General features: G+C 52.1%; 7 protein-coding genes and 1 long non-coding RNA gene across 13 annotated transcripts in view; 2 read left to right on the top strand and 6 right to left on the bottom strand.

Moving 5' to 3' along the window:
- The window catches only part of RPN2 (ribophorin II), a 19,066-nt gene extending 11,564 nt beyond the window's left edge, over positions 1-7,502 (bottom strand). For all 3 annotated transcript variants that reach the window (XR_010615292.1, XM_065691351.1, XM_065691350.1), the window contains exons 1-7: positions 7,373-7,502; positions 7,075-7,277; positions 5,274-5,369; positions 4,496-4,671; positions 3,457-3,532; positions 2,939-3,073; positions 296-472 (exon numbers count right to left, since the gene is read on the bottom strand). Coding sequence is in view for 2 of the 3 variants with exons in the window: in XM_065691351.1 (XP_065547423.1) it covers positions 296-472; positions 2,939-3,073; positions 3,457-3,532; positions 4,496-4,671; positions 5,274-5,369; positions 7,075-7,277; positions 7,373-7,487 (978 nt within the window). In the remaining variant the exon portion in view is untranslated. The remainder of the gene's footprint in view (positions 1-295; positions 473-2,938; positions 3,074-3,456; positions 3,533-4,495; positions 4,672-5,273; positions 5,370-7,074; positions 7,278-7,372) is intronic.
- A 1,605-nt stretch (positions 7,503-9,107) lies between these two features.
- Positions 9,108-12,382, bottom strand: LOC136020339 (uncharacterized). The gene is made up of 3 exons (XM_065691352.1): positions 11,894-12,382; positions 11,516-11,648; positions 9,108-9,981 (listed from the first exon to the last, which is right to left on the bottom strand). The coding sequence occupies exons 1-3, from the start codon at positions 12,079-12,081 to the stop codon at positions 9,262-9,264; spliced, it is 1,041 nt and encodes a 346-aa protein (XP_065547424.1). The 5' UTR covers positions 12,082-12,382; the 3' UTR covers positions 9,108-9,261.
- A 3,521-nt stretch (positions 12,383-15,903) lies between these two features.
- LOC136020348 (centrosome-associated protein CEP250-like) lies at positions 15,904-46,389 on the bottom strand. Its single transcript, XM_065691369.1, has 29 exons — positions 46,273-46,389; positions 45,570-45,626; positions 44,846-44,925; positions 44,112-44,277; positions 43,503-43,609; positions 42,338-42,565; positions 41,653-41,749; positions 41,073-41,171; positions 39,919-40,080; positions 39,425-39,603; positions 38,911-39,093; positions 37,845-37,989; positions 37,429-37,575; positions 37,015-37,245; positions 35,421-35,614; positions 34,433-34,560; positions 34,075-34,244; positions 33,411-33,554; positions 32,641-32,942; positions 31,871-32,030; positions 30,878-31,190; positions 30,520-30,647; positions 30,151-30,271; positions 28,556-28,710; positions 24,716-27,643; positions 19,612-19,764; positions 19,142-19,219; positions 18,940-18,990; positions 15,904-16,579 (listed from the first exon to the last, which is right to left on the bottom strand). The coding sequence occupies exons 1-29, from the start codon at positions 46,387-46,389 to the stop codon at positions 16,292-16,294; spliced, it is 7,311 nt and encodes a 2,436-aa protein (XP_065547441.1). The 3' UTR covers positions 15,904-16,291.
- A 2,650-nt stretch (positions 46,390-49,039) lies between these two features.
- On the bottom strand, positions 49,040-63,184 carry LOC136020660 (sacsin-like). The gene is made up of 7 exons (XM_065691946.1): positions 63,104-63,184; positions 62,682-62,769; positions 62,418-62,520; positions 62,005-62,151; positions 60,301-61,627; positions 59,999-60,087; positions 49,040-59,357 (listed from the first exon to the last, which is right to left on the bottom strand). Exons 1-7 carry the CDS (start codon positions 63,124-63,126, stop codon positions 49,249-49,251), a joined length of 11,886 nt encoding a protein of 3,961 aa, XP_065548018.1. The 5' UTR covers positions 63,127-63,184; the 3' UTR covers positions 49,040-49,248.
- LOC136020662 (immunoglobulin superfamily member 1-like) lies at positions 62,452-67,916 on the top strand. Its single transcript, XM_065691952.1, has 6 exons — positions 62,452-62,577; positions 65,315-65,735; positions 65,826-65,861; positions 66,023-66,292; positions 66,531-66,815; positions 67,344-67,916. The coding sequence occupies exons 2-6, from the start codon at positions 65,702-65,704 to the stop codon at positions 67,499-67,501; spliced, it is 783 nt and encodes a 260-aa protein (XP_065548024.1). The 5' UTR covers positions 62,452-62,577; positions 65,315-65,701; the 3' UTR covers positions 67,502-67,916.
- Positions 67,917-70,153: 2,237 nt separating this feature from the next.
- Positions 70,154-90,448, bottom strand: L3MBTL1 (L3MBTL histone methyl-lysine binding protein 1). Of its 4 annotated transcripts, XM_065691949.1 has the most exons (23): positions 89,483-90,054; positions 87,553-87,721; positions 87,183-87,345; positions 85,914-86,137; positions 85,061-85,205; positions 84,779-84,917; positions 83,997-84,120; positions 83,299-83,386; positions 80,827-80,918; positions 80,107-80,211; positions 79,612-79,747; positions 79,067-79,167; positions 77,939-78,090; positions 76,915-76,991; positions 76,435-76,520; positions 75,761-75,871; positions 75,360-75,474; positions 75,017-75,116; positions 73,936-74,133; positions 73,567-73,613; positions 73,130-73,287; positions 72,697-72,759; positions 70,154-71,853 (listed from the first exon to the last, which is right to left on the bottom strand). In XM_065691949.1, exons 3-23 carry the CDS (start codon positions 87,316-87,318, stop codon positions 71,719-71,721), a joined length of 2,532 nt encoding a protein of 843 aa, XP_065548021.1. In that variant the 5' UTR covers positions 87,319-87,345; positions 87,553-87,721; positions 89,483-90,054; the 3' UTR covers positions 70,154-71,718. The 4 variants fall into 4 exon arrangements, with proteins under 4 accessions (XP_065548021.1, XP_065548019.1, XP_065548023.1 ...); XM_065691947.1 differs by lacking the exon at positions 89,483-90,054 and adding an exon at positions 90,358-90,448 and having other exon boundaries at positions 87,183-87,721; XM_065691951.1 differs by lacking the exons at positions 87,553-87,721; positions 89,483-90,054 and adding an exon at positions 90,358-90,425.
- Positions 90,449-96,306: 5,858 nt separating this feature from the next.
- Positions 96,307-101,001, bottom strand: SRSF6 (serine and arginine rich splicing factor 6). The gene is made up of 6 exons (XM_065691480.1): positions 100,738-101,001; positions 100,374-100,522; positions 98,830-98,957; positions 98,393-98,601; positions 97,966-98,055; positions 96,307-97,847 (listed from the first exon to the last, which is right to left on the bottom strand). Exons 1-6 carry the CDS (start codon positions 100,842-100,844, stop codon positions 97,484-97,486), a joined length of 1,047 nt encoding a protein of 348 aa, XP_065547552.1. The 5' UTR covers positions 100,845-101,001; the 3' UTR covers positions 96,307-97,483.
- Positions 101,002-115,836: 14,835 nt separating this feature from the next.
- On the top strand, positions 115,837-125,046 carry LOC136020416 (uncharacterized). Its single transcript, XR_010615332.1, has 4 exons — positions 115,837-115,972; positions 120,313-120,386; positions 120,580-120,651; positions 124,099-125,046. It is a non-coding gene; the product is annotated as an uncharacterized LOC136020416 (long non-coding RNA).
- The last annotated feature ends 12,574 nt before the right edge of the window (positions 125,047-137,620 follow it).

Below are 137,620 nucleotides of genomic sequence, written 5' to 3'. Positions count from 1 at the left end.
CCCGCCCAGCATCCCAGATTCACCTAGTTCTTTCTAATATAATAGGAAAGCTGAAGTTTGAAATCAGCAGAGCTGACTTCCACACAGTGCCTTCTTCAGGTAGCGGCTGCTAAGCCCTGGGTAAGCAGAGGCTCCCAAGAATCACTTCATAAAAGCACTAAAGCCCCAGATCTACCGGAACCAGAGGCCTGGAGTTAAAAATGAAGGACATCACCTCACACACTCAGTCAGCTCAGACCTACAGTACTGAAGGCTCCTCCAAGAGAGGAGTTAAGATCTGAGGTTAAAGACTCACCCTGAGTACAGGCTGATGGTGAGACACAGCTGCAGGCCCATCAGGGATGACAATGACAGGCAAGTGGTAGCGGTTCCGGGATAAGGAACCTGCAGCACAAGCAACGCTGAAAGCCTCTGAGAGGGTCTCAAAGTTCTTCTTGCTAAAAATTGCATTCATCAGCTGAATGATTTGATCCTGAAAGAGAGAAAGCAAATTACACGGAAGCATCAGCACCTTACCACTTGTGCTGGTTTCGGCCAAGGTAATTTTCATCATAGCAGCCAGTATGGCTTTGTGTTTTGGATTTGTACTGGAAACAGTGTTAATCAAGTAGGGATATTGTTACTGCCGAGCAGTGCTAACACGGAGCCAAGGCCTTTTCTGCTCCCCACCAGCGAGAAGGCTGGGGGTGCACAAGGAGTTGGGAGGAGACACAACCAGGACAGCTGTCCTCAACTGACCCAAGGGATATTCCACATCATATGGAGTCATGGCCAGCATACAAAGCTGGGAGAAGTAGAAGGAAGGGGGAGACACTCAGAGTGACGGCATTTGTCTTCCCAAGTCACCATTACACATGATGGAGCCCTGCTCTCCTGGTGATGGCTGAACACCTGCCTGTGGTGAATGAATCCGCTGGTTTGCTTTGCTTATGTGTGGAGCTTTTGCTTTACCTTTTAAACTGCCTTTATCTCAACCCAGGAGTTCTCTCGTTTTTACTCTTCTGATTCTCTTCCCACTGCACGAGGGGGGCACAGTGAGTGTGTGGTTGTGTGGGGCTTAGCTGCCATCTGGGGTGAAACCATCACACCACAACATTGCAAACTGGCTCAATATAATGTTATTTATAAAAACATCACTCATAAAGACTGTTTAATTTCTTTGCTTTAAAAATAGCTCAAGTTATGAGGCAACCCCAAACTAACTTCCTTTTGAGTATCACATTGGTGGGGAGGTTCCAACCACAATCACTGTAATTGTGCTAAAAACTTACCACACCAGAATGTAGATCTATCTCTTCAAACTACATGTTTGAGAATGGAAGATATCACCAGCTCAACTATCCAGACCGTGTGCAGCTGCAAAAAGACAACTTGGCTCCAAGAGCTGTACAATTGCCTTTTTACAGTAGACAAGGTCCTTGCTAACTGCCAAGCTGGGAAGGCCAAGGAGCAGTGATGCAATGCATCCCAATGGCTCTGCAAAGAGCCAATCCAGGCCCATGCGGGCTTATCCACATAGGCTCAGCAGCATCCTCAAACTAAAAGGATTTGCTTTAAAGTGGTACCACCAAGAGCACAGAGCCAGCTCTGGCTCTGGGATGTGCCAAAGCTGATTTGCTCCCTCTGAAGCAGGAGTAGGACCACATCCCCCAGCTAGTTTTGCAGTGCAAGTTTGTAGGGCTAGTGCCACACTGCCCAGGGTATCCCATATTATTCAGATTCTTCCATCCCTCCTTGCTAGTCTAAAAAACAGAGGGATTGGTTACCTGTACTTTTATCCAAGCAAAGAACTGTGGGCTAAATTCTAATCAGAAATGAGAATAAAAAAGAAAACAAAGCAATAGGCATATACTTAGTAAATTAATGAGCACCAAGGTACATCACAACTAAAGAAAGCATCCAGACAGATGCTACAAACCTCCTGCATAGTACAAATCCTGCTCTTTTTCACTTATATGAGGGCATGGCATAGCTCCAGACCCTAAGCAGCATCTGACACTCATTTAAATTGGGGAGGGAAACTATTTTTTCCAGATAATACACATCAATCTTTAAAGAGAGTTTTGTGGCATTCTGGAGGCATTCTCACCATCCACAAGATAAAGCTTTAAGCCCTAACAATAGCATTTCTGACAGCACAACACTAAACAATTTTCCTTGATTGGTCTTTTTTTAAACATCCATTGGACACTCACAGCTTGAATTGTGTGTAACAGAATCGCTACCTCAAAAATGACACCAAAATGACTCTGCATTAGTCTGTTTGGCAGAAACATGGTAGAGAGCCAAGAATGAACTCAAATGTCTTATGCCGGGTTCTGTCTCAACGTTGTCACTTTGGCTTGTGCTTTAGGGAGCTGCCATTCTCCGCCACAAGTACAGCTAAACTCAGTTAACTTCTGGATAGCTTGCAATAGTAATTTTTGGCTTTATTAAGCTCAAAAGGAATTTCTGACAGACTTCCATTTTAGACAAGTTTTTTGCATCTGGTTTCCTGTTGGTGTATGGTACTAATGCTGTCTCCCCTTTGGGCGCCCCAAACTGGGGTGCCTGCATTTCCTCACAGGTAAATAACACTTACAAAGCACTTTACAATGCTGGAGAGTGCTAGATAAGTGCCAAATACAAGAACAAACTCTAAAACAAGAGGATTTTTTTAATAGCTTGTCTCAACAAACAGAAGCTAGACCTCACTTGCAATTTCCTTCTGTACATCTGAAAAACAAACCAAATTCAGGCAGTGATCTTGAAGGTGGAATTTCCTCCTAGATTCTGTTCCTTCACATTCCCTCTCACATGTCCCTTTTCACTGAGTGTGCTCATTATCTTTTCCCAGTAGAAATTCTACCCAACTATAGTGGCCTCTTTGCACGACAGAGACTAGGCAGATCCTCTTTGGGAGCTACAGTGTGCGAGCGAGGAAAAGGCAAATACAAACCTCCTTCATTGCTGGCTCTGTACCCACATGGTCCGACAGTTTATAGGCAGCAGCCACAAACAGTGCAGTAGTCTCAATTCCTTCTTCAAACTGCAGATAAACTCCACCCAAGTCATCCAGGCGAGCAACAAGATCCTGACAGAAAGAGTTATTAAGGTTTAAATTGCATTCTAGTAGATCCACAGAAGTTAACTCTACTGTTAGACCTGTAATCAAAAGTATCTGTATGGGATCACCGACTTATTTTGTACTAGTCATTTGGAAACAGGATTTAAAAAGAAACCGTCTGCCTTTAGTGGATTTACTTGCACTTAAAAGTCATGATTTTCTGTGTTTCAGTCTGCTGTGAAACACTCAGAAGTCCAAAAGAAATATCTGCTTGAAAGAGCCAAGTCAACCCACATGATACAGGCAAGGAATTAGCAAGGTTGGTTTTCATTTTGTATTTCACATTAATATCTCTTTTAGTACTACAGAGGTCTAAAATTCCTGAATTTTAGAAAGCAGTGTGTTCCTACCTCTATCTCCTCAACAATGCCACTTAGGTCTGCCTGTTGGGACAAGTATGATGCCGTCTCCAAAGCTTGGATGGTTCTTAAACAAGAACAAACAAAACAAAACGATTGTATGATTTTTCCTTCCTTAGAAGCCAAACATCATCTAAGTCAAAGTAACTACAGTTTCTATTCTGAATAAAGTGTAAAACAGCTCTTACTGCAGCCGACTCAAGACAATGAATCTGAAGAGATTCCTGCTTACTGTCATGTTTTTTCACCTCCCAGTACAGGCATCCAAATATACAAACAATAGAGCTGAGGAAGAGCATCAAATCTACAGCAACCATAAATGAGACAGAACCATGGTTGGGTTTAAGCCAAAAATCTGTTGTGAATCTTTTTAAAAGAGGAGGCTTCTTTAGGATATGTTGTCTTCAGTGAGCACTACTCTTGAATGCAGAAAATTGCCCCAAAAAGAATTTTTCATGCCCCCAGAGGGGCAAATATGAGCTGCACAAATCACAGAATCCCAGACTGGTTTTTGTTAAAAGAGGCCTTAAAGCTTATCCACTTCCAAACCTCTGCCACGGGCAGGGACACCTTCCACTAGAGCAGGTTGCTCCAAGCCCCATCCAACCTGGCCCTGAACACTACCAGGGATGGGGCAGCCACAGCTTCTCTGGGCAACTTGTGCCAGCGCCTCGGCACCGTCATAGTAAAGAATTTCTTCCTGATGTCTAATCTAAATCTCCCCTCTTCCAGCTTGAAACCTTGTCCTATCCCTCCATGCCCCTTGTAAAAAGTCCAGACTTCTTGCAGACCCCCTTTAGTTAGTGGAAGCCTGTTACAAGGTCTCCCTGGAGCCTTCTCCTCTCCAGGCTGAACAAGCCCAGCTCTCTCAGGCTGTCTTCACAGCAAAGGTGCATCAAGTGAAAGCACAGCACCTAATCTACTACAACCAGATTACAAAAATTAAGTGTTAAAATACCCTTTACTCTAAACCCCAACTGACTAAAGGATAAACATGCAACAGTGAATTATTTCCAACTGAAAGACTTACGCGAGCACATTTTCCTCTTTGCTAAGACGAGCAGTAAGAGCACTAAGTGCTTCCTGAGATGCCAAAGGAAGGCCAAAGCCACTCAGGGCCCCAACAGCATGGAAGATCTGGGTGACTGAGGAATCCTCACTGACAGCAGCAAGCAGCAGCTCCCTAGTCTCATTTGAAATGGTAACCTGAGGAAAAACACAGGGAACACATTGATTCACATGTGAAAAACCACAGCCTTCTAATTACCACTGATTGCTTCCAGGAACACCACACTTACTGGTGAACTCCTGGAAGCTTTTGGGATAAAGCCCTTAATCTTTTATTAATTAAATCCCAAAGTTTTCCTGTCAACAAGTCAGGATAATCTCAGATTCAGATTTATCCTGGTAATCTGCTACTGCTTTTCACCTGGCGTCATATCGTTGTGCAGCAGCAGTACTGCTGAAAAATGGGGCCTGGGTAGCCCACCCACAATGCAGCAAGGGTGGTCTGCATTTGTATCCTTGCTGTGGCTCAACACAGGGTTTACATCCAAACAGTTTCTCATCTACCTAGAAAGTTTTTAATTGATGCTGTAAACTCTATTAGAATGTGCTGGCTCCTTTTTTCTTAGCCACCAATATATATCAAGTAACATCCCCTCAGAATTATTATGAGCCTAAGACACAACTGAATAAAACTCATTAAAAGAAAGTAAAAGTTATGCATAAAACAAACCAAAGAAAAATATCAAGGCAAATATTTCACTGGTAACATCTGCCTCCAGAGCTCAGGGCTCCAAACCCACCTCGCAGCCAGCCAGGACCCGGATAGACTGCGCAGCATAGAAGAGGGAATCAACACTGCTGGAGTCCACATGAGACTTGATGAAATTGCATGCAGCCTGCAAAGAAACATAAGTTAACTGACAGCAATAGTCTCAAAGCCACCAAGGAGATGCAAAGAGTACTCTGAGTCGATTTCATACATGCTGCTGTGCATTTTAGACTGAACTAAAGGCAAATTAAATCCATCGGAATATTTGCAATCCTACACTGCACAGAAACAAAGGTGGTTCCTGGCAAAAGAGATGAACGATTTTCACACCAACCGTACTGCAACCAGAATTCCAATTTAAATTTGACTATAATTCTAAAACCCATCAAAATTGAAGTCCTGTGGGTGTATTTAGTCAGGAATATCTCCTAGGATAGACAGCAGATGGACAGGAATTCTGTGGGGGAGTTTCTTTCCCACCTATACAACACACACCATCATTAATGGAGGCAGAATAGAGTTTCAGAGCATAGCCAGGTAAGCAGCTACAGTGTGAAGGCAAGCAATGAGACTGCTCAGTAATCTGTAGCATATTATGTTTTATTAACTAGTTATTAACTGTGTTATTATGTAGGATATTAACTGAACACTAGATAGATGGGTCATTAAAACTGCATTTTAACCAGAAAATAACCAAGAATTTAACTGCTCATACATAAACGACAAGGTTTTGAGTATGTGGAACATAGGCCTTTACAAGCAGGACAGAATTTTCATGCTACTGTTACCCAGGAATACCAATAGATGTTCAAGTGTTTTGCCAGGCTATTATTTTTACTAATATTATTTTTACTACCTCTACCTTTTATATAGTCTCACCCCATGAAGAGGTACACTGTCCACAAAGAAAGCCTCATCACAAACCTTAAGCAACAAGTAAATAACTCCTCTTTTCCGGTAGAGGCAAAGGCTGTGCTATCCCTGCCAAAACCAGGATGTACTAAAAACCCAGCCACACTGACATAATCAAAAGCAGCAAGGCTCAGCCTTGCCTGCAGGAGACCAGTAGCCACCACAGCCAGGTGTGCAGTGTGGTGAACTGCAACACCTTCAGGAGTGTCACATTAAAGAGTCTGTGGTGCAAATGCACAACACTCAAAGAGAAACAAAGTCCAAGTGGTTCAGAACTACTTAACTAGCTGAATTCCTGAGGAAAGAACAACCTTCCATTCATAGCTTAGGTGCATACATAAGCACACATGTGCACATAAGCAGAGGTGCCTATGTAAGCAGGTTGTTACAAGGACAGCCTTTACTAGGTTTAAACTAGAAATGTTCCAAAGCATGGAAAGGCAGTAAGCATCACACTGATGCTGCAAACCTTTGCTTCTAGTCGGGCACACAGGAGCATATCTTATATGCAAAAATAATGAGATCATGGGACCTGGCTGAATTCAGTGTTAGACCCGAAATGAAGTAATGAGAACTCCATCTAACAGGACAGCAAAGCGAACACACTGCGGGCTGAAATCTTTTGCACAAACCAGGAACAAACCGACAGCTGTAGCAATGTCACAACAGGCTATGGAGACGCAAGCCCTGAGACCACCATCTAGAGGCACCAAGAGAGCACGTTAGTGCTCAAAGACGCCACTTACTCCAACAGCACACCTTAAAGGTTGCCAGTAACCGCCACCCCCTTGGCGTGATGCTTCCTAAGGACACAACGCGCACCCATCTGCCTGACTTCCCTCAGGGCCCGCAAGCAGAGCTCACTGCACTGGTCACCGTGTCTCGCCTTGTGCAGCTCCTCAGCACCGCCACCTGCTCACCTTTTCGTCTGCCACCCGCACACCCAGGCTGGCGAGGCCTACGATGGAGTAGAAGGCGGCCTGCACGTCGGCGAAGGGCCGCTCCAGCGCCGCCCGCAGCCGGGCCAGGTCCTGGGCGGTGAGGCGGTGGCTGGGGGCCAGAGCCTGGGCACCGGCGAGGAGGAGGAGGAAGCCGAGGGCCACCGCCAGACACAGACGCGGGCCTGCGGAGAGACAAGCGGGTTACCCCCGGCCCTCCCCCGCGGCGCCCAGGCCGCGCCGCCCTCCCGCCGCCCTCCCGCCGCTGCCCGCGCCTCACCCGGCGCCGCCATGATGCCGCCTGCGCCACGGCACCGCTTCCGCCCCGCGCCCCGCCTCGGCCTGGCCCGGACCATGGCGCCGGCGTCGAGGAGGGGGTGGCAGGGACAGCGCATTTCTCGAGGGTGTCTCTGCCCCACCGGAACCAGCTCCGAACGCCGCGGAACTGTGCGAGAGAGGCAGACGGCGGGGACGGAGGACAGGGGACGGGAGAGGACTGGGCAGCCACAGCGCAGCCAGAGAAGAGGCAGCAGCGGCTCCCCTGGGCGGTGGGAGTGGTACGGGCCTCCCGGCGGCCCTCGACAGCGGGCGGGGGGGGGCCCTGGCAGGATGTGGGCTGCGCTGATTGGCCGAGCCGCATGCGGCGCCCCGCTATGGAGGCGGTGAAGTCATGTGGCTGGTGGTGTGCCCCATGTCACCCTTCCCCTTCCCCTTCCCCTTCCCCTTCCCCTTCCCCTTCCCCTTCCCCTTCCCCTTCCCCTTCCCCTTCCCCTTCCCCTTCCCCTTCCCCTTCCCCTTCCCCTTCCCCTTCCCCTTCCCCGCTATTCTATGCCATCCCATCCCATGCTACCCCATTGCATCCCATGCCACACCATCCCATCCTGTCCCATACCATCTCATGCCATGCCATCCCATGCTATGCCATTCCATTCTGCCCCTTGCCATGCTGTAGCATCTCATTCTGCCGCATTCCATTCCATGCCATCGCATCTCGTATCACACCATGTACACGCCATGTCACATCGTGCCACGCAGTTTCATGCTGCACCACGACCTGCCATGCCTGTTGTGCCACAGCCGGCGTGCCAGGCAGTGCTATGTGGTGCCGTGCCGCACCCACAGCCAGACCTCAAATTTCACCTTAGCAAAGCCAAGCACATGTCAAATGGTGGGCTGTTATTTTAGGAGCTGATGGAGTCAGGTGCCTGAATCTTCTCTCTTCTACTTTAAAACCACCACCCCTGATCCTATTACAACAGGCACCGCTAGAAAGTCTCTCCCCATCTTTCTTACACGCCCCTTTTAAGTACTGAAATGCTGCAGTGTCTCCCCAGAGTCTTCTCCAGGCTGGACAAGCCCAGCTCCCTCAGCCATTCGTCACAAGAGAGGTGCTCCACCCTCTGATATGTGGCCCTTCTATGGACCCTCTCCAACAGGTCCTTGTCTTTTCCTGCACTGAGGACTGGACACAGACTCCAGATGAGGTCTCACCAGAGCAGAGGGTCAGAATCACCTCCCTCAACCTGCTGGCCATGCTCCTCTGGATGCAGCCCAAGATACAATTGGCCTCTTGGGATGCAAGCACACATTGCCAGTTCATGTCCCATCTCTCATCCACCAGTACCCCGAAGTCCTTCTACTACAGGATACTCTCAATCCCTCCATTCCCCAGCCTGTATTGATACTGGGGTTGCTCCAATTCAGGTGCAGGACCTTGCACTTGGCCTTGTCGAGCCTGATGAGTTTTAACGGACCCACCTCTTGAGCCTGTTCAAGTCGCTCTGGGCAGTATCCCATCCCTCGTGTCAGCTGCACCATTCAGCTTGGTATGAAATGGTGGGCAGGGAAAAGAAAAAAGGGAGAACAGGCTTTGGGATTATGCTATGCTGTTTTTCCTAATGGTCACTTGCAATGCTCTGTTTCATACTGCGTATTATTTGCATTTAAGTCAAGAGCCCAGTGGCTCAGCTGTCAGCAGTGTCAAGTCCCACTGCCTTTGCTACAGACAGCAGCAGGCTACCTACCTGGTGTGAATAAATAGGCACAAGCAAGCCTTTGGGAATAAACTTTTATTCTTGGAGCTGCCCAGGGCCTCTGTGGCCCTAGAGCCAGACACCTCTTTGGGTACCCAGCTACTTCCTTCTTTAATGAGTTGGGCTGCAGGGGCTCCTACAGCCTGTGTGGGGCTCCTGCCTGCACAGGGGGCTTTGGCGTGTGCTTACTTTTTTTCTTTAACTTCTCCTTCACAGTTTCCAGAACTTCAAGGACGATGGCTCTGACGTACTCAATCTCTGCATCCTGCTGCTCAGCTCTGGAAGCAGTAGCAAGGCTTTGCATGGACGTTGCCTTGCTTGCTCCTGGGATCTGCTGTTTCAGTGGTCTGGGTGATCCTGGCCTTGACACATCCTGACGATTCAGGAACTTAGAAAACGGACAGCATCCTGCAAAGGATGACAAGATGGAGCTAACACTTTCAACAGCCTCTACGGTCATTCCATCAATACAAGTCTGCAAAGATGCTCTGCTGGAAGCTGCTGGTTCTTCTCCAGATTTGCTCACTACGGAGGCTCTTCTGGCACCTGGCCCACTGGATGCCAAATGCTCCAACAAGATCTCCAACACCGCTGTCACAATCTCCTGAGCCACCAGTCTAGTTTTGTCCTGGAGATCCACATAAATCTGCAAAAGCTCTGCCTCACTGGTCCTGGCAAACAACCTTCCTTTGACCCCATGGGGAGCCTTTCCTGAGGCATGGTCGGACTGATCCTGCACCGTCACTATCTTGACCTTGTCCTTAGCCAACTCCTGAAGCTCCTCCTCTTCTTCAGGCAGTAAAACCTGCAGCTGGGATATGTTCTCAGGTGCTTCCTCTTTGGCACACTCAGAAGGCTAAAATGAGGAGCAGATCATGAGTGAAGGTGTTCCTCTGCCTTGGTTTGCTTTCCTCTTCCTCTTCACAAGACCCCTGCCCAGACAAAGTCTCAGCAATCAAGCTTGAAAAGCTCTGGTTTCTCCATAGGCCACCCAGCACACAGAGCTTTCTGGTCTCCTGTGGCCAGGAGACAAGTGTTATGAGCACTCTTCAGAACCAAGCAGTGCCATTTCGCTTAGAGCAAAGGGCACTGTAGCCCCACTGGACCTCAGCATGGTGAACTATGTGCCGTGGACCCTGAACTGCAAGCTAGTGGCTGTCTGGGTACTGCTGGTTGTGGCTGGAGGACAGGCCCCTGCGCACAGTGGGTACCCACAGGGGCTGGTACTTCCTGTGAGCTCACTGGCTTCAGAAGCAGGATGTATTGGGCAGAGTGGAATGGAGGTGGGAAAACCGTGGAAGATGCTTCAATAGGCTCTTTGCTCCAGTCTCTTCTGCCACGGGTCTCAGCCACTCTCAGTTGAGAGTGCTGCCCTGAACCAGAGCAGCCCATTTACCCCTTCTTGAGGCCAAATGCCAAGAATGGCTGTTTTCAGAGCAGAAAAGGGAATGATCCTTTTTCTTGTGGCACCTGGTTATTATCTGCCAGCCCAAGGAAATACATTGGCACTGATGAGACCACACCTGGAATCCTGTATTCAGTTCTGGGTCCCTCACTACAAGAGAGACATTGAGGTGCTGGAGCAGGGCCGGAGAAAGGGCAGTGGAGCTGGTGCAGGGCCTGGAGCCCAAGTGTGATGGGGAGCGGCTGAGGGACCTGGGGGGTTCAGATGGAGAAGAGAAGGCTCAGGGGGGACCTGATCGCTCCCTACAAGTGCCTGCCAGGAGGATGGAGCCAGGAGCGGCTGGGCTCTGCTCCCAAGGAACAAGGGATGGGATAAGAGGAACTGGCCTCAAGCCGCACCAGGGGAGGTTTAGGTTGGATATTAAGAACAATTTCTCCACCAAGAGTCAGGCATTGGAACAGGCTGCCCAGGGCAGTGGTGGAGTTACCAGCCCTGAAAGTGTTCACAAACAGTGCAGATGAGGCCCTCAGTGATATGGGTTAGTGGTGGACTTGGCAGTGCTGGGGAACGGCTGGACTTGATGATCTTAGAAGGTCTTTTCCAACCTGGCTGATTCTAGGATCCTTTAGACAGGAGGCAGCCTGCAAGCCTACTGTGGGCTGCCAGCCTCGTGCAAATCTGGGAAGAAGCTGCGAGTCACAAACAGCAGTGATCCGAAATTGTCCTCTGCCATCATTTGCCATTCTGCAGTTTGACAGCCTGACTGCCATGGCAGCAGGAGCTAAACCCTTCATCCTGGCACAGATACCACCCTGGGCAAAGTGTAATGTGTCCCCGCTTCTTGTCTCTGACTGCAACCCTCTAACAAGGACACATCACACACCAGCACAACCTCCTCAGCACCAAGCAGTGCTCCTGAGACCTGAGTACCAAAGCGCTGCTGCACAGCAGAGGTGGTCCCCAGCACCCAGCAGCTCCTACTCACCACACCCTGTAGTGTGCTGACTGTGTCTCTCCTCTTTCCCAGATGCATTTTGCAGCTAACCCGTTGCAGGAAGCGTTGCACTTTTTCCAGTGCCTCCAGTCTACCGATCCGTTTCTCGATGACAGCGAGAATCCTGCCAAGAGACAGGAAAGCAGCTGAGAAGGAGCTGCTCTATCTTGCCCATGCCCTTTCCTGCTCTGCCATTGCCATCATCCTGCTCCTGGTTGCTTTGCCCTGGCAAATCCCAGCTGCCTGCCCAAGGCTCCAAACACAGATTGCACCAATGTGTTCACAGCCTTCCACGAGTGAGGTTTGTTCACTTTTCCTCAGGGACCACGGGCCCCCTTCAAGAGCAAGTGTTACTTGGCCTTTTCTTACCTCTCTCTCCTTGCCCTCTCTCCACTTGGCAACCTCTTTCTTTGCTCGTGCACCAGCCACTCTCGCAGCTGAGAAACGTGCAGCTCATCTGGCAGGTCAGCGGCACCCTCTAATTTGTCCACTTCTTGCCAAAGCTTGTGCTGAAAGGTGACACGGTTGTGACTTACTGTTGCTGGACAAGTGTTCATGCCTCTGCGTGCTCAGGCATCCCATGGGCTCAGGACAGTGCTCTGCTTCAGCCACGCAACCAGGGCAGAAGAGAAATGCTTCCCTCGGGACCCTGCATGTTTGTATGGACCCTTCCTGCCCATGCCCAGCCCTGCACGAACTCAGGTAACAGCACAGCCCTCACCTCTCCTGCACTGGCTACTTCCCTAGGATCCCATAAGCCCTTGTCACCATGCCACTGACCTGTGTCCATGAGCACTGCACTTTGCCTACCTCCTCTCGCCTGAACATGTTCTCTGCATCCACCTTGAGCCTGACCAGGTGCTGCCTGTACTCATTGAACTGCTTCAAAGTGCAAACCACCTATGGAAAGATGAGGGCAGAAATCCCTCAGGAATTGTCAAGCCAGCTACTTGTGTTCTCAGGGACGTGAGCCCCACAGCCCTGTGCCATCCACCAGCAAGCAGTGGCTGCAGCAAGTGCTCTGGGAACCTCGCTTGACAGGGGCTGTTTTCATCAGCCTGAAGTCCAAACATACTCTGCCATCATAGGTGATGGAACCCTCTCTCTTCAGCATCTGCAGGTGGTCCTTGCGATGGTGGTAGGCCTGCAGATGTGGGTCATGCAGGCTGTTGTATTCCATGCTCAGCAGGCGGCAGTAGGGATCTTCCAGGTTGAAAAAACCTGAAGACTGGAAAAGCTGCAAGAGAGGTTTTCCAGAGCATGAAGGAGGGAGGAGAGAGCAGCAAAGAAATACCAACGGCTCCGCACCAGGGAGCCAGGAGCTTCCCTCTACCCCCAAGCACTGTCAGACTGAAGGGCTACAGTGCCCACTGCAGAGCAGGTGGCCACAAGGACTTCCGGGAATGACAGGGACCCCATAAAAAAGGAGAGCTTTCCAAACCCTTCCCATTCCCTTTACCTTTCCCCCTAGTACTGCCCTGCAGAAGACAGGCTTGGTGCCGGGGTACACAGGGATCTTGACCCCGAGCGGCAGATCCAGCAGCTGAGTATGTCCTTCTGCCAGTAACATTCTCCTGCTCCTGAGCTAAAAAGAGGGAGGCATCAGACATTACCTCCATAAACCTCCCACCCAGATGGCAGTTGCCAGAAAGGCTCTCAGAAGACTCCAACCAAGGGGAGTACCAAGAGCAGCCCAATCAAAAGCTGCTCTCTGCTTCCTCACAGCTCCCATCCCTTCCTCACCACCTCCCGCCTGCTTAGCCACAAGCTGGGCTGGGCAGAGAGGCAAGAATCCCTGAAAACCCTTCCCAACCATTCTTGGACCCCTCCCAGCTCCCCAGGCACATCAGAAAGCCTTAGAGCAGCCTCACATGTCCCAGGCTGCTGGGCCAAGTCCTCACCATCAGCTTGTCAGTCCTCTCTGCCCGCTTCCCCTCTGTGCTGGGCTGCATGTCTGTGCCTCCATGGCCAGCAACGGGAGGGTGCTCCATGGCTATTCCAAGTGTTTTCCTGAGGCTGTAACACTGCGCTGGCACATCCCACTCCAGAGGCACCCAGTGGCAGCCACCACAGATGCTGCTATGTAAAGCAGTTGCCCATTGTTTCGTTGGTGCGTTGCCATGTCACTGCCCGGCCGCACCAGGGCCTGCCTGACGCCCATCTGGATATGCATTTGGGACACCCATTCATGTGCATGAAATAGCACGAGAACAAAGAGTGGTCCTGCTCGGACAGGAGCCATTGGACCAACTGTAGACAGGGGCTGCTTTGGAAGCTGCAGGACTGCCTGCAGTGCCCCCTGGCCCGAGTATATGCAGTTTCCCATGCAGGCACTAAAGAGCTGCATTTGTAGAGAAACTCAATCAACACAGGTAGAGGCCTTACCATCAGCATGTGGGAATTAAGGCAATGCCCAAACCCAGGTCATAAATGAACTCCTGAGATTTTATTGGGAAGACCAGATGGAGTTCCAGGAACCTTTGTTATAGCACACACAGGCCTTTTGGCAGGGGACAAAGCAGATAACTGGGGAGTGAAGGATGCTATAGATAGCCAGCATGTCTGGCATCTACACAACAGCCTGGGGGGCTCAAGTCACTCTTGGACTCTCTCAGGAGGTAGCAGGCAGTGCCTGACATTCTGCATGGGTATAGGATGGTTCTTCTCCACCATGCTTTGCCTTCCCCCCCTTGCCCTTCTGCTGCCCCATCCCTCTCAGACGTTCCTTCTGCTCCGGCAGGACTCCTCCACAGGCCACAGGCTGTAGACCTCAGAGGTAACATTGCTGCTGCCATGGAGCACCACTGGCCCACAGTGTGTCCCCATCAGTGTCCCTTTCCATGGGTCATGCTCCCCAGACTACTGCTGGCTCTATCACTACTGGCAAGCCTGGGAATACAGTTGGAGTTGATGATCTTAGAGGTCTTTTCCAACCTAGTTGATTCTATGATTACCAGAGCTCACATGGACCACTGGAAGCAGGTAGTAGTCAGTGGGACTTACTAAACAAGGGCAGCCTCTTGGCAACACCTCTGATCCAAGCTCAGGGTAGGCATCACAGCCCCCTTGAGTGGGTCAGGCTGACAGATGGGTGCCTCTGTACCTTTCAAAGTAGAGTCACCCACTACTACCACCAACCACTACCTTTTCTTGGAAGCACTGGTAGCTCTATTGGTGGGGCAATTGGCTGTTGTTCTATTGTGGCAGGCAACACCCTGTTCAGCCCCCTTGCAGAGCTGTGAAGCAGTTCTGGGTGGGAATGTCAGGCTTTGGAGGAAGCCCTTTGCTTTTATTTGTCCTCTTCCTCCTCCTTTTGTTGTTTATTTCAGTTACAGGTTCCCAACCCTTGGATTAATGTGCTCCCTCTTTTCTGTGTGTACCACGGGGGTACGTTTGTAGGCTCTGCGCAGTGGTCCTCCCAAGTTTGGCCTTGGAGCCAGCAGTGCAGCCCCCTCCCAGCCTCCCTGACAGCCCTCAGCCTTTTGACTGCCTCCTGCAGCTCAGCCATGTCTTGCTGCATCACATGGCCTCTGTGCCCACCCAAACTGCAACGTTTGCCCCATTTGCCTGCTCAAACTGCAGTGTTTGTCCTGTTCACCCACTCAAACCCCTGCTTTTGTCCCATTTGCCCACTCAAATTGCCTTGCCATGCTTCCTGGGCAGCATTTTATCCTTTTGGAGGTGATGCTGCTCCTGCTCCTATGCAAGTCCCGACATAGACTTTAGCTCCCTTCGTGGCTCTTTCCATTCAGCAGAGACTCCTGGCCACTGTTTTCCCCATCAGCTCCAGTGCTGGAGGCAGGGGCTGCCTTGGAAACACTGAGAGACGAGGGTGCCCACGGTGCTCCCTGGCCTGGGTATATTCAGTTTCCCACACGTGCACTGAAGACCTTGCTGTGGCTCTGGAGGTACAATCCTGGGCCTGCTGAAGGCCTTCTGCTGCCCTCTGGGCACCTTGCTCAGTGCCTTGCAGGAGGGACGGGAGAAGGGTACCTGAGCTCCCCCGTTTCAATTGTCTCTGCTTCCTTTGAAGGTGTGACTGGCGCAGGGAGGCTGAGCAGTGGCAGGACCTTCCCTGGTTGAAGCTTCTCTTTGTTGCTTGGATTTCCTTTCTTCCTCTAGTACCTTCCTTCACTGTTTCCAGAACTTCAAGGACAATGGTTCTGGCATATTCCATCAGCTCTGCATCCACTGCTCAACTCTGGAAACAGCCTTTTGGGTGCTCCCCTTGGCAATCTCACACCTCACTTGTGAAACAGCAGTGTTTTGCAGTGGTTGCAATACAGGCAGCTTCACTCTCTTCCTTTGCTCTCCTGAAGAAAGCAGGGGAGCAGCAGGACATCATTGCAAGGAGATTTCTGCTAAGAGCCTGTGCAGTGTTTTGGAGAAATAAGTGTATTGAAAAAATAAAACCAGACACAAAATCATTGTATACAGTACAGAAACTGCAGACACAGGAACATCCTGATGGGGAAGGCTGTGTGGAGACTGACGAGGCAGGCTATCATGGAGTGCTTTGGAAAGAGGAGGAAATCTTACCTGCTCATAAGGTTCATCCTGCTTTTCCAGGCCTACAACTGACCCCATCCACATAAGCCAGCACCAGTTTTGTCCCACCACTGCTTCTGCTGGGCAATGTGCAGTGAACATTGACCTTTTCTCTTACTTTGGGACTCATGCCTTGAACAAAGCCCCCTGCCAGTTCACCTGCTACAGCAGGTCCCCGACTTGGCTGCTACCGAGGCCTTTTGCTGTATACTCGTCACATTAACTCAGGTCATCACTTGTGCCAGATCTGGCAGTTGAGTGCAACAGCTGTCTCTCAGGAGACTGATGGTCCAGAGGTATTAGTGCCAAGCTAAGGTTCAGAGACTGACCCAGCTTCCGAGTCTCTGCCTCCAGAACAGCAGCTTTGGGCTCCCTGAGCACCGCTGCTAAGGAGTAAGACAGCTCTTGGTGAAGGTCCGACAGCTCCTGGCTGGTCTTTGCACAACACTCAATATAGTCCTGCTTGTATTTTCGTTCTTGTGCCAGCTGTGTCTGTAGAAGGGAAACCTGAAAGAGGCAAAAGGCTGAGCTCAGACAAGCCCACACTCTCTGGACCATCCATAGCTGCTTAATACCGGCTGTCGGGAAGATGCACCCTCTAATTCCAGCCCTGACACTTTGTCGCTGTGGAAAGGGAAGTAACAGGTTCCCAGAGTCACCATGCACTGAACTGAGATTATCAACAACTCTTGAGTTTCTGTCTGGCATTCCATTCACATGTATGACACTGACACATTACAAGTGTATTAAAGAGGAAGGTTCCTACAGGATTTAGTAATCCAGCTCTCTTTTTTCAACAGAGAGATCTGGGCTACTGACACTTCAGTGCCACAAGCTGCTTCCTCAGTGGCAGTGCTACTGGTTACACAGGTACTGAAGATCTGTGCTGTTATGAACAAGTTTAAAACAAGGCTGTGTTATGAACAAGCTTAAAAGCCTGACAGCTAACACACAGAAGGGAAGCAAACCCATTTTCCCTAACTAAAGCATTTCACAAATGAGCAGAGCATAATGTGATGAACAAAGCCCAGGAGGAAAATTATCCTCAAAGGACCGCCAAGGCCTTGAAACTCCTCAAACTCCATTATTTCCTGGCAACACGGGGTTGTGCCTGCTGGGCCTTTTAGTGGGAGAGGGCCACAGCTCTCATGTGCTGTTAGGTTGGCACTGCAGTGCCAGCAGCTTTGGCATGTTGCCCTCTGACTGCTTGGGAGTGGAGGAGATGCACACAGAAAGTAAGACACCAAAGGGATGTCTTACAACAACCAATATGCATAGGTTAGGGAACACCTCCACTGAAGGGAGGGACAGATCTGAGCTTCCTTCTGAAACAGTAAGGGCACCTTTGGGAAACTGAGCTTGAAAAACCTTCCCATGGGAAGGTAACCCAGAGTACGAATGCGAGAAGCGGCCATCTGCTGCAAAGAGCATCTCCCAGGAAGCGGGAGATAAAGTTCCAGTTCTGCTGTTTCCCAGACCCAGAGGAGTGCCCTCAGTAGCCAGCTGAGGACTATTTTTGGAGCGGAGCACCTCACTTTTCCTGCTGAACTGCTGAAGCAGGTCCACAGTGCAGGCAGGCACAGCAGCCACAAGGGGAAGGAGCTTCAGATCATTTTCTGTAGCAACAGAGCATCAGACAGAGGGTTCCTGGTGCAAAGGAATATATCTTTATCTCATTAAGATATACCTCAATGGCTACAGCAGGGTTCTTGGCTCACTTGCCAGATCTAAGCATCACACACTCTACTCACACAAGTCTTACATACATTTTGCTCTGACCACCTGCAAAGGTTCACCTCCTCGGGGAGACCAGGGTGTAACTGCCCCGGAAAAGTACATGGAAGAGAAGTCTGGTGGCTGCTGCTACTGCCAGTACCACTGTCAAAGGATGCAATAGGGTTCAGTACCTGGAATGCACATTCTTACACAGATAAAACAAAAGTCCCTCCAACGCTTAGGTCTCTGACTCCGTCCAATACTGGGATAGTGATTAGCACAGAACAGCAATACAAGACTAATGACTGCCTGAAGGCTATAAGCTCTGGCACTGCCTCATTTCCTTGAAGCTCTGATAAGATGCAAGTTCCATTGTTAATTGAGCCAAGGGAAAACAGGAAGAGTCAGCAACACGAGTAAGATTCAGTGGGAAAGTCATAGAATGGCTATGGTTGGAAGAGACCTTAAAGACCTTCCAGTTCCAACCCCCTGCCCCGGGCAGGGACCCCTTCCACTAGAGCAGGTTGCTCCGAGCCCCTGTGTCCAACCTGGCCTTGAACACTACCAGGGATGCGGCATCTACAGCTTTTCTGGGCAGCCTGGGTCAGTGCCTCACCATGCTCACAGGGAAGAACTTCCTAATATCTAATCTAAATCTTCCCTCTGGCAGCTTAAAGCCACCACCCCTTGTCCTATCCTTATATGCCCTTGTAAAAAATCCCTCTCCAGATTTCTTGTAGGCCTCCTTTGGGTATTGGAAACTGTTACAGAGCCTCTTCAGAGCCCTCTCTTCTCCAGACTGAACACTCCAAACTCTCTCAGCCTGTCTTCACAGGAGATATGCTCCAGCCCTTGGAGCATCTTTGTGACCCTCCTTTACATCCTTGGAACATTCTCTATTTCCTGTCAAGTTCCAGTCTTATGAATCTCCTCTCATCCCTCTCCCACCCTGCCTGACCTTTAGGCAAGTCAGAGACTAGACCTAAGTGAATGATGCTGTCTGGCCATGGCCAGCAGATGTGTCTGACTGGGTATTTCCACTGCCCAGTGTAATCACTTCCTGCCAGCCAAACAAAACTCGGGCTGTAGCATCATGCAAAGTTGTGCCCATCAGTACAGCAGCTGCTGCTGAAAGCTTTCCTACTCCTCACCTGGCTCTGCAACTCAGTTAATTGACGACTGCAGTGTGCATGAGACTCCTCCTGTGAAGGGAACACAAGGATTTCATTTTAGTCTCCAGGCTGACCAGGGCCATTGTCTATATTCAACTCCTACCAGGTCTGCCACTGGGATTTGCGATCATTCCCCCGTACGGCCAGAGCCTCTTCCCATCAAGTGAGACTCTGTTCTCACCTGTTTCATCTTGTGCTTGTCAGATGGCAGTGACCCATCACGGTAAAACCTCTTCAGCCTCCTCCGTTCACACTCCACCTACACGTTGCATAGGAGAAAGGGTCAGAGAAACCTGCCACCAAACAAGGAGCAAAAGGGCCTCTGAACATCACGGCAAGGAGATTTCCACTCAGAGACTGTTAACTGCACCAGGGAACGTTAGGGGCAAAAAGCTACCTGAAGCAGATTATGGAAGAGAAAGCGCAAGAGGAAACAATTCTTGACACAAGAGAGTGTATGGGGATACTGGGCAAGAAGGGTGGCAATGGGGTGCCAGAAGAGAGAAAATACAAAAAATGTGTATAGGGAGAAGTGGGAGAAGGAAGGAAACAAGCAGGGGACTCCAGAGTGCTGTCTGTGGAATGTGTTGTGTTTCAGTGCTTATGAGTACTGAAATGAGGCTTAGCATAGGCAGAGAAAGCCTGTTTTACCTGCTCAAGAGTCTTCCTGAGCTCTGCGTTGAGTTGCTTCAGCTCAGCCTTCTCAACTTCCAGCCTTGCAACTTGTTGCTGCAGACGTTCCAGCCGCTGTGACAGGAGCCTCTTCTCTGAGAGCCATGATAGCTGCTCTCCTTCTGCAACAGCCTGGTGAGGAGATTCAGAGGAGATTATGTGAGCTGGTGCCACATGAAGGTCAGAAAGTTGTTAGAACCAGCAAGCTGGGGAGAGGGACAGGACTCAGAAATGGACAGTGCTAAATCCCTTCTCCTCCTCCTGGTCCACAGGCCAAAAAAGCACACACTCTTCCTAGGAACCTTCCTCCAGATCACCTCAGTGAAATGGAGTTGTTTGCTCTGCTGATACATATATAGTGCTATAGATAGTCTTGATATCAGCACTGTAATGATCTATATGGATGCCACTGAAATCTCCCATGGTTTTCATGTTTATTGCTCTTGTCACTTCTCTGCTTCAACAGACAAGAAGTTCACTTCTCTATCAACAGATCCCAATACCTGTCATCATTCTGATCGGGATCATAGTAATATTTACTAAGTACTGTATAAATGTATAATGCTTTTTATTAGTAGCATTTTTTATACGTTTGTATACTAACATAATGCTAAAAGTATTGGAAGTCCCAGGCAAGCGTGCAACACAGGCTGTTGCACCAGTTCCACTGGCAGTACCTAGGTCAGATCATGTTGGAGAAATGCACACTGATTTGCCTTCCTAGATTTGGACTGTGGCACAAGTACACCCTGAATGTGCAATGAAGCCTTTAACCTGACCAGCAATGGTACAAATTCCACTGGTTTCAATATATGGGAAAACCTGTACCTAAGACATAGACATCTCTGAAAGCATCCAAGAATCCTAGAAAGAATCATAGAATCACAGAATAGTTAGGGTTGGAAAGGACCTTACCATCATCCAGTTCCAACCCCCTGCCATGGGCAGGGACACCTCACACTAAACCCTGCCACCCAAGGCTCTGTCCAACCTGGCCTTGAACACTGCCAGGGATGGAGCATTCACAGCTTCCCTGGGCAACCCATTCCAGTGCCTCACCACCCTCACAGTAAAGAACTTCTTCCTTATATCCAATCTAAACTTCCCGTGTTAAACTCGTTACCCGTTCTCCTATCACTACAGTCCCTAATGAAGAGTCCCTCCCCAGCATCCCTATAGCCCCCCTTCAGACAATGGAAGGCTGCTCTGAGGTCTCCACGCAGCCTTCTCTTCTCCAGGCTGAACAGCCCCAGCTTTCTCAGCCTATCTTCATACGGGAGCAAGTTCAAGGTGCGGAGCTGCTGCGGACCCCTCCTGAAGGAGGCAGGCCTGGACACACGCTGCTGGCACCACGTCTTGTGCTGCCCTCGCAGCCTTCGCTGCGCGTGGGGCGCAGGTTCTCGCACGGGCTCACCCGTGATGGGCACGGCTGGAGGACGTCATGGGCAGGGCTGAATCCCAACCCCATGGACACATCCCAACTGCAGCACATGGGCACTGCTCAGGTCGCTCACTGAGTGCTTGTGGGACAGGGAAGGAGCACAGGAGACGACCCTGGCCCTGTGGAGCTGGCCAGGGCAGCCCTCACCCAGTTTATTGATTATTTAAGCACCAAAGCGTGTCTCTGTCGTCTCAGGGGGTCACGTAACGATTGCCCAGTGTCCCCCATGAAGCTGCAGCCCCTTCAGGGCTCGTCCCCATCCCCTGCTCGCAGCAGTTCTGGAACTCTGGGGTGATGTCACAGCCCGCGTTACAGGGGCAACTGCCCGTGCCCAGACACCAGCACAGAGCTTCACCCCTGAACCCGCTCTGTACCCCTGCTCCCACCTGCGTGCCCCGAGACCTTCTGCCCTGTTCCTGCCCTGCGCTTCTGCCCTGCTTCCATCCCCGTCTGCTTGTTCCCATTCCTGCTGCCCTGTTCCTTGCCCCTTGCACCCGAGTCTGGTACCGGACATGCAGCCCCAGAAGTGCACCCGTGTCCTGCTGGTGGCCGCGCTCAGCCCTTGCGGAGGCGAGGACACCAAGGGCTTCCTCCACAGAGTAAGGAGCCGGTGGGTGCCGAGGCAGGCGCGGGGCCGGGTCTGTGCCCTGGCCCCGCAGGCAGGGAGCACGGCCGCTCACCCCTGCCCTCTCTGCTCTGGCAGGTCCTGAAGCCGCTGCCGCCCCGCAAGGCGCTGAAGCGCAAGAAGCAAAGGCTCCTCCAGCTCCGGACTCCAGCCTGTCAGAGCTGGTGGGTGCCGCTGCACAAGGAGCCCCCGGCCTCCCGTCAGCTCCTGCTGGGGACGTGCCCGGGGCCCCAGCGCCCCACGGCTCTGCCCGGGCAGCGAGAGGGGACCGGGGTACCCAGAGCCCTGTCCCACAGCTGCGCTCCGCTGCTCTGGGCAGCGCCAATGCTCTCTTCTGCTTGGCTTTTGCCTTAGGCTGTTCCAACACATGCGGGAGCTGGAGGAAGAGGCCACCAGCAGGACCCGAGTGGGGCTGGGTGAAGAACCCATGGAGGTGGATGGGGAGGTGGAAGAACCCATGGAGGTGGACGGGGAGGTGGAAGAACAGATGGAGGTGGATGGGGAGGTGGAGGACGATGACGCAATGGACACCAACTGATGAGTGGTAAGGCAGCACGTGCTCCCCATCCACTGCTGGCAAACACAATGACCATCAGTAGCCTCACTGAAATGACCTTGTGCTGCTTGTTTCCAGGGCTGGTCGACGGGGAAGTTTGCAGTGTGTTTGAAGTTCTCATTAGAAGAGTTCCTGTTTTCCTTGAAGATTGTTGTTTTTTAAAGAAGATTGTTCATTTTTCGTTAGGAGTTGTAGGTTTAGGTAGAATAGGTGTAGTTTTAAGAATAAGCGTTGTACTTTTAGGTAGAATAGTTGTAGGTTTAGGTAGAGTAGGTGTAGTTTTAAGAATAAGCATTGTACTTTTAGATAGAATAGTTGTAGGTTTAGGTAGAAGAGTTGTATTTTTGAGAAGAACGGTTGTTCTTTGCTGTTTATTTTATTCATTTTTTGTTGTTTTGTAAATACATTTCTTGACGTTCTTCTGACCCAGTCTCTCTTTGTAGTCACTGCGATCCCACGTGGCTTTGGCAGACAAGTGGTTTCCACTTGCTCTGAGCTCCCAGGGCTGGAGGGGCCATGGGGGTGGCGCTGGGTGCTGGGGCACCCCAACTGTCCTCACGTGGGCTCCCTGCCCTGGCAGAGCGGCTCTTTCAGGCTCTCTGCAGCTGTGGGCAGGGGTGGGCACGGGCGAGGGACCAAAGCTCTGGGCGCTCAGCCCGACCCCTCGGTGGCTGCAGGGCCCCTGGTCTGGTGCTGCCGTCGGGCACAGCCTGCGCCGGCGGTGACGGAGGCTTCTCGGGCGGCTCCTCAAGCTGGAGGAAACACGGCCACGTACAAGGAATCCCTCATGGAATCACAGAATCACAGCGTGCCCGGGCTCGGGTCACTGCGGGGAGCAGCCTGCACCCGGCATCCTGGTGGATGCTGCTGCCCAAACCAAGCCTTTTAGCTCCTTCTGTCCCTTCCTCCCAGTGAGTCCCTTGGTCCCCATCCCGCAGGGTGGGAAGAGGGTCTGGGGCCGGAGCTGCTTTGGGATACCAGATGTTGGCGGCTGCAGCTGAAGCCGGTGCCCTCATGTGGGACCCTGCATGCGGGCAGAGAGGGGGAGCTGCCAGCAAGAGAATGGCAGCGGGGTGCAGGGGAGCCGCTGCGTGCATGAGGCGTGCGTGCAAATGCAGATGGGGACACGCGAGTTACAACCATAGAATAGAATCATAGAAGAGTTAGGGTTGGAAAGGACCTTACCATCATCCAGTTCCAACCCCCTGCCATGGGCAGGGACACCTCACACTAAACCCTGCCACCCAAGGCTCTGTCCAACCTGGCCTTGAACACCGCCAGGGAGGGAGCATTCACAGCTTCCCTGGGCAACCCATTCCAGTGCCTCAGCATCCTCACAGTAAAGAACTTCTTCCTTACACCCAATCTAAACTTCCCGTGTTAAACTCGTTACCCGTTCTCCTATCACTACAGTCCCTAATGAAGAGTCCCTCCCCAGCATCCCTATAGGCCCCCTTCAGATACCGGAAGGCTGCTCTGAGGTCCCCACGCAGCCTTCTCTTCTCCAGGCTCAACAGCCCCAACTTCCTCAGCCTATCTTCATACAGGAGGTGCTCCAGTCCCCTGATCATCCTCGTGGCCTTCTCTGGACTTGTTCCAACAGTTCCATGTAATTTTTATGTTGAGGACACCAGAACTGCACACGATGCTCCAGGTGAGGTCTCACAAGAGCAGAGTAGAGGGGCAGGATCACCTCCTTGGACCTGCTGCTCACGCTCCTTTTGATGCAGTCCAGGATACGGTTGGCTTTCTGGGCTGCAAGCGCATACTGCTGGCTCATGTTCATTTTCTCATCGAGCAGCACCCCCAAGTCCTTCTCCGCAGGGCTGCTCTGAATCTCTTCTCTGCCCAACCTGTAGCTGTGTTTGGGATTGCTCTGACCCAGGTGTAGGGCCTTGCACTTGGCATGCTTAAGCTGCATAAGGTTGGCATCAGCCCACCTGACAAGCGTGTCGAGGTCCCTCTGGATGGCATTCCTTCCCTCCAGCGTATCAACCGAACCACACAGCTCAGTGTCATCGGCAAACTTGCTGAGGGTGCACTCAATCCCACTGTCCATGCCAGCGACAAAGATGTTAAACAAGACCTGTCAAAAATACCGACCCCTAAGGGACACCACTCGTTACAGGGCTGCAGGTGAGAGATGGTCCTCTAAGCACCATCGACGTAGCTGCTGAGCAGCCATTAGCATCAGATTGTAAGTTTAGCACATCAGTCTGGTCAAATATGCCCTTCCCTTTCCATGCCAAATCCTAAACACGCTGCCTAAGCTTGCCTAATAAGAGAGAACCAAATACCCATCCCCAGCTTTTGCACTTGAGTTAATTTTAACAGCAAGCTCCCTTTTTGGCTAAGCAGATTGTATGTTCATGGGGATATATATTTTCATATATTTATGGGAAACATCATGAGAATCCTTTCTAGATGTTTTAGTTGACTGACAAACAATCATAGTGCCTACCTGGTGATGAAACCGGTCTGTGTCCCTCTCTGAAACCGCAGTCTGAAGGATGGCTATTTCTTTCCTCAAAGTCCCATTGGCCAATTCACATTTCCTAAGGGCAAGAGTCAGGGCTTGGGCCTTCTCCTTCCATTCAATTTCTCCACTTTCAGTCTGCTTCAAAATAGCAATCACACGCTCCATTTCTTCCCCCTTTGCCTTCCTTTCATCTTCCAGTTGCTGGGTTAGCTCCTTCAGCCTTTGCAAGGAATGGTCTCTCTCTTGGAGCACTCTCTTCTTCTCTGCTTCCACTTCCTCCCACTTTTGAAGTTTTTGGATTAGTTTCTTTAGGGTGTCCCCTTCATCTTTCCATTGCAAAACTGATGTGAATTGTTTTAGGAGTTCACTTTGCTTCTGAAGCTCTTGTTCTTTTCCTGTCAGAGTCTTCTCTAAATTCCTGATTCTGTCTTGCTGGGACTTTACCTCTTCATCCTTCTCTGTCAGAGTCTGCTGAACATGCTGGAGATCTTCCTGAAGAGCTCTTACTTCCTTTTCTAACTCTTTTTGCCCACCTTGAGCCTTGGTCTCTTGCTCCCTCTCAGACAAGACTTCTTCCAGGACCTTCTCTTGCTCTTGGCGATGTCTCACCGCCTCGTTGCTCTCAGTTAGCCTAATGTGGAGATTCTGCAAGGTCTTTAATTCCTCTTCTTGGTGCTGGAGTTTTTGCTTCAGAGCTTCATTGTCTTCATCCCTCTTCCTCACCACTTCCTCAAGCAGATTCACTTGCTTCTGGCATGACGTTAGTGCTATTTCCATGCTTTTGCCCTGAAGCTGTAACATGCTCATTTGCTCTGTCTGCTTGAGGAACTCCAAACGCTTCTCCTCCAACACCCTGCTCGTTTCTTCTAGATCCTGCTCTAGACGCTTGGCTTGCTTGCCTTCTAACTCCTGCTCTTGAAGGTCCTGCACACGCTCCTGCAAAGACATTATCTCTTGATCTTTAGCTTCTAGAGAAGATTCAGCATGTTCTAGTTTTTGCAGTATGGCTTTAGCCTGCATTGCTGCCTCCTCCTTTTGCCGCTGAAGCTCAGAGACAGCCTCCTCCAGAGCCCCTATCCTTTTTTCTCTTTCTTTCAGAGCCAGTTCTGTAGCTTGAAGATTTGTTTGCTCAGCTTCAAGTTTTGCCTCCTTTGCCCTGCCTGCCTCACACTGCTTTCTAAGGGATAAAATTTCTTGTTCCTTTCCCTTCAGTGCCACTTCAAGATGCTGCAGGATTTTCTTCTGCTGTTCAGAGTCTTGTTCCTGTTTTTGGAAGGTCTCAATCACTTCCTTCTGAGATTCAATCATGAAATCCTTATCTTTCAGTATTGCCTTAGTGTATTCTAAGTCTCTGTGTAAGACATTCATCTTTTCTTCTGTTTTTTCCTCATAGCTCCTCGTTTGTTGCTTTTGGATGTCTATGAGTCTGTCCTTTTCTTTTAAGCTTTCTAAGGTCTGGTCCAGTTGGTCACGGAGAGTCCTCAACTGCATTTCCATGGTTTCTTCAGCTTCCTGGATTTGTTTTTGTTGTGACTCAAGCTCTTGATCTTTCTTAGATAAAGAAAGTGCCATCTTTTCAACTTTACCATGAAGCTCTTGAAGTTGCCCCTCTTGCTGCTCCTTGTACTGCTGCAGGAGTCTTAACTGATCCCTTTGAGAATCACACTCACTCTCTCTGTCCCGGAGACCTGCCCTCAGGTGTTCAAGGCTTGCCTGCAGAGATTTCACTTGTTCTCTGCGCATTTCCAGTTCTTGGATTTGCTGAGTCAGAGACACAAGCGCTGAGTTTTTCTCCTTCAAGTTTCCTTTCATATGATCAAGATCCAGAAGCAGATTTCTCACTTGTAATGCACCGTGTTGTTCTAGCATCTTTATTTTCCCTTCCTGGAATTTGATCTCCTGATCCCTCTCTTCCAGCTCTTTGCTCACCTTGCTGACAGCAGTCCTCTGCAATTCTAACTGCTTCTCCAGCTCCTGTATCTCTTCTTGCAGGGACCTGATCTCCAGGTCCCTCTCCTCCAGCTCCTTCCTCTTCTCAGTCCTCTGCAGTTCTCGCTGCTTCTCCAGCTCCTGTATCTGCTCTTGCTGGGATCTGATCTCCTGCTCTCTCTCCTGCAGCTCTATACTCATCTTGCTGACAGCAGTCCTCTCCAGTTCTCGCTGCTTCTCCAGCTCCTGCATCTGCTCTTGCTGGGACGTGATCTCCTGCTCTCTCTCCTGCAGCTCTTTGCCCATCTTTCTCACCTCAGTCCTCTGCAGTTCTCGCTGCTTCTCCAGCTCCTGCATCTGCTCTTGTTGGGACCTGATCTCCTGCTCTCTCTCCTGTAGCTCTTTGCTCACCTTGTTGACAGCAGTCCTCTCCAGTTCTCGCTGCTTCTCCAGCTCCTGTATCTGCTCTTGCTGGGATGTGATCTCCCGGTCTCTCTCCTCCAGTTCTTTGCTCATCTTGCTGACGGCAATCCTTTGTTTTTCTTGCTGCTTCTCCAGCTCCTGTATATGTTCTTGCTGGGATGCCACCTTCTGTTTTTTCTCTGTTATGTCCTTAATAAACTGATCAAGAGTAGCTTTATGTACTTCTTCCTGGTTTTCCAGCATTCTCATCTGTTCCTGGTATAACTTCATTTCTCCCTCCCTCTCTGACAGGATGGCACTCATATGAGCGAGGGTCTCCTGCAAAGCTTTTATCTCCAATGTCTCTTTCTGGAGCATCAGGATTTTCTCCCGCTGGGTTTCCACTTCCTCATTTTTCATTTTTAAGATGGACAATGTGGCTTGAAGCTCTTGTTCCAGGCAGTGATTCATGTCTGTTGCTGTGTTTGCTCGAGCTTCAGAGGCTGACACTGATTCCTGAAGAAGTTTTATCTCACCTGCTAGTTTCTCTTTAACTGCCTGCAGTCTGTCCCGTTCGTGCTGCAAAACAGGGAGAAAAAGGCTCAATAATTCCACTGCTATGTGTTTGCTTTTCATATTGGATTTGACTCCTGCTCTAGTGGCAGTCAAGGGCAGCCTGCTCTCTCCCTGCCTCTTGAGATGCTGTGCCACCCTATACATTGCATCTTTCCCAGCTGACTCAGCCCGGTCCATCTTCCTTTTTGCCCTTCCTTGAACCCATCTCCAGTGTGTTCTTTTGGGGAGGAGCTGCCAGAACTGCAGCCAGGATTTAAAGTCCAGATTAAGCACGATTTAGGCAGTGGCTCGATGATGCCACCCTATTAGGAAGAAAAAAAGAGAACACTTCATTTCCCTTTTTATTATTTGTTTGAACCTCTACTGTGCAGAATTGTCATGGGGCCATCCTCTACAACGCCACTGTCCTCTCTTGAAGGAGTAACAGTCAGATCAGTGTCTGTCATTCTGTGTTTGAAACCAGGTCTAGTTTTCCCCTTGCAGACATACATATTTAGCTGGATCAGCATTCTGGTTTCTCAAATTTGTCTCCTTTCTCCCCACTGTCTGCTCTCAGATGGGTAACACTGAACAGTTTTCTCTATTAGCAGACTTTGTCTTCTCACCCCTTTCCAGATCAGTACTTAGAAATCTGCATCTGGATTCGGACACAATAACTGGACAAAGCATGAACTGTAAATAGAGACAAGTTTGAAAATTACTTTCACTAAAGCTTCAAGGCAAAATTCTTCAGAATTGAGGAAAAGAAGCACCCTGAATCATAACTGGGGTTTTATGTGACTGCAGCATCTTTTCCTACTTACTCAGAAGGATGCAACTGGAAAAGTTCTACTGAAAAAATTGCTCTTTTAGAATTATTAACAGAAGGCCAACAAAATGTAAGAAATGGCCTTTCACAGCATCTGCCAGCCTCACCAGGACATCCTTTCTTTGCTCCTCAGCACGCCCAAGTTTCCTTTCCAAAGATGCCACTTCTTGACGTAGAGTCATAGCCTCCTCCTTTAAAGCAGCGGCCTCTTCCTGCAGGACAGCTTGTAGAGAGTTCTTCTGGTGTTCTGCCATCTGTGTCTCTGCAAGCAGTAAAGGTGAAGGTGAAAGGGAAAGCAAGACCAAAGGACAGAGAAAATGCAGTATCTGTCTACCTGCGGTTTCCAGGCCCACAAGGACTTTCAAAACAGACATAAATCAAGGAAAATTCAGTCAGAGAAAAGAGGAATTAAAGTGGCAAGGTTCGAAAGAATGTGAAAATGTGTTTGCTCTTCTGCTTTTCGAAAGGCCAGGGTGAAGAGCATGGCAGCACATCACCCACAGCATCAGATGCAGGTAGGACCGACTGATGAAACAAGGAGAGAGACAGTAGATCAGTCAGATCTAGTGTCCTAAATGAAAAGGAAGAAGCAGCAAAAGTGAAAGCTGACTGTGACACGGTTAATTGACTGGGAAGGCTTAAGAGATGTTACAGAGGACAGACATCAATGTCGTACTTGAAGTGTACAAACTAAACTAACAGAAAGGAACTAAAGATGGAAAGAACTAAGTGGGACAAGCAGGATCCATCCAGGGATAGAATTTAAAGTCTACAAGCTGTTACCATAAGTAGTAAGAACTATAGATGTTGCAGAAAAAGTGAGGATCTAAGGCTTTGGAAACTGTCCTGTAAAGACTCTGAAAACTGATGGGCAGTTCCATCTTAGAGAGGGAACACGAAGAAATACTGATCAGGTAAAGGTACTACATGAGTAAGTGACAACCTGTGGGGGAGGCACTGAGCAATGCCTACATTTCCCTGTTCCTGCAGTCTGAGACAAGGAAAACAAGACATGAGATGAAAAAACAAAACTGATAGGGAGAGTGGGAAAACAAGGACAGAGAAAGGAGCAGTGATGCCTGTCCATATGTGATATAGAGAGGCCAAAACCCTGGAGGCTCTGAGCGAGCCTGGAGATTAGAGGAAGAGGTGACAGGTACACATGAAAACAGTTTACAGATAAACACAGTGTTTACATGGTACCAAAGGCATAAGAAAGAAGTGGCCAGGGATGTAAAAACCTATGTTTGCCATGGCAGTGAGCTTAGACATGAGATCAATATCAGCAAGAAAACAGGTAGGAAGGATGGAGGAGCTCATACGTATACATAGGAGCTCAACATTGAACTAATGCTCTGTGAATCTGCCATCTAAGAGGAAAACAAAGTCAATACAGACAAGGCTTTTAGCTGGTTGGTGCTTTTAAAGAGCAGTTTTAAAGTGCTTTTTAAGGATGCTGTGAGGCATCAAGCTGCACCTTCTTAGCAGTTGCATGCAACCTGAAAGGCACCATGTCTGGACATTATCACCAGCAACACATTGGATCTTTCTCCATGAAAAGCCTTCACATGGTTCTACTGGTGAGTGTCAAGCTTCTTGTTCTCCTTCTCTTCCGATCTCCAGGCACTGTGCGTTTCCCCTGCCTGGCATGAGAGATCCCTGCTGGTCAGACAGTCAGTGGGTTGGAAAGGAGGAGCTGTACCTTCCTGGCTTTGAGCCAACTGTTTCTGCAGCTCTTGATTGTGGGCACTGAAACGTTCCCTCTCAGCTTGCGTCTCGCTCAGCTCCAGCTCAAAGTCCTGGATCTTCTTCCTTGAATCACTCTGGAAGGGACAAGAAGGGAAGTATCACCTCACAGCACTGCTGGCAGGAGACAAAGATGTGCAAACACCAAGGCAGAAATAGCCACGGCAGGAGGGAACAACTGGACGGCAAATGATTCTCCTTTCTCCCTACGGCAGCAAGCCAACCTGACCTATAAGAATTTACAGCCCTTCTGGCTTTGGCAATCTGCTTGTCAGTTCAGTCTAGCAGAGCTACAGGGCTTCTGGGTGCAATGGACACACATTACCAGATCAAGCTGAGTCTGCTTCAGGTGCTGGCGCAGGTCTTGCAAGGCTGCTGCCACTCGGTCCACTGTGAGCTCTGCAGGGAGGTCCCTGGCCTGAGAAACACTCAGATCCCCGATATGGCCCTGTTCTGAAGAGAGAAGCCATTCTGTTTCAAGACTGAATTGAAGGGTCTGCAACACATGAGGCCTCTTTATTCACTGGAGGTGGTGGCAGTGCCTTTAAAACTTCCCAAGGCTTGAGTCAGCCTAAACTGAAAGGACGATTCTATCCCATCAGGATTGTAAAGAACCACACCTCCCTCCATCTGCTCTCCTCTGCGTGCCCTACAGACTTGTTAACCCAGCCTCCCACACTTGCCTGGACTCCAAGTGACTAAGTCTCTGCTGTCATAGATCACGCGGTGCAGAACCAAGTGCAGTTTGTCCAGCTGGGACTGGGCTTCACAGTGGGCACTGTTAGCCTGCTGACACTCCATGGCCAACGCCTTTGCTCTGTTCTCTGTACTACAAAGCCTCAGTTGCAGTTCAGACATCTCAGCCTCCAGCACGTGCAGGGAGTCCCTCAAGCACCGCTCGCCTGCTCGGGACTCCTCCAGATCCTGCAGCAGTTGCTTCTCCCGAGCTGCCAGGCCAGCCTCATTCTCCAAGACTACCTCCTGCAGCGACTGTATCTGTAACACAGATGCACAGAGCCTCAGGGACAGTGCTGCTGCTGAGGCAGCAGAGCGGGAAGTAGAAGGAATGAAGGAAAAATTACTTCAAGCAAAAACCACACTGGAAACAGAAGGCTCAAAGCCAAGGACTCAAACAGAGCAAAATCAGCTAGAAACAGGTATGTGGAGGCCAAGGCGCCAAAAAGAAGTTTCCCCATCCCAAAATGAATGGCCAAACTGGCTTTCATGCTTTCCAGCCTCAGAAACTGAGCTCTCCTGTGTGTGGAGATGGGTTTGTGGGGAAGCGGGGTTGGTTAGAGAGTGAGGTGGCAAATCAAGCATTCCTGCATGGAGGGTGGGGCTTCCAGGGATGCTTGGGAGTAGAAGGGAAGACAATCAGCATCCTTTATGGTGCATCTCCAAAAGGCCAGATGATCTGGCTGCGCCTTCCACAGACTGTAATAACGACTTCTGCAATAACCAGGTTGCTTAGTGCCCAATAGAGGTAGAAACACCATTTGGGGACAACATTTGTAATAGAGATCCTGGGAAGCTCCAAAGGAGTCTTCCATTTCTCCTCAGAGAGTTAATGCCTCAATGTCTCTGGGCAGAATACAGGGGTGTATGCTGGTGGGAGGGAAAACAAATTGGGGCCTACAAGCTGTCCCCGGAGAAGAGGATGCCAGTGCCCAGGTCACCTGGTTGTTGAGCTCTTTTATTTCTCTTCTGTGGTCTGAATGGAGCTGCTGAGCCTGGTGAACAGCAGAGAGAAGCTGAGACACCTCGTTATGCTGGGCAAAGTTCTTTTCTTCCAGGGTTTTGAGGCTCAGCTCCTTCTCTTCCAGAGACAGGGTCAGCCTGAAAGAGGGAGCATGCAACCCATTACTACGTAGCATAATATTTAATAAACTCTTAGGACTTCCACCACCAAGGGGAAAATTGCTTTGTCTGAGGTTTGTCTACACAACCAGGCTGCTTGTTCAGCACTCTTGTTTCTTGTGTGTTTCACAGGGGAATCCAGGTCAGTTCAAAACCATGGTTTTAAGATGGCTTCTGCCAACCAAAGGTGTCAGGGTGGAAGACTGATACAGATCCCGAATATTTAAAGTTTACTGGACCCAAGGTGGAGATGACAGATCTATCTGGCTCATTGTACTGCAGCTTTCCTGCCTCCTTTGGTGTGTTTCAGGTTTGAAACACCTGAACATTCCATTTACACTATTAACATGCTGATTTAACAAAACACTTTTAAAGGAAAGGAATACTCCAAAAGCCATTGTCTTCAGAAAAACTGTCATTGAAGGGTTAAAAGAAAAGAAAATTAAACACATCAAGAGAATGAGACATCTACATGGGGAGTTCAGAGCTCTGCTTTGTCAGAAGTGCTGCCACAGCCACTTCTATATGCAAAGATCTGGAAGAGGGAATCCATTAAACAGACTGGAGAGCCTCACAGGCTTTCACTTACCTGGCTTTCTCGCTCTCTAGGACTTTCAGTGAGGCTTGAAATTCTGTGTTGTGACGCTCTACTTCTTCCCATCGACTCCTTTCCCCCTCCAAGGACTGCAGACACATCTGCAACTCCTTGTTCTGATGTTCTACCTCCTCCCATTGACTCCTCTTCTCCTCCAGGACCTTCTGGAGGTGCACAACCTCCAGCACCTTCTGTCTTGACAGTTCCTGTGCCTCACTCAGATCCTGTTGAGCTTTGCGGCCAATCTCTTGCTGGGACTCTTCAGAGGCTGCCAGCTGAGATGTCAACTCCTCCACCTCAAGTAAAACATAACAAAGCAGTCAAAGACTACAGCTTGTCCCAGGCAGCCATAGTACATAGTGTCAGCAAAAGGAAAGAACAACTTGAAATTTCACCCTAGCATGAAAATACTGGATCCACAATGGAGAGAGACAACTTGCTTAAAAATCTGAGTGGGTCAACATGTTCAACTGAAAAGAACACCTTAAAAAACAAGGCTAGCAGCAACAGGCCAGCAGAAATCCATTCTGATGATGGATTCATTCTAGCAAACAGGCCAAAGGACAAGCTCGTCTGTCCAGAGCAGCAGCTGAGATGCAGCTGATCAGTGAGTCTCCTTCAGACCAGTGGAGATGGAGACCACAGGATGATGGCAGCCCGAGGGACTACCCCATCAGCCTGCTGTTTGCAATGGAAAGGCAAGATGGAAGCCAACCAGAGACCACCTATTTGATGACTGCAGTAGCTATTGCTGTTTCAGTCACCTGTTTCTGTAGAGCATCCCTTTGCTGAAGAAGGACATTTGCTTCCTCTTTGATGGTTTTAATTTCTTCTTTGTGCTGCTTCTCCGCTGCCTTGATCTTACTCTGAGCTTCCTGCAGCTCGGCTTGCAGCTTTTCTGTGATGTTCTGGAAACACAAATGGAGAGCAAGTTACTGGGACTGGCCATCAGGTTCAGCTTCTTCCTCAGTAAAGGGACCAGTAGCCTGATAATTCAGTCACAAGACAGGCCATGGACTTAAGCACCAGGAATAAGGGGTCTGTTACAGAGGCTTCAAGCCCAAATTTAACACCTCTGTTGACCACGTGAAAGGACAGAAATAATGGAACAAAGCTTCTGTGACAGCAGTTGCCAGCAATGTCAGGAGTCACCTTCATGGTAGACAGGAGTCTGGGAAGGTCCTACCTCCTTGCTGCAACCCTCTGCTGAACTCGTCTTAGGCCCACACTGAATCTGTGCCTGCATTTACTGTCCCACTATAGGCCTGTGGGTCTCCACATGTCTTCAAGCACAAGCCATTGGCTCTGCTGCCTGGCCTAGCAACACGTGGCTTATGACAGATGCCATTTCACACCCTCAGGTTATTATTAATCTAAAGCCAGCCCACAGAGCTTGCTGGAAGAATTCAGAACCGTATTGGTCCCTACCAGGTCTTGCAGGAGCTTGTTTATTTCCACTTCATGCTCACTTTGACACAGTTTGAGAGTACTGTCATACTGTTGCTCCGTCTGCAGGAGCTGTTGTGTCATCTCTTCCCGTTCCTGCCTCATCAGAGATCTCTCTGTTTCCAGCTCCCACTGAAGGCACTTCACTTCCCCTGCAAACACAAAGGGCAACATTCAGAGTCTACAAAGAAACGGTTCTGACTTTACTGAATGTGAATTGCAGTGTAGGAGGGATCTCCCTCCAGCTCCTTCACTCCTCAGAAGCACTGCAGGGAGCTATTATTATACCATTTTCTCTGGTCAGAAGGGTCACCAGAAACCAAGTACATGAAGCTCTCACCTTGTATCACCTCCTTGGCCTGCGTGACTGCGTGTAGCTGCATTTCCAGCTGACTCCTGGAAATCTCCAGCTCAGATAAGTGCTGCTGAGCCTCAAACAGGCTGGATTCCAGGGAGTCCTTCACTGACCTGAAAGTTATGAATACGAAGAGAAATGAGTTTCTTGCTCCTGACACCCACAAGGAGTTACTCCAGTAAGAAATCATTCAGGATCCCTACCCTCGAGTAGGGAAAATGGGTTGCATGGAAAGTTGTACACAGGGAGCATATTTATACCATTTAAAATAGCAATGCAGGCTCCTCTGAGGGAATGACTGGGCCTTCCTTGTGACCTACAATACACAGCAAGACCACTTGAACTGGATCTCAATAGCCACATCTTAAATTGTTGTCGTCTGATCTACGACACATGGGTAGCTCTGCCCATAAAGTCTGTGCCAGCCAGCAAAAGACCAGCCTCTGCTCACAGCCCTTACAAGCAGCTGTGCAGGGGGACAGAACGAGTATTTCCCTGGCTGATTCATGACATTTTAGTGGAGTTCATAATGTAGCCATAGGTAGGTAATTTTCCACCTTCCCTCTGTTTAAAACGGACTAAAGAAATACAACACATGATACAGTAAAATCTCACGCTTGCAGCAGCATTTGTAACAAATCTGAGCTAGATTTTATGTGAACAAGTACTACCTGAGAGAGACAGGTATCCTTCAGTTTAAACTGCTGGAAGTTCACGGGAAAACTTGCTACTTTTCTCTAAGCATTGCTAACCATGTAGGCAATAGCCCAAATAGCTTGGCACTCTTTTAAAGAGAAGCTTTGATACAAATCGTGGTATCCGTTTTGCTCAAGATTCTTCCATTTTCTGTCCATGGAAGGTGAAAACACCCGAGAAGCACACAGGATTTAATGAATCCTTGAGTAATGATTCCCACCTCTGGAATTACAGACCTTTAATAACATCCTGCCTAGGGTCTCCTCCCTGCCTTTACCTGGCCTCTTCCAGCTGCTCTGAAAGGCCTTGTCTGTCCCTCTCCACGGCCGCCAGTCGCACCTCTAGGGCAGCCTTCTCGTGCACCAGCAATTCCTTCTCCTTGGACACTTTGGCCAGCGTGTGCTCTTGGCAAGAGGACTCCTGGCGCAGCTGCTCCAGGTCACCTCTGGCCAACTCTTGCTGGTGGCAAACCTGAAACAGGACAAGATACAGTGAGAGTTGTGTGCAGAGCCATCCAGTGCCAGTTCCGAATGAGCCAGAGGAGAAAGAACTCCTGCACTGTGGGCTGAAAGCTTCAGAGCATCAGCTGCGCATTGCACTAATATCTTGCGCTGCCAGAAGGAAAGTGCTAAAAGGCACTGTTATCTTGAAACGGATACGTAAGGCCATACTGGGTTGCCTGGGACCAGACAGCTCCTTCAGGGCAAACGTACATACCTCAGACTGTTTCATGCAAAAACCACTGCATCTTCCAGAACTGCCACCTTGCAAACTAAAATCCCATCAGAATCTATTCCCACGCTGGAAAGTTTCAGGAGAGGTTGAGCAAAAGCAACTGCTCAGAACACCCAGTCTAAACCTCGCCCAGCGTAACTCGAGGCTGTTTCCTCTTGTCCTAGCACTTGCTGCCTGGGAGAAGAGACCTAGCCCACCTCACTACAACCTCCTTTCAGGCAGTTGTAGGGAGCGAGGTCTTCCCTGAGCCTCCCTTTCTCCACACTAAACAACCTCACTTCCCTCAGCTGCTCCTCATCACACTTGTGCTCCAAACCCTTTATCAGCTTTGTTGCTCTTCTCTGGACACACTCCAGCATTTTAGTGTCTCTCTTGTAGTGAGGGGCCAAGAACTTACATGGGACTCGATGTGCAGGCTCACCAGGGCCCAGTGCAGAGGGGCGGATGATCACGTCCCTCATTCTTTCTGAAAACAGGCTAGGATGCTCCTGGCTTTCTTGGCTACCTGGGCACAAGCCGGCTCATGTTCAGGTGGCTCTTGACCAGCATCCCTCCCAGGCCCTTCTTCCCAGGCAGCTTGCCAGCCACAAAGCTGCGTGTATCTCTTAAAATACAATTTCAACAGTTTCAAGATGTCATGCCCATTCTTAGCAGTACAAACCAGCAGGCATTGACTCGCAGCTTTGTCCTGCTCTCTAGGCTCAAAGAAATGGAGTTTTGAAAGCAGCAGATTTCACAACAAAAAGCAGAAACAGAAACATGCAGCCATGGCTTTTGCTTCAGAAAGAGGACTCAGAGCTACACAGTTTGTTTCTTTTGACCATATGAGAGTAGGAGCCCCACTCAGATTCATGGACAACACAATCATCTCCTTGCAGTTTATCAAGAGCCAAAAAAGAGGTCAACACAGACAGGTGGATTAAAAGAATCCACAGAAGCAGAGGACAACACAGAGAATTGCAGGACAGCTCTGCAAGCCACCAATTTGTTTCCAACAAGAAGGAACCAAAAGCCTTGTGATCTCCAGCACTGCCAAGGGTCTCCTTGACAAAAACACTATAGAATCCAACAGATACAGCTACACTGAGCCAAGCAGTCAAAAGCCCACGCAGACAGCAACAGGTTTTTGGTCTCACCTGACTGAGTTTCTCTTGGGTTTCTGCTTTCTCCTTTGCCAGGGTCCTCAGCTCTACCCGCAGCCCCTCCTGTTGCTCCTCTGCTTTCTTCAGCAATTGCTCCAGATGGGCTTTCTCTGTGCTGAGCTCTTCATTTGCTCTCTCACACAAGCTCAGCTTATCCTGGCCAGAGATCTTTGCTCTCTCCGTCTCATCCACTTTCACTGACAGAGCTTCATTCTCTTGCTCCAGCTGCAATCACAGAAGCACAGAGGAAATAAAGTACAACAACATTTACTCCATAGGAGGTTTGGCTTGAACAGACACAGGAACATTTCCATATTCTGTCGGTCACACTGTTGAAAGGCAAGAAGCCTGAGAAGCAGCAGCAACTAGAGACAAACTCCTGGCAAGATCTTTGGCAACTCTGCTCACCTGCAGCACAAGCTGGTTCAACTGCACTTTATCCAATGCAAGAGCTTCATTGATACTGCTCATCTTCACTGCTGCAACACGTAGATCAGCTGTTTCAGCACTCAGCTTATTCTGAGCCCCTGTCAACTCTGCTACTGACTGCTCTGCCTGAAGGGACAAAAGAACATGACAACAAAGGCAGGAAAATCCCTGACTTCCAGCAGTAGCTCCAGATTACCTTTTATGTCTCTGATGCACTCCCAGTTCAGCACTCCCGTTAAGCACTACCCCAGAGAGCCCGTATGGTGTGATCACCATTTTCCAAGGGGGAGGACAACATTTTTCCTGTCTTCTACTGCCAGAAGCAGCATCTGTGATGGTTTTGCTATCACAACTCCCTCTCCCACAAGTACTACCTAAGAATAAGGTGATCATACCTTCTCTAGTGCCATGGTAAGCTCATGTTTCTCCTGCTTCAGCAGATCCCTCTGAAGGTGCAATTCCTCCAGTGTCTCTCTTGCAATTAACAACTCACTCTGTAATGATGAATTTTTTCCTTCAAGTGCAGCTAAGTCCTTCAGTCTATGAGAAGGGGAAAGACAAACAAGTTTTTAATGTAAAATACCTTCTCATTTCCAAGACCCAGATACGTACCATGCCCAGGACATGGCAGTATGAATGACTCCTAACAGCTCTCCTCGTACACCTAAGGAATGCTGGAATTTCCTGACTAGAGCTGCATCACTCTTTGTCACTGATGGAGATGAAACATTTGCCATTGAGAAAGTAAAACAAGCTTCCAGAAATCACAGAACATTTCCAAAAGTTCAGTTCAACTGAACAGCTTCCTGCCTGTTCGCTCTTGCTCTGCTTTTTGATGTATTGGCTCCAAGACTTCCCAAAGTTCTTCTTCGGGCGAGACAGACTTTTTAAGTCAGATTCGTAGTCCCACAATTACTCTTGCCCTCTACAGTGAAACAATGAAAGAGCCTGGAATCTATGCGGCAAAGAGGTGTGTGTGAATTCCCAATCCAATAATCATAGGGTCACATCCATTCAGGCTGGCAGGGACTCCAGGAGGCCTCTAGCCCAGGCATGAGCTCAAAACAGCTGGGATCAGCTAGGGGATCAGTCCAGGTTGCTCAGGCTTTATCTTTATCCAGTTTGGTCTTCCAAATTTCCAGGCATGGAATCTGCACAACCTCTCTAAGCAACCTGCTCTGCTGCATGACTGCCTTCATGGTTCCAGCTTTTGTTCTCCTTAAATCCAGCTTGAACCACTCTTGTCCCAGCTTGTGCCTGTCACCAACTACCCAGGTCAGGTCTGGAATGATGTTTTTCAAGGGTCATAAGGGAAGCACAAGGAGGCAGCCAGACCTGCCCATGAACTCCCTGCCCATTTCTGTGCTACAAATGATGAGCATGCAAAACTTATTATCTTTATGTGGGCTGCCTAAAGCCCAGCAGTGCCCACCCCTGCCCAGAGAAAGCTTTAACACTCACAGGAGCTCCTTGTCATGATGTGCTCTCTCCAGTGCCTGCTGCTGCTCCACCTTTTCCCCCTGGGCTGCATCTTCCTTCAGCTGCAATTCAGTGTTACTCTGACGCAGACGTGAGGCTTCTTGCTCTGTTACTTCAAGCTGTTGCTGTAACTCTTCCCTGCTTTTCTTGAGGTTTGCACAGTCACTGCAGAGACAAGGCTCAGTTAGAATGAAGTGGTCTGAAAGTCACAGATCCCATTTTCATCATTCCAGGATGGAATTGTAGGGAGCACGGTAAGGAGCAACTTGCTCTTCCCCTCACAAGGTAACTGAAGAGGGAAAGAGAAAGGAAGGCTTTTGCTTTCATTCAGTGGCTAAGAAAGGGCACCCAAAGAACAAGAACTCAGAGAAGCAGCACGTCAAAAGGGAGGCATACACACAGTAGGGCAGGCAAGTTCTTTGCCCATAGCACCTGCGAACTCCCAAAACCGGAAGCAGATTGCCTCTGGAACACAGGAGGAGGAGCAAACACTCACCTGCTGAGTGCTTCTACCAGAGACTGGAGGTGCTGCTGGTGGCTGCTGGACGTCTTGCATTGCTCCTCCAGTTGTTCAGTCCTTTGCTGCAGCCTCCTGCACTTCCCTTCTTGCTCTCTGTGCTGGTGCCGCAGGTCATTGATAGCATCCTGCCTGGCAGAAAGCTCTTCTTTTAGGGCCTGCAAGGGATGGGCAGGGAAAGAGCACAAACAAGCAATAAAGAACAGGGAAGATGGCTCCAGACAGATGAGAGAAGCAGCAAGAAGAGAGACAGCTCACCTGAAGGCAAAAATCTATGATAAGGTTTGGAGATCAAGGAGAGAAAAGCAGTAGAGCACAGAGGTGGTGGGACTGGAAAGACAGTACAGGACCAAGAGTGGGAAGGCTAGAAAGAAACCAGCTAAACTGGCTAAGCAAAGGAAAAGGTTTCAAGCTAACTGAGGCATTAGCAGTTGAGCCTGTGGCCAGCAGGGAAGACAAGCAGAAAGTCTCACCTGTGCTGCCCCTCGCCTCCTTGCCAGTGCTTCCTGCACCAACACAAAGGCATGCTCTGCATCAGCGAAGCTCAGAGAAGAGACGATGTTGCTAGACTCGATGTGCTGGGAACTGTCAGTGGAGGCAATGCTGACCATGCTGTCACTGTCATCTAACACCACCTGAAAGCCCACATCAAGCTGTTACTCTTTTTCATTCTACTTGCTTTTCTATATCTAGTTCTCTTTTTCCCCCCATTTCCTCACAGAGCCATTAAAAACTCAGTTCTCTCATTCCCTCAGTCCACAAAGAAGTTTTGCCCCTGTGGCTACAAACACACCAGGGACTTCTGAATACAGCTACAATAAACAAGAAGAGCCAAGTGTGAAGTGGCTGGAGGCTGCCTGAACATCCACTTTCTTGATGCTTTCAAGAATGATTTTGCTCTCCTACAGTTTCTTAGAGCCACAAGCACCAGACGGACACTGGAAATACCAAGGAAAGGAAACATTAATGCTGCCCAGGGAAGAAGGAAGCTGATGAACACTAGAAAACAGCAGTGAAAAAGCTAATGTTTAGAATTACTCAGAGCAGTAGCACAAAAGGATAAATACAACTGTGCAAGGGGAACAAACTGACTTTGCGAGAGGCTACGTAAGAGATCTGATATTAAACCCCCCTTCACAGAGGGAAGTTTAGGACTGAGTTAAGGTTACCCCTAAACAGTTAGATCAGTTGCAAATCTGGGGAGATAATAATGGTCAACGAACGTAGAGCGAAGGAGCAGAGATGGCCAGTGCATCAATTGCGTCAGTGACCTTTTATAAAAGTCTGAGGAACAGCAGTCATTGCTCAAGGAAGATGGGGGAAGCATCCAAGAAAAACTGGAATACAAATGTCAAGTAGAGAACTCAGAAAGCACAGTCCAAGAGAGACTTTAGCAGGACGGTGAAGGCAAAGGTACTGAAACTTCCAGCCAACACAGCCTGAAGTGTCACAGGACAACCTGGGAGATCTAAACAGGTTTTATGTCAGAAAAGTGGTATAAAAACGAAACAGTCAGTAGCAGTTAACACAGTTTACAACACAGACCTAGCCCCTGGGCTTCTCTGTTGCCTTCCTCAAGTACTTTCAAATCAAATTCACAGGAATGTAGTCTCAGCTCCTTACTTACGTCAGTTATAGCTTTGATCAGCTTCTGGAGGGAAAGATTCTCTTCTTCAGCACTTTTAGCCAATGAAGCTTCATATTCTTTCTCTAACCGACTTGCTTCCTGAGAACACAAATGAGGAAAGGGTGGGCAGGGAAGAGCTGCTCCCCTCTGTAGCATTCCCAGTCTCAGTAGCACTGTCATGCTGACAAGCCTCAGCCTGAGTGATTCCAATATAGTCCTTCCCACATCTATTCAATTTCTTCTTTGCTAAAACCAAGAAGAGAAAGCCCAACAGCTAGTTTTTATAGGCTGCTATCAAACTGTCAGTTCCAAGGAACTTCGATCCTCAGAGATTTAAATCACAGACAGAACAGCACGGGTGGTACCTCCCTGAGGAAGACACTTGCCTTGTGTGCAGCTCCCTTGCCACTGCCTGCACCTGACTCCACTTGTGCCATGACACAAGGAATATTTGGGCAATGTGCCTCACGTTCTCACACAGCCAGCATCTTTGCCACTCTTCCTCTTGAGGAAGCCACTCCTCCTTGCTAAGGCTGAAGAGCAAACACTGGGCTCTCTCCCAAAAAGAAGTAAAACATACTAGTAACTCCACAGTGTTGTGCAGTGTTTTCACGGTCTTCTCCTTCTCCTCGTTTTCCTTCTGAGCAAGTACAAGCAAGGCTGAGAGCTCCACCACCCTGAGAAGAGAAGGTCCACGTGCCATTCCAAAAGCATTGCCCATCATCACCTGTTAAAGAGCTAAGCAGCTCCCAGAAGCATAGCAGAGAAAGGTCCAGCCAGAAAACACCACAAAGGCAGCATTCATCTCTATAGGTTAACGTGCAAAACGGTTGCAAAATGGCACTTCTGGCCCCGAAGGCCTTCTGTACTGACAGCTCACTGCAAGACTGACCACAGCGGTGCTACATGGCTTACGATGACGCTGGGCAAATTTCTCAGCTCCTTCAGCAGAGCCCTGGGTAGCCAGAGGGCTGTACAAGAGACAGCGCTCTCTTTACACCAGTCTGTTTCTCACCAAGAATCAGTTAACAGCAGAAACATTGTAATATACAATCTCTTTCCCAGTCTTGTCCTACTCAGAAGAGCTTCTTCTGTCAGATAGGCATTCATTTCTATCCTTTCTGTTGAAGGCAATAGTTTGACTAGGGCAGAAATAAGGCTGTGCAGAATGGCTGTGTTTTAAATGTGAACACAGCCCATCCATGAATCCAAGAAGCAGCCACAAAAGATAATGCTGGCAATAACAAAGTTGAAAACACCTTTACCTGTCTTGAAGCTCCGTCTTCTCCAGGTCCCCCTTAACTTGTAAGCACATCACTTCCTGAGTCTTCTGCTTTATTTTCTGTCCTGCTTGCTGCTGTGCCTGATCCTTCAGGACAGGTCTACCCAGAGTGACGGACTCCCAGAGCTGTATGCCACGGTTTAGGTGGGAGCAGTTTACAAGTATAGCTCCAGAAAGCCTCATCTGCTCTGCCTTCAGCTCTGTAAGATCTCTGAGGAAGAACAGAGACCAAGCTAATGTTCACGCCACCATCTTTATGAGCTGACTCACTTCTGGAAGCATGTAACTGTGCAACAGTAAAAGCCGGCAGGAAAGAGGACATCTTTGCTGGGGACAAATCATTCATCTGCCACTCTGGGACCAGGACACCTCTTGACAGTTGATCAATGACTACAAGATAGCTGAGGAATGAGTCCATTTTCTCCTCAGAGGTAAGAAGGCTTCGACGACCTCAAATTACTCTTACTAATTGTTGCTCCTGCTCTATCTTATTAACATACTCTAATTATCATTAACAGATACAAAGAATTTTACCAAGGTCCCCAGCTTTTACACCTAGATGATTAGCCTTAAACCACCTATTAGCATCAACACTTGGGATGGCTAAGAGGCTCACGACAACATCTACACAACAAACATTTCAGGAAGGTGGTGCAAGAACAAGCCTAAAATGGTGTAACAAAAGAAGTACAAATAACACAAGAATTAGTTAGTAGCTCAGGCATACTCTATACACTAAGGAAGGCTTGCAATCAAATGAGATAAATGGCTGACAGTAACCCAGAGTCTGAAATTGCATGCTGACACCACAACAATGTACTATTACAGCTACACTGGTTTTGTTTGTGTACAAGGCAACGGTGAGAAAGGAACCTCACAGAGCCAAAGAACAAGAAAATAATCCTAGAAAGAGGTATCAAACTAAGCAAAATACATCAAAGAAGTGCCTCGGCACTGCTCATAGCCTGAGCCCCTCAGTTTTATCTGAAAACCAGCATCAAACAAAATGATTCTGAACATAGCCTAAAGCATAGTCCTTCAGACTACCAAAGGAGAAACCCTATCTTTACCTGCAAGTAATATAACATGGAGGTGTGAAGGGAAGCTGCCTTTGTCCTGCAAGAGCTCCAGCCTCAGCTTCCACTCACCGGTCAGTGGCAGTCTTCATCGCCAGGAAGTGCCGGCGGAAGGTCACCACCTCACGCCACAGGCTGACTAGACGGTTATGTTCACCCCTTACGTAGTTGTCATAAAGCTAAACATGCAGAGATAAAAAGAAATGCCAGTTTAGCCTTCACTGCTGCTGTACAAGTCTTTCAGATAGCAGAGGGTACAACCGTTTTCACCAGTATCCTTTGGTAACTATTGCAACTGGGGCATCAAGGACTGAAAAGGCTACTACTATTGTTGGCTACTCTGACTCAGAAAACACACAGACCTTTCCAGTCTCCACGGCTCGCGATGAGAGATTCAGGAACTATTAAAAAGAAGAGCATTCCTGTGTGACTGCCCTTCAGTGCCCAGCAACAGCAAGCGTTTGCCTTCAAGAGCAAGCAGTATGGTCAGAGCAGGTAAGCGTCTTCCATTACCACAATGTCCTCACACTCCTCCATCGCACACCCATCTTCTGCTTGTCAACACTAATACATCCTCAGTGTAGCCACAGCTTTAACACAGCGAGTTCTCTATGCCAGCAATAAAATGCATTCCCATTCCACCCTGGCATCACGTCTGACATTCCCATAGCCTCACTTTACCTCACGTTCATTGCGCAGTTCACTCTCCTTCAATTCCAGCTCCTCCCGCGCCCTCATCCAATCTGCCATCAGTTTTCCAACATCTTCTTTGAGGGCTGAATTAACCTCATTCGCTTTATCGAGGTGCTCCCGCAGGAAAGCATTCACTTCTGCCAGATTCTCACGCCTGGGAAAGGGAGAAACAACAATGAGGTCACTGAACAACCGCTATCCACAAGCAGCATCGCCATATATTTCCTACTCCCTCAGCACTGACTTTGTTTTCAAACGGAGGAAGTAAACGTGCTTCCTAGGGTTAGCTAAGAGCTCTCTGTGATAGCAAATTCATTTGCTTTGAGTCTTCATAGTTGCAGATTTCCATCTACAATTTCGCTTCCCCCTTCCTCTTCAACTTTGATGATGCCAACAGTTCGTGTCTTGCCTCCCCTTTGTGCTGTCTGGTCGCTGGATGCACCACCTTTCTCTGGCATTGTCACTTACTGAACCACAGAGTCATTTAGGCTGGAAAAGGACCTTTAGAGGTCACCTGGAATAAGCCCCCTGCTCAAAACAGAGCCATTCAGCACACAAAGCTACAAATGCACCATAGACAGAGACTGAGGACCTGTCTCCCTTTGAAGCGGCTCCCCCAGCTGCTTCCCTTGGGAAGACCAGGCCGTACCCATGGCTAGGATTTCCCTCACTTCCAGGAGCATTCAGGATACCAAGTCTGAGGGAACACTTCTTTCTTTTACCTTTGATGCTCCTCTTCCAACTCAAGCAGTGCTTTCTCCAGGCTCTGGTCATCTTCTTCACACCTGCCTGCAACGGATCCCTTTAGAAGAAAGGAAATATCAAATGTTTAGTTACATTCCTGCGTTCCCTTCACTACTGTAAGCACCCACCACTTTCCTCTCCATTTGTTTGGTATCCCAGCAGCTAGTGGCTTCTTCCAGGCATCCCAGTGCCATGACTATGGAGAGGAAGGCAGTTACTCAGTGAGTAGCTCTCCTCAGTCTCCCGTGGTTGCACTCTCACAGCTAGGTAACCTCAGCTCCTGACCGTGAGTGCTCACGTAGGACCTGGAGCCTGGGAATACTCTCCTACCCTTCATTTCCCAGGTTTACTTTAGCTGTGAAGCACACAGCAAGCACAGAGCCAGCTCTCTATGTTGAATGCCAGCACTCTCACCTTTCAAAATGCTATGCTTAACCAGTTCTTTCTCGGAGACAGCCAGAGAATGAATGTAACAGGCAGTGCAGCCTGAACTTAAAATCCTTCTTGACAGGGTTTTCTGGACTGGCATTTCCAAGACTACTGCCTGCTCTAAGAATGGCAACTGGACAAAACACCAATGGGCAAACTTAGAGTGCTTCTTCAAGCCAGTCTCGTTTTCCCCCGTCATTGCTTTGGGCAGCTTTCTGTCTGCATTAACAAATGCTACATACACTACCTTTAGTTGGCAACCTACACACTCACCCCTCCTGCTTCCAGCTGCTGCTCCAATTCTTGACACCGACTCCGGTACTTGAGGACCTGGATGGATACATGGAACGAAGGTGTGCAAATGCAGGCTGTAAGTCGGCTCCTCCTGCAGTAGCTTTTCTCTTAAGTCTTTACAGCCCAAGCACAGTACATTTCACAGCGCCGCGGATACAGCCAACAAGCCACGATATAGGGAAGCTTCACTTTATCTCGCAGTAAAGGCATTGAGACAGGGCTTCTTTCCCACTCAGTGCTCGCTGCTGACCCTAAGATAGCAGCGGCAAGCCCAAGGACGAAACTGACTTAGCCCTGCCTGGCCTATGGCCACCATGGACCCCAATCAGGCACGGCCCCACCTCCGCCCGGCTCCGGCCGCCTCCTCGCCGCCAGCGCTCCCGCGCCTCAGGCGAGCCCGGGGCCGTTCACAGCCACCCCTCCTGGCCCAAGTGCTCCGGCGCGGGCAGCGCGGCCTCACGACGGCGTCTGTGAGCCCGGCATCTTTATCCGAGCACGGCAAAGGCCGGGAGCGAGGCTCGGGGAGGCGGCAGCGGCAGCGCGGGCCGGGCCGGCACCCAGCGCTTCCCCCGAGCTCCGCGCTCGGCGCCATCCCGCCCGCGGCAGCGCCGGGGAGGGCCCGCGCTCGCCGCCCGCACTGTACGGCCCGTCCCGGGCAGCTCTCCCCAGCCCCGCCGCTCACCTTGGCCTGCAGCTGCCGCACCAGCACCTCTTGCCGGCGCTGCGCCTCCTCCGAGCTCCGCAGCCGGAGCCACAGAACCTCCCGACCCCAAGCCTCCAACCCCGGCTCCGCCGCCATGACCCGCTCGGAGCCGGGCTCGCTGCCGGCGCGACTCCGCCCCGCTGCGCCGTCCGGCCCCGAGCCCGCCCCGCGCCCTGCCTGCGGCCGCGGCCGGGCACCTGCCGGGGCGGGCGGCAGCTCCTGCTGCTGGCTTTGCACCAGCAAGATCGAGACTTACCTCAGAAGAAGCTGTGTAAATGTCCGCCAGGGACGGAGCTGTGGGGCGCTGGCAGAACCGCAGCCTGGTGCGGGTGGGAGGGGGCCTCAAAGCTCACCCAGCTCCACCCCCTTCCACTGAGCAGCTTGCTCCGAGCGCCTGCCTCCAACCCGGGCTTGAGCACTGCCAGGGATGGGGCAGCCACAGCTTCTCTGGGCACCCTGTGCCAGCGCCTCAGCACCCTCACAGGGAAGAGCTCCCGATTAGATGTAACCTAAATATCCCCTGTTTAGGTTTTAACCCATTGCCCCTTGTCTTGTTGCTACAGTCCCTCATGAAGAGCTGCTCTCTGGCAAACTTCTTGTAGGCCCCCTTCAGATACTGGAAGGCTGCTCTGAGGTTTCCACACAGCTTCTCTTTAGGCTGAACAGCCCCATTGTTCTCAGCCTGCATTTGTAATGGGAGGTGCCCTAGCAAAGGCCAAAGGGCCCCAAAGGACAAAGGACACCCTCAGACCTGTGTCTCATCAGCAAGAAGTTGGCAATGAAACTAACTTTAAAGGTGTGCTGGAGTGGACTGTCTTCATGATAATGCTAAAAATGACACCCCATTGAGATAAGAGACCCCTGCCCAAAGAGACCCTTGCTCACAAACCATGTGTAGTAAAATAAATCCATGTTGTGTCTCTAAATAGAGAAGGTAAGACCTAATGACTGTGAAATGCTGACCAAACACGGTACTATGCAATCACTTCTGGGTATAAATCGAATGAAGAAGCCAGCATGGGGTGTGCTCCGTTTGTGGAAATAAAACACTGAGCACCCTGTGCAGAATCATAGAATAGTTAGGGTTGGAAAGGACCTTACCATCATCCAGTTCCAACCCCCCTGCCATGGGCAGGGACACCTCATATGAAACCCTGACACCCAAGGCTCTGTCCAGCCTGGCCTTGAACACCGCCAGGGAAGGAGCATTCACAGCTTCCCTGGGCAACCCATTCCAGTGCCTCACCACCCTCACAGTAAAGAGCTTCTTCCTTATATCCAATCTAAACTTCCTCTGTTTAAGTTTTAACCCGTTACCCCTTGTCCTGTCTCTGCAGGCCCTAATGAAGAGTCCCTCTCCAGCATCCCTACAGGCCCCCTTCAGGTACTGGAAGGCTGCTATGAGGTCCCCACGCAGCCTTCTCTTCTCCAGGCTGAACAGCCCCAACTTCCTCAGCCTGTCTTCATACGGGAGGTGCTCCAGCCCCTGATCATCCTTGTGGCCTCCTCTGGACTTGTTCCAACAGTTCCATGGCCTTTATCTGTTGAGGACACCAGAACTGCACACAATGCTCCAGGTGAGGTCTCACAAGAGAAGAGTTCCAGTTTTCGTTAGAGGAGTTCCAGTTTTCATTGAAGATTGCTGGTTTTTAAGAAGATTGTTCGTTTTTCGTTAGGAGTTGTAGGTTTAGGTAGAGTAGGTGTAGTTTTAAGAATAAGCATTGTAATTTTAGGTAGAATAGTTGTAGGTTTAGGTAGAAGAGTTGTATTTTTGAGAAGAACGGTTGTTCTTTGCTGTTTATTTTGTTCATTTTTTGTTGTTTTGTAAATACATTTCTTGACGTTCTTCTGACCCAGTGTCTCTTTGTAGTCACTGCAATCACACGTGGCTTTGACAGACAAGTGGTTTCCACTTGCTCTGAGCTCCTAGGGCTGGAGCTGTTGTTCCAACAGTTCCATGTCCTTTTTCTGTTGAGGACACCAGAACTGCACACGATGCTCCAGGTGAGGTCTCACAAGAGCAGAGTAGAGGGGCAGGATCACGTCCTTCGACCTGCTGCTCACGCTCCTTTTGATGCAGCCCAGGATACGGTTGGCTTTCTGGGCTGTGAGCGCACACTGCAGGCAGCTCATGTTCATTTTCCCATCGAGCAGCACCCCCAAGTCTTTCTCCGCAGGGCCGCTCTGAATCTCTTCTCTGCCCAACCTGTAGCTGTGCCTGGGATTGCTCCAACCCAGGTGTAGGACAGAAGCAGCGTCTCCTGTAGGAATAAGCAGCGTCTCCTCTCTGAATAGACTTGGATTGTGTTTGCAGAGGTCCCGTTCAAACAGGCAACGTTCCAGCAGTAGTTTGCTCTGACAAGTCCTGCGCAGAGACAGCTACCAGCCCTGGAGAACACCGGGGGCAGAGCACGCTGCCCAAGGAGCCTGGGCTAGAAGGAGCGGAAGGGAACAGCCCTGCCTGTCGTGTTGGTTGGGGGGGCAGGGGGCACTGTGGTATGAAGGATGTGAGCACAACGACAGCAGAGCAGCTCAGGGAAAGCAGTGGAGCAGCTGGAGCTTCCTATGAGAAACTCAAACTTCAGCACTTGTCTGCCAGTGCTGCAGGAGTTCCAGTCCAGTACAAGAACCAAACATACACAGATGGAATTACTGACTCTTTTCCTCCCTGTTTTGCAGCAGGAAGTGGCCAGCAGTGAGGTTAAAACTGGTATGACAGAGAAAACATCACGCTGACAGGGCAATGTACTCTGTTAAGCTTTATTTCATAAGCTGATGCAGAAATGCCATAAACAGACATGACAGACTAGTCTATTACACAAATTCACTTATTCACCACTAAATCATAAGGTTTCATAGCTTATAAGCCATAACTCTTGATTTGTGGTGAGGCCATGGCAGGTCCATGGTGGTCCCGTGTCCCAGCCGGCAACACCTCCTTCCATGGGCACATCCTCACATGCTGCCCACATGGTCCTGCAGCCTCCCTAGCACTCCCTGCACCCTCTTCAGTACCTCCTCCTCATCCACACTGTGGAAGGCCTCGGTGGGGGTGATGGGGAAGGGGTGGTAACTCGGGTACTGTGTGGCTTTGCCATCCACGCCATAGCTATGCAACCACTCCACCTCCTCTGCCAGGCCCCTCAGCTTTGGCTCTGCCACCTCCAGCCACTGAGCCAACCCCACCAGTCCTGGTGGGGCCTCGAAGGCTTTACCACAACAAAGTACAGCAGCCACCAGTGCCTTCTGCAGGGCCTGGTGCACCTTGAAAAGGACCCAGTTGGAGCAGCAGCACCTGATGTCATTATGGGCTGCTTGAAGGTCACTCTCGGCTTGCCGCAGCCACCGCTGGGCTTCTGGGATGGATGGAGTCAGGGCCATGGCCTCCTCATTGCACAACCAGGAGCCATGACCTTCCCATTCCCAGCAGTGGTGCTGGGCAGCACCCAGCAACATCTTTGGCTCCCTGCTAGCACTCCGTAAGGTTGCCATGCTGTGACCTCCACTGCCCTCTGGCATCAGGCTGCGGCAATCCTTCCGTGGCTTCCCCCTTGCCACAGCCTCCCCATGCAGCCTCTTTTCCAGCTCTGGTGCCATGACCTCCTCTGCCTCTGGTGCAGCACCCACCAGTGCCACATCATTCTCCTCCAGAACAAAGGCCACATCCCGTGGCTCCTGGCAGACCAGCATTTCACGCAGCACTGACAAGGCTTGTGCTTCCAGCTGTCCACCCAGGATGGTATTGATTTCCTGTGCTAGTGTCTCCAGGACCCTCAGCTGGTGCCGGCTCAGCACCATCTCTGCATGCCGGATATAGAGGAGCCGCTGGGCGCCACCAGCCAGGCACACATGGACATCCCGTGGCTGGGAGGTGCCCTCCACTGTGGCACCACGGTGTACCAGCACAGTGCGGATGTCCTCGCAGCACTGCACTTTCAGCTGCTCCAATGCAAAACCACAATCCGCTTCCATTCTTCTCATAGCCCTGTGGCTCTGCCACTGGAGCAGCGATTCCAGCCCCATCCTAAACCATGGTGATACCAGGAGGGTCTGCAGCCTCCTCTGCCCGGGGCACTGAGAACCGTAGCGGCATGGCTGCGGGCTGCTCTCCAGCTGCTGCTCTGTCACTTCGGAGAGTGCCCGTGGCCGCAGGCGCTGTGGTAGCATTTGCAGCAGCCACCAGGCATTGCGCTCAATCCCCGGTAGTTCAGCCATAAACACAAAGGACTTCCCCAGGACCTTGGAGGTATTTGAGGACACGCAGTCATTGAAGTACAGCTCATGGGATAACTCCAGGCAGTCAGCAGTGCTCAGCAAGTACAGCTCAGACATGCTGGAGAAATCAGGGGGCTCCACTGCCTCCCGCAGCAGCTGGAAGAAGTGGTGTGTGGCCACCAGGACTGTCTTCTTCTGGACGGTATTGAGGGTCCCGCTGGCATGGCTCTCCTGGTGGATTTGGGCCAGGACACGGATGTAGTGAGTCAGTGTGGGGAGAAGGACCACCCCAAGGTGTTGCAGGAGGTCTCCATAGACACTTATGTGGGGGTCAGGTGTGAGGAGATAGGGGTGAAAGCAAGCCTCGTCCGGGAGTGATGTCACTACTCGCCATGGCATGGCCATGTCCCCTGACTTGGCCAGCACCACCGGCAGCTCAGCGAGGCGCCCTGCATCCACCTCGTTCAGGTGGTTCTGCAAGAAGTTGTACACCTTCTGGAGCACACTGGCCCGTGTGTTCAGCTGCTGCGGTGTCTGGCAGGCTACCCTGCACATCTGCTCCAGGTTGGCCACCACCAGGGCAGTGGGTACCTCTACAAGGACTCCCATGGCCTCCAGGAGGTCCTTCTTGAGTGCAAAGGACTTTGGCAGGATAGTGGCAGATGTCCACAGGAGCTCAGCCACATCTGCTTGGCAATGGTAAACACTGCCCTTCAGGGCCACGGGCTTAGTGCAGGCTGCAAAGGGGGGGTGGAGGTTCCTCAAGTTTTGGGGGATGTCCAGTGGAGGCAGGAAGCGGATTGAGGCAATCTGCTCCAGGAAACTCCCTGGGGAGGTTGCTTTGGGATTATCCAACAGGGTACCGAGCTTTTTGAGCATCTCCTGCTGTCGCACCAGCAGGTCTTCAGCATGGCACCCAGCCTGAGTGGCTTCTTGTTCTATCTCCAAGGCCAGTGCCACAAAATCCTCCTCAGAGAGGCTGGTGCGAACACCTGCCTGAAGCAGGAAATCCTCTGCAGCTTGCTTGCAGTGACCTAGCTCCTTGAAGAAAGACTTGGGCACAAAGCGGTGTTGGAGCCGCAGGGTGCTGAAGGACTTTGTGCTGATATAGAAGTAGGAGGCCGGGTGCAGCACGCCTTGGGCATCAGGTATAAAGGCCACAGTCTGAAAGGCTGCCACAACAGCTTCCTCCAACTTAGCATCACAGATGTATTTCAGCTTAAAAAACAAGCGCAGAGCTTCCATAAGCTGCTGTGCTGTGAGCTGGGACAGCCGGGGCAACACCACAGTCTTGAAGAGCTGCTTGTCGTCTGTGACCTCCCACCCCAAATCCTTGGCCAGCTGTTGGTGCATCTTGTCTGCTGTGAGCAGCACCGTGTCCTTCTTCAGGTTGTACAGGGCTTCAACACCCTTGGGCAGTTTCGGGAACTGGCTGTTGAGCAGCAGCACCTTGCAGTAGGGTGCCACAGAAACGTAGTCCCCATTATACTTCTGGAAGAGAGGCAGGAGCTGGAGCTGCTGCAGTGCCAGTGAATCCAGTTTTCCTTGCACAGAGTACAGCAGGACAGTCACATCCCTCTCTTGTAAGTCTGTCCAGTGGAGATCAGCTCTGGTGTCTGCCAGCTGGGACACCAGAGCCCTGGGCTCTGCGGCTGACAGTGTCCTTGTTTTCAGGCAGTGGTAGGCAAATTCAGGAGGCAGCAGGAGCCACTGGAGCACAGGGATGCCCAGTTTGTGCAGCACCTTGGCCACTTCTGTCTCACACTCAAAAAGAACACTGGGGAGGGAGGATAGGGGCAGTAGGTGCTGTGAGCCTGGCTTATTCCCCTCAACAGGCAGCACTATCACATCCCGGAGATGATTCATGAATGAATTCATGTTTGCCTCCAACTTGTCCTTGGTCATTGTGGATGTGTAGACCACAGTGCTGAAGAACTTCCACAGCTCCTTGAGCCATTTATTCCCCTCTGTGGCCCAATTCAGGTGACCCAGTGCCTCCTGGATGAGTGGTGTGGCCTCCAGGAGGTCAAGCTCCTTCACAAAGCAAGGCAGGGTCAAGTCAGAAATCAACTTGTCAGCAAAACGGTGGCAGTGAAGCGGGAAGAGGTGGGCAAAGGAGCTGTGGAAGACTGGGTGGTGGGTGCTGAGGGCATTCAGGCAGCCGTCTTGTGTGGCCATCAAGGGCAGGCCTTCCAGTTCTGCCACATCCACATCCTTGGACTTGAGGCAGCATCTCAGCAGGATGGCACAGCTCTCCGGCGTCCTCAGGGGTGTCTTTGCTAGCATGCAGGGCACGGGGAGTGCCAGGGCCTTGAGGAAGCACCGTAGAGAGGCTGCCTGGAAGGCAACAGCATCCACATGAGCTTCAGTGAACTCCTTGTAGATCTGCTTCAGGTGAATGAATGGTGGCACCAGGTTCATGTTCAGCTGCTGCAGCACCTTCTGGAGAGCTGGCTCAGGCTCTGTCTGAAGGAAGTATGGCTCTGTTAGCACATTCCCGCCACCTGGAGATGCCCAGGTCACTGTCACCATGCTGTCAGGTAGCTTGTTAAGTGTCTTGGTGTGGTACACAGGCACCAGGCGTGCACAACTGAGGTGCCTATAGACATTCCTCACCAAGTCCTGAAAGGTGGGTTGTGCCTCTTTCACAACAGGGAAGAATTGGAGGTAATGGAAGGCCAGATGCTGCTGGCAGACCTTCAGGGACTTGTACTGGAGCCCTTCAGGCCCCAAGGCTTTCCACTGCCTGGTGAGAAAGCCACAGTATAGTGGAGCCATCAAGCGCCGGAGCAAGAAGCTGTTCCAGGCTGCCTCTGTGCTTCCTGAGTCCTGGCGGAGAATGCGTCTGGCTGCATCCACAGAGAAGTTGGCATTGATGTGCACAGGTAGCCCTGTGCTCAGCGGCAGTGGGAGCGTGCAGAAAGCTTTGCCTGTGAATTTAGGCAAGACTAATGGCTTCAGGCGGGCAGCCACAGCCCCATAGGGCAGCCGCCCAGGCATTGGAGATTCCTCAGTCCCCTCCTGCACCCCAATCTGGGAGATCACTCTCCACACAGTGCTGGCCCTGGCCCTGCTGGTTTTGACTGTCATCATATAGGAGACAGAGGTGGGGCTGTTCTCATCCATGTCTTGGCTCAATCTCACTTGATATGCCCGTCTCAGCTCTGCCTCATGATCTGTCAGCTCCGTGTCCACCCGCAGCCTCTCCAACAATTGCTCCCCATCTGGGGGGATCTCAGAGAAGACCACGGTGCGGACGTGCCGGAGGAAGAGCACCAAGTCCTCACCTTCCTCAGCCAGTACTGTCTCCATTGCCATGATGTCTTGGTCTCGCACAACTGTTCCAGACACCCTGGAAAAGATAGCCCCTGTTGCAGTGCGGAGGGGCAGACGGAAAACGACACCCTTGTTCAGGTTGAAGAGGGAGGGTAAGAAGGTGCCATAAATATCTGGGAAGCTCCTCTTGAATTCAGGGGTGACAGCAAACATCCCACCAGGACTCTCAGTTGTGGCTGTGGGCACATAGCAGAGATTGGGATCAAAGACACACAGGGCACTGTCTCCAGTAAGGAAGGCTGGGCAGTCAGTAAAGTGATAGACAGTGTTGAAGCCAAGGCCATATTTGCCTGTGACATTCTGCCGGCCTTGCTTGCCACCCACCCCCAGAAGCTGAATGCCTTCAATGTCCTGCTGCTGGAAGGGGCTGTCATTGTAGATGCAGAGAGCTGGGCCTTGCAGCAATGTCCATTTTTCACCGAAAGTGGCATCTGCTGGGTGCTGCCGGCGGTCCCACACGAAGTGCACAAGCCTTGCACCAGCATCATCTGCATTCTGGACCAGCTCTGTCACAATATCGCGAGCAGATGCTGGATACTCACCCAAGATGTTCTTCAGCCGTGTAGGCAAGTCTTCACGGGCACCAAATGGCTGTGCCCAGGGGCTCATGCCTGCGATGAGTAGTTGGCTTTTCTCCAGTGCTCGGTGGCGTGTGGTAGGCACACCGCAGCGCTGGGCTATGGCTCGGGATAGCTGTTCATGGCACAGCAGGACGCCTCTGTCCATTGGCATCCATGGCATATCATTGAAGTGGAGCTTGTCCCGTGGACGTAAAACGCCCTCCTGATCGGGTAGAAAGAGTCTTTGGGTCTCATAGGCATCTGGTTCTTTATCATCTAGCATCAAGCCAACAGACACCAGCTGCAAGGCCAGAGCCAGCTCCGCGGCAGGCAGGGGCTCTCCAGCGTGCATCTCTGCCAGGGTGCAGAGGACTCTGGCATAATCATCCCAGGTGAATGTGTGGCGCAGCCCCACACACTCCCAGAGCTGCTTGTAGGGTTGGTACTGCTCTGGAAGCTGGTGAAGATATGGGGCAGCCTGAAATGACAGTTTCTCAGCCACAGCCATGACTGGCACAAAGTGGGAGCCCACCAAGATGAAGGGCTTCTCTTGGGCCACTGCAGAAGCCACCTCACCCCAGACGGAGTGATCTTTCTGGAGCAGTGTGTGCAGGTAACTGTAGCAGCAGTGGGCGCTGTCCTGCAGGTTCTTCAAAGGGAGAGCATTGGAGCTACAGCTCAGTGCCTCCAGCTGCTCAAGGACTGTAGCTGCAGGTATCTGCCGGTTCAGTCCCAAGAAGGATTCCACTTCCTTGGGGAGGCTGAAGTTTTTCCCCAGCACTTTAGGAGCAAAGACAGGGTGGATGAGTCCCACTAGTGGGGCTTGGAGGTAGAGCTGGCCAGCTGGCAACAGCACATGTTCACCAGTTGGCAGTGTACCAGGGAGGAAGGGCACAGACCGGAAAGCTGCCTGCATGGTGTTGTTCACCCTCTCCTCCACTGCATCCTGAAGCAGCTCAAGGATGCAGGCAGCCCTCTGGTAGCCTTTGGCATGGTCCTCAGTCCAGATAAGTTTCACTGTCTTTGCCCGTTCCAGCAGCTCTGGGAGGGTCGTTTTGTCCTTAACCATGCCCAGCCTCTCCAGTTGGCTTAGTCTTTCTGGGGAAAGGAAAGCATGCCCAGTGGGGAAGCACCCATCCTTAGGGTCATATAAAGAGGCAGTGCGGCCTCTGGGATGTACCAGGCAACTGATGAGCTGCAGGTGACCATGAGGGGTGGCAGGAACGCAAGGCGTTGTCTGCAGCACTTTGTTGACATCATGATGGGACATATCCAGTGCATGGAGAAGCAGTGGATCCCGGTCAGCAACAGAGAGGTCTTTCAAATTGGGAAGCACAAGCTCGCAGTAAAAGCGGGGCCAGTCGTAGATGCCAGCTTTCACTGCCTCTCCGAGGCCCTTCTGCACCTCCTCTGGCAAGGCCACAGCTAACAGGGGATAGGGCAGGGTGGTGGCAAAGACACGCTTCGCCACAGCACCCAGCTTGGGGTGTCTGACCACAGCTTGGTGCAGGAAGCGAGCATCCTGCAGTGAGCACCATGAGCAGCCATCAGAAAAGAGCCTGAGGCCATTCCTGGATGCCACAGCTTGGTAGAAACCAGTCACAGCCTCTGTAAAGGGGTAACGGGCAGTGTTAGCATCCGGCCAGAACATGTGATATTCATAGTTCTCCAATTCACCTGCCTCATGCATGGAGCGGAGGAGATCCAGTGCCCGGAGCCAGGCAACGGGCACGGCATTGCGGAGCAGTATCCGATTCCATTCGCCTCGCTCTTTTGTGTCCCACAGCCCCTTACGGTTTGAGAGGATGCTGAAGGTCCCATGCACATGGATGGGCAGCCCTGAGGTGACTGGCATGGGAAGGTGGCAAAAGACTTGCCCCTCCTCGGCACCCAGACGTGGCACCCACTTGCCATCTGCAGTAGGGGCAAGGGGAAGGGCCACACCAGCCATGGGAGGTGGAGGAGTGTGCCCTGCCTGTGTATTCTTGCGAAACAGTTCCAGCAGCTCCTCACCACCATGACACACCAAAACTAAGTAGTGCCACGTGGTCTTGGATACTTCCTCGCAGGCTGTGAGCTGTTCAATGGCTGCCCAGCTTGGGGGGTCCCCAGGGGTGCCCAAGTCTCGGATCTCCTTTCGCCGCAGCACGGCCAGGGGCATGGTATCCTGCGCAGAGGTGGCTGTATCTGGCAGCATCTCCAGGGACATCTCTCTCACCTTCCGCAGGAAGAGCAGCAGAAGCCGGTTAGATCCAAGGAAGCCGGTGCCAAGAGACTGAATGCGCACTGTACCAAAGGCCTCTGAGCAAATCTTTGATGTCAAAGCTTCCTCCTCAGTGCGAAAAGGCAGACGGAAAAGGCTTCCTGGAAAGGGTCCTGGCTTAGGCAGGCAGCACCCAAAGATACCATGGTAGGGCCAGAACTGCTCAGCAAAGGCACGGAGGATGCGTGGTCGGCTGGAGAAGTCCAGGCGGATGCCAGGGCTGCCGGCCCTGGGCATGTGCTTGCCCAGATGGGTGCCATTGGGATCAAAGATGAGCAGTGTCTCCCCGCTCAGCACTGCCGGCACATCTGTGACACGGTAGACAGAGCAGAAGCCCAGCCCAAAGCGCCCGATCTGGCCTGCCTGGCCCTCCTTTGTAGCAGCCCCAACCCGTGTGATGTTACGGAGGTCATCCTCTGTGAACAGGGCATTGTTGTAGGCCCAGAGGGCTGGGCCATGGCAGGCGCCCATGCCGGGATCTAGCAACCCAGAGGTGGCCTTTCGGCAGCGTCGCAAGTCCAGGAGGAAGCGGCACACGGTAGCTCCAGCATCCTCTGCATTCTGCACCATCTCTGTGAAGAGGTCACTTTCCTCGCCGTACTCCTGGAGGATGTTGCGGAGCCGTAAGGTGATGGATTCCGAGGGGCCGCAGGCGGTGAATGGCTCTGGCCCCAGCACCCGCGTGCTGAGCAGCTCCGTGCCAAAGAATGTGGCTGTGCTGGATGGCACTGCCTCATGCACAACCTCCTGAACATCCTCCTCTGCGTCCAGCTCCATGTCCAGGTACACGGTAGTGGCAGCCGGACGGAGGGCAAAGCCTGAGCCCTCCAGGATCCTCACAGGAACCGGCACCGTGCCTTCACCCTGGTGCCCTCGACTCTTAAGCCACTGCAGGACAGCTACAACCACCTGCAGCTCTGCTGCGGTGCCAGCTCGGGAGCTGCGTGTGTCTATGTCCTGCCCAAGGCAGCGCAGAGCTGCTACTGCTCTCTCCTCACTTACCCTCATCTCCACCCCCCAAGCCCTAAAGAGGCAGCTGTAGGGCAGGAAGTCAGGGGGCACCTGGGGCACCAGCATCCCCAGCTCCAGCTCCTCAGGATAGCTCAGCACGGCATCACGGGGCAGGACAAACCCAGCTCCAGTCCATACCAGAGCATCGTCCGGGGCGGTCCCAAAGGTCTTTAGGTTTTCCTGCATGTGCTGGTAGACAGGCCGGAGTGCAGCACCTACCTCACCCATGTCCCTGCGCCCTGCCAGCTCCCTCAGCTGCTTCCACACTTTCTCTGGTGGTGGAGTTTGGCTCAGCCCCAGCTTTTTCTCTGCCTCTGGCCCAAAAGCAGCAGTCAGATGCATGGCAAGCCCAACCAGGGGCTGGTACTGGGTGGACCGCAGCTCCTTTGGGGACAGGAAGGGCCGCCCAGGCTTTCCAGTGCACTTGGAGCTAGGCACCCACGGCAAGGCCTGGAGCTGTGAGAGCTGTGCGTTGCTGAAGCCAGACATTGCCTTGGGGTGGTTACAGACCTCGATCAGTGCCTGAGCTCTGCCCAGAGCTGCTTTGTCACCCTGACTCACGTGTGCTGCAGCCTTTAGGATGTCTGAAGGCACCAGGCACCCCTCACCGTGCCTCAAGCCCAGGGTTCTCAAGGCACGGAGGACAGGCGGGCTGCAGAAGGCAGCAGGAGGAAAGCACTCGGGGCCCAGCAGTGCCTGCAGGGTGCTCTCGCAGGGGTCGTAGAGGTCTTGTGGGCGCGCAGGGCCATTGGGGGTCTCCAGGAAGGCCAGCTTGCTGCAGGCCTGCTGGAGCGGGGGGCTCCGTGCAAAGAGGGTGTCTCCATTCCGCAGCACCCAGAGCAGCAGAGCCTGTGTCTCAGCTGCCCGCCCTGCATAAGCACCTCTGGCCACAGCTCTGATGGCCTCCAGCATCACTTGGACTACACTGATGAGGGGCTTCTGGAGCCTCCCCAGGAGCTGACTGTCAGCTTCATCTCGGCACTGCAACACAGCCTCTGGCAGCACCACATCTCCGGGCAGCTTCAGCTCTGGCTCCATTGCCAGGGTGTCACCGGCCGGTACCAGCTTTGTGGGCTGTGGGGTGGCCAAGCAGGGCAGTGGGATGAAGAGGGGCAGAGCAGCCAGCGTGGCCCTGTCCTGCTTTGTCAGGGATGGGACATCTGCCAGGTAGAGCCGGAGGGTGTCCACATCCACAGCAGGCAGTGAGGCCAGGCGGGAGGCCACAGCTGCAGCCCCCTGCCTGCCCAGGGCCCGCAGGGCATTGAGTGGGGATGGAGGTAAGACATAGAGGGGCAGGCAGCGGTGCCATGTGCCTGGAGGCACCACTGAGCAGCCCAGGACCTCCAGCACAGAGCCCACAGCTAGTGGCAGGTGCTGGTCCTCCCATGCCTGGAAGATAAGACTGGACTGGGGAATCAATGGAGCCAGGCGGATGCTGGGGGCATCCAGGGGGGACAGGGCGATGAGAGGGAGCCCCTCCAGAGGGCCCAGGTCTTCCATGTGATGGGCCAGGAATTGCCAGATGGCTGGAAACCAGGAGGCTGGGGGCTGGGGGGGGCCATGGTCCAGGTCCCAGGTCACTGGGGTTGAAGATGGGGACGTCCAGGCAGGGGGCAGGGCCAAGCGTAGGGTCCGGGCAGTCACGGCTGGATCCAGCAGAACCAGGTTGGGGAAGAGACCTGTGTGCGGGAGCAGAGGCTGGGCGAGGAGTATGTGGGAGCGGGGACCTGGAAGAGGGGACCCAGGATGTGGGGGAAAGAACCTGAGATCTGCAGGGGATTGGGGGGGGGGGGGGGGGGGGGCTGTCATACTGGGGATAGGAGGACCTGGGCTCTGGAGGAATAGTGGAGGAATAGGAGGAACAGGGGAACCCCAGACTCGTGGCAATAGAGAAGATCCAAGAGGAAAAGAGGTGTAAGAGGGATCAGTATTGGAGGCCACAGAGGTCCTTGGCTGGGTAATGTAGGGAAAGCCAGGATCAAAAGGAGCAGAGAGGGGATGGGAGAATGTGGGAAGAACAGCAAGGACAGCAGAGTACCCAGAGATACAGGGAAATGCAGGTAGGAGAGGTGGCCCTGGGCTCAGGCAATGCACCCCAACCTGGATAGACAGTGACATTTGGGATCTACAGTGCTGTTGAATGGAATGCTGGGGGAAGCCCAGGAAGTGGCCTCAGGCAGGGGATCAGGGACCCCAGGTGTATACAGGGAGCATCACTGTGGTACAGGGAGATACTTGGGCTGCAGAGGAGCCCCAGGCTGTACAAGGCTGCCTAGGGGTGTAGGGTTTAAAGGTGGTGCAGGGACTCCCCATCTCTTACCCGCCTTGGCAATGCCTCGCAGGAGGCTGTCCAAGCCTGGCTCCAGATCTGGGGGCAGGAAGGACCCAGCCAGGCCGGGCAGGAGCTCCCTGTGGAGACAAGCAGAGGTACTGGGGGACCAGAGCGGTAACGGGGCCCAGGCAGCCTCCTGGACCTGGCTCAGCTCCCCCTCGGCGATGCGGATGAGGGCAGTCAGGTGCCCAAGTGTCCGGGCTCGGCTCACGAGCGGGCGCTGCGCCCTGGGCAGCCAGCTTGTGTGCCCCCTCCCACGGGAATGGGGCTGCCTGGGGCCGCGGACTCACCTGGGGCAGTCGCACGTGTCCACGTAGACAACGTCTGCCGCGGTTCCAAAGGCCACAAAGGTCCCATCGGCACGGGGCAGGAGGGGAAGCCCCCGCAGCTCAGCGTGGCACCCGTCCCTGGTCACATAGCGCAGCAGGGCCAGCCGCTCCACCGCCGGGATGCCCGCAGCGCCATGGCTCCGCAGCACCTCCCGCACGTGGCCCGCCGTGGCCTCCCGCACGCCCTGCGCCATCCCCAGCGCCAGAGCCCTCCTGACATGGGCTGGGACCTCAGCCACGGGCTCGCCGGCTGCCAGCAGCAGGGCCCGGACAGCCCCCTCTGCGTCCCCTGTGTCCGCGGGCAGCAGCACGGCCTCTGCAGCCCGCAGCCGGCCCGCGGGCCCCGCCGCGGCTGGCACCAGGGTGCGGGCGGCTGCCAGCCCCCGGCACACGCGGGTCACCAGGCTGCGGGTACGGCCACAGCCAGGCGTGCGCTCGGGGTCTGGCCACATGCTGTAGGCGTCGGTGCCGGGCAGGGCTGTGGCCACGGCAGCCATGTGGCTGTAGAGCCGCGGCAGGAGGCCGAGCAGCAGCAGGGTGTTCCAGCGGGCATCTTCCTCGCCCTCCTCACCCTCCTCGGGCCAGCGGAGGTGGCGGCGGTCGTCAGAGAGGGCGAAGGGGGCACTGGCATGGACGGGCAGCCCTGTGGCGGTCTCGTCGGTGGCTGGCAGGGGTAGGAAGCAGCACAGCCGCCCCCGGCAGGGCCCGTGGAGGGGATGTGCCAGGCTCAGCTCAGGGTGGCACCCAAGCTTTGCCCCCAGCTCCGCGGCCGGACCCTCCGTGGCCCTGCCCGTGGCCACCAGCCACTCGCTCCTGTCCCCCACTCCATCCCCACGCAGGGCCAGCAGGCACCACACCAGGCTCAGCCCCTCGTCCACTGACGGAGCTGGGACAGGGAGAGGCTGAGGGGATGCCACGAGGGTGCCCATGAGCGTCTGGACCCCATCAGGGGCCACGTGGCACAAGGTCACGCGGCGGATGTGGCGGAGGAAGAGGAGGGCAAGAGGGGCCTCAGTGAGGAAGGTCTGGAGGAGGCTACGGATGCGCTCGGGGTGGGAGACCCCTGCAGCGATTCCCGAGGGCTGCTGGCGGAGGGGTAAGCGGAACAGGGTGCCCTGGGCAGAGCCCCGGCGCTGTCCCACAGCCTCCAGCCCAGCCCAGAAGGGCTCGAAAAGGCCAGGAAGGTCCTGGGCTGCAGAGACATCCCAGCGGGCACCGGCGCCTGGCAGCACCTGGCATTCGGGGTCCAGCACCCCCAAGGACGGGGGGCTCAGCACACCTGGGAGGTCTGGAGACATGGGATCCGTGAGGCCATAGGGATGGCATGGACACCACCGCCTCCCCACATCATCCCAACCCATCAGTGTCCCAGGTGCCAACCCGCTTACCCTCAAGTGCAACCCCACAGTGCCTCCCATGAGCTGAAGCTCAATCCCACTGCATCAAGCCCCCCCCAGTCTGCCCCTGCAGCCCTGCCCTCCATTGCCACTCAGCCTCCCCCCAGCATCCCCCCAGCTTCAGGTGTCCTCACTTCAGACACAGCCCCCCCCCCCCCCCCCATTTCATCCAGCCTCAGTGACCCCCCATCACCCGCAGGCAGTTCAGTGCCCCCGGTACAACCCCTACCCCCAGTTCAATTCCAGTTGAACCCCCAGTGCCACTCACCAGTGAGGTGGTAGACGGAGGTGAAGCCCAGGCCAAACCGCCCCACCGTGCCGGGGTCCTTCCGCTTGTGTGACACCCCTGGGCTCAGGATCCCTGCCCAGTCCCGGGGGGACATCAGGGCATCATTGTAGGCCAGGAGAGCTGGGCCTGGGGGGGTCAGCACCATGGGCACGTGTAGGGGGAGCTGCGACCCACGCTCAGCTTCCCCACAATCTCAGTGCCCCCTCCAGTCACACAAAAGTGCCCCCAGTTCTCCCTGTGCTGAGTGCTCCCAGTACCCTCAGCACAGCCCAGAACACCTCCCTCCTGCCACTTCTCCCGGTCCGCTCTGACTCCACCCACATCCCCCAGTCCCTCCCAGTGCCACCCCTGCCCTTTGCCCAGTCTCTCCCAGTGCCCGCAGTGCTTCTCACCCTGGGTGCCCTCCAGCCCCCCTCTGGCGATGTCGAACTCCCGCTCATCAGACACGAACACGACCTCCTCAGCGCCGGCATCGTCCGCGTTCTGCACCAGCTCCTGGATTCGGGATTCCGGGATCAGTGCCGGGACACCTGCGCCGCGCCAGCCCGCAGGGTAAAGCACCAACCCGCTGTGCCAGCAGGGACCAGGGGCTGCGCAAGGACCACCACACAGCCCGGCTGCCGGGCACCACAGTGCTGGGTCCCGGGGGGTCTCACCTTGAGGATCTGGCCCCCATCGGGGTACTTCTGCAGGATGCTCTGCAGGTAGTCAAGGAAGACGGGTGCCCGCTGGCAGAATGCCTGCCTGCAAAGCGGAGAGAATGGGGGTTCCATGGGTAACTAGGACCCCCTTGGATCCCCAGGATGTCCCCTTCCTTGGGGGGGTCAGGGGCTCCATCTCCCCCCAGGACCCACTGAAACAGCCACCTCAGGGATGCCCCCCACCTCCCTGGGCTGCTCCAGCAGCTGAAACTTCTCTTCAGCCCCGCATAATCCGCACCTCCCGCAGCAACACTTGGGGTCTCGCCACCTACCCCTGAGCCCCCCCAGTCCCACCGACAGCCCCCAGTGACCCCCGAGGGCTCCGGCCATCCCCCCTGTGCCCCACAGCCCCCCAGGGTCCCGCTGCTCGCACTCACGCGTTCGGCGGCGCCGTGCTCATGACGGGCACTGCCGGGGCGGGCGGAGCGGTCCCTTCTCCTGCAGCCCCGGCAGTTTCGTTTCTCCGCAGCACCCGCCTCTCCTTTCCGGGCCTTTTTAACCCCAAAATCGCAGCAGGGGAGGGGCCGGGAGGATACGGTGCGGGGGGGGGGGGGGGGGCAGGAATATGGGAATATGGCAATGGGGCAGTGGGGATGTGGCCATGGGGCAAGGACGGTCAGGCTATAGCAGTGGGGGTGTGGCCGTTGGGTGATAGGAGTACGGCTATGGCTGTGGGTCGGGGATGATGGCAATGGGGCAGTGGGGACATTGGAATATGGCTGTGGGGATGGGGCTACTGGGGTATGGCGATGGGTCAGAGATTCACGGGAATATGGCTGTTGTGCAGAGCACAGTGGGAGCATGGTTATGGGGCTGAGGCCATGGAGCCATGGCCATCGGGAAGGGCTCTAGGGGCATGGTTATGGGGCAAGAGGTGTAGGAATGTGATTCAGAGCATGCCAGACCGTAGCAGTGGGATGGGGTCCACTGGGGTATGGCCCACAAGACTGTGGGGATAAGGCTACAGGGCACGTGTCCATGGGGCCATGGCAATGCAGCTGGACCCATGGGTATACAGCTATGGGGTGATGGAGTTACATGGGATATAGCTATGGGGTAGGATTGCTGTGAGCAGGGGCACATCACCACAGCACGTGGGGATATAGCTGGAATTGCTATAGGTTGGGGGACACTGACATGTGGCTATATTTTGGGGCATGTGGGACATAACAGCGGAGTGGGAAGAACATGGAGACATGGAAATGGGGTAGGGAGGAAGTGGAGCATGTGTATGGGGTGATGGATACGTGTGGGACATAGCCTGGAGGGGACAACTTTGGGACATGTCTGTGGGATGGGATTGCTGTGGGATGGGGGAGACATGGCGTGGGTTGAAGGGCTGTGCTGGGATTGATGGGAGGGAAGGCTCAGCAGCTCTCTTTCAGCTCCCCATGGCCTGGGCAAAAGGTAACCATGAGCCCACCTGACTCCTTCAAACAAGTCACCTCGGAGGGGTGTCCCTACCTGGTGGACTGGGGTCCCCATGAACAGGCAGCCAAGGACATCCCCCAGGCACAAGAACTGTGCGGGGACAGGGAGAACAGGAGGGCACTGAGAAAGGCGTCTTCAGGCACACAGGCAGTGGGAAACAGCCCCGCAGCCCGTCCTTTCCCTGCTCCCACATCACCCAAAGCACCGTCCCCTATTTAATTAACCCTTCCTTATCACCCAAGGGAACTCTGGCCACAGCACTGGCCAACCCAGCCCTGGCAGCTGTGCTGGGGGTGAGCAGTTATTTGCAGTAAGGACCCTGTTGTTGCTCCAGCACAGGACAGGGGACGCCTGGACGGGTGATCCAGACCTACAGGTAGAAATGACTGCTAGTATCGCTGTCCCTGCTCTACTGAGAAACGCTATAGGGCAGGTGGGATGGAAAAGGAGGAGGCCAGAAAGAGCCAAAAGGGAAGCCCAAGTTAATTCCTTCCTATTCCACTCTGTGGAGTCACCAAACTTGTGCCATAGCCGTGGGGGAGAGCACAATCTGGACAGAGCCTGTGGCCAGACCAGCTTTAACCTGCCCAAGGGGAGACTGGGATGAGCTCTTAGGCAGAAGCTCTTCCCTGTGAGGGTGCTGAGGCGCTGGCACAGGGTGCCCAGAGGAGCTGTGGCTGCCCCATCCCTGGCAGTGCTCAAGGCCAGGTTGGACACAGCGGCTTGGAGCAAGCTCCAGTGGAAGGGGTCCCTGCCCGTGGCAGGGGTTGGAACTGGGTGAGCTTTAAGGTCTCTTCCCAAACCAGTCTGGGGCTCCATGACCCATGGAATCCTTTCCCTCTCCACCAGCTGGTCTGCACTGTGGCGGGGGGCACCATGCAGGGCTTCTGAGCATGACGAGGGGGCATGACACGGTGCCGAGGACTTCCCGGACCTCGGTGAGAAAGATCTGACAACGAATGGAGGAATAAAACCCCTGGTCTGGTGGCAGAGAGGAAAAAAGAAGAATAACGATTTCAGGTCCCTTCAGATGCTGGGGACATCTCCACAGATGGCTCCATCAGCGCTGCAGGAGAGTGGGGGGTGTCCTGCCTCCACGGGGACCTAAGATTCACTTGCATTCTACATCCGCTTTTTATTCTGTCTTACTGAAACAGCGATTTTTTAGTGTCACGCGTTGCTGGACCCTTCTCACCAAGACTCAGACGGAATCCTGCAGCTTCCCCTCGCCCTGCTTACAAAACATCACCCTCTTTGGCAAAGGCTGAGCAACCATTTCCCCTTCAAGTGACCAGGGCCAAAAAAGAAACAAAAAGCCCAGAGAGCTTCACTCCTAAGGTCAGCAGGATCCTAAAACCACGTCGTCAGCTCTGGATTGGCGACTTGGACATCCTGGTTCCCGTTCAACCACCCCAGCCCTGCAGAAGCCGTGCAATAGGAGGTGCCTTGTGGCAGCAGGGGGACATCAGGACCCACAAGAAGCTGCTGGGTGCCTCCAAAGCCTTCCCTTGCTTGAGCCAAGGACAGAGGGAGCCAAGAGGGACATGGTGCTGCCCGTGACCCCTGTGCTGGCCTTCGGTGAGTGCCAGGGGCTCTGTGGGCTCTCAGAGGGTGAAGTGAGGCATCCGGAGCCTCCGCAGAGGTGTTACACAACTGCTTCTCTTGCAGGCACTTGGCTGCTGGTACAGAGCGAGGCTGCAGCCGGTGAGTATCATGGGGGAGATGGGGAGCTTGGACACTTCTCTGCTCCCTCACCCCAGCACCGCAGAACAAACCTCGCCCCTGTGTGGAGACGGGGCCTGAAGCCATCTCCGGGCTCGCCACGGGGGCTCGTGTCAGCTGGCAGCATCTCTGTCCCCGCGCAGGTGCCCCCGCCGTCTCCATCTTCCTGAAGCCGCCCGGGGTGATCCCACCTGGAGGCTCCACCACCATCTGCTGCAGCTGCCGGTGTGACGAGGGCAGTGCTGTGCTGTACAAGGACGGCAAACAGCTCCGTGCCCGGGAGCTGCGTGACGGCAGGGCCGAGTTCCCCATCTCTAACGCCACCCAGAAGGACGCAGGTCCCTACAGCTGCCATTACCTGGCTGGAGGCACTGTGCTGGCTCGCAGTGAGACCCTGGAAATCACGGTGAAAGGTGAGGGATGTGCCGTTACCCCTTCATGTGGGGTCAGGCGCTAAGGGGCACACAGGGATGCACTTGGCTTCCCCATGCACACGGTGGGCAGGGTTTTTCCCTTCTTCCCTGGTTTGGAGAGGTGGGGACCATCTTTACCTGTGCCTGAGCGACGTGCAGGGGTCACGGAGATGCTGGTGGCTCCCAGCACCATGTTAAAGCCCAGCACAGCTTCTCATGGCCTCTTCCCTCCCAACAGAGTTCCGTCTCCCCAGACCTGTCCTCTCTGTCGTGCCGGGACTTGAGGTGGCTGCAGGAGCTTATGTGACTTTCCGCTGCACCATCACACACTTCAGTGCTGCCTGTTTCCTCTACCTGGAGGGCCAGGACAAAGCCCCTGGCTTAATTCATAAGGATCAAGGTGATTTCAACCTCTCCCGGGTGCACAAAGGCAACGAGGGCCGCTACAGCTGCCAGTGCTACAGAGGGGCTGCTCTGGTGGAATGGTCCGGTGTTAGCAACAGCCTGGATTTGGTGGTGAAAGGTGAGACATCCCCCACGCTGCATCTGACCCTTCTCTTCCTGCATTGCCACATCCTGGAGGAACTAGAAAAGAGGTTGTGGAGGAGGAAAGCAGGTGTAATAGGGGCTCAGGCAGAGGACTACAGCTTCCTTCAGACGTGTGCGAACCTTGCCAGTTCCTCAGAGATCCTACAGATGACACAGGGCTGGGGCAAGGGTCCCAGCAACAGGCGTATGGCTTGTCACGGTGGCACCGTCTGGCTGAGCACGGGTGGGTGAGGGCCAGCTCCATGTCCATGTCCCACTGTCACTGGTGCCACTGGGTGGGTAGGGGATGTCCCAGGGAGGCAGAGCCCTTGGGGCTCCCTGTGAACCCTCTATCCCTCTTTAGCCCAGCAGTGCCTCCTTGCCCGCGTGTCTGTCTGCCGCGGGAGCCTCATGTGTGCCCTTTCTGTCCCCTTGGCTCCCGTTGCCCCTATGGGAGGGCTCCTTTGGTCTGCCAGCTCCCTTGTGGGGGTCCCCAGTGACTGTCCCTTCCTGCCCCCTGCAGATTACACCTGGAGCAACGTGGGGCGCCTGGTCCTGGGCGCCGCTGTCCTGGTCCTGCTGGGGCTCATCGTGGCCGAGGACAGGCAGAGCCTCGGGTGCATTTCACCTGTGGGGAGAGGTGGCCGCCAGGCTGCTCCCTGCACCCAGAGCTCCCTGTGACTGGGATCAGGATGGGACCACTGGGATTGCTCCAGCATCTCCTCACAGTGGGATAAATCACCGCTCCCCACTGGCTGCATCCAGGGACAAGGGACAGGATGGGAGAGAGAGACCTCATGGCAGGGGGTGAGCCTCCCTGCGGTGTGTGTGCATCTGTCCCTTTCCTTCTGTCACCAGGCCTGAATAACCAGTGTCCAGCTGCAGAGACTTCCACTGCTCACAGTCATTTATTACTTTAAAACACTGACGAAACACATCACGCTGTCCTCTATATATATAAATTTACTTTGAGACAGCTATAAATTTATATATATAGGACCTTTAAACCTCTTTATACTCAGGACACAAAGTTCCAGAATAGCTTCACTGGCTACAACAGAAGTAGTTTCGTTATGAAAACACAAACCTCAAAAATGGGGGGGGGGGGGGGGGGGGGGAAGAGAAATTAAAAAACAAGTGCAAAATGAATGAAAGTGCAAAAAAGTTTCTGCTGCCAGAACCGCGCTCCTGCCCCCTGCACCGTCCCCTGCGCCCCTGCAGGGACCAGCAGCCACCGGCCCCAGAGGGAAGGGGGGGATCGGAGGAAGGAGCAAGGCTGCAGCCCCCAGCGCCTTCCCTCTCCTCCCAGCAGCTGAGTGAGAAACAGAAGTGGCTGAGTCACATCCCTCTCCCAGCGCCCTCCTCCTCTCCCTCAGCTGCACTCACAGCCCCAGCTTTGCCACTGCAAAATCTCTGTCAGCCCCTCGAGGCCATTTGGAGGGTTTCTGCCATGTCTCAAAGGGCCCGGGATGGACGTGGAAGGCACCAAGGGAAGGCAGAGGCTGGCATGGCCGCGCTCCTGCCTGCTCTCATGGAGATGGAGACCTTGGCCTCGCACCACCACAATGCTGCCCATTTCCATGCGGAGGGAGAGGCTCCAACTGCTCCCATGCCCCAGGACACGTGCAGCCCCAAAGACACTTTGTGCCCGAGTCTGGAGCACATGGCGGGACATCTCCCCAAGCCAACAGAGCAGCAGGAGCACAGGCTGGGGGCCTCTACCCGCAAACCCATGACTTGAACAGTTCTTCATTGACTTGGCAATGTTGGCTGCAGCCACATCACTGAGAAAGACCCCAGCGAGGAAGCTGTGCCCACATTCAGCCCCACTGCCCTTCTCCAGCGCCTCAGTGACCCGGCAGTGAACATCCCCCTGAGGAGTTTGGTTGGGCTACAGGGGAAGGATGAAAAACTTTGGTGCTTCTGCCTTGGTCACAGCTGCCCTCGATGCTGCCTGAGGGGGGACTCCCAGTCAATGCGCTGTGGAGATGGCCCTGCCGAGGCCAGGGCTGCAGCAAACTTGCCTTCTCCTGACTTCCTGCCAGGACCAGAGACAACCTCTGCTCCCAGAGGACACAGCACCCGAGACCCTGGCCCAGAGCCTGCTGCCTCCACAGCCACAGAGACCACTACATTGAAACAGCAACGCACAAACAGCAGGGGAAATGGTGTCGTGGTACTTCCACAAACACCCATACACACACACACACACACACACACACAATGCTTTGGGTTTGGTTTGGTTTTAAAGAAAACAAGAAGAAGGTTCTAAGTTTTAACAGTAAATAGCCCTTGACCACCTAAAAACCCTGTAACTCTCACCCAGATGAATCCAGAAGCTTTGCACCCAAATGGCTGAGCTGGCCCAAGAGGCTGATGAAGTGATGCTGGAGATGGTGGGTAAGCGCGTGTGACAGAGGCCTCACACCGCCCTTCCAGTGGGGCCAGTTTTCCTGGCCGCACCTCCCTGAACAGAGACCTGGGGTCCAACCACACAGCCAGGCCCCAGAGCCACGGGGAGCACCTTGGTTTGTGATGCTTGCTCAGAGGGGGGCCAGAAGAGCCCAAGGCAGCACCCCATGGGCAGAGCTTCCTGCTGGTGCCCAGGCAGAGCATGGCTTTATCACACCCAACAGCAGAGCAAGAGTTGGTGGTGTTGGCTGTACTCAGTCTTGTGGGTCAGCCATGGTGTGGCTCTTGGCTCCTCTTCCCCTCGAGCAGGGATCTTCTGAGCTCGCCACCACCTCTGCTCTGCAGGGCAGCACGAGGCTCTCCCATCCTTCACACTGGTTTCAGATCCAGCACCAGGGTAGCATCTCCTCTCCCAGCACCCAGGGCAGGGCTTAGTCCCTTCCCCAGTAGGAGGAATGAGTTAGCATGACAGCGTGGAGCAGGCCAGAATAGGATGCTTTTGTAAGATGATTCCTCACAAGCTCAATAACCACAGCCTGTGAAAGGAGCTGTTCCATTCCAGATCCCACCTGGAGAGTCCTGGCACTGTTCACAGTCTCACAGCTGAAGGCCCCAGGGCTCCTCTTCTTCCACCTCAGCACACAGTGGCCCAAAAAGAGACTCCCCATCAAGTGAAGAGACCAACGTCAGGACCATTTACTGTGGATCAAGGGTGACTTGGGGAGCGAGTGTGGGAGCCAGAGACATGGCTGTTATTCCCACTCCCCTTCTCTCCACAGCTGGCCACAATGCAGTGCTTGAAGAGATGGAAGAACATACAAAAGGAAAGGAGAGGGAGAGCTGCCTAAATCAAACCCAAGCATTGACAAAACAAATACATGGAGTAGTTGCAAGTCCTGTGTGAAGAGCAAGCAGCAGACGTCTCAAGAGAGGTCAAATGCGACCCCAAATATTCAGTAACAAAGAGTCAAAGTGCTACATTTCCATGGGAAGCCTTAACAGATTGGCCCAGGTGTGACAGTGGCTCCCAAGGCAGTGCTGCTCCAAAACACATTGCTGGTGCACTTGCTAAGATCTCTTCATCCCTGTCCTTGGGCACTGGGAAAGGGGGAAAGAATGTTTTGCTACTGATACGTCGTTCTTGGGAATGGGAAAGAAAGTGGATGTAGGACTCGGATCACATCACTGTAGGTCCACCAGGACCCCCAGACATGGAGGCTTTCCTGGCTTTGGAGCCCTAGACTCCATTACAAGGGACAGCACTCCCAAAGCGCCTGCACCCTTGTTGAAAAGGTATTATGTTACTGAAGGGGCAGAAAGAAACCCAGTTAACTGCTGAATCTCTTCTAGCTCTGCAGCTGAGAGATCCAGGGCCAGCAGAGGATCCTGCTCTTCAAACAGCAAAACCTGGGGGCCTTGTGAGGGCAAAAGAGGGGGAGAATGTGGCTTGGCAGGATTGAGTCAGCCAACTCAGGAACACCTTCAGAAACAGATGTGCCTATGGAGGAATGGATGCTTCTTATCCTTGGCAGCTGTCTCTGCTCTAGAAAGGGCCTTGTTCCCAATACATGCAACAAAGAGGGTCCAAATCTCCCTTGCAGAGCATTTTCTAACTGCTGCAAGGGGAACAAGTTCACCAAGCATCCTTTCTCCCATCTCCAGGTGTGCTGGCCAAGACAGCCTGAAGCCCAAGAGGAAATAAAGCTTGCTCTGCACTCACCAACCCAGGCCCTGCGGGGCCCTGGAGTGCTGCATTACCATAAGGAGGAATAAAGCAGAGACACTGGTTGTAGGCAGAGCAACAGCCAGGACATGGTGCTCTTTGGAAGGGGCAAGAGTTGGGCCACTGGTTCCCAGTGCAGTGAAGGAGCAAAGCAAAGTCACCATCTGTCCTTAGAATGGGAAAGTCGAAAGAATTCAGAGACAAAGGCAAAGGGAGCAGAAGCTCCTCGAGAGTGTCCCTTGGAAACGATGTCAGCACGAGCCCCCCGGACGAACACACTGGGGTAAAAAATGAAAACCTCTCTCAGCTGCTGAGCAAAGCCAAGACCGGCCTTTAAATGGGTGCAAGGATGTATGGAGGCAGACAGTCCTTCCCTTACCTGGGTGATTTGACTGGTGGTGTCAGCCCCCAGCCGCTAACCCTCCACACTGCTCCCCTGTGCCTCACCACTGCCCCGAATCAGTGCGGTCACAGCGGGACACCGGGTGCTGCTGTCACACTAAGAGAGGCCAGTCCCACATCAACCCTCTGCCCTGCAGCCCCCCCGGAGGCTTGGGGGCAGCCTTTGCCTGGCGCTGGAGGAGAAGGGCAGTGTGGAGTGGAGAGGAGAGGATGGGAGATGGACTGGTGGGAGAGCAGAGATGCGGCATCCAAGAGGACATGAGCAGGACATGACAAGACGTGGTTGGTCAGGGGGAATCTCTGTCCTGACCAGTTTGGCAGCACCGGTGCTAAGAGAGGGTCCCAGCTGGGTGAAGAAAAGTCACTTTAAGGTGTCATCAGCATTCTTGAACATGAGGATGGCATTGTAGATCTTGAGTGCGGGGCCCAGCTTGACACTCATAATCTTGACGATGTCAGCCTGCGTCAGCAGGAGGAAGGCCTCGCCATCGATCATCTGGGGAGGAGAGTAGGGACAAAGGCACTCACCGAAAACCCAGACTGTGACCTCCTAGGGACAGCATGGGCACAACCTGGGGACATGCACAGTCACACTCACCCTCAGCCAGGTACCACAGATGATCCCAGGGAGTAGGGCAGGGGCTACCCACAGCACTCCCATGCTGCTGCCCCAGACAAAATCACAGCTTGTGTGTTCAGAAACAGGGCACAGGGGAGAAAAAACCCTTCCAGGGGCTCCTCCCAGGAGCTCACACTGCAGGCAGCTCGGTCTTCTGCTCTCTGCACAGCACACAGCCAGCAGGCAAGCTGGTCTGGGCAAACATCCATTCATCCATTCATCCATCCATCCATCCATTCATCCATCCATCCATCCCCTGCTCCAGGTCCTGGCAAGTGTGCAGGCTGCCCTCAGCTCAGCTTTGCAGGCCTGAGCACAGGAGGCATTTACAACCAGGCTGCGATACTTGCTGTACCCAGTGCGCCCAGGATCAGCCTGCCCTGGGTGCGCTGCACATATTGGAAAGCAGCTCCTCTGTCTGTCTGTCCACAGAGGGGTCTAATAACAATGAAACTGGCTGACAGACAGCAATGCACCTAACTGCTGTGCAGATGCATTGAGAGGATGCAGATGGGGAAGGATGAATGGGTGAGGAACAAGCAGCTTTCCTCAGGAGGTGATCATGAAGGAATCCTCATTCTCTTCCTGCTCACCCACCTGAGCCTCCTCCCTCACCCATGCCAGGAGAACAGGGCAGGAGGGTCACTGGCCAATTCCTCCCTGCCCTCTTTGCAAACAGCTATCCTTGCCCACCTGCACTCACCCTCCAGCACTTCTCACCTCATCCTTGAAGAGCTTGGCTTGGTCCTCACAACCAGTCAGAGTCTGAACAAAGCTAAAGACCTTGGAAAAAACAGAGAAAAATGTCAAGACAGAAGCAATGTTTCTGGCTGGAGACCCCCCATGACCCCACACCCTCACTTCCACAAAGGCATTTGGTGCCCTGTAAGGTAACATGTGGCTGTTAGGCCAAAGGCTGCAGTTGCAGCACGGTCCCATCCCTAGAGATCACCCTTGCACCAGGGCACAAGAGGTGGCCTCCTCCAGCCCCAAAGCAGTAAATGCTACAGCATTTGCTCGACAGCCCAGAGAAGTAGCTGCTGAAGCCTGTCTATGCCTGGTGGATGTATCATAGTGCTGCACAGCCAGGCAGAGTGCTCCCAGCCATGCCAGTGGGTTAGGAGTCAGCACTCAGTCTTTAAAACCATCTTACCTCATCGATGGTCCACTTGGCCACTGTGGCTGCTGTGATGCCGGCCACCCCAGGCAGGAGTTTGCAGTGCTGCTCCCAGCAGAGCGAGAGGGAGCGGTCGGGGTGTGCAGACAGCGCAGACATGAAGAGTGACTGGTGCATATTGTCTGAAGAAATAGCTGCCAACAGAAGTGCAAGATGTGACCCAACACAGGACAAGAACATCCCATCCCATCCTATCCTACAAGCCTTGCAGAAGGACCAAGCAGAGCTCTGGTAACAGGCAGGGAAGTTCTCTGTCAGATGGTCAACTTCAGTAGTTGACCACAAGCTCCTCACTGGTGCTGACCTGTGTGAGGTCTGACTGAGTGAGCCAAGGGAGACCTGCCTCCAACAGCCACCACCCCAGCTCTTTGAGCCCTGTCTCTGCAATGGCACTGTGGAGAGGAGGCACTTACTCTGGAAGTCTTCCTGCTGGATCTTCCGGTACTTTGGAGGTCGCCCTCTAAAGAGACAGGAAGACTGATTTCCAACTAGGTTTGGACTGGCCCGAGGGCTCTCCTCCACACTGCACAGAGCAATGCCTTGGCAGTGGGAGCAAGAATTACCTCTTGGACCCTGACCCAAAGGGTTGACAGCTAAAGACAAAACATGGGAAGAAAAACCAAGAAAGGTGCCCAACAGAGCTGGGAAGACAAACGCCAGCTGCCAACAACCATGCTCCCCGTGGTTAAGGAGCCTCAACAGCTTGGCCATCCCTCCCAGTGATGGCAGTGGCAGCACAGAGGCCCTGTGCTGCTGATGGGGCTCACCAGGACTGCCCCTACCTCCCATGGTGCCGAGACTTCTTTCGCTGAGAGAAGCCAATGAGGTTCCTCTTGCGAGCCGAGGCCTCGCTGTCGGACAAGTCTGCCTTCAGCCTGCCCTGGTTCTTTTCTGCCAGCGGGCACCCTGAGAGGCAGTAATGGGCTGTGAATCTCCCAGTCACGTGTCCTGACCCATCACATCCCGGCGTGGGGCACTTCCTAGAGGACAGAGGGGAGGCAAGCATTGGACCAGGCTCAGAGCAGCATGGTGGGGACACCCCTCTGCTGCTAAGCATGGGAAGCTGGAGCCCTGGTCATAGAAGGCAGAGTAAAGATGTGGTGAACAAAGTCCCAGTGTAAGGGTGCTGGGTGCATGGGCACACCCATTACCCCCAGGTACAAACACCCATCCCACCTTCTCCACTGCTATCACAGCGACCCTGTGCAAGTCACCAGTGCTGATCCTCCCTTCATTGCCCTCACAGGCATCCACATGAGAGTGAGGAGGAAGAAAGTGCCACGAGTGTGGCCAGTAGGGAAGCCCCTGGGAGGCAGATCTGCCTTCCCCATCTTCAAAGATGCTCCACCATACTTGCTCCTCTTGACAGCAACCTGATGTGCTGGGGTTGGCACGACACTGTGCCTGGTTTCCCTGCAAAAGGCCTCACAAGTGACTGACTGAGATGGGGGAGATGCACTGCTCCTTCTTGGGACCTCCCAAGCTCACAAACTCACAGTGAAAGACATTCATGAGGGTGGGAGGCACATCTCCTTGAAGCTGGTATCAGTGAACAGCATCTTAAGGGCACTGTTACCGACATAGTCCCCACAGGCAGATGGGCACATAAGGCACCCCCAGGGGCTCTGGGTACACAGGGCAGGCGTGAAGCAGGAGCTCACAGGAGTTATACCAGCCACAGGCTCCAGGCTGCTTTGAGGCCTGGCTTGTGGAGAGCAAGGGCTGATCCTAAGCATGGAGCAGAGCCAGGTATGGGGTGGGTGCAATGAAGGGCTGGCTGCTGGTGTGGGTGGTGGGTATGGAAAAGCAGAGGAAAGGCCTTAAGGGAAGCTATGCCCCTCTGAGCCATACTGGGGAGCTCACCTGTGGTGAAAGCTGTACTTGGAGCTCTTGGTGTGAGGGATGCTCTTGCAGCCCAGCGTTGGGCAGCCCCCATGGGCAGAGGAGGCTGGTTCCTTTGGCCCTAAACCAGGGGCAGAAACAGAAAAGAGACTGTCATGGGCTGCAGCCCCAGGCAGAGCCAGGGCTATGGGCTCCCTTCCTGCCCCAGACAGGGAAGAGTTTTCCAACTGACAATTCCACAGAAAAGCCCTTCCTTCTTGCCCATCCTTGGGCCATTTCTGTGCATGGGCAGGTGGTGGTGAGAGCGGGTATCTGGCACACTTGGGCCCTGGCAGTGAGGGACTGACCCAGGTACAGGACTTACTGAGAGGAGGCTGCAATGGGTGTCCAGTTTTTGAGCACCAGCCTATGGGGTGGATGTCCGGATGATCTGCGTCAATCCAGAAATCATAGACATGACTCCAGCCATCAAAATGGATCTGTGGAGAGACAAGCAGAGGGGTCACCCTTCAAACCTCAGGGCACCTACCTGAGGAGCTCTGGAGCCTTCCAAGCTAACAGCAAGCAGCAGGGTAGAGCTGAACTGCAGCACAAGGCTCTCCTCCATTCTTGGAGCCAGGCACTGGGACCTGCCAACTTCCACACATTGTACTTCCACAGACCTCCACACGCTCCGCTACTGGAACTGGCAGTGAGGTGGGAAGGGTAGGATCAAGCCAGCACAGTACTTGGACACAGGCTCAGCACTGATACTCCAACACCCACCTTTATCCTGTGATCTTCCACATCCTCCACACTGGCCACTCGGATGAAGGACGGAGTCCTCCTGTCCACTGCCTCCAGCTTCATGTTGACCAGGAAGCCATGGGGTGGACGCTAGGGCCAGGAAGAACCCAGGTCAGTGGGGAGCAGGGCCATGCTTCCAGCTCCTGTGCCCCTCGGCAGCCTTCCTAGCAGTGAGCACTCCTCAAGCCCAGCTCCCAGCCCTGGCCTATCTCAGTAAGAGCCAGCCCAGCTCACAGTGGCAACAGGTGAGAGTGGCTACAGGCCTCCTGGATATGAGCTGTGTTTTAACAAGATGCAAAAGCTATACCCAAGGGAGGAAGGTCTCCAAGACACATTTTGGGGCTCTGTCTTGCAGCCCCACTTATCTGGACACAGCTGCTGTTGCTGCAGTTAGAGACAACTATCAAGCAAGCCTAAATGATTACTCACTACCCAGCTCATGTCTAGCTGAGGGCATGGTCATACTCCCCATTTTCCCAAGAACTGTTTGCACAGGATAGCCCTGACTTCTGAACTTGAGTGTAAATCTGAACCTCAGGCCTGTGGTAGAAGCATCCTGTAAATTACTTGACTTTCATAAAGGTAAAGATCTGACAGAGAAGAAAACCCAAATCTCTGACTAGGCACAGTGCAGTAGATGATGTGGCACTCACCACTTTAAAGGCCCAAGCTGGGACAGCAGATGCTCCAGTTTCCTTTAGGTACTTTTCCCAGGTGAAGTTGTCAGGGTCAGGATAATCTAAAAGCAGGGAATATGCAGAAGGTGAATGCTGCAGGAAGACAGCGAGTACCCCAGAACATCCTACTGCTTTTGACCAACCAAGTCTGAGCCAAACACATGGGAACCTGAGAGACATCAAGAAATGTTTTCTCATGGACAATGAAATCCAGGGTACATGGAAGCATAAACACCTGGGCCTGCAGACAGCTTGGGTCCTCCTTGTGTCTCCACTCAGTCCAAGACAACCACACAAACATGTGCGCAGGAGCCTTGGCAGGAGCATGGCTGTGGCCTTGCTGAATGAAACTGCCTGGGCCTGCAGACAGGCAAAGTCCCCAGGGTTCCCTGTGCCACCCTGGAAGCCTGCCCCAGGGGGATGCCCCACTGAGGGCTGTGCTCCCAGGCCACTTACCTTGAGGAGGTGTGAGGGGTTTGCCGTGCTCCTGACACCATCCAACTGGGTGGATGTATGGACTGCTGGGGTCACACCTAGAACACAAACCCAAACTCTCACACAGGGCTGAGGTACCTGGCTCAGCACAGACAGCATGGGCTGCAGGGGTCCAGGGCAGGCCACCTGGTGCATCCCTAGGTCTGTACCACCAGCAAAACCCCCTGCGTAAGTCAAGGTCTTCTACAGCATCCTTGTCCCACAGTGACTCAGGGAACCATGGGCCCTGCAAGGCAACGACTAGAGCAACAGAACGTCAGTTCAGAGGGGCAGGACATGAACATGCCCTCGTTTCAAGCCCTGCGGCAGAGCTACTCAGGGAACAGCAACCGCTTGCTGCAAGTGGGGAGACAGGCCATGCCTTTTAGAGCTTGGAGTGGTGAGAGCTGAGGAATCTGGGGGGGCTCTTGTCTTGGGGTCATGGCTCCCGTAGGTCAGAGCACACCCAGGTACTGCTGCTTTGCAGGTCTGTCCTAGGACAGTGCAGGCAGCTGCCCAGCACCACGGAGTGAAGAGCAGCTGGGGACAGAAACTGCTGCAGCGCCAGGGCAAGAAGAGGTCAGAGGACTCCAGCCAAAGGAAAGGAGCTGCTCTCAGAACCCCGATTGTGCTAACTGGCCATTTTAATTGGCCTTAAGTAGCCTCAACTGGGACACTTCCCCACCCTGGCAACAACCCCCTGCCTACAGATGCAGGAGCTCCTTTAAGATAAACCCTTCAGTCTCTGTATTGCTCTCTGCCTCCCAAGAGGATTCCAGGGTGAGCCCACAGCATGCTATCATGTCTGACTTTGCCCCACATTAACTAAAGGGCTATGGCAATGTCCCAGGAAGGTCTGTCCCCCAGAAGGGTAACCCTCTGCTTCACTAGTGACCTACGCAGCAGCATGTTGGGATTGTCCCACTCTTTCCCAAGCACCCCGTCACTCTTGCTGAAGCAGTGGCAGCATCTCCCAGCACTGGCACAGGAGCCTCTGTGCACTTACCAGTAGTCGTAAGTATCATCCCAGTTGTCAAAGTGCACCAAAAAGCGATTGTCCACCACGTCAGTCACTGTGGCAACACAGATGAGGGAAGGGTTCATGCGGTCAACAGCTTCCAGCTTCATGCCCACCTCGAAGCCTGGGGAAGCCTCGTGCTGGGGGGATAGAGGTTTCTTTCAGAGCCATGGTCCCAGCACCCTCCTCACCACTTCCCTTGCCCACTGCAAGGAGGCATCTGCCCAAACTCTCCCTGGCCTCCAAGCAGGACCACTTAGGATCCCAGAAGGGCAGTGCTCTGCTGTGCAAGCAAGAGAAGAGGCAGAGGGTGAGTAACTCAGCTTGGTCAGACAAAGAAAGAGGAAAAGAAATCTTTAATAAGCAGTAACCTCCCAGAGAAAAAAGTCTCCAACTTATAACAGCTCACAAACGACTTGTTGTATTCATGAACCTCCCATGTTAGCAGCACGCAATGTCCTAGGCTTAACAGGAGGAGCTGGGATGGGACCTTCACCCTACCTTGCCTTTACTTCTTGAATCCAAAATCTGTGCAAAACGCTGCCTCACACACACTAGTGGGATTGTTGCAGCAATGAACAGGAGGTTTAGACGCAATAAGTAACTTGGAGAAGTTGATTTATCAGTAAGGCTGAGTTTCCTCTGCAGCTAACAAAGAAACCATTAGCATTTTGCGCTGTGCTATATTTCCACTTTCCTTGCCCAAGCTGCCATATGAAAAATAAAGGCAGAGACAGAAACAACGAAGACACAAAACAGAGATAAAAGAACTCTACTTACAAAACATTAACTGAGGGGTCTGGGGCAAAATAATTGTTGAGAGTAGTGGTTACTCCTGCTCACCACTACTTTTGCAACAAATTTACCTGTCCTGGATGAAACAATGCCAATTTTTTTGGACACACCGAACTACTACCTACGCTACAGACCGTCAGCAGCCAAACGTGCCACATCACGTTGAGCAATGCCAGCAGCACACTCTGTGGTCCCCTGCACTGTGGGTTTGAAAAGTGTGGGGTGGACAGAGAAAAGCCCAGCACTGGCAGACGGATTCTGCTCAGCTGGAGGGGAAGAAGTCACACCTGAACCTGGCAGGAAAGAAAAGCTGCTACTCACAGCATTTCTGACCATGAAGAGGTGCTTAGGAGCTGCCTGAGCCTTTGTTATCTTCAGGTAGTTTGTCCAGCTGAATTCTTCTTCCTTATAACCTACAACCCCTCAAGAAGAGAAATGAGAGCAGCAAGTTCACAGAGAGCACCCAAGTGGTCATGAGGCTGAGCCTGGTCATCCACAACCAGCCTGCCCTCACCCTGCCAACTGTGTCCTGCTGTGCAGCCCTGGAAAACCCAAAACCTGTGGCCCAATGTTTGATTCAGGAGGGGTGCTAGGAAATGTACAGTGGAAATCCAGAGCTCTGCTCCTCCCTGGAGAGCATCAGAATCCCATCTGCCCTGGGGCACAGCTGCTGGCTCCAGCTTTGCCCCAGAATGGGAGCGAGCAGATCTTTAGCATGATGGGTGCCTGAAAGGTGGTCCTGTGGAACTCACCCCAGTACCACAGCATCCCCTCACAGGCCCCATCTCCAGCTCTACATTTAGGGGCCCACTACTCACCCACCTTCTTCAACAGCACCCACCAACTGAGACGTGCTAACTCCTTACCTTTTGGGGGCTGGAGTTTGTGCCCAGTCTCCTCAAACCAGCCAGCGGGGTGGATATCAGGGGAGTCAGCATTCAGCCAGAAATCATGGCACTCCGAGTAGCCATCGAAGTGGAGGCGCATTCGGAAACCGCACACCTACCAACAGGGAGGGCAGGAAAGGGAAAGGACCATGGAAACCTGCTGTCCCTGGCTGAGCATTGCACACACCTTTTCTCCTGTATATTATCTCAGCGTATCATTTAGAGAAGCAAAGAGTCAATCATAAGCCAGTGCCCAAATTAGGAGGCACATGCCAGCCCCAAAAGGTGTCCAGCATGGAACAAGGCAAGTGTAAGGCCACCATAAGCAAGCCCTGAGAAGGGAAGTTCAGGCTGGTGTGTAAATGCCATGGTGGGGCACCATGCTGTGTCCAGCAAGTGCAAGGATTACCTTTTCTGCACCTGGGGCAGATGCTCATGCAGGGATTTTGATTAAAGGACCCATAAGTGACTTACCTCGGCCACTGTCAGGATGAAGTACATAGATGGGTGCTGCGGGTCGATCCCTTCCAGCTTCATCCCCACTTTAAAGCCATTCTTGTGCTGGGAAGCTATTTGGTACTGGAAACAAAACAATTAAACTACAATGTAAGAAATGACACAGGTAGAACCATCCCAAGGAGCACCCATCAGGCAATGGGAGCTGCTGGGACCAAGAAATTGTGGGCCACAGGTTATGTTGCCATCCAAATTTTAACTCTTTTCCTGTAGAAAACCACATTCTTCCACCTCCTTGTGGGTTTGTGTCTCTTGCTACTGGCAGGGCAGGGTGTCCCCAGGGAGACAGGGACATGGGCCTGGCTCCTCTTCTACCCTGGCTATCAGAGGCCTGGGAGCAGGGGTGCAGCGCAGCAATGTGGCCTCAGGAGAGCTGACACGTGGCTTTGAGGGAGGGCTGGAAAGGCTCCACCACCCTGCCAGAGCCACAGGGGTGTCCTAGACAAATGCGGGGTGCTTGGGATGGGAGACGGCACCTGCTGGGGAGTGGGACCCAGGGCAATCAAAACTGGAGGCTGATTGGTCACCTACAGGTGAAGATGGGAGCTTGCTTATTGCTCAGAGTCCCGCAAAACAGGGAAGCAAGGGAGAGAGGAGAAGGAAGAGGGGTGGGAAAAAAAAACAGGGAAAGAGAAGAGAAGATGAGAGAAGGAAAAAGACAGGAAAATCCCAACTCACATCCTGGAAGAGATTTAAAGGGGCAGCGACAGCTTTCTGCTCCTCCAAGTAGGACGCCCAAGACCAGCCTTCTTTCTTCTCCTCACTGGCACCTGAGCGCAGCACAAACGCACACACAAGAGGCGCTGCTGAGGGTCTGCTCCAGCCCCTGGCCCTGCCTGCCTTGGAGCAGTGTGCAGGGCAGGTCCTGCTGGGGCCACATCCTGCTCTCATGCACAGTCCTGCATCCCTGTGAAGCTCAGCACCATCCTACAGAGCCCCTTTCTCCAGCAAACCATGGAGGGACAGACCCAAGAGGCCCCCTCTTACACAGGTCCCCATGACCCAAATGTCCTCTTTCACTCTAGTAAGGCACCTAAGGAGCCTGAGGGACAAGCCATTCTGATGCTTTGAAATCTCTGCAAACAGTCCTCCTCCAGCCAGTCCATCTGACCATGGCAGTGATGGATTTGGGATAGTCAGCAGGATCCATGCAGAGGTCTGGGAATCACTCCCAGCTGCAAGGGGCATCTGCCCAGTCAAACCAGCAGCGGGCTCACCTTCCGCCACCACTCCAGAGGCACCAGCTCTGCTATCCTCTGCTTTGAGACAAACACCTGACCCCCCTTGGCACACCAAGGCCACACTGGTGCCCTAGAGATGCATTTACCTATCTGGTATTCATGAAAAGACAGCATCATCTCTATAGGCAGGAGGTGACCCTGCATTCCATCGATCCCTTTGGGTAAGCTACAAAGGCCTTGCCAAGGCACATGAGACAATCCAAGTCTCCAGCCACTTTCTTTCCCTGCTTTGTAGCACCTGAAGGGACTCCAGGAGTGCTGTGCCTATCCCAGCACTGAGTAATTCACAGCTACCGGTCACCCATGACGGACAACCTTGGGTAAGGCAGGCCAGAAACACAGTGGAAAACCCAACTCCTTCCTCCCTTAGGCTTAGGGGAAGTAGAGGTGGAAAAAAAAGGAACTTCTGGGAGAAATTAAAGAGGAGCTTCACTGAGCAAGGTTATTAACCCAGATGCTTTGCTAATACTTAAGAGTGACAAACATAGAATCATATAATGGTTTGGGCTGAAAAGGACCTTATGATCATTCAGTTCCAACCCCCTGCTATGGGCAGGGACACCTCACACTAGACCATGTCACCCAAAGCTCTGTCCAACCTGGCCTTGAACACTGCCAGGAATGGAGCATTTACCACTTCTTTGGACAGCCTGTGTCAGGGCCTCACCACCCTCACAGTGAAGAGCTTCTTCCTTATAGCTGACCTGAATTTCCTGTTTAACCTTGAACCCATTGCCCCTTGTACATCTTCATTATTCTGTAGGACTCTGAAGTGGCAGGCATGCTTGAGGAATCTGTAAGTATGAGCTCTGTGCTTCTGGAGAATGACAAATACACCTGGAGACAGAGCACACACAGATTCTGCTACACTGAAGCATCCAGGTGTGCATTTTGTTTGCTGATGTACTTCTAACAGAAGAGAGAACACTGAAATAACCAGGCTCAGCATTGCTTACTTGTATGCAGCAGAGAACGCTCATGCTCAGGGCTCAGACTGCAGAGAAAAGGACCTGTAAGGTCTGTAAAACAGGACCTGTAAGGACCTGTAAGGCAAGTGAGTCTGAAATCTCTTTTTAATAGAGGCTAACCCAGTGTAACATGAGGGGTTAACAACATCTGGCCCCTGCTACTGTCCCTACATTTGGCTATGGAGAGGAGTATGAAGCCAGAGCAGTTTCATTTTAAAATTACTTTGAATACGAACTTTCACTATTCACAGACAAAAGATTTCCCATAAATGTTTATTTTTAATATTTTCCCAATTTTTCCTCCCTCCCCTCATCCCATTACACCTCAGGGATAAAACCAACCAAACAGACGCTGCATTCTCAGCTTGTCTCCTTCCCCTCTGTGTCAACAGCTCTGCATTTGAGATCTCCTCTGATACGGCCCAGGAATAGATCCCCATGAGATGAGACAAGCCTTCAGCAGCACCACACCTACAGGAGCAGCTCTCAAACTTGTGAGCTCCTGATCACCTGAGGGAAGTTCCCCACAAGACCATCCAAAGAGGGAGTCAAAGCCAGATGTGGCTCAGTCACGTTATTGCTCAGGATAGTGCCTCTCGGAACAAACACAGTACCCATGAGCATGTAATAAATTCAGCTCCCAAGGGGAGGGACCAGAGAGCACTGTACAGTACGGCCCAATGCCTGAAGAAAAGACACAGCTGTATCTGTAAGGGTGCACCCTTCCCATGGAGAGAAAGACAGGAAAGGAGAGAAACGGAAAGAGACAGAAAGAGCAGGATCAAGCAAGCAGAGGAGCTTACAAGCCTTCAGGAACATGTTGCACTGGGTGTTTGACACTGCTGGAGCACCAAAATGCTGTCCCAGACCCACAGATCCACAGCAGGACCCCCCAGCTGTGGTGAGAGCACTGACCCCACCGCCCGCACAGCCCTGCATACCGTGCTGGCTCCCGTTCCACGTGTCAGCCTCTGGGTTGCTGATGACAGAGTCCTCAGTAGAGTTTTTCCTCTCTTCCTGCTTTTCTTCCTAGACATGAGAGCAGACAAAACAGAAACCAATCACACTGGAGGTCTGCACACAGGTTTGTGCTGTGTGTTGTGCCCTTAGACCAGTGCCAAAGGCCACACTGTGCATTTGCAACATCCATGATTTTACTGATGCTTGGCCCAGAAATGGGCAGCCAAGAGGATCTGATGATGGGAGCCGATTTTCATGCTGACTGGTAGCAACCACACCTGGAGTGTATCTGCAGAGCTTCCCTGCCTTGTCAAAGGCACTGTCCCTTCCCCAGGATACACATCACACAGACACACACTCTTACTTCAACACTTACTTTGGTGACCCAGACTCAAGAGAGCGCTCTACACCTACAGCCCAACCAGGACATGTCTAGCACTACCCAACCCCAAGTGCTCAGCATGCCTAATAGCCCACCAAGTGTCTAGAAGCTCTGATGATCCACACGTTCAAGACTTTTTGTCATTAACAGCCAACAGGTTACCTCCACATATAGCTAACATAGCACTGAAAGACATTGATGAGAACTGTGTACACGTGCAGTACACAGAAGGGTGGCCCATGACCCACCCCTGACATCAGCATGTGTGCACACACACACACCCTGCCCTCTTCCTACCATTTGCTCTGATTCATATTCTTCCTCCGAAGGGCTCTGGTAATCCTTCCTCTTTCGTTTCTTCACTGGCTTGAGGATTTCAGTGGCATTGGTGCTGCTGGCAGAGTTTTCCACAATGACAGACCTGCACGGAGTAAGGGAGAGTAAACCACTATGGCACGGTGGCTATGGCTGGGTTGTCAGTAAGGGACTGGCTGCTGGAGAATCCCTGTCACCCCACTTCTTACTCACACATGCTCCCATCCCTCCCGACTAATGTATGCACTCCTTTCAGCACACAAGTTGGGATGAGGTTAGAACCAGGGTACAGAACAGAATCATCCTCACACACATGGGTGTCAGCAACCTGAACCCAGGGATGGATCAGAAGTGATCTAATTTTGTAGCAGGGGTCTAAGCTTCATCAAAGCCACAGAGAGATGCTGTAAAACAAGTCCCAGGAGTCACGCATTAGTAAGCAGTGGGCTGGTAATGCCTTTGTGACCCATACTTCCCACTGCTACTCTGCCTGCAAGCACCCACTGCAGCAACCTCCTGCTCAACCACATACATGTTTATGAGGCCACAAACTGAGCAGGAGAAAATCTGGCTTCTGTGCTTCCTGTTGTCCCTGGGACAAGTCTTCACCCCCCTATATTGCAGCCAGGGCACTCTGCCTACAGGGAAGAGCGGAACAAGCGGGTTCCCCTCTTCATCCCTTGCTGGAGCATGTAGACCAGGGGAGGGAGAGCAGACAGATGGATGGATATGGCTCAACATGTAGTAGACTCTCCTTCCTTTACCTCTCTTTAAACTGCTGGTGACAGTGCTCGCTGCAGAAGCCTCTGCCTTCCCGGGCTCCATCCGACATGTGTCTGCGGCCACAGGTATCACAGTGGCACATGGTTTCTGCTGTTGGAAGCTTGGTCTGCTCTGGCGCATCTGAGTCAGAGAGATGAAAAGCAGTGAAGCATAAGGTGCAGCAAAGGGAAGAGCAGGAAGCAGGAGACATGTGCCTCACTCAGGGCGTACACCAGCCAGCGCCTGCTGAATGACGGTACCCACCCCAGAAGTGCCACTCTTACCCTGAGCCACGGTAGGATTGTCTCTGCTGGTGGGTGCCACCTCTGAGTCCCCATCTTTCTCTGTGTGACCCTCCTTTACAGCTTCCACTGGAGGCATCTTATCAGCACTCACCACCTTCAGCGTCCCGTACTCATTAATTCGGAACTATATCATTGAACCAAAAAACAAGGAAGAACAGTTAACAAGGAGGATGTAAATGCAATTTGATAGCTAGTGGGTGCATGTGCGCTCTGAGAATAAGAGGGACATGGTTGAGTCAGTAGTGCCTCCAACAGCAGGACAGCTCTTAGATGATCTTTAAGGTCCCTTCCAACCCAAACCATTCTATGATTCTATAGTAGAGGCAAGCACAGAACTAAAGTCTCCTATCCTACTGCCACTCCCTGCAGTCTGTGCTGGCCTCTGAGCCTGCCAGGGCAAGCACACTGCCTGCCTTAGGTGAGACCAGCAGCAGCAGGCAGCATGAGGGGCAGGGGGACGGCTGAAGGATGTCTGGTGAGCATAAGGCCACTGTTCCCAGAGTGAGCAGGAGCTTGGTGAGAGCCAACTCCACGGCACAGCTTGGAAAGGAAAGATGCCCTGCACAGCAAGCAGCAGACCTCTGACTCCCTGTGAAGGGCAGACCTGCTGCAGCACCCCAGGCACCATGTATTTGCTTTCTCTGCTAAGGTCAAAAGATGGCAGAGGCATAGTGATGGGGCACAAGAACCTCAAAGAGCTGCAACAGCCATGGGTTCCTCCAGCTGGCTGGTGGTCCCTGCCTGCATAAGCTGGGGACTGCCACTTACAAAAGTAAGCAGCTGAGGGTAGTGGTGAGGGGGGATAAACACAGTGGCCCACGGCTACACTTACCCGCAGGTTACTCCCAGGCAAAGTAGCCACCCCATCTTTCCACTCCAGCACACGGACTGTGCTGCAGGTCTGCACCCCACTGATCTGGGGAATGACAGTAGCTGTGATAGGCTCGTTCCCTGCTCCCCTCTCTGGCCTCTCGGCCCCTGTGCTTCTCTGTGGTTCCCGTGGGAATCGCTGGATTTCTAAGGTGCTCGTGGGAAGGCTGATGGCAGTGGCATTTGCTTGAGAAGAGAAGAAAGGAAACAAACAACCAGAGGCATACACAGAACACAGCAAGTGTCAGATTCTGCACCCAGGACGAGGCAATCCTGGTTATATGTACAAACTGGGGGAAGAGAGGAGAGCAGGCCCATGGAAAGAGATCTGGGGTGATGGCAAGTTGAACAGGAGTCAGCAGTGTGCCCTGGCAGTCCAGAGAGCCACACTCTGGGTGCACCAGCACAGCACCACAAGCAGGTCTGGGGAGGCAACTGTCCCACTCTGCACAGCATTGGTGTGGCCCCAGCTCAAGTCCCATGCACAGGTTTGGGTCCTCAGTAGAAGAAGGACATCAAACTATTGGAGTGTGTCCAGAGGAGGTGACCAAGGTCTAGGTCTCCAGGGCAAGACTTAGGAAGTGTGGCTGAAGTCACTTGGCTGGGAGACAGAAGGCTGAGGGGTGGCCTCATCACAGTCTACACCTTCCTCATAGTGGGCAGCACAGGGAGGGGCGATCTCTCTCTGGTGACCAGCAATAAGACATGAAGAAAGGGAATGAAGCTGCATCAGAGGAAGCTCAGGTAGGACATAAGGAAAAGATTCTTCACTGTGAAGGTGGTCAGTCCCAGGGCAGTGGTCATGGCACCAAGCCTGTCACAGCTCAAGGAGTGTCTGGATGATGCTCTCAGTCCTATGGTTCAGTTTTAGGTAATCCTGCAGGGAGCAGGGAGTTGGACTCAGTGATCCTTATGGGCCCCTTCCAACTTGAGATATTCTACAATCCTGTGATAATGCAGCAACCTAGGAACCCACATGCCCTGCAGAGCGGGCACACAGCACACTGTACTGCACTGGCACAGGGCCCCAGACAGCAGGGGTTTGGTTTAAAACTCAAGAGGTTTTGATCAGCCAAGTGACATGGGATAGGCACCGAGAACCTCTAAAATGGCAACAGCAACAAGGCTTTACCTCCCAAGGTTTGGGAGGAGGACACATATACAAGGAGTGTGAGGTATGAGTGTGCGCAGAGAAGGCTGGGGAGGCCCCAGTTAGGACAAGTCTGCATACCTGGTATGATGAAGGCAGTTGTTGGCAGGTGGGTGCTCTGCACAGTGCTCTCGGTGGTGACCACATGGACGCTGACCTCCCCAGCAGTATTCCCCTTGGTGCTTCTCACAACTTCCATCTCTGCTCTGCTGTCCATCACCTTGCCAGGGCACAGAGTGAGACACTGTAAGACAGCAAGACAGAAATCAAGTTGGGTACAAGTACAAACCTGACAAAGGAGTGAGAATGAGACTCTGGAGGATGGCCCCCTCATTTCAATCATCTCCCAGCATAAACCCCTGTAGGATATATCAAAGGCCTATTGAATCCAACAAAAAAAGCCCCTGAGATCCCAGCTCAGAGCCTGCAAATGCCAAGGGGTTTTTCTTACCTGGCACCACCATAGGATGCTCTGAGCACAGCAGGTCCACCACAAGCTATGGATGCTCCTGGCTCCCACTGACAGAGAGTTAGCAAATCCTACCCTGGAGCAGACACAGGTTCCTCCAGTTCCCCTTCCAGTTCTCCCGCTGGGCAGTCACCCTTGATCTTCTAACTGGCTGTAGGAGAGGAATTTCACAAGTGGCAGGAATTAACCAGGGGGTGGAAGGAACATGAAGTCCACTGGATGCAGCTGAGCTTCCCACAGGACTGGTGACGTTCAACCCATTTAGCCATGAATTTCAAGAAGTAGACATGGTCCTGAGGGTACTACCAGGCTTTACTGGCCCTGACCAACCTCCTCTGGACCCCCCACCCATGACCCACCACGTCAGCCCCACCATAACCTGTCCACGCTGTACTGCAGCAGTGCTGGTCTCCAGCTGCTGCCTGGACCTGACCTGCTGGCTGGCACCCTGGCTTGATCTCAGACCTCGCCTGGTGACCTGAGCTCTAGCTGGACCTTGCCATAGTGACCCTGCCATCTGCCTTGCTCAGTTCCCTGTCCCTGGGGCAGCAGCTGGCCTCTGTTGTGCCCCAGCAGGCAGCAATTCCAGTAACACCATACAGAGACTGAAGCGACAGATTTAATAACCTATTTACAGCCAATACCCTGAAGCACAGCACTGCTGATCTTCCACTTCTTTACTAGTTTATCCCCTCCCCTAAGCCAAGGCCCATCAGGCCCTGTCGCTCCTCCACTGCACACCAGAATCCTTTCTCTCTTTCCCACAAGAAAACCTCATTCCTCTGCTCCTCCTTTTAGTTGTTCTGTCCATGTCCAAGCATGCAACATCAGGGCTGCTCTATTAGCACTGCTGAAACTCAACAAGGTGAATTAGGGAAAGATGAAGAGTGGGACAGGTGGTAACTAAAAGCCCCTGATCCAAGTTGTTTGGTTTCTTTTGTCTTTCAGTTAAAGCCACACAGTTACATTCATACAATTATAAGACAAACCACCATTTCAAAGGCAGAAGATGACAGCAGCTCAGAGGAACACACGCAGTAAGACAGTGAGAATCACCCCGTAACAATGGTGCCTACACCAGGATGTTGTCAGGAGAACCAAAGGAACTGACCCAGCTGGACACCAGACCCCAACTAAAATCAAAACTGAATTTGGCAGCCAACCTATCTTGGTGCTTCCTAATTCCCACCAGCAACCTATCTGCTTTCTTACGCACTTAAACCCGGTATTTATCCTTGATATCACTTGGGTTAAAGGCTTCAGGGACAACTCCTTGTTTTGTGTGAGCTGTTGGTGCTTTTTTATCTATTTATTTAAGCAGAACTCGGGACTGGAAATGCCTAGAAAAGGAAGATAAATAACCAGATCCAGTGCTCAAGCTGGGTGATGCCTAAACTCGTCTCTCTACAGAAGTCTATGATGTTGGCCAACACTCAACACCAGCACCCTGGACCAGGGGCTTGGAAAGCAAGCATTTTACACACAAGCCTCCAACTCTGCTGCAGTCTCACACAACCACAGCAAAGCCAGGGAATGACCCGCTGTTTGGGAAGAGGAGGGATACACAGTGCAACAGGCCATAGAGGAGCATGGAGAAAAGTAGCTCCCAGCATAGACACGCTGTACAGCCCCATCAGCACTTTTATAAAGGACAGCCTAGTCAACATATGTGCTTCTTTTCGTCACAAAACTGGCTTAAAATAACTGTACTTCAAACAATATTAATATGTTTATTGGCTCTGTGGCTTCTCAGATTTTTAAGTAGTCCTGAAATCTGCACTGGGGCCACCCATCTGGAAAGCTAAAGCTTGACAGAAAAGGACTGAGGGGTCCTGGTGGACACCACATTGAACATAAGCCAGCAACCTGTGCTTGCAGCAAAAGAGGTGAATAGTGTCCTGGGCTGCCTTACAGAGGATAGAGGGATCCTTCCCTCTGCCCAGCACTGGTGAGGCCGCCCCTGGGGTGCTGTGTGGAGCATCCTCTCCATAGCCTGGGCTGTTCGTTGTGCCCTGCTGGGCTGGATTAACACTCTCCATGTTACAGCACCCCTTCAAGCACTGCAGCGGTGTCATCTTCAGGCTGCAGGTCAACACGTGTTTGAGAAACATCAGAAGGAACATGGTCAAGCGTCCACTGTTAGAGGGCACTTCCAAGCTCTGAGTGTCCCAGAGAGGGTGCCTTGGGAAAGCAAGGGGATGATCAGATCCATCCCCTGGGTCCGACGGCACCCACTGGGTCACGCCCGGGCTGCGCCTCACCCCACACACCCCCAAACCGGGACCAGCGCCGCTCGCCAGGACAGAACTTGTCCAGGGGAGATAAGCACCTGCCCGTCTCTAGTGTCTGGTGATAGCCCCCGCCTGGGCGTAGTGGCTTGGCTTGGCAAAATACACTCGGCTGCACCCGAATGTTACACTGCTGAACGCCCGGTTACAGCGGGGCCGCCGGCAGAGCACAGGCTCCCCCCTCCAGGGCCCTCACCCCAGCCCCCGCCGCGGCCCGGCCGGCACCTTCCCCCCCCCCCCCCGATCCGCTCCGCTCCGCTCCGCCCCGCTCGGCCCGGGCCGCGCCGCCCGCCCGCCCCGGGTGTCTGCCGGTGAAAGGCGGCCATGGTGGAGCGTCCCTCCCCCGCCGGGCCCGGGGCCGCCCCGCTGCGGGGGGCGGCGCGGAGCGGGCCCGGCCCCGCCGCCCCGGGCCCCAGCACCCGCTCACCCAGCCCGGGCCCCGCCTGTGGGGCAGACCCAAGGCTGCGAGGCCGGGCGGGGAAGGCGCCGCGCTCCTTACCTCCGCGGCGGGGCCCGGCCAGGCCGCTGCTCCCAGCCGCAGCCGGGGCCGCCCGGCCCGGTGTGCGCTGCGCAGAGCCGCGCTACGGGCAGCGCCCGCACCGCACGGCCCGGCCCGGGGCTGGCGGGGGCTGCGAGCGGGGCCGCACCGGGCGGGCGGGCCGGGGGACTGGGGGGGGGGGGGCCGGGCCGGGGCGGGGGGGGGGGTGGGGGGGAAGAAGCCGGCGGCGGGAGGGGCCGTGCGGGAGCGCGCGCGGGTGCGCGGGGAGGGGGCGGCAGCCGGGCCGGTTGGAACGCATGCACTTAATGAGCGCGTCGCCATGGCAACCCGCGCATTCCGCCACGCCGCAGTGCCGGGGCCTAATCCCGCCGCAGGATTTCGGGGGGACGGGGCAGGGATTGGGGAGGGGGGGGCTGTCGCCATGGCAACGTCCGGGCCGAGGATAACCCCCCCCCCCAATAACCCCAGGCCGCCCCCTGCCCGTTCCGTGCGGGGGGCCTCGAACTGCCGCTGGGGTCCTGGGGTGAACGTCGGGCCCAGCGCCCCCCCGCCCTGTGCGGCCGGAACGCGGGGCTCCGCTGGTTTTGTCCCCTGGGTTAGACGGGCCGAGCTCGGGAGGCAGAAGCTGCTTGAGTGACTTGGAAAGTCACTAACGGCGACCCGACCCCCCCGGGGAGCAGCCGGCCGCCAGCGCTGGGGCAGGACATGCTCTCCTCAGCAGCCAGGGCCCCTCAGTGCCGCAGGCCTTGCCTGAGGTAGGTGTGGGCGGCCCGAAGCCTCTCCCGTGCAGCGCTGAAAAATGACTGGAGAGCATTAACACGGAAGGCCCGGATCACTGGGAAGCAAAAGGATCCCTCAAACTAGCTCTCTGGAGAAAGTGCAGGGCAAGAGGAGTGCTTCCTAAGTGCTCTAAACCCGGGGCGGCATACCTGTGCACCCATTAGTGTTTGATGGCCACACAAATGTGCCTTTCTGACACATATTCGGCTTATCCACAGCAGGTGAGAGAGGAAGGAACCAAGACTGGAAGCACAAGGACCAAAGAATGCACAAGAAGCTGCCAAGAACAGCACCTGATGTGTGTTGGGCCAGCCAGAGAGAGGCAAGAGCCTCTCAACTCTGAACAGCTCAACTGCAGCGAGCTCTGGCTGCGCCAGATCCAGGGCCCAGAGGGTTCTTGGTCACCGTGGGGAGTGCAGGAACAAGCTCTTTGTTTCTGACATGAGTATCTGTCAGGTTTGTATCACCTTGAGTTCTGTGGTCTGCAATGTTTAATGCATTAAAAAAGGTGAAGTCAAAGACTGATGAAGCAATTACATCCTGAAAATCAGGAAGTAAATAACAGGGGTTTCCTTTACTGCCACTGCTTTCAAAGAAATCTTCAGTGGCACAGGATAGAAAAAGGTCTTCTCATATAAAGCCCTTTCTGCTGCAGTGGGAGCAGAATCAGGAATCAGGAGCAGAGTGAAACTCGGGCACTTGAAAAGCAACTGTGCATTCACCTTTTCCCATCATTTTTCTGTTCCTGGCTATGCTTGCCATAAAAAAAAAATCATGAATTCAGAATGATAAATTCCTGGAAAACAGCTACTTGAGGCAAAAGAGAGGAGGCATCACTGGCTTCCCAGTGAGCTCTCTGGATGCTGTAAGACCAGAGCATTTCTCCCTCCTGTGCCTCAACTTCTATTTCCACAACCTGTTATAAAACATCTGAACTTACAAACTGGAGGACAGGAGGGGGAAGCAGCCACTCAGAAAGAGATCTGGGGGTCTGGGTTGATAGCACATTGAACAGGAGTCAGCAATGTGCCCTGCAGCACACCTGGCCAGATGTGTCCTGGGTGCACCAGCACAGCACCCATGACCAGGTCGAGGGAGGTGAATGTCCCACTCTGCAGGGCACTGGTGCCGTCCCACCTTGAGTCCTGTGTGCATTCATCTTCCTGTTGCTGCTACTTTGTCCGCAGTATGGATCCAGCTGCTGTGGTCCCTTCCTTCTGGCAGCCAGGTTCATCCAACTTGGATACATTACTGCCAGATGTTGCCCAAAGGGTGCAGATTTATAAGCTACCTCATAGCAGTGTATTTCAATTATGTATTGGATTATGAAACAACTGAAACCTTCCCTTGACATCTACATACGCATTCAGCAAAAAAAGTAATGCAGGGAGAAGCTTTGAGAGAGTTAAGGTCCCATATTCTGCTATTTGCTTCTTTCCACCAAACCACAAAACAGAGCATGGGGGGAAAGGCCTGATCACAATGTTAACAGACACCATTATGCTCCCGAGAAGAGGTAAAGTTCTTGAACTGTTAATAGCTGCCACTATGCAAAGAAGTATCTATTTTAGTTTTGCTTCTCCCTTTTTAAAGTAAGGCGTTCCTATTCATGTTAAATAGACATTACAAAGCACTCAAGAAACACAGCCAGGATCTGCTAATCCCATTGCAGGAACTTCAGCTTCTAATCAACAACATTTGAACTATTCATATTTCAAACGATCACAGCATTTTGCATCATCTCTCAAGGACATTCTGAATGTCCACTCAGCTTAATTTTCAGTATTGCTAAGCTCCTGAGCCAAATTCCCAGGTTTTGCTCTTTATATCATTGCTCTGTGGATGCTCTGTGGATGTTGCAATGCTAACCTGAACCAGATTGGGAATTGGGAACAGTTCAAGTTAGTCCATATGAGTAATAAATCCAGCAGCCATGTTTTAAATGCCCCTCCCCATGGCTCATGCAGAGAATTACAATCTTATCTGGGATGGAGTCATCTCCCAGTTGAGAATTAACTCTGAAACTGCAAAATTTAGAGGTATTAAAGAGTTAAAAAATGCTTTAAGTAGGAAAAAGGAGTGTCACCTGTTCCAGCCACTTACAGTTTCACTCTAAGTACAGTAATATTGCTGGGTGAGCTACTTGTTTTGGTGTACATCAACCACAAATCTGTGCTCTTCTAGCTTACAGCGAGCCACTGCACTGTACCTGCTTTCTTAAGTCATATAAACAGCCATTTCAAAGGGTATGTTTGGTGATAGCACATCCTAAATCCTTTTGTTCCTAGATGTAAAAGCTAAAGTGAACCTTTCAGGGCCTTGTCATCCAAGAGGAAGTGAGCACCTCTATTCTCTGCCCCTTCCACTGCCTTTGGAGACAATCAAATTACCCTCCTTGCCAGCTAGATGCTCACCCAGCACCACCAAACCCTACAGCACTACCTTATTTCATGCTTCAGGGCTGGAATCGGACACCTACCTACGTCGGCAACATCCTATTTTGCAGCTTGCTTCCTCACCAGCCCTGGCATAGCGGGGATTTGTTCTCTTCTCCCTCAAAGCACTGAGCTGGAAGCAAAAGCCTGGAAGAAAAAACCCTTTTGAGCAGGGAAAAAGAACTCACTTTTATGACCTGACACAGGCAGTCAAGGAGATGAAGTTCAAAGCACACAGGCAGTAGGTCACCCAGAAATGCCAAGCAAGAGTGAATTTGGTTTAGTACCAGTATAAGGGGCACAGGTGGTTTTGGATTCATGTCTTAAGGTGTTGGGGAGCTTCATGAAGAGCACTCTGACTCACCATGTATGTGAAACAGAAACACTTTCCTGCTGTCTGCCAGAGTCTGAGAGACAGTAAAGCAGAAAAGGGTTTTCACCATCTGACCTTGAAGCAGGTGTATCACAGGAATCACTAATTTAAGGGGAGAACTTGCACTTATATCAAACACCAAAATAGAGGAAAAATGAGTATTTTTCAAATACAGGAAAAGGCTAGGAACAGCCTCCAAATACAGCCCCAGATCCTAAGCCTCCTCTAACAGTAGTGTTGATTTCTCCTTCACAGTTTGCTACAGGACATGAACATTTTAAGTCAATCCTGCACTCTGCAGCTGATAAGATGGATTTCTATTTAAGTCTTTTTAAGAACAAACTTTTATTGGCTATAGCAAATGCAGAATAGTCAGGATGCCAGTGCTTCAGCACACCCTCAAAAGATGGCTCCACAGCTCCTCATTTCGTAACTGAGACAGGACCAATGCCAGATGGTTTTGCCATAAACTATTGCTACTGCTGCAGAGCAAAGCAAAGCACATGCTGCAACACACAGCAAGCATGCAAGTCTATAGTCTTTTACTCTTCTATGAAGACATTTATCCAAACCACACTTCCGTAATACATATGAGATCTCCAGAATAATCATACTTGTTATCACACACACCAGACCTAGACTTCCACTCCTACAAGAAGTGGTGTTGACAGAGAGGCATTCCAGTGTGTGGGTTTTGCTGGTTGTCACAAGCCTTGCACTTAACTGCACTGAGTCAGTGCCTGGCACTACTGAAATCTTACCAGCTTTCCAGAGGAAGCAAATCCAGAATGGTGCAAGTCATGCCAGGTAATTCCTGCTTCATTTGCACAGCACAGGGCTGTTTCTCTTGCACAGCAGCCATGGGAGACATTGTATGTGGCTCTAGTAGAAGAAACCCTTTGTATTTAAAGGAGGTACAGGCAAGTTGGTTAAAACCAATCTAGGGCCTTCCTCTAAATACACAAGTAAAGATGACCCCAGACATAACTCTTGTCATGACAACCTCATTTCAGAAAGCTAATACAGCTGGTACAAGCCACTGTTCTGTATCATTACCCAAGACTGGGGTGCTACCAGCCAAGGCCTTCTCTATGCTGGCACTGAAAGCCAGTTTTAGAAACAAGCCATTACCAGTATCTATGAGCATGTGCAAAAAGTAGTTGTTACCATCGTGTTTTATTACCACAACAATACAGAGATACTGAGAACAGGCACATAATCCCTTTTAATCTACCGAGCTCAGTTCATGTTCTGAGTGCCACATGTATTGTAGTGATGACCCCCGGAAGCAAATCAGAGGAGCAGCTCTCCATTGAGTCTGACATACTCCATAATCAGCATAAATAAAATCAAGAGACATAATGCTTTTGTGTCAAGTTTAAGGGAAATCAGTATTTCCACAGGTGTATCTTAGGGCTGTAAACCTGTATTAAACTATTCTTGCACTCCAATTTGTGCACAAAGTCCCCAGTATTCCTTCACACCTGAAATCCAATGCAGAGGAGGCATTACCTGCACTGATAACTGCAGCATTGATTTATTCCAGTCATTATGCTAAAATATACCTTAACCAGCTTCAATAAAGTAAGAATCACTTGTCACAAATTTAACTAAACACAGGGGTCACCTCATTCCAGCTGCAGGAACTTCTGCAATAATGCCCTGTGGCTTTAGTCATGACAAACACCTGCAAGACTCCATAGTTGTATGAACAATCATGGGGAAGCTTGGCTTGGCAGCTCAAGATTTCCACGTGTGGGATAGAAACAACATGAAGTGTACAGTAAACCAGCACCAGTAACTGGGCTGACAGCAACACAAACCATGTAATCACAGCCATTCAGATTACATCAGGGATGTGAGATTATCAGGCAAAAGTAAGTTTGCTTATCCTGGGATCCCTCCTCATGCTACCACAGCTACTTACACACAGCAGGCAAAGGCTCCAGTTTTCTAGATATGATCAGGAAATGGTTAAGAAACAGAATTAATTTTCAAGAGAACTCTATGCATTGTGAAGCAATTCCAGGAAAGAAAAGATGGCAGAGTCACACTTGAACACGCATTCGATGTGCTCCTTGTGCCTGATGCAATTCATCTACACAGATGGGCAAAATTCTGAGCAGTCAGGGGTGCTGCTTCCACATCCAGTCAGGCTCCAAGGAAGGACAATGCGTTAGGCCAAAGGGTGCTTGGCTGGCTAGTTGGTCTCAAGCACAAAACCAAGTGCATTTCCAGAGCTCCCAAGTCTCTTACTAAAACAAAGAAGTTACTCCAGCAAAAGAGGTAAGTAGGATAAACTGTGATTTCCCCAGCATGAGGCAGAAAAAGAATCCCATTACACTGCAATAAACACAAGAGTTTGAGTCACCAATTTAATTTTATACAAGTCAAACTACACGTTGTATAAAGAGTACAAGGCAGTTCTAATGTTCGCTATTGCATGTTACAAAAATCAATTTAGCTAGAAAGGGGATTTTTTTTGATGAGTCCTATTCCACAATTTAAGTGAGTTGGCAACTGTGGTTTAGCAAAGCCTTTGTTAAGACTAGAACTCTAGCTCAAAGACTACATTTCCCATAAAAGTTCAGACTTACACACAATAGGATTATAGTTCTCATCCAAAGCAAAAACATTAACATAAATGAGTCAAAAAGGAGGGAAGACGGTGTTATTTTAGCTAGTTTTCATATCCAATAGGTATTTAGAGGCTGACAAACCATACGACATACTAGTGACTTGGACCACATCCAAGAGACACGCGAGTGTCTGACAACAGAGTGACACTGACACTCAAGCAAAAGAGTCAGAAAGCTTTCCTTCTTTCAAGTAGGAAACACAGGGAGTTTCAGCAATACTGTAGGATACACGTTCCAGAGTACCTTTATTACCTTTAATACAGTCACAGTATTGGGGGTGTGTGGGGGGAATGTTCTTTTGGCAAGTTAAGATACAACAAACACACTCCAACTTGGGTTTATTGCTCATCTAAAATCTTCCCAGTATTGTTACCAGTTTATGTAGTTTGCAGCCTGCTTCCACAACTTAAGCTGAAACAGAATTCTCTGAGCTGACCAGCAAGGCAATCCTGCCTTTGGCAGCAAGCTGGAACCTATAAGCTAGTGATATCCATAGTTCTAAGACCATGAAGCAAGAAGAAAAAAAAAAAAGGAAAAAATAATGATAGTTTAAAAAAAGCCCAGATTTAAGCCTGTTTATATTCAGTTTATTTTTCCTTATAAAAAACCACTTTGCATTCAAGAGTAGTTAAGTTACTCTTGTGGAAATGCTATAAAATCAAAGTTTTAGCTGAATTTCTACAAAAGGGGGAGGTTTAGTGCTTTATACCACCATCCAAGCTCTTAATTTCCAATCTGGGATACAAATTAAACCTTTTTGCCTCGCCTTAGTTCTTAGGCCATTTGCTCCTGCAAGAGAAAAAAAAACCCAACCTCTCAAGTACTAACATAACACTAATGGCCTGATAAGTAGGAAAGTGTTCCATAATAGTGTGCAATGTAAGAGGAGAGTTCTAGTCTTAATCTCTTGAACTAGATCTTGATCGTGAGCGAGATTTTGAACGAGATCTGGAGCGGGACCTCGACGCAGCTCTTTTGGGTGGTGACTCTGAACGAGCCTTGGCAGATGGCTGCTGCTGCGGAGAATTGGAACGAGACCTACTCCTTGACCTGGACTTAGACTTAGCATCTCCTTTACCATTTTCTTTGGGAGATCGAGACCTGGACCTGGATCTGGATCGAGACTTCTCAGACTTCTCCTTGGATCTGCTGTGAGAGCGTGAACCCCTGTCAGACTTGGGTTTTGATTTGCTCTTTGATCTAGACTTCCTGCTTTTAGATCTGGAACGTGAGCGGTCTTTGCTTCGTGACCTGGATTTAGAGCTTTCAAAAAGAAACAAAGTTTATTCTAATGAACTGAAATGTACTTACAACAGTTGGCAGTATCTATCAATGTATAAGCAGCAATTCCTGTACTAACAGAAAACAAGGAACAACTCACCGCGAACGGCTTTTGGAGACACTACGGGACCTGCTGCGGCTGCTCCTACTTCTACGACTTCTGCTTCTAGACCGTCGTCTAGATCGTGACCTAGAAACATGGAACATGTAATTTATTCCTCATTTGTTGCCTAGTGTGCTCTGATAACACAGAAAAGCTGCCCAGGAACTTTTAAACAAGTATGGCCACATCAAGATGTACTATTAATACACCTGGATCTGATACACAGTCAATTAATTGCATCTGGTGCTTCACATGTGAAAAATTCTCAAACCTGCCTTTGCTGTACGTAAAATAATTCCTTCTACATTCTCAGGCATCATCCTCTTCCTAAATCAGCTGAAGGCCACTCTTGCTTGTAGGGCTACCCAGAGCCATTTTTGGCCCGAGTAACTTGATACAGAGACTGACTTGTCCCAGAAGTTACCTTGACCTGCTGCCAGAATATGATCTCCTATGGCTTGAGCGTGGCTTGTCTTCAACCAGCCTGATCTTCCTTCCATTTATCTCTGTGCCATCCAGTTTGTCCAGGGCACGCTTCATGTCCGAGTAGGATCGGAACTCAATCACTCCTTCATTTGTACGCTCTTTGTGAGCATCTGCATAGGTTACCTCACCAGCTTGCCTCATGAAATCCTGCAAAGAGTAGATGAAGAGTTGCATAACCATTCACCACACTTGTGCTTCATAAATACATGAGCTTAAGACAAGCCTGAGCAAACACAGAAGCATTAATTGTGTGTAAATATTCACGCACAAGTATCTCAATTACTTCCATCTAAATCAAAAGGAACATCAATTTTAAAGGAAGCCATCGCTTCCTGCTAGTCACAACAGGCTCCATGGTAGAACATTAATACATACTTTCAAATCCTGCCAACTACAGCGACTGGAAAGGTTTTCAACAATCAGTCTGTATTCTGTACGAACAGGCGGTCCATATTTATCTCTTCCCGATTGTCTCCGACTGCTATATCCGCCACCACCCCCACCTTTATTGTACAAAGAAATAAAGTTAGATTGTCTCCTAGCATGAAGAAAACTAAATGTTCTGAAAAAGTTAGTTAAAACAGTTATATTTACTGGAGTAGGACTTTATTTCTCTAAGCCTCCAATAAACTTTGCAATTTTGCCATGATCTACATTAATGGCAAATCAAACAGACTAAAATCCTACAAGTCTGTGCTCCTAAGATCTGTTAGAGAGTGACTGCTCCTTATTAGATTCACCTTGCTAAGTTTTATTTTACAGAACATTGTAAAATATAAAACTTAACTGATTACATGCATTTCTACAATTTACAAAAACGTTTACTAGTTACACTAAGTACTTACATCACAGTATGAGGTTTTTGGTGGTGGTTTGGCCACAAAACACGCAAGGTAACAGTCACCTAGTTCAGTTTAACCAGTTTTGTCTAACCCTTGGAATCCTCACCATCACCCTGCGTCTAATGGCAAAAGGCTGCTGTCGTCATGGCTTCCGGTAAGGTCAGCCAAAGGGTCATAGGGCAAGGGTCACACAATGTATGGAAAAGCCATGGCCAATCAGGAAAGGCAGTCATCTTAGCCTCAGTGGACACAGCCTCAGCCCCACTGGTCACTTTTAAATTGAAACATCAAGGACTTGTTAAAAAGTTTGAATTGAACATGCAACAATTTTAAACAACATACATTTGATTCTTTTTAAGACAGAAACCCACCCCCCCCAAACACCAAGCTCCTAAAGATTAACCAAAGATGAGCCTCAGTACTTTGAAGTTACAGTATGAGGCCGGTTCAGCTCTATATAGCTCAGCTCAAGAAGCTACACGAATCAGCTGAACACAGAACTATTTACAATATCCCCCACTCAGCCCAACAGATTCCTACTTGAAAACCTCCCCCCACCCCCTCTATATATTCAACTGAAACATTCACAGCTGAGTGCTTCCACCCCAATTATGCAACAGTATTTATTAGCATCAGTGATGCGACATCACTGCTCCATTTAAACGCTCCCCAAGAAAACAGAAGCTCTAAAATTAGCAGAGCATTCCGTTTGTAACTAACAAGAAACCCTTTCTAGAAGGCCACAACTTTGCAGCCAGAACTGCCCTCTAATCTCCCAACCTATCTGCCCTCTTAAGTTTCTTAGGGGATACCCAAGTGCACGGCTGGTGCCAGGAAGAACGTTTGCGGCGCTAGGCCTGCGGCTTGCTCCCTGCCATGCACCGGGTACCCCCCCCCCCGCGCCGTGCTCCCCGAAATAGCACCCCCCCCCCCCTCTTTCCCCCGCTCCGCCCCAGCCCGCGGGACTCGGTCCCATCGCTCCTTCACCCCCGGCTCTGGCCTGCCACACACAGCCGAGCCGCCTCCCCTCGCCCGCATCAGCCTCAGAACCACGCAGAAAGACGGGCCCGTACTCACTGCGACTACTGTAGCTATAGCCGTCCCTGTCGCGGCGGGGGCCGCGGGCGTGCTCCACGATCACGCGTTCCCCGCACAGATCCTTGCCGTTCAGCTCATAAACGGCATCATCGGCGTCTCGGGAGTCCTCGAACTCCACGAAGCCGTAACTGCAGGAAGAAGAACGGCGACATCAGCCACCCGCGGCCCCGGAGCCAGGACAATGGAGCCGGCCCCGCCGCAGCGCCCCCGCTCCCCCCCGCGCCGCCGCCATCTTGAGCTGGGCGCCACGCGGCAGCGGCCCACAACATGGGGGCGGGAGGAAGGCCGCGGGCCGGGGAGCGGGGGCCGCGGGGGGGGGCTCAGGCCGCCGGACGGCGCTCACCCGTTTTTGAGGTCGACCTCGAGCAGGCGGCCATAGCCGCTGAAAAAGCGCTGGATGTCCTTCTCCCGGACGTGGTAGCTCAAGCGGCCGATGTAGACGCGCGGCATGTCCGCGGCGGAGGGGAAAGGGAAGGAAGGGGAGAAAAGAGAGAAAGGGAAGGAAAGAGACAGAGAAAGGCGGCGAGAGGGGCGCGGCGCTCAGCCCCGCGCGCTGCACCGCCCTCGGGCCGCTCCGCACCACAATGACGTGCCCGCCGCCCGCCCGCGCTTTTATACCGAGGGGCGGGGCAGCGGCGCGGACGTCAGTGCGCGGCTGGGAGGGAGAAGGGGAGCGCGGTACCGACGTCATCACGCTCTCGCGAGCGGACGGTGGCGACGTACGGGCGGGTGAGGCAGGATGGGTGGCTACGCGCATGCGCGGGCCTCCCTACGTGAGCGCTTATTGGGGGGAGGGGCTTTCTGTGCTGCGCATGCGCTGTGTGGGAGGTCGCGCTGCTCTGCTCTGCTCTGCTCATGCGCAATGGAGGGAGGGAGCCCCAAGTTGCCAAGTGTCATGTGCCGCCTCGCTGTTGGAGCGCGTTCTGGGCCGGCGGAGGCGTCCCGACCCAGTGATGAACGCACGGTTTCAGTTTGCTGGGCCTCACGCTGTGTTGCGGTTTTACAGTGTGTACTGCCGTGCCATGCAGTGTAAATGTAAGGCCACGTTTGCTCCAGGTCTAGGCCCCCAGCATAAGGACCTGGAGCTGTTGGAAAGACTCCAGAGGAGGCCACGGAGCTGCTGCGAGGGCTGGAGCAGCTCTGCTCTGGAGCCAGGCTGAGAGAGCTGGGCTGGGGCAGCCTGGAGAAGAGAAGGCTCCTGAAGGGGAGACCTGAGAGCAGCTCCAGTGCCTAAAGGGGCTGCAGGGAACCTGGAGAGGGGCTTGGGACAAGGGCCTGTAGGGACAAGGGGAATGGCTTGAACCTGCCCAAGGGGAGACTGAGCTGAGCTCTTAGGCAGAAGCTCTTCCCTGTGAGGGTGCTGAGGCGCTGGCACAGGGTGCCCAGAGAAGCTGTGGCTGCCCCATCCCTGGCAGTGCTCAAGGCCAGGTTGGACACAGGGGCTTGGAGCAAGCTGCTCCAGTGGAAGGGGTCTCTGCCTGTGGCAGGGGTTGGAACTGGGTGAGCTTTAAGGTCCCTTCCAACCCAAAGTATCCCGTGGAGTCTGTGATTTTTCCCAGCTGCATGAAAAGCAGCTCATGGTCACTTCATGCTTCAGTGCTGTGAGCATCAGTATCCATAGTGCTACTGCCAAAAACACCGTGATTGCCTGCAGATGTTGCCCTGAGTTAATCTGTAACAAAGGAACTGATGAGTTTAAGAAGTGGGGGAAATCTTGATTCTCACTTTTTTTCTCATGTAATTAAAGCTTGATTCATATGGTGCAACAGAAAATGAGTGACCTCTTTCTTTTCCATTACAGTGGACATTGCTTGGAAGATTTCTTCAGTTCTGTGAGTGTTTTCTGTCTGCTTTAGGAAGCTTTATGCATGTAAAGTCACTAATTTCCAGCCCTGCTGTATTCTCTTCATACAGTATCACCAGGAGATACTTGCGGATAAATTTAACCATTAGCCAGACTGTAGTGGTCAGCAGCTCTGTGTAGAGAATTCAAAAGGCTTTTTGTTAGTCTTGAGCAGCCTGACACAGAGCTATGTTGTACCTTGCCCTGAGCCTACTGCAACAAAAGCTGTCCTGGAAGAGCTGGGTTGTCTTTCACACTCATGGTCTTCAGCGTTCAGCTGTTCTGTTTAGAGGACAAGCACCAGTGCTTTCTCAGGAACAGGTATATGGGAACAGTATTATAGCTATTTATTGCTAGAATGCAATAGTATCTCTGAGCCGCTCCCATGGACAGCAATATCACTGCATTAAGCTTTGTATACGCAGAAATAAAGGATGGATTCTCCTACCAAAGACATGCAATATAGAAAAAAAAACATTTGTTTTAAATCATTTGTGTCTTCTTTGATGTAACTGCAGGTTGCAACGCATGACCATAAAGGTCTTCTCCCCACTACAGCTGTATCCTGTTAGTTTCCTCTCCTGTTCTCATGAGAGGATAACGATTCACTGGCCTAAAGTTTAAAAACCTTGGATATAAGCATTCATCTTAAATGTTTGTGCTGGCACTTATGGGGTAGGAGAGCTGCATTCTAAGACTTGCTGGAAGCAACCCAATTAGATAGTTCTTGCTAAAACAGCCTGTGCTCAGTTGAAGACAGTGCGTAAGCCTGTCCTGAAGTTCAAGGATAAGAAGGAAAGCTAAGCCTGTTATTAAGGGCTTCTCTGTAAGAGGATGCTCTTCAGGATCAGAGCCTTAAATAACTGCCTTTCCAGAAAGATCTTCGGTACTTTCCTCATGGGCTATAAAAGCTGCTCTCTCATACGTGATAACACACATTTCAATGTCTGCATCTTAGTAGGAGGAATTTCTTTCCCCCTTCCAACAGGGAAAAAATGAATTCTTCATGCAGAAGCACTGTTTGTGTATCCTCTGAGCTCTGAGACCTCAGCCGATATTTATATCCCCGCCTTTTCTGGGGAGAATATCCCCACATGATGCCCTAGAAATGGATGAAAACCAGTCTGGTCAGGGCCATATGGAGCACAGGCAGTCCCTGCACTTTCTGACCTGGTTTTCTGCATGCAAAGAACTGAGCTGGGACTTCCCCATCCTGAGTGCTGGGATGTCAGGCAGCAGCAAACAAGAGCAAATGAGGGAGCCGGTTCTCCTGTAATGAGACAATCAGACAAACCCACTCCCCAAAGCAACACTGGGTTGGGAAATGTCCCAAAATGAGAGCCTGCTTACATGATGGCCCTCTCTGGGAGGACATCTCGAAGCTTTTAGCAGGTGGCAACAGCCTTAGGGGACTTGTTGGCTGGGTTAGGACCAGCCTGATGCCAAGAAGGATAATGACAAAACCTCTCCCTATTCCAGGGCATTTTAGGAACCTATCTCACCAGCCTTGGCTGTAGTTAGAATGGTTCAGCCCCATGCTTTCTTATGTCTTATGGTCTGTTGGTAATCCTGGAAGGCAAGAAGTGGCTGTAAAACAGTGACATAGTGACCAGAGATAAACCTCACCTCTTACACAGTCCAGGCAGGCTGGTGGACGTTGCTCAGAGGAGATGCACATAAGATCCAATTACCTTCTTCATCCTTCTGGATCGGTTCCCTGATCCCAGTTCCCTGACCTCTCCCTGTTTTGTCCTGTTATTTTGATGCTCTTGACGTAACAATCCTATTTCTGATGTGCATGAGCACACATGCAGCTGCACATTCAACCTCTGAATCAATAGCCTTTCTCACACAGTGCTGTGAGTGCTCCTGACCCCTGGGATCCCAGGATACATGTCTTAAATGCATTAGTTTTATGCCCTGATCCACCAAATCATCTGGCACTACAGAACTGGAAATTGCAGCTCTGTAGTTCAAACCTTTGGTGCTTCTTCCTGGGCACGTAAGACAAAGAGAGAAATGGGGAAAGAGAACTGTTACAGTTATTTCATACCACTTCCATGGCAGAAGGTGGGAGGAGCATCATAAGAAGAAATTACAATTCATCTTTTTTCCTCCTAAGGGCAAATGGCTCTGATCTCTCCATACAAAGGTTTGAAGTCCGTAATTATTCACAATCTGTGAGATGTGAAGCAGAGCTCTGCTCTGCTCATGGGCCTTTTATTGGTAGTCCAAGAAAAAATAATCACCTGTAATTTGTGTGTTTTGTTGAGGGCTAATATTTGGGCAGTGATTATTCCATATAATCTGTTGTCAGAGGCACCCTTGGTGTGAAATTCATGTTCTTTCTCCAGCCCTGCCAGCAGCAGGTATGGCCATATGTGAGTGTCTCATGAAAACAGCATAAAATATGCATATCATGAATTTATTATGCACCAGCTGTTTGTGGCAGGCCTGGGGTGTCTCAGGATGCTGCTGTGAAGTGTCTGCCTCTGTTACACTTCCCTCTCCCATCACCTCATCCTCATCACACCTCTCTTGACAGAGAACCCAGTTCTGAACCTGGGTGCTGCTCAAGAGGAAAAATGGGCAGGCTGGCAGGTTTTTCCACCTTTTCCATAGCTCCTTTGTGTGAATCCCATAGGCCCTGATGCTGAAGGGCAAATCTGGATGCACATGCAGAGCATGGGCAAATGCAGTTCAGGTCTTTGGCATCTGGAAACTGATCATTGGGTATTTCACTGCAGACAGACCTGCATCTTCTTTTTGTCTGTGGGGAACAGAGGCTTAGGGAGGCCAGAGGCTGTGAGGTCTCCCTGTGGCTGTTTGCAAGGACCTGCAAGGGTCCATTCTGCTCACACATGGCTTCTCCTCCCCAAAGTTCAGGGTCAAGGAGTGTTGTGGGGGATAAAGTTCTCTTCCTGACAAGTGCTGTTGCAGAGACAGGCCACTGCAAGTCAGCATGCTTTAAATGGACGATTTCCTATGGATTTTTAGTCCTCCTGCTGCACAAACCTGTTAAAACTTGGGAGCTCAAAAAAGCTGCTGTCATCCAGTCACAGCACAAACTAAAACCTGCCTCTAAGTGAGCCAAAGCATGGGAGATGTTAACAGGAGCTGTGGTTCAAGCAGCTCATTCTTCTGCTGTGCCTCAGCAGCTCCTTTGTTCACTGGATCAGCCTCGCCATGGGCTCCTGAGCATCATTCCAAGCTTTGGACCAAAATGGGGCCTTCTGACACATGTGTATAGAGCTGCTGAACTGACTGTGACTGTTTCTGTGCATTAGTGACTAGGATGTGACTTTCTCCTACTGCTTTATAGCAATATATGAGTGAATGTCCTTATAAGCCCTGTGGCTCCCCTCTGGGCATGGTCTTTGAACACCCAGATCAGGACAGCAGCCGAGCACAGATGCACATGGGTTTTAGTGGCTTTCATGATGTACATGTCCTATAGAATAAGGGTGGAGAATATACCGGTTTCGGCTGGGGTAGTGTTAAATTTACTCACAGTAGCTGGTATGGGACCATGTTTGGACCAAAGAGGTATTTCATACCATTGGACATCATGCTCAGCATATAAACTGTGAGAAGAAGGAAGGGGGGCTGGGGGTGGTGATGTTTGAAGTGATGGAATTTGTCTTCCCAAGTCACCATTACACATGATGGAATCCTGCTCTCCTGGACATGGCTGAACACCTGCCTGTGGTGGGAGGTGGGGAATGAATTCCTTAGTTTGCTTTGCTTGTGTGTGGAGCTTTTGCTTTACCTTTTAAACTGCCTTTATCCAAACCCAGGAGTTCTCTCACTTTTACCTTTCTGAGTCTCTTCCCATCCCACTGTGGGGAGAGTGAGCAAGCAGCTGTGTGGGGCTTAGTTGCCAGATGGGGTTAAACTATGACACCCAATGTGGCAGCTGGAAGTGGTTTTGACACCCAGCGTGGGGCTGGAAGGGTTGATGATACTGACAGATTTGATTGGAATATGCTAGATCAAATTTATAATTGTTATTGCTATTTAGCTATTAATTATCAGGCTCCTGTGCTTGCCGTGGGGCTTGCTTGCCTCACTGTCTGAAAGAGTGTAGTGTTTGTTAGTGGCTGCTTTTTGCTTCCAGTGCTGCTTGTCCTGCTCTACTGCTTATCATCCAACTCTGCTGTGCCTGGGAATGCTTTGATAAGAGCAGTGGCCACGTGCTGGGCTGGTGGATGCCCAGGGGGCTGCTGCTGTTTGTGTGATGCTGCACTGCACAGGCTGGAGCTCCAGTGTGAACCAGAGGCGAAGGGTCTGTGACCTGTGGATGAGTCCACATGGGAGCAGGACACCCTGAAGCACCTGTGGCTGTGGATAAGTCCACACCAGAGCAGGTATAACCCTTCTGGCTCTCTCCCCATCCCATCAGGGGGGAGTGAGGCAGTGTGGGGCTTCCTTGCTGGTTCAGGTTAAACCACGACACGTCACAAAATGCGAGAGAATAATTTGGCTGAATTCACACTACGAAACCTTTGATCTAGGATGTCTCCAAGCCTGAATCCCAACCTGTGCTGCCTTATAAGCGTGTAAAAAATAAGTGATACTTTTTTTATATGCCTCCTGTCCAGCTCTTCTGGATTTTAAAACGTGTAGGGTTTGGTTTTCTTTCCTGCCAGCCCTCGTCCCTCCGCATCGCTGCGATTCTCTGCCACAATATTGAGCAATTGTACTGACTGCCCAGCAGAGGGGTGTAGAATCACAGAATCCCAGCCTGGTTTGGGTTGGACGGATCTTAAAGCTCACCCAGTTCCAACCCCTGCCACGGGCAGGGACCCCTTCCACTGGAGCAGCTTGCTCCAAGCCCCTGTGTCCAACCTGGCCTTGAGCACTGCCAGGGATGGGGCAGCCACAGCTTCTCCGGGCACCCTGTGCCAGCGCCTCAGCACCCTCCTAATAAGGGAAGTGTTTCCTCCTAATATCTAATCTAAATCTCCCCACTGTCAGTTTAAAGCCATTCTCCCTTGTCCTATCACTACATGCCCTCGTAGAAAGCCCCTCTCCAGCTTTCTTGTTGGCCCCTTTAGGCACTGGAATCTGCTCTAAGATCATCCTGGAGCCCTCTCTTCTCCTGAAAAAGAAGAACTTGGCAGAAAACCAATATACAGGCAGCAAAACTGCTCCCATTTCCCCTGTTTTCCCATCCTGCTCACTGGCAGGCAGCTCCTGCCCTCATCTCAGCATTGTGAACCATGGCAGCCCAAAGGCAGGGGACCACCAGAGTCACAGGACCCTGGGGCACTCATCCACGGAGTCACAGTGCTGGAGCCTGCCCTGCTGCCCAGGCAGCCATGGAGCCGTTGTGGGTATGTTAGGGAAGGAGGGAAGGCAGGGTGATGGAGATGAGAAGCAGCCTGCCAAGCCACCCAGGAGCCTGTGGCGCTGTGCCCCTTACCACTGCCCTGCTCTGAGCACAGCACTGGTGACGCGCCTTGCCCATCACTGTGGCTGTCCATTGTCCCCACTGGTGACTGGAGCATGCTGTGACCTGCTCATGAGCAGCAGTGGTGCTTTGCCTTCTCTTGCATGCTCTCCTGTCTACCTTTGCATTCACGGCTGCTCAGACAGCTGCCTGTGGTGTGTGTTTTCCTAATGAGACACTTTGGGGCCTTCAGATTACATCCAAATTTCCTTCTGTCCATCTGTTTTCCAGCCTCTGTCCATCTGCTCTTGGTTCATGTCAAGCCTGGCTGAAATTTGTCACCGTGGGATGACTCTTCAGAGGTGCACAGCACAAGGAGCCCTCTGGGACGCCCTGATAAGGGCTCACAGCCTATCCCCAATGCTGCTGGTGCCTTCTGCCAGATCCATGGCCAGGATCTGCCTGCACCCAGCCCTGCCTGTCCCTGCAGGCAGTGTCTGTGTCCCTGTCCTTGAGATGCGCTGCAGCATCCGGCATGGAGGGGTCTCAGGGTAGGAGGTGGGAAGAGCCTGGTGTAGGCACAGGTTTGCAGATGGGGCTCCAGAACCTCTGGTGTGAGAATGGTGATGTGCTGAGTCCCTTTGTGTGCCGCCCTGAGGGGCTTTTATCCCCATCTCCTGCTGTAGTCCTTCCCTCTGGCATTCAGCACATTTTATTCTGAATATAAAGCAGGAATTCTCTGGACTCCAGGAGCTGAATGAGTGGAGGGACTTGGCACCGTGCGAGTGTTGACTCATTAATCTGACATCACAGAAAATGCTCTGCATTAAGGAGATTAATCACAGCTTAAAAAAACCAAACCCAAACCTCTTTAGCTTCCACGAATCCTCCCCATGAATCCCTTTCTGTGCTGCCCATGATACCTTGGCCTCCTTGGCTCAAACTGCAGCTTATTTAGCATTAAAAATCCCACTCCCAACAGTATTAATAAAACCTAACCCCTTTCGGGCTGGACATTCAAAGAGTTGATCTCCCTAAGAGAAGCAACCTGTCAGAGCTCCTTCCAAACCACAGGGAAGGAGCAGGATTTGCAACGGGGGAGCATGAATACAAATGTTTCTGGAAGGAAGAGGAGGTTTAAAGCTTGGCAGCACAATGCCTGACCTGCTGTCATGGAACCGGTGGCACGTGGAGGTTGGGCACGTGCCCTTCGCTCTGCCTGGTTGATGGGAGGCTCTCCTTGGGATGCCAGCAAGGATTTCAGCTGGAGCACCATGATGAAGCCAAGCAGCAGAGTGGGACCCTGGAGCAGCATGGAGGAGCCCCAGCTCCAGGAGGTCTGTTCCCCAACTCTGTTTCCCAAACAGAGTTGTTGGGGAAGAGCAGACAGGGAATGCGATGGTGGTGGATGAGGTGATTCCACCCTGCCAGGACAGGGCTGGTGGGCAAACAGAGGCATCCTGGCACACAGAAGCAGGCCTGGGCTCCACAGTGGCTTTTAGGCAATGGCCCTTTATTGCCCAGGGAGGGGAAAAGTAATTCATTCACTCTGGTAGGACTTCAGAGCATTCCTGTTGAGTGAAGAGACCAGCAGCCAGTACTCATCTGCTTATCCTGAAAGCCAAACATCTAATGAGTGATAGAAGACTTTCACACATGCTGCAAGGATAAACTTTATCAAATAATTTATTCTTAGATCTTTATACATGAGCAGAAATAGAGATTTATTCTCAGCAGTGCAAACTGCTTTCCATGAAGGTTATATCTTTGGGCTTTGAATTAAGATGTCTTGAGTTTATTTTTCTCTGCCACAGCTTTACGTGCTCAGACTTCAGAATTAACCTGGTAAATCCAGCAAAACATCTCTGGGCTATGCTGTGTGTGTGAGAGAGGCAGATATTTAATGCCACATATAACTAAATGGACAAATTACTTTGGTGAAGGCAACTGCTTGCGCAGTTGGGGCAGTCTTTTGTGTCGTGCTTACAGAGCCTGGGATGGAAGGTCCGACCGAAATGAGAACGTTTCGGTACCTTTTAGGTGACACAGAGGAGGAGATCAGCATGTTTGCGGATGTTTCAAGGTAACCTCTGTGAGAAGAGTTCATTCATTTGCCTCTCCCCAGACTTTATGGAGTTGATGGGGTTTGGTTTCCTTCCATTTTGAAGCATTCCAGCTTTTTAGAGCAGAAAACACAAAAGATTTGAATTCATGACTTAATTTTACCCTTTTCCCACAACTTGCTGGCTGCCTGACAAGCCTATTTATAAGAACGGTTTAGTTTCCACTGAGCACAATCCTAGGTAGAAGATTGCTTGTGAATCATCTAATAAGCTAAAGCGTGTTTGTTGCTTTGGGTTTGGGTTTTTACAGTAGAACCTAAAATGTATCCGTTGTTCCAGAAAAAATAAAACCAGGGTTCGCAACCATGCCTGCAGCATTTGCCACATGGTCTGAAGACACTGGAGCTGGCCACACTCCTGGCATCTTGGGGGTACCTGGGTACCGCGGGCAGAGCTTGCCCAGGCTCCTCAGGGCCATGGGCAGCAGATCTGTAGGTTTCAACTGGAACCAGGTAAGGATCTGAGATGTTCCATGACATGGCAGAGAGGACCATGAAAGGCTCTTGCTACCCCTGTGGTGACCTTCTGAAAGCTTCTTAAATGGCCTTTTTCAACCTCTGCTTACTAGTCCTTGGGAATGAAGCCTTGAGCGGCTAATAGGAGATTTAGGAACAACTCGGCCAGCTGAATCTGAGCCTTCCAGTCCTTATAGCAAGCCCAGCCTCCCAGGATGCTCTTGAAGTTGCCATGGGCCAGACCCTGCCTTATCATCCCTGTGTGAAGCACGCTGGATACAGCCAGGCAGATACAGGGGTGTAAGGAGAAAAGGAGAGTGCACAGGGTGAGAAGTGATGGCGTTACAGCTGAAGACACATTGAGCTGTCTGTAGGGCCTGTGGGAAAGCAAAGCTGATTTTGTTTAGGCAATACAGGCACTGGAGTGGAGCGGCTGCGTTTCAGCCCTGTGCTCCCATGCCTGGACAGGGAGAGCTGTGGGAAAGCAAGTCAGAAACCAGCCTGGGCCTCACGGATCATGTGCATTCTCTGGGATAGATATCCCTGAGGTGTACATAAGGGTAAAGTTCAGCTCAGAGGGTGACACTTCGCAAGCAGAATGCTTCACTCGGCAATATGAAAAAGCAATCAGCCTGCCTTGATTGTGATTACCAGTGACCTTCCTGGCAGCTCCCCTGCTCTTGTTTATGAATCTGGAGACATCAGCACCTTCTAATAATGCTGGGCTTGCTGAGAGGAGATGGAAAATAGATTGTTTGACCGACACTGCCCCATTTGCAAGCATTTAGCCTCCTCCCCTGCATCCTCCTGCAGGCACAAGGGAACTGGGCCAGCGGTGACTGAAGTGTCTGCTGCTCCTGTCCGTTGGGCTTCCTCTTGCAGCAGCAGGACTGGATCACTTTGAGATAGACACTAGTGCAGAATTCACACTAGCAGATCCTGTCAGCACTCCCTCTGGGTTCCCTGGATGCCAGCAGCATGTTGGAAGACCAAGCATAGGCTGGGACTTTGTAGACCACAGTGCTATACAACCATGGTAAGAACCAGGTTTGCTGTGCAATCTACGTAGGAGAGTAGGAAAAACCTGACAGTCAGCTGGTGCTGCCCCCAGAGCGTCTCAAAGTCTTTGATGGGGTAGCAACACATGTTAGAGAAGCATGTTTCTCATGAGTACAAAGAAAGCAAGACAGGTAACAGCCAGAAGAGGTGATGGTCCTGTAATAGGGTAATAAAGACTTTCCCCTCATCCAGGAAAAGGGATAAAATGTGATGCATTTCTGCCTGCCATGCGTTTTGGGAGCCTTTGGTGGCGTATCTCCATGAGTGGGGTTTGCTTTTGCTCTGAAGATTGAAAAGAGCATCCTGATTCATTAGGAATAGGGCAAAGCCAGTAGGCCTCATTGGTAAAACAAGCATTATGGAAGGAGAGAGAGCTGTACATGGTGGCATGTGATGGGATGGGATCAGCCATGCACGCCCTCCTGCTCTCACCCCAGACACAGCCAGCTCCACTCCAGCACCTACCTGTTCTCTGATTCCTGCAGAGTTAGCACAAATGATCAAAGCAGCCAGTCAAAACTCCTTATTCTTCCCCACAGACTATTGGTGGCAGAGATTTTGATCACTTTCAAGGGAAGAGGCAATTAGCAACTAACTGAATTAAATGGAAGGTGCAGCGTTTGAGCTGACTTTCTGCCGCTTCTGTGGCTGTCGTGAAGATTACTCATACCAATGAAATAATTGTTTCCATAGCAACTAATGTACTTCATTGGGGAAGAACCGGAGACACAAATAACAAAGGCCAAATCTATAATGCAAAGAGGCGTTTGCAAACAGAACAAATCACAGCGCAGCGCCTAGTGATGGCTTCGCTGTGTGCTGCCTCTGACACTGTATGGGATGGAGTAAGGGGAATTCCACAAGCAGAGGAAGGTGGGGAAAAACCTGGGCAGGGCAAGAGGCTGTGTGGCTTGGTACAAAGGCCATAATCTCTCCTAACGAGTTTCGGTGGCTGTTGCTGCAGGATGTCTTGCTCAGAAAGCTCCCTTTAAAAGCATGGTGATTTTAAAGCTAGCCCTGTATGTGCAGAAATAGCAAAGCAGGGATTAAATCTTCCTTTCACCTCTGCTATGGGATCATAGAATCATAGATTAGTTAGGGTTGGAAAGGACCTTAAGTTCATCCAGGTCCAACCCCCTGCCATGGGCAGAGATGCCTCACGCTAGACCGTGTCACCCAAGGCTCTGTCCAGCCTGGTCTTGAGCACAGCCAGGGATGGAGCATGTACCACTTCTTTGGGCAACTTGTTCCAGCACCTCACCACCCTCACAGTAAAGAACTTCTTCCTTATCTTTAACCTGAACTTCCCCTGACTTTACCCAGATGAATGATCCACAAGTCTTTTTGTCTTATTCTGGCTGTAAGTCCTGTTTTTATAGCTCTGAAATTCAGTGATTCCATACACAAGAGCAAACTGCCTCCACCTGCCAGCACCACCCTTCCTGCTGTTCCCTAAATTATAGGGACTGTGGAGGAATGTGCCTGTGAGCAGCCTGGCCCCAGCCTACAGTGCCCTTGGGCATTACTGCAAGTCCGAAATAGTCTTTATACATATCAAGCCTTATGGAGTCCATTAACTACAAAGGTCTGAAGAACAGGTTGGACGAGCAGCCCCAAAGGCTGGCCTAGATGTATTTATTCTTTGTCAGTTCAGAGGGAGGATGCTCTGACCTCTAAGGTGTCCACACTCCCATAACCTGTTATGCAGCCACTGCTCAAGAAGTCTTTCTTGTTTTCTGCACCACATTTTTGTCTTCATCTTTGTACCGAGAGCAGAGTGAATGTGGCCAGGGAAGGGGATTTACCTGTGCAGCCATCCAGCACAAGGTCTTATTTAGTTGTCAACTTTTGCTTGAAGTGCACAAGCACAAGGTCTGAGCTCAGCAGGAGCCTATTTTGCTGTCATGGCTTGGTCCCAGCACCAGAGCATTGCCAAGGAAAGAGACAAAGCAAATGGGAGCTGTGCAGGCATCTTTGCAACCCCCTGGTCCAAATACAGAACCAGGCACAGAAGCATTGCTGGTCTGGTTTCCAAAGCTCCCAGCATCACTCAGCATCTCTCTGCTAAAAACTTTCAGCTAAGATCATGGGGCTCACTCAGACATCAGCTTCTTGCCATGCCATTTCTACTTTCTTTGATTTCCTCATGTTGATGGCCCCTTTGTCCCCAATCCCCTCTGATAAGAGAGAAATGAACTATTGATTCACATATAGTAGTCAGCACTTCAGAGGGAGGAAACTCACATATCCTTTACTGCAAGTGGGAATAATCAGCCTTAAATGTTGCGATTGATGCTCCACCTGGGGCTAGTTTGGACCTGAGTGGGGTATTTAAGTACTGGCAGGGGGAGATGGCTTCTAATATAGCAGCTTGTGGCTACACAGCATGTGAGTTCTTCCTTTGTCTTTTCCATGGTCTGATGTCTCATACTTGATTCAGGCATCTCCTGGCACAGATTGCTGTGCAGGTTAGCTATTTTCTGGGTAAGGAAATGTAAATTTGACTCTCTCAGTTTTTTCTCACTGTCATCTCCATACAGGCTTCAGGAGTGTGGGACTTGGTCTTCCATGTGGACTCTGAGATTTTCAGTGTACTTTCCTATTCCTGTTTCACCACCTCCTTTCTCCCCCAGTGATTATTCTATGAACAAAATGATTTTTCCTTTTTCCTTGGTAAGTGCTTCAGGCTTGCTGCCTACCTCACATTTGAGCCTCTCAACTCACTTTGTGTGCATGAGTGTGTAGCCCTGGGTTTGGGTACTCATCTGGCTTTCCATCCCTGGGGACCCCTTGCTCAGACAAGGAGTGGACCTTTGCATGCCTCATAGAGAACCTGTAGTCCCCGTCCCTGGGAAGCTCTGCTCGGAGCAAACCTTGCGTGGTCTCTCATCCTGCAGAGCATCCCAGCCATGGCTCAGACAGAAAGAGAAGGCGAGAGAAGTGTGAAGTGCTACAAGTAGGGGCTGTGCTTGAGGGTTGCAGCCCGTGGTTGAGAGTGCCTTAGTTATGTGTTTCCCTGCATACCAGAGACAGCCCATGATTTTGACCTGAAAGACTTCTCTGGAGTACTGTGGAGTTTCAGTTCACCAGGCTGCACAAGGTGCTTGCAGTGCCTGGGGAAGGTACTCGAGGAACAGCAAATTAGCTCGATATAATAAGTCTTAAATACTTCCCTTGTCATCCCCCTCTTCTAGCTGGTGCTGGTCTTTGTGCTCAGGCATGCATTCAGGTTTCTATAGGTATTCACTCCCATTTCTTTGCCTGTGTGATTACTTATAATTCCTGTTTAAGTTCTTCTCATTTTCACAGTGTAATTAGGCAGAGGAGTGGCTTTTGTTCTGCAGTCAGAAAGCAATTAGCTGTGCTTTTTGCTTCAAAGTTGTTTTTTAATAAGGACTTTGTTGATGGCTTTTGTCCTCAGTAGAGAATAAGGGCTGAGGCGTTTATGTGCTGGAGGGGCTGCCCTGCCTGGTGAGATGCAGGACCTGTGGAGGTGGCCCAGAGATGCTCCCTTTGCTCCCTATTGCATTCCCATTCTCTGTTCACTGTAACCTTTCACTTGCCCTCAGGGGTGAGGTAACTTGCAGAAGTTTCACTCGGGTATGGGTTTGCTCACTTTCCCTTCTTTATGATGCCAGTAATTGACTTTCAGGTATTCCCTGGCACCCTCCTATGGGGCTGAGATCTGCCTCCAGCAAGCCCTGTCCCTTACTCCCATCTGTGGCCATGTGCCAGCTACTGAGCTCCTGTCCCAATGTGTTTGTGCATGGGTTGCATCGTGCAGTCAGTGCCAGCACAGCTGAGAATGGAGACCTGTGCAGGAACCCATGCTGGTAATAGGCAGCTCCCTAGGACAGAGAAGATACGCTGTGAAACCCAATTGCTTCCAAAGGCACTTGTTATTCTGTAAGTGATAGCAGCATCCACATGGTTGTGAAAGGAATGAGTACAGGCCTGGCACTTAAATCTATCACACCAGGACACGTGTAGCTGCTCTGTCCTTTGCAAGTCAGGGGCAGCCAGGTCCCCTGTGTCCTGTAAAGAGGCAGATTCAAGTGAAGTATTCATTTCAAATGAGGAGTAGTGAAAGAGTCCCCATTTGTGGTTGTGCTAATGCAGCCAAGCTGATACACTGGGGAGGGGAGCACCAACTCTATGCAGTGGGTGCAGGCAGCAAGGCACCATGGCAGAGCTGTGCTGAGCACCAGCCTGTTTCTTCTCTTGTTGAGCTTCCCGAGAGGGATGGAAGCAAAAGAGTGGGGCTGGCTACTCTGAGAAGCACCTCTCCAGGCCGCACAGCCTGGGTATTCTGATTTTTAGACCCATAGAATGGTTTGGGTTAGAAAGGACCTTATGATTTAGTTCCAACCCTGTGCTGTGCGCAGGGTCCCCTGCTTCATTGTGCTTCATCTTGCTGGCTCTGCTTCCTGCAGGTAAAATCACAGCTTTTTGCATGCAAGTTTGGGCCATTCTTGCTCTATGCAGAAGAGATCTGCATCCCCCTTCTTCCTCCGCAGCCCTCATTTCTACCCTGTGACCTGCATCTTCTGCCCAAGTTTCCATCCTTTTTCCACTGAAGTCGGTTTAATTGCAGCATAGGTATGTACGCCCATGTAGGGTTTTGCAGCACTGTCCTGTGGATGTTGGTGGAAAAAGAAAGCGGAGAGTGCCCACATCCTCCATGGGAGCTGGAGAGAGTGCCTGAGGTGAGCCCTGGCAGCATCTCGGACCTCCCTGGCACACATGCCCAGCTCTGCCCACAGCTGATCTCACTTCATCACTGGCATGGCTGATGGTGGGAGCCAGGTTTGGCTTTTCACAAGGCAGCTGGAGGATGGGAGCTGCTTCACCCACCAGCATGGGTACAACTCTCCTGCTCCACCTGCCTGCCCTGGGTGGCTGCTGGGGTTAACTGAACACTTCCCCTTAAGGAGCGCTGTCAGCACTGTTAGGCAGAACACAAAATACAAGGTGTCGTGCCTGTGTTGGTTTGCTCACTGCATGAGCAGTGCTAAGCCAGGAGGCTTTGGGACTGATTCTGTTGGAAGATGCAAGATAATGATGTGTTTAATATCCTTTCAGGGGAGCTTGGCACGAGGCAGATGTCATGATGGGGAGGGCAGACAGCCCCTGCCAGCCCAGCATCCCACAGGGACTGGTACAGCGTGGGGACAGGGTGCTGACAGTTGCTCTTGCCATGGGGATCCGGAGGTCTTGGCTGACACATGGGCAGCCCCTCAGCACGCTGACCCCGTAGAGCTGCACCTGAGGCTAGGCAGGGGTGTGTCCATGACAAACCACCCAAACCATCCTCCCTCTAGGCTTTTTCTTCTCTTTAAGGTTTGTCAGACAATGGACACAGTTGTCAGTTCAGTGTTAGACTCAATGTTATGAGAGGCAGGTACTTTCAGATGAAGATTATTTGCATGTAATAACACAAGGATCCATCTGTGGACCGGCTCTCCTAGAGAATAATGACATCTCTTGCTGTGCAGGGAGCCAGGACAAAACCCACTCCCTGTTTGTAATCCCCTGGAAGCCACTAAATAGCACTTGAGCAGGGTGTAAGCGGGGCAGGGCTGTGCGCCAGACCTCTCCCTGCAGCAGAGGATGCTATCCCAGATGCATTATTCAACAAAAGGTGTCAGTCCAGCTTTTTGCACTTGCTGAAAGCAAAATCAGAGCCATTTGAAGCAGGCTTTTTGGAAACTAAAATTATCTTCACATCGTACTTCTCCTCCAGTAATGACAGCATTAAATTTTCTCAAACTCTGAGTCAGGCGGCAGGAAAAAGGGTAAAAATGTAATTGGCTCAAAAATCCTAACATTTAGGAAAGGATCACAGTGTCAGGCTGGTTTTCTCTTTTCTACTGTCTCTAAGCCTTTAAGACACTCTGGAGCTGTGGTTTTGTGTGGGGGTTTGCAAGGAGCCATAGAAATCTCCTGTTCCTTTATGTTTTAAAAGGCCAGTGCTTAGCTGCGTTGCTGCCTGCAGTCAGCATCTGCCCAGCAGAACACTCATGCTGCTGCGGGGCACCTTCCTTCACCACTTAATGTATCTCCTCTAATGACTGTAAAAGCTGAGTCCTTATCATGATAACCAGCAGCTGAATGTAAAATGAAGAGAAGCAAACCTGCCTGTTCCCTGATGCTGGTGAGAGAAGCACCAGTCATTGGTGCAGTTTCACCTCCTGGAGCTTTTGCATCCTAGTGTCCTCTCACTCCTCTGGGTACTGTTTGGGTTGGGGATGGGGATGTGGCAGAGAGGTGCTGCTTCCTGTTTCCCCCTGCCCACAGCCAGGACCACTCTGACCACCCTGCCCTCTGTCTGCCAGGGGAGCTGACTCCTCATGCTCAGCATCTTCTCATGGCAACTCCTGACCATCTGCCTGCTTCCTTGTGCTGCATCCCCCTCACAGAGGGGCTCCCTGAACCTCTGCCCTCACTCCTGCAGCAAACCAGCCCTTATGATGAGACAGCACATAGCCACAGCCACAGGCTGGAGCTTGCAAAGGATCAAACCTGCCTCTGTGAGTGAAGACACAGCAGAAATTGACGCTGTCTTTTCCAGAGCTGGTTTGTGAATGTACCATCAGCTTTGGGAGCTCGTATAGGGCAGTATCTCGACCCATGTGAGCTGCAATAGTGGTGCAGGTGTGCTATTTGTAAGGCATAATACCATTTGAGCAACTCCAGCACTTGTGGATGAAACCATATCTGGCTCGAGTCACAGATGATAAGTCATGTTGAGGTGGTTTTGGGGGATGGGTTTTTATTTTCTGTTAAAAATGAAAAGGAGGATGATGTGATTGGAAATGTCAGGCTTTGTGTGGCGGGGGCGGGATGCCTCTGATTTCTCAGCCAGAGTAAAACTGTGTTATTGAGAAGCTCTAAAGGCAGACAAGCTGAAAATATGGGGTATTTTAAACAGCACACGAGAGGTTTACAATCTGTCACATGCATCTAATTGGCTTTATTATATGTGCAAGCTGATAGCCTCCAAATATGTGCTCGATCGTTCATCCCCTGCCGCTGCACAGAGCCCATTGCCTCCTGTGGCTGCTGCTGTGCTGCTGGCCAGCTCTACTGCACCTCTGCCCCAGCCACCTCTTCTCACCATTCCTCCTTGGGGATGGAGACCCTTCTCACTGGTGTTCATTGTGCTGCACTAAGACTGCAAGACCCCTTGAGTGCTGTGCAGAGAGAGGAAATGGCTCTTCTGGAAGAACTGTGATGTGAGGCTAAATTAATGAATGATCGGAGAAGTGAAGCCATTGGCTGCAGACTGCTGGATGTGCCACTGCACCAGGGGAAGGATCATCTGCAGGTGGCAGAGAGCATCTTTGGGCCAGCAACACACAGTGCAGCCACCTCTGTGGCTGCAACCTCCTTTGCCCACCCGCATTTGCACCCCACAACTGCATAAGGCAAAGTGCAGCCCCCTCCCATCTAACCTCTCAGGGGGTCCAAATGATCTGAGATAACCCAGCTCACTCAATAGACTCTTTTCCTCCAGGGCACTTCTCTGGAGCTGTTTCACTGAAATCAGACTTTTTATCTAAATTGTCGATGTCGGTGACTCCTCATTTTGAAACGAGAAGTTCTTAAAAAATCCTTCCTTTAAAACGCCTTTTTATTCCAAGAATGTGTTTCCTATTGTGAAGGAGATAATGCAACGTTGTGAAGCGTTGGAAGGAAATGTACCGACTTTGTTGAAATAGAGAACTTCCAAAATGGGTTTTGGTTTGAAAATATGGATATGATTCTTATTCTTTTACCTCAGGGCTTTGAAAAGAGTAAAGGAAACATTGTCATGGTTTAAACTTCCTGGTTTGGACTAGAAGGCAGAAGTGTTTTCCTTTCTGCAGGAGAAATAAATGAAACCAGCAGAGCCTCAGTGCCTGCCTTGCTTGTGCCCTGCAGCCATGGCAGCACTGAGGGGCAGCAGATCCTGGGGTGCAGTGTGAGGAGTTAATCCTGCCATTGGAGCAGCAGAAGAGTTCTCCGTCATGCAGATCCTCCCTGGCAAAGGTCTCCATGCTGGTAAGCTCAAGATGAGGAGTCAGGCCAGGCTCTCCCAGAGGCGAAATGGATGTGGAAAGCATCTCTGGGTCTCCCCTGAGAGGTGGGGCTCATGTCACAAGTGCTCCAGAGCAAAGCAAGGACCCTGTGTGACCTGCGTGTGCAGTGCTCTGCATGGAGCCCATCTGCTCCTGCGTACCCAGGGCTTGTGCAAGGCGCAGTCTCACTGCTTTCCCCTGTGGCCAATCACCCCGATCAGTGTGAAACCCACAGCCCTGCCCGGAGCTTGGCTCACTGTGGTGAGGGGCTATGGCTCAACAGCCCTTTACACTGGTCCCTGCTGGAGCCCCTCATCCCACAGGCTGGCAACGAGCAAACCGTTCCCCACTTACCGTGCTAGGAAGGCTGACAGGAGCCCAGAGAGCCAAGGGCAGCATCCTTGGGAAAAGAGTCCCCTTTTATTAGCTAAGGACAAAATGTGCATGTTCTGAGAGCCCAAACAGCGCTCTTGGTGCTCAGGGTTTCGCTTGCTCCACATCTGCACCCCAGGAGAGTGCGGCTGTCCTGAGCCATCCTGACCCCACAGCACAGTGCAAGAGGGGTGCCCGGGGCAGGGACCATGCTGGGCCCTTCTCTGTGCTTAGTGGAAGCCTGGCAGGCTTTGAAGCTGTATGAGCATCAACCCGCTGGCAGCTCTCCCGGGTAAGATGGGGACATGGTTGTTGAGGCCAGGCTGCGTTCCTGATGGAAAGACATTCTTTGTGCAAGGAAAGCTTCCAGAACAGCTTCCTCCCTGACTCTCTCCTTTTCTGTTTTGAAGGTGCTGCAGAGAGATGCCCATGCTTTCAGGACTCATCTGGGCTGGGAGCTAACTTGAGGCCAGGCTGAGCAAATCTGCTGGAAGTGCCTTGGCAGGTCTCTTATCTGCCTGGTGCTAATCCCTCCAGATTGAGACAGAAGGAAAATGAAGCAAACCTCACATCTTAACAACCAGGATTTGCTTATCGTGTTTCCTCTTTTCCAGGGCTTCCTGATGTCTTTCCACCTCGCCTGTCAGGAAAGATAGCACTAATGCAGTGCTGAAGTGGGCAGAGCAAGGTGAGAGTGGCTAATGCTGAGTCAGACATCACATTTTAAGGGAGCTGTGCCAGAAAGGAAGAAACAAAATCAAGTGGACAAAACCTGATGTGAGGCTCAAGGCGTCTCCTGCCTCCTGTCTCACCTTGGGCAAGTCACTTCTGCCTCAGTTTCCCCTCTGGGATGGGTTTGCACTGGGTGCTTTTATCTGCAGGTTGAACCAGGGGCTGGAAGGCAGCGCTGCCCAAGGGGATCCATGCTGGGACGACGAGGGCTGAGTCTGGAGGTCAGTGTAAGCCCTGCACCCATTACACCCCTCCTGGGCAGGAGGAAAGGCTCATGGATGCCCTTTTTAATCCAGAGGTGATTTTTCCCGGTGCAGTGTTAGCAGCTCTCTGCCTGTTAATGCATCTGTGGTGAAAATTGCTTGCCTGACACGCAGGCAGGGGGCACAGGGATGTACTGGAGAGCAGCCTGGGGCCATGAAAATGGAGCTGCTTTTAACCCTGCTGCCTTCTGCAGAAGGGCCCTTTCAAACAGCAACACCAATCCCTCTGTGCTGCATCCATCAGCCTCAGCCTGATGTGCAGATAAGCCCCCTTCTCCCCAGGCAGGAGGAAGCTGTGGGCTTCTCTCCCTCATGGAGTGAGCCTGCTGCTGGTCATGCTGTGAGGAAGAGCACTAAAGAAACTCCCCAATGTCCAAAACCCACCTCAGTTTCTGGCTATGGAGAGCCCAGTAATGTGATGCTGGCACTGGCCATCATTGGGTGCTACAGAGGAAACTGTGGGTGTCCCACATTAGCTGATGGGGAAAAAAACTGCATCAACCTTTAGGTGTCCCCTTGAGCTGTGAGCAACATGGGAATTGGTTACAAGAGGCCAAGCACAAAAACCATTGCCAAGAAAAGCAGAGGGAGTACGAACAACGCTTAGCTTTTAAGCGCAATTAATACTTTCCAACACTTTAATGAACACCACCTCATTAATCCCACTCTCAACAAGCAGTTATGTTCACTGTGATTTTGTGCACTGCGTTCAGCATTGCAAACTCTACTCCGTTTCACTGCAAAATGAACATCCCAAACATCTAGTGTTTGACTCAGTTCTTGATTCAGGATAGCATTCAACCAAAAAAGGCAAAGCAGTCCTTTCTTCACCATCCTGCTTAGAGCAGAGGTGTTAGAATTGGCTGGCAGTCATGGTGCCATCCTCTTTATTATCTGGCCAGTACCTCAGTGAGAGAGGAAGCTGCACCATGACCTTGCAGATGGGCTTGTTCAGAGGAGATGGAGAAAGACCCATGTTGGTACCAGCACTACTGCAAAGGGTGCACAGCCTCTTGCTGTGCCTTGGTTTCCCTGTGTGTAAAACGTTGCTGTGTCTCCACTTTGTTGTTGATGTACATCACCATTGTGCTCAGGGATGACAGGTAAGCAGATCTCATTTGCACATAATGATCAAAGCTCCTGTATTAGCAGCAGTGAGATCACAAAAGGCCAAAGTTCCCTGGATTTCTCATCAGTATTCCCGTTAATGACTGCAGTTAACCCCCTTTGCCCTCACTTAAGATGGATCTGGCTTTTTAGATGCTCTTTTATAGGCCTTAATTACCTATGCATTTCCTCTTCTCCCGGCCTGGAGGTCTGGCACATCTGAGCAGGTGTGCTGTTGTTTGTCTTCACTTCCATTCGCAGTGTTTGCCGTGTCAGCCGGAGCATTAGTCAGCCCAGTCCCTGCTGAGGACCAGGGCTGCCCCCCCAGCCCTCCCTGCACTGCAGAGCAGCTCCCTGGGGCTCACCTCTGCTTCAGCCCTGCAGTCCCCGCACTGCAGTGCAAGAGGGAGGCATCCGAGTCCCTTTCCCTCCTTGCCCTTATTTCTCATCTGACCTGCCTTTCCGAGGGCAAAGCCCTCTCCTTTCTCATGCATGCACTGTGATTCGGTTCAACATGTTTGCTGTTTTATGAGCACAAGTTGCTCATACAACACATCTCAGCCGGGCTGAAACCCTATGGGGGTGTTCTGGGGGTATTTTCAACGCAGATAAATGGGCTCTGGAACAGGAAGAGGGAAACAAAACACTTCCAGAGTCGCTCAGCTGACGGCAGCCTAAAACCTTGCAAGGATCCTTTAGAAACGCTTGCTGCTGGTTGCACATGTGCAGAGCAGCTCTGAGAGCAGCGTGTCGCAGGGAGGCTCCTCTGCGGCAGCAGGAGCAGTTGGGATGGAATCTCTGTGTGTGCACAGCGTGGGCTGTGCTGGTCGCAGGACCTGTGAGCATCCCTCAGGGGAGGCTGGGGTTGAGATTCTGCATGCCACAGATAAGTATTGGCAGAGCTGGAGGAATGGAGCTGAAAACACCATCAGCAGACTATGGCTTTTCCTGCATCGTAGAGGAGCTGACAGCCCTTTCTTCACACATCTGGGGATGTTAAGTGAATTGCTTGAATCAACAAAGATCCACAGGATTGCTGAGGTTGGAAGGCAGGGCTGAAGGCGTCCCATTCAACCCCCTGCTCAAAACACAGTCAAGAACACATTGGTCAGGGCTATATCCAGCTGGGGTTTGAGTAGCTCCAGTGATGGAGGCTCTACAACCTGCTCCTGTGTTCAACCACTCACAGTAAAACAGCTTTTTCTTATGTTTAAGTAGAATTTTCTGGCCTCATCTTCTGCTTCCTGCTCAAGTGCTCTGCAGCAGACACCCACAGCTGCATCACCCACGGCAGTTTGCCTTCCAACCCAGCTACTCTGGAGTAGTTTGTTCAACGTCCCAGGGCAGAGCTCCACGCATTCCTGCTGCTCCCTCACATAAAGAACAGCTCCCTCTCCTTAGTTTCTCCTAGGGGAGCACTCCCTATGCATGGAATGAGGCAGGGATTTTGGGAATTAAGTTCACAAGTGTCACAAAAACTGTGGCAAAGTGCCATGGGAACAAATGGGCACAGGAGCCCTTCAGCTCCAGCACTGGACCTTGCTACCTTCCTCAGTCTCCATTTGAGCATGCAATTGCATTTCACATTGCAAAGGAATCAACTCTGACAGCTGACGTCTGGCTCTCAGTTTCCCTCGCATCTCCTTCTGTTTTCTCTCTTCCTCTGGACTCTCATTCATGTCTTATATTTAACTCTTCCCTTGTTTTCTGACAGTTTTGATAGCTGCTCAAAAATGGCCGTATTCCAAACGTTGTGTCTGCTTGTGTAGTGCCTGTATTTCCCTGCCAGATTTTGCCTCCTCCAAGTAGGATGCAGCTTTATGCAAAGGGTGCTCCACTGCTCTGCTTCAAGTGCCACGCTGGGGATGTCACCATTGCCCACGCTGGCCTTCTGCAGGCACACACAGCCCCTGCTTTTGGTGATTGCCCTGGGAAAAGAAGGGACCATTTGCTTTTCCCACTCAGGATCTGGGAATGCTTACACAGACAAGGTGTTTTCCACTGGTGTTTTAAAAGAAAGGCAGATTTATGTCTCCTTTTTACTGGTGGAGAGACCAATGTACAGGCTGGGAAAGTGAGTTGGCTGAGCCATCCATGAGGTTGGTGGCTTCCAGCCTTAAGCAGACCCTGCCATAGCCTTGCTTTTACAACCAATAGATGCTACAGCATGAAGAGTCTTGGCTGTAATACAATGGTCTTCACGCAGCCAGGCTCTTGTGGGTGGCTGGGGATCTAAGAACAAATGTAATGAATGTGGTATGGGGACATCTGGAGACCATTCCTCTCTCATCCATCCAGGCACAGCTGGCGCAGGGACCTGCACCTCCCACTCTGCTCAGCTCTCCCAAGGGCTCTGCTTTGTATCAGCTTTCCCTGGCCAGATTGTGTGTTTTGCTGTTTGCCTCATGCCATCTGCAAGGCTCCCTCTTCCTTTGCTCTGATTGCGGCACACAGTGGTGGATGAGTGATGGCCGGGCAGGCTCCTGGATGTTCAGGAAAGGAAGGAGGGACAGGGGCTCCCAGCTCCTTGGCACACATTTCCCTACAGCGTGGACAGAAATACAGTCCTATGGATACAGTGAGTTTGTGTTATCTATGGGTACAATGGGTTTGTGCACCTCAGCGCAATGGAAGAAGAGAAGAAATCATGCTAAGGCACCCCTATTGCATCTGGGGCACAGGAGCTGCCAAATCCTGCCTGCGTGCTGTAAGAACGCGCTGGGCTCTGGGAAGTGCAGCGCCCATGGGACAGTGCCTGGGATTTTGGATGGTCCCTCTTCAGTCCTCCTTCCCCTGCCTGCCCTCAGCACTGATGGGTGATACAGCATTGTGGTGGCAGAGCGAGGAGGAAGGATCCAGAGCCTTTGTTTGCTCTCCGAGTTTCAGAAAAACATGCTTTGATTCCAGAACAAGGCTGATATTTACCTTCTCCTCTCTGCCCTCAGCTATCAGCTCAGGCCAGAACTGGTGCTAGGGAAACCAGAAAACCAGGGAGAAAAGGGATGAGACTGAGGCAGGAACAAGAGAAGAGGCAATGAGATGCTGGAGGATGGTAAAGAAGAAAAGCAGAATAGGAAGTGAGCGTGGAGGCCTCCAGCCAAGCCACCCAGCACTCCTCTCAGCCTGTCTTTCATATATAGCAGTGTTTGGGTTTCTCTAAACATAGAAAATTCCCACATACAGAATTTTTTTATCCTTTTACCAAGACTGCTGAGTACAACCCAAGCTAAGAGACACTGCACAAGAACAAACACACATAAAACCCACAGAAATCACAAGCAAATGCTGCTTGTTGATATAGAAATAAAACTATATCAACCCCAGGAGTTCCTGTGATGGTTGGAGGTAGCAGTGGGAGAGGAACCAGCAGAAATGAAGAAGAACCTGGTAAACTTGGGAGGAAGCCAGGAAGGGGAGTACCACATGGGTACGAGACTCAGCATCGTACAACACCAGAGAAACATGGACTTGCCAGCACTCACATAACCTGAGTTCTGACTCTGCATTCCATTTACAGGTTCAATTTCGATCTAGGATAGCTTTCTTTTTCTTTCTAGCCTTGAATGTTCAGTGGTGTTTTGTCATTTGTGTGTGCTGGATGGAATCCCCAGTTGTCACTGCTTTACTCCATCGCCAACTCTGCATTTCCTCATGAACTGCATTCAGATCCATGCAAGGTCTGGGTTTATACCATGGATTTATTTTCTCCATGGGGAAGCGTTGCTATTTGAGGGCTATCTGAGCAACTGTCATCCCGAAGGTTAGAAACCTGAAGGTTAGTTGTGGCTGCCCCATCCCTGGCAGTGCTCAAGGCCAGGTTGGACAGGGCTTGGAGCAACCTGCTCTAACGGAAGGCGTCCCTGCTCGTGGCAGGGGCTGGAACTGGATGGGGTTTAAGGTCCCTTCCGACACAAACCATTCCATGGTTCTATGAAACCTGTCTGGCAGGCCCTGGCCCCTGGGCTGGGCTTTGCAGTGGCTGTGAGCTGCCATTGGGGTTGCAGTCTTAGCCTGGTGGGAATGGTGCATTCTGGAATATCTGAGCCTTTGGCCATGACCTTTTAGAAAGTTTGACCCAGGATGCCTCAATCTGAGCACTTGACCTTTGCAGCAGTCAAACTTTGGGCCAGATTTTTCTGTCTTTACCCATTTTCACAACATTTCTCAGCCCAGTCGCTGGCACAACTCCTTGGCAAGGCTCTGCTGTAGCAGATCTCCCGTTCCAGATCCTGCTGACCCAGATGTGGTGCATAGCAGATGATGTATCACCAGCCTGACCAGGCAGTCACATCTACCCATGGAAGCTCCCTGGCTGGGAGACGACTGCAGTGTGAGTGTCGGGACACAGCCTCTGCATCCCGGGAGCTGATGGCAAAGTGGGGAAGTGAAAAATGAAGTCTGACATGGCTCCTCCTGCCTGTGATCCCGGCCATACCTGCATTGCCACCTCCCTCCTCAGCTGCCCTGAAGCCTGTCCCTGCTCCCTGTACCCTGGATGTCACCGCTGCCTGCGGTGGATCTGGATTGGAGCCTGCAGATGGAATGATTCATCAGACATCCAGCCGCAGAGCTAATTGCTTCCTCTCCTGACTCCTGTGTCCGGGAAGCTGGCTGGAGCTGCACAGCCTTGAGTGTTCACTTAATTCAAGAGCCAAGACCTGAGGATGTATGTGCAGCCCAGGCTGGACCAGTGAGCAGCTTTCTGGCATCACTAACCTGGTGCAGCCTTCCCCACTTCCCACGGGAGATCTTCCCTCTCCCCCTCTGTCAGTAGCTCCACAGCTATCAGCCACCCATGGTACCTGGCAAAGCTTAGCCCTCCAGGGAGCAGTGAGGGATGTGATCTGCATTTTGCAGCCTGCAGGAGCCCAGCTGATGAGTGATGCTGTGGGAATGGGTTTGCTACTGCCCCATATCCCCCCCATTCGTTTACTGGGGAGCAGGAAAACCATCTCACTCCATTTGGGCAGCATCCCCTGCTGTGCCCAGGTGCCAGAAGGTTTGGCTGTGGGAGACCAGTCCTCAGTGCTGCATTGCTGGGCTGGTGCCATGAGCAGAGCAGCCTTTGTTCACCAGCCTAGCAAACAGCAAGGCTGCCCTCGGGCCTTGAGCCACCTCTTTCCCCATTCACTGTACCTCATGTGCGGAGTACAGGGATGCCTTCATGGAACAGGCGTCCTCTGGGTGTCCTGAGAGGAAGTTTAGCACCACTGAGGAACCTTCTCTGTGCTAAGTTATTCCAGCACAACCAAACACCTGAACTGGGACATGCATCAGTGTGTGGATGCAGCAGAACCAGCCAGCACCAGAGCTGTGCATCAGGGGAGCACCAAGAAGAGAGAAGGTCCAGGAGTCGAAAGAGCTGGAGTAACAACATCATTGTTCCTCTGGGTGTCGAGGACAGAAGGACCTGTAGAAACCTCTGCTGTGCCCTTGTGCTGGGAGCACAGAGCCCATGTGTGGCAGCAAGGGCAGGGCTAGGAGTTGCAGGGCTGGGGCTTGCAGGCAAAGCGCAGCACTCCGGGATCCCTCCCGAGTGTTTTGCTCATCTCTGTGCAGCCGAAACCCATCTGCACTGAGGGGGTGGAGAGCCTGAAGCGCAAGCAGGAAGCACTGTCAAAAAAAGCCTCTTCAGTGTTGCGCTGGTGCAATCATGTCAAAAACCCAAAAAGGCATCGCCACCTGCAAAAGAGCAGGCGCTAACTCTGACAGCCTTGGAGCTCCCACCGCAGCAAGAGACAGGCGTGGGGCTCCTTCCGGGGTCCCTGCACTCTGACTGACCCAGTTGGACCCCCACAGCCAACAGCGCAGCTCAGGGTCTCCTGCACTCACTACCCCATAGCACTGCACCAGCAGCCCAGAGCCACCAATGCAGCCCCCAATTAACCAGTGGCCCCATCAGACCCTTTGGTCCCAGCATGAGCCCATTCCCAGAGGCACAGCCAGGGGGAAGATGTGCCTCCTGCCCTGTTGGCTGAGCAACAATGGGACCAGGCACTGAATCAGACCCGTGAGCCCTCCTTGTAGCTTCAAACCAGGTGCAGATGAGTGCTGTAGCCCAGGGGCAGGGCTTCTGCATGTGCTAATTGCATCTAAAGGACATCCCTGTTTGTTGCTTCCTGCTCTCTGCCTTTCTTTCCTGCTTACCCACACAAGCTGAGCCCTTCATTACAGTGGGTGTCCCAACATCCCCAGCAGCCTGGGGGTCCAGGGGCACCCAGGCAGTCCAGTGTGGCTCTTACTTTCCCCTTTGCCAGCTGGATTTCAAAGCACTCACACAACATGCCTTCAAACCTGGTCTGACAGCAACAGGAGCAATATGAGCTCCATGTACAAATCCAAAGGGATGACAATCCCTGAGGATAAGCAAAGCCCTGATGACAGCTGGCATGGCCTGCAGGAGGAATTCCTGCCAAAATGCTTGTCTCCCCAGAGAGGTTTCTCACTGGTGCTTCCTGGCAGCCCTGACCTTGGTGCCACCTCCCAGGGGCTGGTGAGCTGCCTATGGAGCCTGTGTGCTCATCTCCACTCTTCCAGAGAAGTCATTGCCATGTTCCTGGTGGCCCCATCAGGCATCCCTGCACATCCCCTCCGCACCATCCAGTGGACCCAGGTGATGCAGTGCAGAAGATGACTTGAGGAGTGAGCTGAGGGTGCCTGGCTTGTGAACCCCACCACCAGTCATCAAAGGACCAGAGAGAAACAGAAGAGTCACATTGAACTGACCCATATTAAGTGGTTTTGATCTGCTCATCAAACTACAACAGCTCTTTCTACCTTAGCAGTACCTGCTGACTACACATCAAAGAACCCTCACCTGATTTCCTTCTCCAGCAGTAAAACGTGTGTTTTGTTTCCCCGAATAACAAAGTCTGAGATTTCCCTTTTGCCATCTGGATAAACTGAGTTTAGGAAGGTTTGTGCAGCAAGGCAAGGGCACACCGGGCATTGACAGCAAGGTGGCCTTCACAAGGCAGGGACAGCCACAGCGCTGCTCTGCTTGGCCTGGAGGGGATTTCAGCCAGAGATCTCAGCTGGTCATCACAAGGAGGAGGTGCCAGACAGGAAAAGGTCCAGAGGAGATGCTTACAAGGTTGGTTATAAGTTTGAAGAGCATGAGCTGCAAGAAGAGGGAGAGCAAATCTAATCTGTCCGGGGCTGGCAGGGAGAAGCCTGAGCAGGGATACAAGAAAAGCCTTCTAAAATGCTGCAAAATCACTAGAAAGAGATTAGCGATCATTCATTCTTAGGTCTACCAAGGATATTTTGTGCAGTAATTGGCTTAATTTGCATCTAGAGAGATTTAGGGTAGGTATTAGGATTGCAAGGGGATTTTCCTTGGGTCACATCATGGCATGTCAAAAGCTGTCTGGGATGTAACTGCTTCAAAACAGCATGCAGGGGAGCAGCTCCTTGCAGTCCCACTTGCCCTTTGGGGCTGTGAGGCACCCTGCAGGGACCCCACTGTGCCAGAGACCATGGGGAGATGTCCCTGGTGAATCCGGGCAGGGAAAGGCAAGGCAGGGCCACCTCCAAGCGCTGAGCACGGGGGCTGAGGGAGCAGGGGAGAGGGGAGCAGTGGGTACTCTTGCTCCCACTCCTTGGAAGCTGCCTGGCCCCTCCATGGGAGAAGGAGATCTTTGCCCAGTGGCAGAGGGTGGAAACTGCTTTGGTGAGCTGCACCGCTGAGTGTGCAAACCAGCCCCACAGCTGTATGTTCTCCCATTCCTGATCTCCCCGCTGCCACGCTATCCTTCCCTCTCACATCTCTCTGTGCCTCTGTTTTGCACCTCCTCCGCCATCCTTTTTCTGTTTACCCCTCCTGCTCTCCATCTTCCCCAGCCCTCCAGCTGCACTCCTCCTCCTTTCTAATCTCTCCCTCTTTATTCTCACGCCTTCTCACACCCGCTTTTCCATTCAGCAGCACGCCATTTCCATTTGAATCGCTTTCCTGACTCCATCCAGGACAGGAGCCGAGCCAGGGTGCTGCATCCTGTCCTAGCCCCACATTCATGAGCGTCACGTGGACGGTGCTGGCTGTCACCAGCAAGCCCATTCTGTATGCGTGGCAGCAGCCTGCTCCTGCACCCTCCTCCTGCCCACTGAGCTGAACTGAACACGGATTACAGAGCACACGGAGAGGGAGCGATGGGGAGTCTTGCCTGGAGACGCACCGAGCGCTCCTCTTTGGCATTCCCAGAGGGCTAAAAGGGCACTGGGCAGCCACCCGTTTGCAGGGGATCTGCTGGGTCTGCTGGTTGTTTTTCCAAGGGCACAAGGCACCCATCGGCACCATCTCTGCCCATCAGTCCTTGTGGGCCAGCCCTGCCAAATCGGGTACCACAACAGCAAAGGCGAGGGATAAGCATGGTGAGAAGGATCATGTGGTGGATGTCGGTAAGATCTGTGGGCCGGGGGTAGCCATGCAGGTCCTTCCTGCAGGCACTGAGTTTGCTAGGAGCTAAGGTCTGCTCCCACCAGGATGTGCAAGCTCGGGTGTTCACTGTGTGGCTGGGTGAGGGTGCTGGGCTCACCAGGACCCTGCCCAGGCGCTGGGGTGAGAGGTGCCCCCTTGGCTCGCAGTCTGTCTGCGTGCGTGTACCCTCCAACACTGCTCACACACATGTGAATTCACGTCTTGCACATCAGCACATGTCAACACCCATCAGGCACCAGACTGCATCATGCAGGGGTCATTGAGCTGGGCTTGGGATCCACAGTGGCAGCTCTTCTGCTTCCCCTGCTTCCCCGGGGCTGCTGGCTGAGGTTCCTCAGCTCCTTCACCTGGAGGAGGAAGAGCCAGAAACCCCATCCTGTGGATATCTCCATGGATAGGAGAGGCCACATGTGAAGTGCCCGAGACAGGACACAGTTGTCACCAGTGTATATACCCTGAAGGCTCTTGGCCTGGAAGGCAGGGCTGGCTGCCCACGCTCCCCACCTCCTTCTCTCTTCTCTTGAGGCTCATTTGCAGAGGTCTGCCTCTCACCCTTGTAACCTTGCAGTCTGCCCAGGCTAAATAAGATTTATTATCTCCCCAGCATCAGGTGGACACAGAGGCAAACAACTTCCAGCCCCATGGGGTGTTTCTTTCCTTCTCTATCAGGTGCCGGTTAATGGATAACTTTCAGGAGTTTTCCTCCTGGCAAACAGGGAGCCCTTCAACATTTTCTTTAACCTCTGGGTTAAAGGAAAGCCAAGAGCTGGTTGGTATCTGGTGAACTGCTCTCCATGGCCAAGTGGAGCTGGTGCCCGCTTTGCAGATACCCCTGTGTGCAATGGCAAACGGGCAGGGCAACCCTCTCAGGCCATGGGCAACCAGCCACAGCCACAAGCGGCACAGGAGAGGGTCTGGGAGGGTTTGGTTTCATGTAGAGGATGTAGAAGGTTGGTCTGGTGGAGGGCTACACATGCAGCTGAGGACATGGGGGGCCTGCAGCAACTTGGTTGTTTGCCATCAGGAAAAGGGCTATGGTCCCCAGTGGGCTGTAAATCAAAGTTCTGCCCAGGGGCAGGGTAGGTGGGACTGGGGTTGGTGCACTGATATACTCAGGGGAGCCTCAAGCCCTTTACCACTAAATACTCAAGGCACCGTCACCATGCAGGCAGTTGGTGTTAAGCATCAGGAGCGGCAGCTATGGCCATCATCTCCTCACCATGGCAATAAAAGGGGTGCCCAGGTTTCTGCTCTATCTCTAAAAGCAGAGCTGTTAGCAGGGAGTTCAATATTTGACAGAGGGTCACATTCTGCTCGTAACAGTGCAGGGGGTGCAACATTTTGCTGTCTTATTTGTGTTTCACTGAGGGCCATTCACAAACCCTTGGCTCGTGGTGACCCTTGGACCACACGAGCAGAGGGACTGAGCTGCCCTTGGGCGCCAGCAGCGCGGCACAGCACCTCGGCCCTTCATCTGTGACTGGTGTGTTAAAACATCACTTGGGTCCCATTCCCTCTGCCACGATGGAAGAAGCAAACAGGCAAAGAGGCTTTGCGCTTGGGTTAGTCAATTTTCATGGCAATTTAGCAGGGCTGGTTGAGAGTCATTTTCCAGCTAATTTCAGTTTCTTTGCACTGCTCCTGAGCTGCGGGGCCTGGGCTGCAAATGTGACAGCAGGGAGCTGCTCAGAGCCTTGTCATGGAAAAAAGCTGACCTGGGAAACGTGGTTATCAGCATTTGATAAGAGATGATAATGCTGATTTTGGTCCTGAAATCTTTCCTTAATAGAAGCGATCAGCTCATATTTATCCCAGCAATTACAGCTGCAAAGAGCTCAGGCAGTTAGAGGATCTCCACGTTCTGCAGCTGAGAGAGAAAGGTTTAGATCATGAGAACTAACGTGGCTTTTTGAGGGGAGTTCTCCCTTTGGGGGATAAATCAGCACCTACCTGTTAGAAACCAGGCCCTGTTCCCCCATGGGACAGGCTGCCCCACATCTGCCTGATGGATGGCTGTCTTGCCAGTCCTCTGGTGTATCTGGCTTTTGTCCTTGCAGGAACCAGGAGGCAGGACCTGGCTCTGCTCCAGTGCCCAGTGTGGGCTTATGCTCAAGCTCTGACCTTCTGAGGGGTATTTCTGAGGCTGCCTGCAAGGGGCTTTTGCTAGAAAATGTCCCTTCCATGGCATCAGATCGAGGTGGGCTCATGCATCCCAGCCTACGCTTGATCCCTGAATCCTTCTGAAGTGATGCTCTGTGCAGTGTGACCTGCTGAGGCGTCACCATACATGTGCCAGGGTGTGATCATTGCTTGCAGATATTGGCAGCCCACATTTCTGCCCTAGCATGTGTGGCCTGAAGGCTTAGCAGGACACAAGGCAGAGCACGTATGGCACCTCAGTGGGGATGCTGGAGCTGCTGCCAGGGAGCTTGTGTTTCAGGGGCACAGGCAGACCTGCAGAGCCTTTGCAGGGCAGATTCTTACATTCTGCAGCAACAAGGAAAGCGTTTTCCAGCCGCTCCAGCCCTTGCAGCACAGCAAAGCACAGTCCTTGGCTCAGCACAGCTCACTGGCTGCTTTCTGCAGCACCAGCCATTAACCTTTCTGCTCTGCCCAAATAAATCAGTGCGTCTGCAGGGCCTTTGGAGCCGGTGAGTGAAGCCAGAAAAGGGAGGGGGAGTGTGTCAGCCTGGTTTGTCTGGATCTCATCTGGCCCATGGGTGACGTGTCCCCCGGGAGGATCAGTGCTCACTATGGCTGCGGGAAAGGTGTCCGCACACCTGAGAGCGTGGATAAAAAGGCAAGGGCTGAATGGTGCTTTATGTGCAAAGCACCAAAGCTGAGAGGGCAGGATGAATTCCCCAGTGCTCCCACAAGCCAGTCCAACTGGTTTATGCAAAGAGGGAGTCACTGGGGTTTCTGTGTTGGTGCTTGTGTCTGGTGCAGGTCTCACACCCAACAGCCTCAATTTTAGCATGCCAGGGCTTACAGACGTCTTCAGCAGCTCTGCCACCCATGTGAGCTCCTCACCCAGGGCATTTAGGCAGGATCGGGGATGGCAAGAGGCTCCTCCTTGCCTTGCCCACTGCATCCTTTGCTCCTGCCAGCAGAGTGCTTTGGGAGGGGACCAGCCGCTGGTGTGAAGCCTCCATCGCTCCAGTCCTTCACAGGCAGTCCCCCTGAGCCTGTGCTCAGCCCCCATCCCATCGGGCTGAGGGAGCCTTGGGCAAGCCCTGCACTGCCTGCAGGGGGTCAAGCAAGACCCTGGCAGCCACAGAGCTGACACCAAGGCAAGCTGCCCCTGTGGCCCCATCTCTCCTGCTCCTCACCTCTAGTCCCATTAACCAGCATCAGCTGAAGCTGGCAGAGGGCTGAGGACAATTTGCACTATCTCAGCAATGTAAATAAATACCTGAAAAGATGACCTGACCTTCAGGCCTGATCCTGTGCTGCTGGGAGCGGCTATAGCTGGGTGCTGGACACCCCTGGCAAGGGCTGGCTGCATGCAGGTCTGTATTTTCCAGTATTATTTGTGCCCCTGTATGTGATGAGCAATACGAAGGCTGGGACCTCCCTGTGTGCTGCTGCACAGGGAAATTGGCTGTGGAGGTGTCTGAAGAGCCCGTGCAGCATGTGGGGGGCTGAGCCCGGGCAGCCCCACAGCCGCAGTGGGGAGGCTGCTCTCTGTGCCCTTGGCCGTGGGGTCGGGGGCAGCTCGTGCCAGAAGCTGCGGTGGAGGTTGCTCGGAGTCCAGGCAGTGAGGCAGGAATCTGGGACAAAACAGGGTTTGTTTCCCAGCCGTGACTCCTCTCGGCGGCTCAGCTGCGGGCTTGTGTTCCCACGGCTCAGTGGGGCGGCATCCCGCAGGAGGATGCTCCTCACATCCCATGGCATCTGTGGGATGGAGGCCAAAGGTCCTCTGTCCTCAGTGGAGCCTTGCTGAGGACCTGCCAACCCTCTACTTGTGGGGCTGGGCTCCATGGGGAGCGCTCCTAGACCGAGCTGCAGAGGAGGAGAACTTAGCAAGACCCTGAGGCATTGACAGTGTCCTGCAAGGGGCTGGGGGGACACACACAGGGAAAGGGTGATACAGTGCATTCCCAGGGCTGAAAGGATGCAGAGCTCCCGGTGTCATCCTGTCCATGGGACATCTGCAGGCGATCAGATGCAGGAGAGGAGAACTGCTCCCTGGCTGGGGCTGGGCTCTGGTCCGGTCCCTGCCCTTCACCCATGGGTACAGCAGCATTGGTGGTGCAGCCACAAGCCTATCACTGGGGATTTGGCTGCTAATCCTCTCTGGAAGAGCTGGCTGTAATCTAGCAATATTGGCTCAGGCTTTTCTTATTAACTTCTCCCAGGCTGCCTGATGCTTCTGACCATCCAGCGGCGAGGGGCTGCCCTCCCCACACCTTCCTGGGAATGTGGAATGAGAAAGTGAGACGAGCTACACAGCACCAGCACTGCCTGCTTTGCGCTTTGTTGTTTCTTTCCCTGCCTTCCTCTTTGGTGCCAGGGGTTTCTGCTGGGGGTCTCTACTGTTCTCAGTGGGGCCAGGCTATTGTCACACTCATCTTCGTTCAATCCCTGCATCTTCAAGCTGGCAGTTAATTAAGCTGTCAGAGCCTTCCCTTTAATCAGAGCATGTCAGACCCGTGCCAGGGGCTCCCCTCGGGAGAACTGTGCTTTCCTGGCAGCATCGGGATGGAAAGATGCAGGATATCCCATTGCTCTGCCTGTGGCGGTCTGGGGCAGAGCCTCAGCCTCGCTACGCTCCTAAACAGGATGGGACTGATGCTCTCCGGGGACTCGCAGCCCAGGGCTGCATCCAGCTGGTCCATGCAGAAAGCTCAGCTAAGGAAGGAGGGGATCCCACAGGGCTCTCGCCTGCGTGGGGCAGGATGTGCACAGAGGCTGGAGCCACTGCCGGGTGCGGGACCTGCCCGACCCTTCCTCCTTCCCCTCACAGCGCACAGGACAGGAATAACCCCTTGCCAACATCATCAGTCTCTTTGCTGGTGGCTCCTAACCCCATCACTGACTCTCTGACGACCCCACAGGTCTGCTGAGATGGCCACGAGTGCTTCCTGTGGTTACTTTGCATCTTGGTACAGCTCTGCTGGGGGGGCATCAGGAATATCCCACCCCGGCTCTCAGGTCCCCTGCCTGGTCAAATATTCCTTCCTCCCTGTCTCCTGCAATTCTTTCCATTGCAATCTTCCTACCCCTGCGAGGTGTCAAAGTGGGATGTGCAGTAACTGTGACATGAGTCATTAATCTCGTTGAGTTAACTATAAAAAATGCATTTCCTGCCCCTTTTATTCCTAGCTCTCCACCATGTGCAGAGCTATCTGAAACATGCCCAACTGTCTGAAGGTCAGCAGGCATTGACAGCATTTGGTGCTAGCTCCTGTTCCTTGGGAAGCAGAGGATGAAGGCAGTGGGAAGCCTGCTCGTCCCCCAGGACACCAGCGTTCCAGACAGGCAGAGATAACAAGGCCTTGATCTGATGTCTCTGACATCTCAGTCCAAGGGACTTCTTTTGAGCTTTGGATCCCACTTGAACAGCCTGGGGGAAGATGGCACCAAGAGCTGGAAATGTTTTCTTTGGATGGAAATGTGTGTCTGGAGCTCTTGGATGTGGAGCAGCCTGAGCTCCACTCTGTTCCCATCATCCAAGACGTGTGAAGGGCAGAAAGTGCCCAGGAGCTCAACACGAGGAGCTGTGCTCCCACTCCTGCTGGGTGGCTCTTTCTTGGAGCCCTCCTCAACCCTTGCTGAGGAGGATGGAGCTGAAGAGCACACAGGGAGCGTCTCACTCGTCCCAGCTGGCAGCCAGCTCCCGGAGCTGCACAAAGGGCCCTTTCATGCCCTGCATAAACAAGCGAGAGGCATGAAAGGTTGTTATCGCAGAGCATCAGCACTAGCAGCAGCCCAGGCGGGGATTCCCAAAATAGCCCTCCTCCCAAGAGCACACAGCCATGCACACCCCTTTTTCCAGGCTGCTGGGCTTTAGGGAATAAAGGTTTTGGGTGCATCCAGCTCCTCTGCTGAAACCTGGAGCCCAGAGCGAGAGCCTGCCATGAGGCAGAGCTGTGGTACCACAGCACATGCATGTGTGCGCACATGGATATGTTCACCTCGTGTTGGAAGTGAGGAAGAACACAGCCACACTGCAACTTCTGCTGCATCCTTGTGTTTGTAAGGGGTGAAGAATACTTTGCAATGGTTATTAATGGCTGATGGTGTGCTTCCCTGACACTGGTATTGTAAGGGCTAAATAACAGTTCGTTCTGTGCTTGGGAGATGGAGCTCCAAGGTGCTTTTCCTTGGAGGATGCTTCCTCTTCATGGCTACACCTATGAAGCTGGACCCCTGGCTGCATCCCCATCTCATCTACTCCAGGGAAGAGCAGGTTCCCATGTAGAGATACACTCACTACTGGAGGATGCACTGACCCCTTTTGCTTTCTATCCCATAAATCCAGGGCAAAGTCACTGCGGAGTCAAATTGTAAGGGGAAAACTTGCTGGGATAAAAGAACTTGGAGGCTCTCATGGTGATCAGGCAAGGCCCTCGTGGCTGAACCTGTCCTAGCTTTGAACCACGAAACATCTGCAATTTATACCGGTCCTCACTTGTTTGTATTGGCATTTGTGTTTTCTTATGTTGTTGTTTCAAGTTGCTCTGCCGGACAGTGGGAATCTGGCCAGGATATCCTCACTTGGGCTGGAAAACAACCTGACTCCAGAGGGAGGGTTTCCCATGGAGCTGCTTGGTGGTAATGGGAAGACAGTCCAGGCTGGGCTCTTTGCACCAGTGCAAGATGGGGAGTAAGGGATCCACTGGAAGAATTTGTTCTACGTGTTCTTCTCCCAACTCCTTGGCTTGGCACAGGGAATGCTCCCTGTGGTGGGTCCTGGGGAACTACACCAGGGATATCTGGGCTCACAACTCTACCGATGGGGTCACCCACTGATTATTGACCCAAATTCACTCGGAAGTGAATTTAACATTTAAATTTCCTAGGTTTTCTTTCAGAGTGTGTCAGAACCTCACCCGTTGAGCAGAAATCCCTGTTTTCCCTTTGAATGACCAGAAAGAGGAAACCAGACAGTTACAGTCCTCAAGCACCGCACAGAGCTCCAAGCGCCGTTATGTTTTGCACCGCTACGGTGCAACTTTTCTCCTGTACCAGTTCCCTTCAACCCAGCGCATCAGGACACGTGAACGATGTCACACGCAGCACATCCATGGCTGCAGCAAGGTGGAGGTGAAAACCATGCCTGCAAGGGGAATCTGAGCAGCCTGGTGAAATGCCTTTTATTGGTAAATGAATGCCCTCCCTCAGGCTTGGCTCCCATGTGGTGGGTTATTTTTTCCAAGA

This window comes from Lathamus discolor, chromosome 11, assembly GCF_037157495.1.
Source record: "Lathamus discolor isolate bLatDis1 chromosome 11, bLatDis1.hap1, whole genome shotgun sequence".
Lineage (NCBI taxonomy): Eukaryota > Metazoa > Chordata > Aves > Psittaciformes > Psittacidae > Lathamus > Lathamus discolor.
Note: the sequence above shows the minus strand (reverse complement) of the source record. Positions and strands in the feature narration are given on the sequence as shown.

Coding starts and splice junctions, on each gene's coding strand:
- LOC136020339 (XM_065691352.1), bottom strand. CDS start 12,081: ATGAACACTTGTCCAGCAACAGTAAGTCACAACCGTGTCACCTTTCAG. Junction 11,649..11,893: donor GAGAGGGCAAGGAGAGAGAG/GTAAGAAAAGGC, acceptor GTCTCTTGGCAG/GATTCTCGCTGTCATCGAGA. Junction 9,982..11,515: donor TCAGCACACTACAGGGTGTG/GTGAGTAGGAGC, acceptor TCCTCATTTTAG/CCTTCTGAGTGTGCCAAAGA.
- LOC136020348 (XM_065691369.1), bottom strand. CDS start 46,389: ATGGCGGCGGAGCCGGGGTTGGAGGCTTGGGGTCGGGAGGTTCTGTGG. Junction 37,246..37,428: donor TGAACCAGCTTGTGCTGCAG/GTGAGCAGAGTT, acceptor CTGTGATTGCAG/CTGGAGCAAGAGAATGAAGC. Junction 19,220..19,611: donor TCAGGAAGACTCTTGAGCAG/GTAAAACAGGCT, acceptor TGCAACGTGTAG/GTGGAGTGTGAACGGAGGAG.
- LOC136020660 (XM_065691946.1), bottom strand. CDS start 63,126: ATGAGCACGGCGCCGCCGAACGC. Junction 62,521..62,681: donor ATGGGGGCCAGATCCTCAAG/GTGAGACCCCCC, acceptor TCCCGAATCCAG/GAGCTGGTGCAGAACGCGGA. Junction 61,628..62,004: donor CTCCGTCTACCACCTCACTG/GTGAGTGGCACT, acceptor CCATGTCTCCAG/ACCTCCCAGGTGTGCTGAGC.
- LOC136020662 (XM_065691952.1), top strand. CDS start 65,702: ATGGTGCTGCCCGTGACCCCTGTGCTGGCCTTCG. Junction 66,293..66,530: donor CCTGGAAATCACGGTGAAAG/GTGAGGGATGTG, acceptor CCCTCCCAACAG/AGTTCCGTCTCCCCAGACCT. Junction 66,816..67,343: donor CCTGGATTTGGTGGTGAAAG/GTGAGACATCCC, acceptor TGCCCCCTGCAG/ATTACACCTGGAGCAACGTG.
- L3MBTL1 (XM_065691947.1), bottom strand. CDS start 87,444: ATGATTGAAATGAGGGGGCCATCCTCCAGAGTCTCATTCTCACTCCTT. Junction 86,138..87,182: donor AACTGCCTTCATCATACCAG/GTATGCAGACTT, acceptor TCTCTTCTCAAG/CAAATGCCACTGCCATCAGC. Junction 76,992..77,938: donor GATGATACTTACGACTACTG/GTAAGTGCACAG, acceptor TTTGTGTTCTAG/GTGTGACCCCAGCAGTCCAT.
- SRSF6 (XM_065691480.1), bottom strand. CDS start 100,844: ATGCCGCGCGTCTACATCGGCCGCTTGAGCTACCACGTCCGGGAGAAG. Junction 98,958..100,373: donor CTATAGCTACAGTAGTCGCA/GTGAGTACGGGC, acceptor TGTACAATAAAG/GTGGGGGTGGTGGCGGATAT. Junction 97,848..97,965: donor GTCTCCAAAAGCCGTTCGCG/GTGAGTTGTTCC, acceptor TCTTTTTGAAAG/CTCTAAATCCAGGTCACGAA.